The following is a 144,179-nucleotide window of genomic DNA, read 5'->3' as shown; positions in this document are numbered from 1 at the left end:
GGAAGCTCATTCCCCTGGACAAAATCTGAAAAGGTTAAGAAAACAGTACAACTGCAGAGGTAGTGAAAGACAATGTAATATGGCAGTGAAAATGACTTAAGCAGGAGCTTTCAGAAAATGTAAACACTTGCTGACTACTCATAAAGTGTTGGTACACTCTGATCCAAATATACCAGAACTGCCTGCCTGACATGCCTCAGCTAATGGCACTGGTATACTCATTTTGTACCTCAGGCCTTCCTGAGATAAAGAACAATCACATATGCCCCAAGAACTCGATCTTTCTGAGAGAACACACACAGAAAAATGAAAAAGAAAAGTCTTGGTTTAACTGCTGGAGTAAAAAAATTGCATCACTACATCTGTAGCAGAAGGTTTAGTTTGGCTACTAATCATAAGCTCTTAATAACATTGTGAGTACAATAGTTTGTCTTTCACAGTGTTAACAGGAGACAATAGCTATGATATTGTCACCATGGGATTACCAAGTGGAATATAGACTTTTCAATCAATAGCAATACTGAAGGAGTCAAGAATTCTGTTGCAATAGATTCCAAAATGGTGCTCATCTCAAATTCTTTTCTTAAGTTATACTTACTTCAAAAAGAGCTGCTTCACCTTCATATCTGTGGAACTTGCATTACTTTGGAAGTGGGAAAAACGCATGACAGATTTTCATCCTCTCTGGCTCTCTCACAGTGGTTTTTTTTCATCTTTCTTTTTATCTTCCCAAAGGGATTCGGGGCGGTCTACTGCTGTCTGCCCTCATGGCTAGGCAGATTAAAACAACAAATGACTCTATTACAATGGATACTCAAACAATCAAAGCTAAAGCATCAGCAATTTTCTCTCCCAGGAGGCTCTTTCAAAAAGGCAGAGAACAAATAAACAAAATACTGAATCCTCCAAAAGTGACACTAGTAACAAAGAAGATCATGGAAGAACTTAAACAGGCCCTTCAGCCCATACACACAGCTATACAAAGCTTCTGAACAACTCTCAACCATAGGAAAATCTATTAATCAAATTGTGGACAGAGTTGACACACTTGAACAAAAGCACAATCTAATGAGTTCCAAATACAGTCTATATCAGAAGAACTACATGCCAAAACAGCCTCCTTGTCAGATCTACAGTCAAAACTTACAGATCTGGAAGCTAATAATATTTTAATAAGAGGTCTGACAGTCAAGGCCTGCTTACTATAACAAAACAAATATTTGAATCACTTTTACATTCAGAAGATGGCAGTAACACTATTATAATTAAAGACAAGATGCTACAGCCCTCGCCCAAGTTTACACAAGATTACTTAACTTTCAAACCACTCAACAGATCCTCTATGCAGCAAAAAGAAATAAAAACTTTATGTGGAACAAGCATAAAATAAACTTCACACAAGATTTACCTGTCTCCATTAAAGAAAGCAGACAGAAATTAGCCCGTTCTGCTCTGACCTCATCAAGAGAAACATTAGGTTTCAAATGCGTTATCCAAGCACACTGATTTTCTACCAAAACGATACTAAATACTCCATATCATCCCTAATTGAAGCAAGAGAGACATTTCAAAAAGTATTTAGCAGGATTCCTGAACAAACATAAACTCACATAACTCCACTCTCAACTTTAATCTACTCAGACTGTTTAATTTACTTAAAACAGTCTTATCTCCGTTAGAGATAGATCCACGTGTCAACAAGGAGCGTTACTTTGATTGTGAGGCGGGATATCCTTTGCTGTGACTCTACAATATCAGTGAACTTATTAAAATAAAGACTCTGCATACTGTTTTTATATTCCATCAGCTCTGGCTGTTAGGGCTACTGAAGTTTTAATCAAGCAGAGTCCCTTGCCCCAGTATGTACAAAACTGTGCAGTTTAAAGACATAAGCACACACTATAATAAACACCAAACTGCTTAATCTTCACATACTGGAAGTCAGAAACTGACTTTTTTAATGTAGTGCAGCTGGTCAGTGCATTTTAACCAACTAAATGATATTTTCAGTATATTAATACTTAGTTTTTCTTCTTTTTTCCTGTAATAACATGTGTTTGGTTACATACTACAAAGGACACTGGGGTGGGAGATTTTTGCATACATACCTTTAGTGTCTTACTGTATTACTGTAATAGTTTTACTCTAACAGTTATAGCTATTAGCTTTTATAAACATCTATAAACATTAACACATAAATGGGTATTAAAGTAGGACATGTTTAAAATACTCATGGGTACATTTAGATTACATAGTTTGATAGTAGATTGCTATAAATAATTTATAGTTTCATTCTAATAGGTTAGGGATAGTTACAATTGGATTTCTAAAATCATTTAAATATTAACCTGAAGTGTAAAAATTTTAGCAAAAGGTTAATATAGTTGAAGGGTGGGTTACACATATATAACTAGTCTCTTAGGTTATAAATAGTTCTGTTATTATTGGATTATGTTCAGTGTAAACTTATCTTCATTCAACATGCTTTATAAGTATCTATAATATGCAGCTCATTAACTAAACAGTCACAACCTCTCTTAATTGGGTTTCACCTCTAGTAACACATTATACTGTTAGATAATTTTATCAAAATTTTAATGATATACCAATCTGACTGTATTACAGTTGTGATTACATTCTACAAATTTATATTTATATACCTTGGTCAAGCTTACTGTACATGCAAATTGGTGTACTTTTTTACAAAGCCTCTATGTGCACCACCCAAGAGATCTGGTCTGATAATCTTGTTTTTGCGTGTTTATATGCTTTTTCACTTAAAGGGGTGGGGGTGGGTAGGCACCGGGTTATTCATGGTTCTCCATATTCCGTCTTTTTATTCCCAACACAAAAGTAATGTACCCACACATTATCCTATACCTAGTTTGGTTCTAACGCCCATGAGCTGGTCCATTGATTCAAATACTGCAAAAAAGAAATTACTATTACACCTTGTTTTAAAATCTCATGCTAGCGTTTTCTACAGGAAACACACCTATCTAATTCTGAGTGGGAAAAAGTAAAAAATAGAAATCACAAATTGAAAAGGTGTGGCCATCATAATTAGAAACAATTTATTCATTGTAGGTGGGGACTGAAATGCGTTATGTAGACCTGTCTAGATCGCACAAAAAAATCATCCTCTTACAACAGCTTTCAAGCTTCAGGGAGCTTATTATATAGTATATCTTTGATCTTAATCTTATTACATTTAGTAATAAATTGTCACAAATCATGGTCACGCCTTTGACTTTTCTTTCAATATTGAGCCCAGATGCTTCCTCTGATCATGCCAAAATCTCTCATAATTAGGTTCACTCCACAGTTTTACCTTGAAACTTTCCTCTCTGGAAAAAGTCAGAGACTATCCCTGACCCACAAACTATAGAACTGATCAATCGACTGGCAAGATTTTAGACTTTATTCACAATTCTGAATGGGCACAAATGCCCTCAAGAACCTTAGCAGAATACTAAAAAATAATAATAATGCTCCTAGAATTTCCCTTCAATATACCAAAAAATATATAACCAAATCAGATTCTGAAATACTGTTGTTCTTTGAACTCTTTTCAGAAATCTATAGCATAACAAAATATAAAAATCTAAAAAATGGATGATTTCTTTTCTTAATTCAATTATTCTCTCTTCTCTCTAACAAATCCTTTTATCTTTTTTAATCTCGTTAGGCATTCAAGAAGTCCAAAAATTTAAAATTAGATGCCATAAAGAAATTCTCTTTACATCAGATATCAAATAAAACAAAAAAAATCTCATATATATCCAATAAACCTAACTAACATAAATAAATTTTTTTTACTTCCCCTTCCTCTTAACATATATAACATATAATATAAATATATCCATTATCCATTTTTATCAATACCTCTATACTTCAAAATAATTTATTAAAAAATGGTTCTACATACAACAAGATCTACAAAGATGGAAAACATGAAAATTTAGCTTTCCTGTCAACCTAGCTTGAAGGCGAAAATGAAATGAATATCTTACCTAGACTTCTATTTCAAAATAGATCTATTGATCTATAATAACTTTTCTCAAAAAAAAAATCAAATAACTGGTTTCTCTGGTTCCTGTATCAACATGTTATATCCAACAAAATTAACCTCAGGCTATTCCCTTTCTATCTATTACTTCTTTGAACAACTGTAATCTAGCTCAATCTTTTGAAACATAAAATCAAATCTTCCAAAATCTTATTAAGATAATTATTCTGGTAAATTCTATTCTCCTTCTACAACCGTTGAATCAGAACCCAAATCTTAAAATTAACATGTAATGATTGACCTTACTAAATTCATTCTCATCAATCATCAGATCTCTCAATGTATCTCATACATAGGTCTAAAAAAACTACCAGTTACGGAGTTTCTTGGGTTTACTAATAAAAATATAAAAAAATTCTTAGACAACTAAGAGAAATTATTCTGGCATTCTGGCACTCTCTCTCATTCTCCAACACTCAAACATTAAACAAACTAGTTGAAGTTATTTCAGCAATTTCATTTCAAACAATATCATCCTCATCCAAAGCATCATTACCCCTGTCCTTGTTAAACTAAGGAGATCCCAATGATAATTATGGTAGTGGAAGTGCAGCACATTTATGTTGTAAATACTGTATATACAGTTTGGTTTGGTTTATTTAATGCTTTGCTTTTCTTTATGTTTACACTCACTAGAATTCTGTTGCAAGTGTTTTCAGATAGTACTACAAAAGGAATTATAAAATGCATGAAGGCTTTCTCTGAAAAACAGTTTCAGGATATTTCTGTCAAGGCAACTTTGACAGTGCAAAATATATATATATATATATATATATATATATATATATATATATATATATAAGATTGGTACATAACGGTCTTTAGTGCTAAAAACTACAACAACAGATGTTCAGATGCTTATATGACTCTGAAAATGTTTTTCAGAAGATTCATTTTTTATTGAAAAATATTGTATTTTGTGTGTTTAAGATAATAATAAGCTGGACATTTTGTATTACAAAAATTCCATAAAGGTCAAGGTGACAGTGTTAAAAATGAAACCTTTAGCAAAAAGGTATTCTGGTGACCAAAGCCAGATGAAGAGGATAAGAATGTATGTAAGGCTTTTTTGCCATGTCAAGCTGTGAAGAAGATGTTTTGAAAAGCACTATTTCCCCTCATAATTTCCAGGTAGACAATAACAAAGACTGCATATTTTATTTATTTATTTATTTATTTTTATTTTATTTAACATTTGTTGACCGGGAAAGTCCGACTAGGTTCCACAGATCCTGTTTTCAGCAGAGGCCCGGGGAGAAATGCTCCAGAAGCATGTTTTTAGAATTACTTTTCTGCACTATTTCTGAACATTATACTCATGATGATTATGTATATTTATTTATTTTTATTTATTAACATTTTTTGCTAGGAATATACTGCTAGGAAGTTACATTTTCAGTGGGGTCCTGGGGAGGTAGCGCCAAATAAATATTCAGAAGCAAAACTGCAATAATAAACAAAATAAATGCAAAAACATAATACAAATTCTGAATATGAAATACATACACACATTAATCAGAGCTGTAACCAGTTTTCCCATATTTACATTGAGGAGTGATAAACGTAGAATATAAAATTAATTGCAGGACAGAATTATTTCAAGTATGAGAAAACAAGTGGTAGGAAAACTGCAGAAAGGAAACGAGAGAGAGAGTAGAAGAAGCATTATAGATGAAACAAGAAGAAAATCAAAATAAATGCAGTTATGAGTGCACAGCATTAAGAATAGTCAAGTGATGCATTATTTAGGTCCCTGAGGCTCCATTCCCTGTGAGTGACAGCACAATATAAGTAAGTGAGGACTCAGGGAATGGCTTTAGGGAGTAACTTGTGCACAAATTAGTATCTTAAACCTCTACTTCAGGTAATAGACTCTCTATTTCCTTGAAGGCACGGCATCAAGAAGTTCACCAACATTTTGCAGGAATGCAGTGGTCTGAGTTGTCACAGTATTAGATAATTTTTCAAGGGCTGTTCTGTATAGCAGAGTTCAAATGCCACATAAGCAGCACTTGTTACTTATGGCAACCTAACAGAGTTGTGGCAACTTTTGATCTTTTTCTAGTGACCTTCAAACATTCTTTTCACTGGCAATATGGGACTGTAGGGTTAGGGTTTTTGTCAGTCCCAGTGCCTCAGACCCACACACTGCTCCCTGTCATTTTTTTAACTGCTCACTGTCTTTTGCTCTTGTGTCCTATCAGTAAAGTGGACATCAGAGAGATGTGTATCAACTGAAATATAGTCATGCAATTTTTCACCACAGACAGAAACAATGCTTTTGCTACCTTCTGTTCACCCCAAAATATGACATTTTTTTCACATTCCTTCTTGCTTCCATGAAACCTGAAATATTGCATTTGTTTATATTTGGAATAGTTTGAAGTTGTTCATATACTGCAAACCGTTCTAAGACATCTTGCTGCTTGAAGCCACCTAGAGCATTTGGACAGAACCTAGTCTTCATCAGAAGATTTTCACCTTTTTGTTAAGCAAAATGAAATAGTCCATTCTACTGCTGCACCAGGACTCCCAGCAACAAATGGATGACCAGAGGTATTTATTACAAGTTATAAAAAACGTATGAAGAACTTAAAAAATGCCATGTTGGAAACTGAAGATACAATGTCACATTTGCTACTACAGTACTGATCAACTCCGGACTGTACTATAAAATAGGCAATGGCAAGACTGTTCATAAGTCCATAGGGGTTAATAGATAAGTCCCAAGCAATCAGTCTGCAGATCACTACAGGCCTAGCCAAAAACATCTATTCAAAAGTTCCCTCCAGCCTCAAGAAAGGCAGGACAAAATAGGCTGGGGAAGAACTTGAGGTTGCCCATGCAGTTATCTAGGTTTACCCTGAAGGTGGCAAGGACACTAATCTGGTCATCATCATCATCATCATCATCATCATCATTACCACCCTTTTCCCATTTTTCTAGATGAGGTTGGAGTGCCATGTCAGCTGCCACCATATTTCTTGACTCAATGCCACTCTGCTGTCTTCTTCTTCAGTGTTCATGCCTGTTGCAGGTCTTCTCTCACACAATGCATCCACCTCTTCACTTAATGCCCATAATTTCGTCATGCCTTCTTTCTGTCTGTCCCAAATCTTCTTAATGAGATTTTCTGCTTTCCTGCATATGGGCCTGAACCACCATAATCTGTTCTCTTGGACCTTCACTGTTATTAGAGCTACTTTGGCTTCTGCTCTGAGGTCCTTATGTCTTCATCTGTCCCACAGTGTGCATCCAGCCACCCATCTCAGAGACTTCATCTCTTTCAATTCTAGCTTCCTCAGCTGCTCTGCCTTCACTGTCTAGGTTTCTGTTCCATACAGTAGTACCTGTCTCATTACTGTTTTGTACATTTTTACTTTTTAGCTTCTTTGATATTCTTCTGTCACACAACGACCCCTGAAACTCTGTGCCAGTTGGCTGCAGCTCTTCTGATTATAACTTTGATCTCCTCATTCAGACATACTTCTCCTGAGCTCGCCCTCCCTGATACTTGAAACTGTTAACCTGCTCCACTACTTTCCCTTCTGTCTCAGTTCCCAGCCTTTTCTGATTTCCACACTTGCAGCCATGACAACTGTCTTGTATGCAGTGTCTCATCCACTGTGCCTTCAGTTTTGCATTCCATTCCTCTAATATTAGCTGAATTTCTTGTTCAGAGTCTGCTTGTAATGCCACATTGACTGCATACAGCAACTTTCTTGATCTGCTCTGTATATACAATCTTTTTGTTCTGTCCGCTCCAACCTGTTTTATAATGTAGTAAAACAGCAGCATAAACAGCAATGGGCTGAGAACTGAACCTTGATGCACACCCACTCAAACTAGAACCCCCTCTGTAAGCCCAAGCACTGTTTGCACTTGAGTCATTGGATCCTTGTACATAGGCTGCACTACTTCTACTAATATTTCTGTAACAATCATTATAATATCCTCCCTTTTAAGAGCAAGCATTGAATATTTTTTTTAACCAAGTATTTTTTATCCAGATAATGTGTGTTCTACTGTTACCTACAAGACTGCCTTTGCAAAACTAAAAATGAGTCAGCCGTATAGATGGACTGTTTCACCCTTTATAAAGTAAATCCTGTGGTAGGAAGATGAATATTGCAGCAATGGGTTATTACAGTCTTCAGTCACAAAGAGTTTTATGTCAGTTATTTACTGATCTTTTCTACTTGCCACCTCACCAAGTACGCAAAACCTGCATGTGTAACACAACAAACGTGCTACATGTTTATGTATATAATAATACATATACATTAATGTATATGTATTTAATGTATATGTATTTAATGTATATGTATTTCTATCCCTCTCTCCCTCTCTCTCTCTCTCTCTGTATATATATATATATATGTATATATTTTGTTCAACAGCGAGTCTGTTTAATCAACCGTATTTGGTTGACTATACCGATGGTCCACAGGCATGCAAGATCAACAATCCCTGGCTAGGGGAATATTCGTTTTCCCTAGGAACTGCGCGATTTTGGAGGTAATATATATAACTAGCAGGGGTGTGGGGTATGCTGACTAAAATTCATTTCCATTTTCAATGTAGAGTGGACTACCTTCAGGATGTCAACATTCATGTTAGCCAACCAACTGAATTTAAATCATGTCTATATCTATATCTATATCTAGCTATATCTATATATCTATATCTATATCTATATATATATATATATACATATAGGGTCTATATTATATCCTCAAACGCTTAAAAAAGCGAACGCTGATTGATCAAACTTATTTTCGTGAAACTGCAAAATATCGAAGCAGCAGAAACTCAAATTTTTTCCTAGGGAAAGAATTCGATTGTCTGTTTCTGTTGCTTCAGTATTTTCAGTGTTATGGTGGAAAGTTACCGGTTGGATTCAGGTAAGTGTGCAATTGTGTGGATGTGAGTGTTAGGGTGATTTAGGTGAGTTAGGGTTAGGGCTCGGGTTATGTGTGTGTGCGATTGAGTGGACATGAGGCTTAGGGTGGATTTAAGTAAGTTAGGGTTAGGGAGCCGGTGAGATGAGTGTGCGATAGTGACGGACCTTAGGGTTAGGGTTTGGGTTAAGGTAAGTGGGTAGTTAGTGGTGTGTGCATAGTTTAGTGTAGGGTTAGGTATCAGATTTTAGGTGTATGTGTGTGGATTTCTGTTTGTCTGTAGTGCTTGTGTTGTGTGTATGTGTTTTGGATCAGCGTTTTTTTCCCTGGGAAAAAAATCGCTGATCTGACAGTTTGAGATTGTAAGCTTTCACTTAAATTCGGTCGATCGATCAGCGTTCACTTTTTTAAGCATTCGATGATATAATATAGACCCTATATATATATATATATATATATATATATATATATATATATATATATATATATATATATATATATATATATATATATATTATAAATATATATATATATATATATATATATATATATATATATATGTATGTATATATTAGAAAATGCTCATCAGAGTGCACATCATGTATGCCTGAGAGTCTCCTTGAATATTGGAATATCAGAGCCTGAAAAGAGTATGGACATAAAGACATACATTCAGTAAAGTTTAAATTATATCCTGCAATTCTCTTCTTTATTGAAGAAAACTTAGATTATCTCTTTCCGCTTTTGGAGAGAATTCAGTGTGTTGTGATGTGATAAAAACAACAAGTCTTGCTCAAGTGGCATTTTAAATCCATACACGCCAGTGATAATAGACAGCTGCTGCAACTCCCAGCTATAGCCGCTTGAATTCATTCCATGATTTAATTCAAACTACATTCAATGTAAATAAAATACCACAGAACTATAGGATCTTAAATGGGAGTTAATAACTACAACAAACACAGCACCCTTTAGTGTCACCAACGTTTTTTTTCTGTTTTCTTCTTTAAGGACTTCAAGCTAAGTGTGCTGCAGAATGGTCAGGACAGTGTAAATTATCAGCCAGTTCCTCATAGAAAGCAAACCTGTAGTATTAATGGCACATCAGATGATTTTAATGTATTGCCTTCAGCTGTGGTAATAAGAGCTCAAATTACAACGTGGGTGTAATCATACTGTACCACTAGTATTATAAACTCTCTGGCTCTGCTGTGGAATTATTTTATTACAGGTGTCTTTTCATCAAAATCTTAGTCATTTCCATTGCTGTGAAGGTAGGAGGCACTGACCTTGAACTGCATGCCTCTTATTAGAGGGTGAATGCCATCAAATTGCAGTCACAGATAATTTCAAGAATAAAATACAATATATGCTTAAGGAAATAAGTCTTCCAGAAGCATGCTTTAACAGCAGGAAGTAATTACTTGCCAGGACGATGTGAATCCTGTTTGCTATGAAAAAAAATGTGTATGACAAGAACTGCTGTATGATAATCATGTTTGTATTAGAAAACTCTTATGTTGGTGACATCTTCTGTGGGTGATACATAAATATCTGATAATGTAATGTTTGCACTGCAGAGCTGTCTCTTTGTTTTATTTTTTTATTCATTCCTTCATTTGGGATTGTGGGCGTGAGTGGAACTACATGCTTAATTCAGATCATGTGTATGGTTGTTGTTTATTTCTGCTGTGAAATATGTATGCTCTGATGTGTTGCATTAGATTGCATATTCCAGTATTGACAAATGCAGAAATGAGCATGACTATTTGTCATAGACTATCGCAGGGGAAATCTACATTCAAAGAGCACTGGTGCTGGCCAGACATGTATTGCTGTAATCATGGAAATGAAAACTCCACCTTCACCTTGCACACAAATTTCACCAGCCTGTCCCAGTGAACTGGTTAATCAAAGTAACTATTTAATTTCAAAATGTTAAGTGCTGCAGGAAGAGAACACCTTTCTAACAATAAAGTGCAAAATGTGTTTTATTTTGGCCAAACTAGAAACATTGAAATGACATCATGAACTATCAGCATTCACTGAAGTTACTCATCCTGCCTACTACAGGTTACCTGTCATAGTACAGTGAAGCTGATTAATGGCATAATCTTCCATCCTGTCTTAGGTGTCAGTTTAGGATCATGGTCACATACGGTAAATGTCTGACCGTGACAAATTCATATTTTGAATTAGTTCTGTGAAATATGTTATGTTATTTTTCTAGTTTAAAACTGTCTTGTGACATGCAATTTCATCCGTAACTTGTTCATTTCATATTTTTGAAAATAGACACATTTCAATCTATCATTTTAACAGCTGAATAAAAAAATGTAATGACTAAATAATATACTTTTAATTAAGTTCAGGTGGACAATGGTTGGTTTAGTGCTTTACAGAAGGATTAGATGAGTAATACATTGATAACTCCCACTTAATTATCTATTGAAAACTCAATTACTTTTTATTGTTTGGGTAAGGTCAGAGAGCTAGAGGATATATTGGTTCTTGTGACTGTGGAAAATATCTGCATTATAAAAGCCAGTTTGATGTCACATCTTTAAGGAAAATCAAGGGGAAGTATATTGCAAGCAGCAATCAGCCTTGTTGTCACCTGCTTTCATTTCTTTCTCTTTTTCATTTGCTGCTAAAGATATGTTTGATTTCTTACTCATTTTAATCAGTAGTGAAATGGATAAACAAGCTCACCTTGCAAGTCTGACCACCATAAGTAACATTATGTTTGCCATGTTCTTTTAGATTGAATTTGGATTACTCAGGAAGTCAATGCTTTTCATGCCTGAATTTCTAGCTGTATCTGTCTTCAGCCCTGCAACCACTCAACAACATTTCATAGTTTTCCAAATCAGATCCCTGCATGTATGATCAAAAACAACATGGCAAGAGTCAGTGTGTGTAACATGTTTTCAGCTGTAATGGCAGCTATGCAGTAATACTGCAATCACAGTTATTATTTTTCACCTTGTGTATTCCAGGCAGTGGTTCATGAAAATATCTCTCAGCTGTCCTGATTTTTTTAGAATGTCCATAGTTTTCCTTATATTTGTTGTCTGTTCCTCATAAAAATTTAGCTTTCTGGTATATTACTAGCTAACTATTGAGAATTTATTTCAGAAAATAATGACATACATTCGAGTTTCATACATCATGCCCATCAGAAAATTCACACTAATGCAAAAACTTTCATTCTATCAACTTTCTAAGTGTGTAAGAGCAATATTTAAAAATTGTCCCTATTTTTAGACATTTGTTGTCCCATATTTATGTCTTCAGCCAGGTTTTTTGCCTAAGACATTGAGAGGTATATTCATGAAAGATGATTACTCTCTTCATATCAAACAGTGTAGGGCAGTTTGTCTAGCTGAGTTTCAGATTTTCATAAGAAGTATAATTCAACATAGGCCAGATGAGCAGCAAATACAGTCTGATATGTATGGATGATAATCTAATCAATAAACCATCTGGATGGATATTAAGACTAAGCACCTCAAAAACATGTAAACTATAGTCTTCACATTTAATAAATTACAAAAATGCTTGCTACATTGTTAGATTTCATGCCCCTAAAATTACTTGCATGATGCATTGTCAGGAGAAGGTGTATATTTTCTTCTGACACCTGATTTCTTGCAGCTTTCATAAAACCAAATAGCCCAAGTATAAAATTGTTAAGCTTATAAAAGTAGCCATCAAATAAAATAAATATGGTAAGACACATAAAACATTGTACTGTGACAAAGCTGATGAGAATAAGGTTTCACTGCGAACTTGTTGGTGGTAAAAAGCTTACTAGTAGAAGAGTTGCAATGAAAAACCTGTTGTAGCACATCACTTGTGGTCAGCAGACTGCAGTGATCAGTGCACATAGCATGGGGATAAACCTAACCAGTTATGTGCATTATTGACTTTATTTTAGGCCCTTTCATGCCACTGTGGCTGCCTGCTAACCACCAAACCCTCCCTGATATTGTCATGTACTTGTTTGCCTGCTTACTAGACTAAGAGACAGTCATGGGGTGGACAGCATCCTGGTGGTCAGCACAGGATTTTCTCTTTTATGGCCTAACACCTCCCATGGTAGGTGCTGAATGTTATGATCTCCTTGTTGCACTTGTTGATTTATATACTTCCATTTTTTATTTGTATTTTTTGGCGATTTTTGTCTCTGTGCCTGCTGACCATCAAGCGGATATGGATAACCCCACCCTCTGGGTGGAAAGACAAGCAAACCAAGATACCTCCTTAGCCCATACCATTCTCTTGTTAGAGCACACTTAAGTACAATTGGTATGAAAGCTACCATGCATTAGTGACTTAGATAGTCTAACACAAACACCAGGCCACTTCTCTGCTTCTGCCCCCTTCCTCTGTGGGATAGGGATAGTGTGTGTGTGTGTGTGTGTGTGTGTGTGTGTGTGTGTGTGTGTGTGTGTGTGTGTGTGTGTGTGTGTGTGTGTGTGTGTATTTCTTTCTCTGTGCCCCCAGGATGGGCTCACCCACCTTCCCTTTGAGTACTGTCATGTGACTGAATCACTAGTTGAACTTTTGTCACCTGGGCTGTAGTCAGTAATTTATCTTTCTGTCACTGGCAGTGGCTACTTAAGCATTTCTATTATGACTTATCAAGTTACAACTCAAAAAAAAAAAAAAATCACTCCAGTCCACTGGTCAGTAATTCATGGAAACAAAAAAATTAAATGTAAGCATTGTTTGCAGGAAACAAATGACCCTTGCACTACCTATGTAAAACCAAGTCTCTGCACCCCAAACATATAAATAACAACTCTGTGGTCAAACCAACATGAAGAAAAGGGAAATCATTGAACAGAAATACGTCAGTGCTGGTGCACACTTAGAAACTACACTGGTAGTGATTTCCTACTTAAAAGAGCAATCACAGAGTGAAACCATACTGGCAGTGATTTAATAGGTAAAACAGTGATCGCAGAGTGAAACCATACTGGCAGTGATTTAATAGATAAAACAGTGATCATAGAGTGAAACCATACTGGCAGTGATTTAATAAGTAAAACAGTGATCACAGAGTGAAACCATACTGGCAGTGATTTAATAAGTAAAACAGCGATCACAGAGTGAAACCATACTGGCAGTGATTTAATAAGTAAAACAGCGATCACAGAGTGAAACCATACTGGCAGTGATTTAATAAGTAAAACAGCGATCACAGAGTGAAACCATACTGACTGTGATTTAATAGGTAAAACAGCGATCACAGAGTGAAACCATACTGGCAGTGATTTAATAGGTAAAACAGCAATCACAGAGTGAAACCATACTGGCTGTGATTTAATAAGTAAAACAGTGATCACAGAGTGAAACCATACTGGCAGTGATTTAATAGGTAAAACAGTGATCACAGAGTGAAACCATACTGGCAGTGATTTAATAAGTAAAACAGTGATCACAGAGTGAAACCATACTGGCAGTGATTTAATAGGTAAAACAGTGATCGCAGAGTGAAACCATACTGGCAGTGATTTAATAGGTAAAACAGTGATCGCAGAGTGAAACCATACTGGCAGTGATTTAATTGGTAAAACAGAGATCACAGAGTGAAACCATACTGGCTGTGATTTAATAGGTAAAACAGCGATCACAGAGTGAAACCATACTGGCAGTGATTTAATAGGTAAAACAGCAATCACAGAGTGAAACCATACTGGCTGTGATTTAATAAGTAAAACAGTGATCACAGAGTGAAACCATACTGGCAGTGATTTAATAAGTAAAACAGCGATCACAGAGTGAAACCATACTGGCTGTGATTTAATACGTAAAAGAGTGACCACAGAGAGAAACCATACTGGCTATGATTTCTAAGTAAAACAGCGATCACAGAGTGAAACCATACTGACAGTGATTTAATAGGTAAAACAGTGATCACAGAGTGAAACCATACTGGCAGTGATTTAATAAGTAAAACAGTGATCACAGAGTGAAACCATACTGGCTGTGATTTAATAGGTAAAACATCGATCACAGAGTGAAACCATACTGGCAGTGATTTAATAGGTAAAACAGCAATCACAGAGTGAAACCATACTGGCAGTGATTTAATAAGTAAAACAGCGATCACAGAGTGAAACCATACTGACAGTGATTTTCTAGGTAAAAGAGTGACCATAGAGAGAAACCATACTGGCTGTGATTTAATACGTAAAAGAGTGACCACAGAGAGAGACCATACTGGCTATGATTTCTAAGTAAAACACTGATTGCAGAGTGAAACCGCACCAGCAGTGATTTCCTAGGAAAAGAGTAACTACTTAGTGAAATCACACTGCTAGTGATTTCCTAGCTAAAAGTGCGATCACAGAGCAAAAGCACACTGGTAGTGATTTTATAGGTAAAAGAACAACCACGGAGTGAAACCACACCGACACTGCACTAATTTCCCAGGTAAAACACTGATTATAGAGTGAAACCATACTAGCAATGAGTTCTTAGGTAAAGGAGAAATCAGAGTGAAACCATACTGGCAGTGATTTAATAGGTAAAATGGTGACCACAGAGTGAAACCATACTGGCAGTGATTTAATAGGTAAAACGGTGATCACAGAGTGAAACCATACTTGCAGTGATTTAATAGGTAAAACAGCGATCACAGAGTGAAACCATACTTGCAGTGATTTAATAGGTAAAACAGCAATCACAGAGTGAAACCATACTTGCAGGGATTTAATAGGTAAAACAGGGATCACAGAGTGAAACCATACTTGCAGTGATTTAATAGGTAAAACAGAGTTTGACTTTAGTGAGCTGACCTTGACTAGATGGAACCTTATTGAGTTTGCATTTAACTAAGTGTAGAGAAGCCCACTTTAGGACATGTGTGATGAAGGCTGTGGCTTGAAAGTGGTTGGTAGAGCCAAGTGCACATTCCAGCCCCTGTGCTTCACACAGTTCTCTGCTTTTAGCAGAAAGTGTTACCACTGCACCAGAATGCCCCACTCACTCTCTCCCTCTTTCCCAAAATGGGTGAGCTTGAGTTACTTCTCATTTCTAGTTTTCTCCAATGGATTCCCCTGGAGCACAGGCTACTAGTTAGTCCTTGGATGTCTGGGTGATTAAAGTTAGAGCTTTGTCTTTCTGTGCAAAACATCTGTTACAGCTATGTGTTTATAGTGGTCTTTACCATACAGACACCTTTGCAATATATGAGGCTTTGATGAAGCTAGAGATGCTTAATTCTCCAGTGGTTTCTCAAATATATACCATTTCATGAAGGAAAGGGTTAATAAGGAGCTTGTTTGGTTGTTGTACTAAACCAAATATAAATATATATATATGTGTGTGTGTGTGTGTGTGTGTGTGTGTGTGTGTGTGTGTGTGTGTGTGTGTGTGTGTGTGTGTGTGTGTGTATACATATATATATATATATATATATATATGTATATATATATATATATATATATATATATATATATATTATCTCCTCCCTTAAATCAGTTACCTGATGTTTCTACCAAAAATGCAAAATCCATGGGTAACCAGTCATTTAGCCAGTTAATCAGTTAGAACAAAATTAAAGTGCTTAAAGCTTACTTACACAGAAAAATGAAAAATATTTTATTAAAATTAAATATCACAATGAGCAAACACACACTACAAAGTATGCAAAACATGCTTATCTTCAACAGTCCTAAAATAATCACAAACTATAAAAGAGAATAAAGAAGTCTAAAGTAAAGATGAAGTCAAAACAGATCCATGAAATAAACAATGAAATTTGTAAGAAAAGTTTATCGTAGAAAAAAAAAACATAACTATCATTATGCTTTAGACAAAAGACAATAAATTATAAAGGAGACTGATATTTATGATAGGACAAGAAACAGTAAAATTTCAAAAATATACCAAAGTAAGTAAACTGTGATAAAATATCTGTAAAAGTAACATAGTATAGTATGATAACCTGAACACAATACAAAATACAAAAAGTTTAACCATGCTGAAAAACTATAAGATAAATTAGCACATTAAATAATACTCAAATAAATATTGTTGTGTCAAATGTCTATTGACTGGTATATTAAAAAAAAGAAATTCAGACTTCTTGAGAATGCACAATACATGAATTTCCCAAGGGCAGTTTGATAATATCCTTGCAGCTGAATGGCAATATGGCAGCATAAATGCAAGCTATGTGTGACTAGGAAATGTACATCTAAGGTGGCTTTATATTTCTCAGAAATCTGGGTTTTTCAGTCCTCCACATTTTTTCATTTCATTTTTGAAGTTTTAATGATGGTCTTCTGAGTTTATTTTAAGTATGATCATGTTTTTCAACTTCATGGCAGTATAGCTAAAGACTTCATCAAAAATGTCCTTCAAAGACTTATAGGTTCTCAATGTTGGAGATGCCATACCAAGATAAAATCAGATTGGCAGCATGTTTTTTATGAATGTATATGTCTCAATATGTACTGGAAATCCATTAACTATTTTTTCAGACTGTTTATAATGATAATTTTCAATTAACAAAGTCTTTAATTTTATTCTACTCTCCTATTCCAAACTGTGTACCAAAAAAGACACTAAAATCCTATGGTCACTATTGGCAATTTCACATAAAATCATAACTATACACTGGAAAAATGAGGCTTCTCCTACATTCAAGGAATTTGAGAATTTAACAACAGTTGCTCACATGGAAATATTAACAGTGAAGAACAGAACTAAAAGATCTACTTCTTACTATTACTCTTGGATGAAAGTACTGGAAATACTCGAAAAGATCGAAGAAGATATATCATCTTATGTTTCTAACTTTATATAATATAGAATTTCAATGTTATTTGCATAGACACCAATGTAAATAGTTATATAATGGTTTGAAGTTAGTAATGTTTTAAAATTGTAAATATGTTATTTATCTTTATTTCATGTAATGTTTCTTAAGACATCTTGTTTGAAATAATAAAAAAATATTTAGTAAAAAAAAAAAAAAGACTTATAGGTTCATAGGTTATTACCAGGCAGTTGATCTTGATGGATTAGTTATAGCTTAGCTAAAGCAATATCTACCACGTTTCCTCTCCTTATAAGGCCTTTAGGAGTCAGAGCAGGGATATATTTGCAATTATGCATCCATTCATCTATGTAGAATTTAGACAGGATTTGGAGCTACTTTGTTTAATATAGTTGCATTGTCTGTTCCAGAGGATGGAAATTCAGTGGTAGATATATATATGTATATATATATATATATATATATATATATATATATATATATATATATATATATATATATCCTCCTAGCAGTTCCTGCTTATGTTGTGGTACAAGTTTAGGTCTCGAATGTGAGTGTTAGATTTGATGCATGTTTAGTTGTTTGTTTGGTCATTAAGTTAATATTTTTGTTATAATGTGTATTTATAGACATCAGAGGCAAAATAATCTGACATGACAGAGTCTACTAATTCATCCCCTCAAGGTTTTCTAATAAATAGTGATATTGTGCTTTATATTTATTAGGAACAAATTTCAATGGAGTAGTTTAGTCATTCTCTATAATATACCTTGTAACTGAACATTATTAATTAACCCCCTGGTGTGGCATAACACTGACTGATGTTATTTTAGGATAGGGGTTATTAGAAGTTTCACAGTGAATATAAAGTATAAACAGCACGTAGGAATGGAGTTTTTTTTACTTTACAGAAACACTCCTATTTTTATTTTACAGCAGCAAAATAAAGAACTTTCAAGAAATTGTATTGTACACTGAATGCCCCTTCTCCCTGAGTAGCTGACCTTTGAGCTCCTGTTAGCATAGTTAGGGTTTTGTCTTAAGATGGACACTTCTCACTTTTGCTAAGCTTGGCCCTCCTAACTTTATAGATCCTTGTAACTTGTTCTAGAAAGGAATTTTAAATGTGAAGAAAAACAATATAGCACTGCATTAGGAACACTTATGATATTCCTCATGTTCAATTTTGTGAATTCAGTATAGCATCAAAATAGATTTAAATTGAATTATTCCAAAATCTTAGTGTACCTATTCTATCATAAATCCTTATGAATGTATTCATGATGCATTTGACCATACATTAGCCAGCATTTTTTTTCTGCTAAACAATGCATTGTATCCCACGTCCACATAATATTCAAAGAGATTCTGTGAAGGCAAATACTTCTTTATGGCTCATAAGAGAAAAGTATGCCGCTTGGAACTTGTGTGCAAAACTACTCAATTGTATCAAGCCAAGCAAGCTATTTTATTTTATTATTATTATTTTTTTACATTTATTAACCAGCTAAACACTGGTTCTTCTGAACCATTTTCAGATTCCATCCAGGAAGACACATTAAGTCATGATAATAACAAAGACTGCTTTCTTAAAGGTGATATTATATATTATTATCATATATGATTGTATGATCATATTTTCCATCTTAGAACTATGTGACAGTTATATATCATGACTAGCATGTATGATATTCAATATCTCCAATTTTCTTTAAGAGAGAGGAGGGAGAGGGAGAAGAAAAAGCAAGAAGGTGTGAAAAGAAATTACTTAACTTGGGACAAGAGATTAAAAAAGAAAGTATTTATGTGAGTTAAGTACTGAGGTATGATGAGTGAGATATAAAAAATATATATCTTAGGAAATGTTTCCATTTTTAGAGCACAAGTGGCTTTATTATGTAGATATTTTTATCTGGTTACAAAGTTTTCAGAAGGAGGGGAATGATCAGATATTTAATGTCAAGAATTCCTTTATACAGAGAGTTATTGTACAAAAAGAAAAAGAAAAACTGTGGTCAGTATTGTGAAGTTTTCTCCTGGGTTATATAGGGAGGGGGCTTCACATGATGGAGAACTAAGATTATAAATGGTATACCTTGTCAATCTACTTGCAAAAAGTTGACAGTCCATAGATTTAGGAGATTATACATAAGGGGTTCTAGAATTTGGGTGATTATTTTATAGACATCCTGTAAGGACTTTTGTAATCAAAAAATGCTTCACAGCTTAATCAAACAAACAATCCAAAAATGCTGTAGTTGTTATCTTTCATATCTACTGGAAATTTATTTGCTAACATTCATTGTGAGTAAATGAAAAGTTAATCACTTTTATTCTGTGTTATGTGTTAATAACTTCATCAGGACTTCATACATAGGCTCTGTTTTGGTTTAAATAACCAGTGTAAATCATATGACAAATGAAAACCTCCTCAAGCCATACTTAAACAGATAGCCACCTCAAAAAATGCTACAATATCAGACCTTATTAGTTAAAATTCAAAATATGTAAAAAACATTTTGTGACATGAAAATACAACCATGGTAAAAAATATATATAATTAAGTATTTGATTGTAGACAATAAATTAAAAGTTCAGTGTCTTTAATTGTAAGACACTATTGAGAGATTAACAAAAATTGCAAAATAAACATTTTGATGTCTATACTGTCATAAATAAACCAACATTGTAAGCAAGCCTTGTTTTTTTTTTTTGATACTAAAGATCATTGATTTATTTTTTTGTTGCTGTTATTTAGGATTAGTTTGATATTGATAATCAAGTCTGATAGATAGGAATGGCTCTCTTTTGATTGTGGATGCAGCAGAGCTAGCCTTATAGACAATCCTGTCATCTGAGTAAGGAATTATTTTTTTGTATTGGATATTAAAGTGGAAGTTGACTGATTAACATGTAGAGTAGAAGGGCTGGGTTAATACAGACACTTCTGGTACTGTCTTGACTGAAGTAAGGAATGAGAATTCACTTTACACTTAGTTTTCAGTTGGCGAGGAATTCCTTGAACGATGGGATGGAGTCTTGACTGAAGTAAGGGTGTTTAGTAACAGCCTATGATTAACAAGAGCAGAGAATCATATCAGGTTATTGAAAACTGTTCCTCTTTAAAGTCTGTTGTTAATGTCCCTTGCCCATGTTCTGGAGAATATCTTTTGTGAGTGTATACAAAGTTGCTATCATACAGTGACTTGACTAGAATCAATGTTGTGGTGGTGGTGCTAGGAGATTGCATTTTTTAGTACAACTAAGTAACTGTATGACAACTAACTTTTCAAACATTTTATCCAGGATGGGCAGGATTGAAATTGGCCTAAAGTCTTTGGTGTTTACAGGTATAGCTATTTTGAGATTGGTTCTTGATATAGCTTGTTTCCAAAGGGAAAACATTATGTTGGAGAGATGCAGATTATAAAGGTGTTATAAGGTGAGAATTATATGATATTTGCATAATATTATAAACTATGAGAGTAACCTTCTGAATCTGTGTGTGTATCTGATGGGATTTCTTCAAAACAATCTCTCAGTTCCTTTTGGTTGATATTTTGTGAAGAAGAAACAGGTGTGTGTGTGTGTGTGTGTGTGTGTGTGTGTGTGTGTGTGTGTGTGTGTGTGTGTGTGTGTGGAGGGTCAAACTGAGGGATTTTTTGTGTATAAAAGTGGTGTGAGAGGAAGGGCATATCATTCTTTTAGGAAATTGAGTGTGGAGAAATTGCTTGAAGGGGTTGGGATGGTATCTTTCTGTACTGGACTTTTGCAGAGGAAGTGTCAGGTGATGAAGATAATGAGGATCCACAATTGCTTTGAGTTATTTATTAGTGAATTTTGAGCTGAAAGAAGATAGACTGCTTTGTGCCTTCTAGTGTTTTTTTTTTAAGGGTAACAAATCCGACATTATTTTAGGGTGAAGGAAGATTTTTCATTTTTTTGCCCATAGTTGCCTCTTAAGTTATAATAAAGTTTTTAGTTCTGTTGGCATCCATTGCCTTTTATTTCATGTAAGTATTCTGGTAACTGGTAACATATGGAAAATATTATTCTTGTAGTTTATAGAGAATGGTAGTTAGGAGATTGCAAGGTTGTCTCATTCACTATTGTACCAGAAATGTTCTGAGTTTATTTGGATAATTCTTCCTTTATGGCTATATTTGTTAAGGGTTTGGGGGTGGAATGAGGTAAGTTTGTGACGGTGATTGTTTATTGTGATACCTTGAATATCAGCAGAAAGTGGTCACTCAAGGAGGGAGGGAGGTAGGATAAGTATTTTAATAATTTTGTTTAATGTGATATAAAGATGAAAAAGGGATTGTTTTGTTATTCTATAGTTTGGGCTGCAAGGTTGCTTAAGTAGTTCAGTAAATCTATGTTCTGTAGGGACATCTATTGATGCTGCACTGGAGAACAGCAGGAGGTGAGCATCGAAATCACAAAGAAATATTAGGTATTTGGGGGGGGGCTGAGTGTTGAGTTAATATAATGCACCATTAATAAGTTGTTCAAATTGTCTGGTATCTGATTGGGAAGGAAGTAGGTCAGTCTAAGAGTAAGGCTGCTGTTTTTGTTAAATTGGAGATTTAAAATTTGATTGCAAGGATCAATGTCATTGGAAGTATATTGATTTTAAAAGGGTTGGTTTTATGTTGTTTTTTAATAGGATTGTAGTTCCTCTGCCTACCCAACTTCTTAGTCTGTAATTATAGGATTATAAGATTATTGCAGCCATAGAACTTGAGTACTACACTTGTCAGCATCAGTAAATATGACAAGAATGAATTAATAACCATGATAAATACTGGCAGGAATAATAGTTTGACAGTATTTTTCTTTTGGTGTTTTCACTTTCCTTTACAAAGAAAATGAACCATCTCTGTACAGATGTAATGTATATAATCCTGCAATGTAAAGAAGTGTATTTGGATGCATGAAGTATGAATGACTGCAATTAACAGTATTTCCTTGTATTCTGTAACTGTCTGTTGTATCTTTGTTCTGGGTATGTGATCACTTTTGCCAATGCAGATCACTTAATTTTGTTATACATCACCTAAACAAAGCCTTTATTCCTCTTAACTGTCTATCATGTTCAAAAGTGTAGATGTACCAACTTATCATCTGTTACCACTGTGTTTATTGCTGTTTTTGATGCATGTGTGTGTGTGTGTGTGTGTGTGTGTGTGTGTGTGTGTGTGTGTGTGTGTGTGTGTGTGTGTGTGTAGGGGGGATAAATAAGGAACAACAAAATATTCCAGGGCTCATTCATAGCTATATCTATTGGTGTTAAATTATCTAAGTCAATGAGACTGCATCCTTGTTCATGCCTGCTCACGTGTGTGGGGGTGGGGTGTGTGCATGCACACACATGTGTGGTAGACAGATGTATTGAATAACAAAATGCAATTTGAGACTTCTATAAGGTTATTCTGCTTCCTTTTACAACATTAAACCCCCTTCACAACCTATTGTTGAATTGTTGATGGCTCTCTGCAGCACTTTAAACAATAACTTCAATAAAATGACTTTTTTTTTTAAAACAAGTTTATTGTTTTAACATATAAGAGAAATATCATAACAATTTTATACAAATAATTAAAAATAGGTATTATTATAATATTCAACAAAACAACTAAAGTATTTACAAAGACATCCACTACAATCAGATCAATTAATTAAACTAAAATACTGTGCTATTGAAATTAGAATTTTTTAACAAATTTTGTAAATTATCCCATACAATAAAATGTGATGTTTTTCTAGTTGTTCTCATTCTAATTGTGCTTATTTCCATATGACACATTATATTCATAACATTTTTAAATTCATTGAACGAAGGAGGTGTATCTGAAATCCAATTTCTAGTTATTATTTTCCTAGCCACTGCTAGGATAGACCATAACAAGGGAAGCTTAATCTTTTTAACACATTGAGGTACAGGTATGTTGAATAATATAAGAGACTTAGAAATAATGAAATTATCTGTAAAAGAGCCTGCAAAAATTCATTAATTGACTTCCAGTATTCTTTCAACTTCATACAGTCATAAAACATATGAGCCCAGTCAGCATTAATTTCTACATTACATCTCTTACATAGATTATCTTTATTATTAATTTTATTCATCATCAAAGGTGTATAAAAGATCTATGTAAAAATTTCCATGTATAAAGTCTCCAGACAATGGAAGATGTAGTTCTATAAGCAGATTCCAATATATATTGTTTATCTTGTTGAGTTGGTGGGTCCCCATTAATAGAGGTGAAATAATTCCAGTATGAATCTACATTGTAAAAGTTTCTTGTCTGATAATTTTATGTATATATGAAAGTTTACCTTTATCAGAAACTTTATGCTGTAAATTTATTATCAAGTAATCAATCAGTTTTGGAATAGATTCTTTAACTGTTATAGACATTAGATCTATTCTATCAATGAGATGTTGTCTAAAGATCTGAACCTCTAACCAGCAAGTTTCTCTTAGATCAAATTCTTGTTTTAAGAAATCTAGATTTTAACTTTATTATCAGATATCAGCTGATACCAGTACTTTAGATTATTATCTATAGCTAAATGAGCTCCTTCAGAAGTAGATGACATAAGCATACCCTGAGTATAAATTATAGGAATACAATAAAATTCCATTCCCTATACTTAGGGTGCATGAATATAAAGTTACGATAACTAATAATAATATTTAATGGGTAACAGACCATATGTTTAGGTGTAATAGGTGAAGTACAAAATTCCTTTAGCAACCACAACATGGAGTTATTTATAATCATATTTTTATGTGTTAAGGAGATTTTCATGAAGTGCATACTAATTAGCTCCCAATAATCTTTCCATTTTGCGACATATGACCGATCTATTAATAAAGTAATAACTTTTATAATAGAAGAGATAATATATAAATTAAAGTCTGGAAAAGAAATACCCCTTGAGACCAGCTATTAGTATGTTTCTTTAATGCAATCCTAGGTCTATTAGGTGCCCATAAGAAATTTAACATTAGTGTATTCAGTTTCTTGATAGTTATTTTTGTAGGTGAAAGTATTATTGATTGTATTAAGTATAAAATCTTGGGGAATATTATCATTTTAATAATTCTAAGTCTCTCCTCCATAGTAAAAACATATTATTCCAGGTATTAAAAAGATTTTGTATATTAAGAAAACAGGTATTATAGTTATTATATATAATAGATTTAATATCTTTAGATAGTATTATACCTAAATAAGTTATCTGACCTGAGTTGGGTACATATTTAGTAAAATCACTAATGAGAGTATTTTTTCGTGTATATATAGGTAGTATTTTAGTTTTTTCTTCATTGAATATTAAACCAGAAATACTTTTAAAATTCATCATTTTATCAAATAAAGACTGCATAGAAGAATTAGATCCTGCTGATGTAATTAGAACATCATCTGCAAAAAGTTGAATTTTTGATGTTGTATTTTCTTCTATTTCAAAACCCTCTATGTCAGTACTGTTTCTAATCAAATTAGCCCAAGGCTCCATTACTAAAGTGAATAATAGTGGAGAAAGTGGACATCCTTGCTTTGTACCTTTAAGAATGGGTATTTTTGTGAAACATATGTTCCTACCTTAATATAAGCCAGCGTTCCTTTGTATAAATGCTCAATTAAATTTACAAATGCATCAGAGAAATTTGTGCACTTCAGTAAGGTAAACAGATAGTCCCAACTTACTGAATCAAATGCTGAACCTATATCAAGACTAATAAGTGTTAAATCTTTCTTTTTCCTATTTGCAAAATCAATTAATGTTAAAGTTCTTCTTATATTATCAAAAGTATTTCTATTTACAATGAAGCCCGTCTGATCTATGTCTATAATGCCGGGATAATTGTCTTCAATCTATCAGCAAAATACTCATAAACATTTTATAATCAACATTAAGTAATGAGATGGGTCGATATGAAGAACATCTAGTTGGATCTTTATTAGGTTTTAAAATTGGTGAAATAAATGTATATTGCCAAGATGGGGGTTATTAACTCAGTTTGGGCCAGAATAAAAACCTTATGTATTAATGAATATGTAGTTTTAGAAAGGATTTTATATATCTCTGGTATAATACCATCATTACCCGGTGCTTTGTTTGATTTAAGCTTATTTATTTGTGTAATAACTTCTGTATATGAAATACTCTTGTCCAATAGTTTAATCTGTTGTTTATTAAGCTTTTATTCATGTTTGTGGTTATAAACTCCTTTATTTTATCTTTAGGTTCCATGTTAATGTTGTTATGGTTAATCTTGTGAAAGTGATTTCTAAATTCATCCAGTATTTCTGGTATACTAGAAACATTCTTCTTTTCCTTAGAGAAAAGATTTCTTTGATATGGTTTTGTTTATTCAATCTTTTGTTTTATTTTTAAGTCTATGTAAGTATTTGGGGCTTATTGAATAAGACAAAACTTGTATTCTCTAAAGTTATTTTAACTTTATGAGTTAAAATTTCTTTGTATTTCTCATTTAGTTTGTTTATTTCTTCAATAACTTTCTTGTCCATAATATTTTCTTTATTATTATGTTTATAAGAGTCTAGTTTACTTTGAATATCTAACAATTCCTTATCCCAAGATTTCCTTTTGTTATTATACCATCTGATACTTTGTCCATATAGATATGATTTTAAGGCATCCCAAACATAGACAATGGAGACTTCAGGAGTATTATTTATGTCTACAAAATGTTGTACTTCTGAAAGTATATATTCTTTATAGTCTTTTAGCTGAGTTAAGTATGCTGGTATCCTTTTGATCTGAACATTATGAGTATTTTTATCATGAATTCAAAAACAATTGAGTTATGATCAGATATAGGACATGAAATGATTTTGGAATTAATTAAATCTGTTACCATCTGGTTAGAAATAAAGACCCTATCTATTTTTGAATAAGTTTTGTATCTGTTAGAAAGAAGGTGTATGGTAATGATTTTGACTCTATCTGATTATTAATATCATTCAAATGATAAGAATTAGCAAAATCATTTAAATGTTTTGCATTAGATGTAATTCTTCTTTTCTTTATAGTGGTAGTATCACTTTCATGTAGTATACAATTAAAATCACCAGCTAAAATAATATCCCCTATAGAGAATGATATGATCTTATCAATATGATGTTTCACTGTATTAATACCAATTCCAGGTATCCAGTATACATTAATTAAAGTGTAAGTCTTCCCATTAATTTGTATTGCAACCATACAAAACATTCCTTTGTCATCCTGATAAGACTTAATGGTTTTAGGAATGGGCATACTTTTATTCCATAAAATAGCCACTCCTCTTTTCTTCTGAGTGTGCTCTGAACTAACCAATACTGTATACTTATTAGTGGCTAGTTTATCAATATCTTTTTTCAAGAGATGGGTTTCTTGCAGGAAGACTAGATTGGCCTTGTGTAGATTAATGTATCTTATTAGGCTTGCCCTTTTACACGGATTATTCAATCCATTAATGTTTAAAGAAATTCCTTTTAAAGATGTCATTTGGCATTTTTAAAACTCAAGAATCTTATGATCGAAATAACAAATAACAAGATAAATAATGTTACATCTCCTCTTTTAGGTGTACCTTTAAATATAGCTGTATTTATTAAATCTCTTATGGGATTGTGTATAGGATTCAATAAAATGACTTTTTTGATGTGTACATTTTGTAGAAAATTCTGCAATAAACCTAAATAGTGGAGTTACAAAAAATGATAAATTATTCAACTAAAGAAAAGAGGGTAACAAAGTATTCAAGCTTTACTTAACCTGGTACTAAAAGGCTGAGGTCAGTTCCATCCAAAATAGTTCTATAAAGCTATGAAAGGAAGCAAAGCTTCATTTGAGGTAAAATGTTTAGTCAGGATGGATTACAGTGATAAGGCATTCTATAGCCAAATCTGATAAAAAATGAAGGGGAGGAAACAAGAATGCAATGTACTAGAACAAAATGGTGTCATCATTACAGAGTACTAAGTTACAGATTTAACTCACTAGCACAGAGATTTAGATTAAATTTCAGGTCACAAAGAGGAAATTCACTCTTCTTTGCAGGAATATGTCCAAAATTAAATGTGAAACTGACACCTCATCTCATTAAGATAAAAAAAAATCCATTTCAGCTGGCCAAGATGAGAATTTTCTCACTGAAGTGATTTCCTATCTGAACAGTCTTCTATGTACTACTAAGATATTTATTTTGTTTTTAATTACTCAACAAACCAACATACATCTTCCTTTCCATTTCTTAACTTTTTGCTTATTATATTTACTGTAATCATAGGCTGATTTGAAGCTTCATGGAAACCTATCAGAATATTGAAAGCATCAGATTCAGACATATAAGATGTATCCAGAAAAAAAAAAAAAAAAAGAAAACATGCATTGTAAAATCTTCCTTTGTCAGCGGCAAGGAAGCAATTAAAGTACTTACACTATACTATGGATTAGGCATTCCGATTTCACTAGAAACAAAGGGTTCAGGACCCAGATGATACTCAGGTAAATGAACTGAAACACAGAAGGGGGAATTCAATAAAGCCTACATGGATTAATTTTCCGTGTAGGCATACTGGCATGGAGCTTACATGGAAGTAAGCAGCGTACAATGCAGTAAACAGAGCTGATATGTGTGCAAGAGCATACCAACACAGAAGTGTGCGTGGCATACAAATCACCTCATAAGCAGGTGAATTGCACATCAATGAGGGTGTATAGTGATCCAGCAAGCAGATAGGCAGTTGTGTAGATCCCATGTTGGTGTTAGAATTGTGCAGGGAAAAATTCCATGTACATGAAATTAAAAAGTGAACAGGGGCTGTAAAATTCCTGTTAGAAGGTCAGAAATAGCAAAGCAGACACAGATATGTGCAAAAGTATGCCCTGTGTTTCCAAAAAGTAATGAAACAAATTTTAAACTAAATATTTTTTTAATACCCATATTATGTTTGCGCAGTGCTCAGCAGTGCGCAAACATGTTGTTATGCAAAAAAATATATATTTAAAAGTGTAAAAATGAAAAAAAAAAACAAAATATGCAACAATAACAATATTGCATTATAGGGCCTTGCATGTAGTATGTACAATGGTAGATGCCTGTGGTTGCTAAGGAGGCAGTTCCTGGAATAGTGTTGTATCCAGGTTGTGTGCATGGATCTGTATGCAAATGAGCTGGGGTTACTGAATAGCAAAAAGGTATCCGCACCCACGGATCAAACTTGTACAGCCCCAGAACCATGTTGGTGTCCAAAGAAGAGGTAGCTGACATCAAAAAGGGGTGGAACTCTATTGCTTTAAGCACATTGGAACACAGTGGCCCCCTTTTGAGCATCAAACTGTTAAACTGAGCAGAGGGGTGTATCCAGTGCTGCTAAGACATGTTTAGCTACAGGGCACATGTTTAAGCTGGTATGAGCTGTGCTGAGCATGCCCATTCAAGGGGGTGTGTCTACTGACTGGTGAGCATTGCCACAAAGCATTCTATAGCTATGTCAAGAATCTCAATGGCAACACTCAGATCTGCTCCGTGTTACAGCACAATCGCACTAAAAATACAGCCCCAACTGATATTGCCAACATACTGACAGATAGGTTTAGTGCTAACTTTACCCCCCTCTCACCCCCTAAAGAGCCCATCTCTATATCAGAAGAATGCAAAGTTCCTGTAATCATGGCTGCACAGGTAAAAAGCACACTCTCCAAAGCCAAGAACACAGCATCCATGGGACTAGACAACATCCTAGGCTACGTTCTACATGAACTACAGAACGAACTGGCACCCCACCCAAGTACCATGTTTAATCATAGCCTCATCTCAGGCTTTGTGCCTGCTGAATGGTGCACAGCGACGGTTATCCCACTCCACAAGGGTGGAGCCACCATGGACCTCAGGAACTAGTGCCCCATTAGCCTGACAAGCCTGGTCTGCAAGGCCATGGAATGTGTCATCATGGAACTTATAAACAAAGACATTGGTAATCTCCAAACTCTGGACCCCACCCAGTTCAGGTTTGTAAAAGGCAGATCATGTCTCTTAAACCTGATAGACTTCTTTGAAGCAGTCACCAAAGACATAGACAAGGGTAAGGTGGTTCACACAGCCTATCTAGATCTTGCCAAGTCTTTTGACACCATCTCCCACTCTGGAATTATAGATAAACTCACTAAACTAGGTATAAATCCCTATGTCACAAGATGGGTTGCCAACTGGCTCACTGACAGAACCCACACTGTGAAAGTAGCAGACTCCAAATCTGACTTCAGACCAGTGACAAGTAGATTACCACAGGGTTCAGTCCTGGGTCCTCTCCTGTTTCATATCTACTTTTCTGAAGTACAGACTAACACAGAAGGTCTTTGGCTAACGAAGTTCACAGATGACTGCAAACTAGGAGCCATAATCAAAACTCCTAACGATGTGGACATCCTACAAAAGGGCCTCACTGAGACAGATATCTGGTGTCAAAGCCATGGCCTCACGCTAAATGCCAAAAAGTGCATTGTCATCCCCTTTGGTAAAAACTCTGTACCCAAGAACTACAACATAGGCAGTAGTATACTTAACACCAAAAGTATGATAAAAGACCTTGGGACACAGGTGGACAATAGTCTATCCTTTGATAATCACATCGCAACAGTAGTCAGGAAATACTTCTATGTGGCACACCTCATCACAAAAGGTTTCTCATCCAAAAAAAGAGATCATTGTTCCCATCTACTCATCACTTATTAGACCCATTATAGAGTACAACGCCCCTTTTGGTATGTACCCTCCTTCCCTATTGGTATGGTGTTTTTATAGTTGGTGGCTTTGCAACTGCCCGCCCCTACTGTAAATTTGATCTGGGACCCTCCTCCCAGTCTAGTTTCATTACCTCATTCTACCCAATACAGGGAGAACATTTGAGAAGGCCAATCATCTTAGTTTCTGCTACTCCTTTCTCTCTTTCCAGAAAAAAATAATAAATCCTGCCTTTCCTGTGGGTAGTCTAGCCTGGATATAGATTTGCTGTGTCTAGGACTATTTGTAGGCATCTAGGCCCCCAAGTCTTTCTGTGTTGGAGGAAGTCTTCTAGCTTAATTTTGTTTCTTAGAACTAGCCAGTTGTTTGTTTCAGCACTCGTATGTTTCTTTGAGCTCAGCACTTGTTCAGAACTTATTGTAAGCACTAAATAAGCTACAAATTACTACAGTACTCAGCTTTCCTCACTGTCTAGATGAAAACAGTTTCTAGTACTTAACAAATAAGCAGCTATCCAGGCATGTCTAAGGGTCAGCTTCCAGTGTTTTCTCCTGTCTACCTGTTGAATCTGGGCATCTTGGGGCAATGTAGTAATTGCCTCATGTACACAGACAACCCTCTCCTCCTAGCACCCAACACTACAAATTGTGAGAGATGCACTTATATAGCCAAACTGGAAGAAATGCTCTCTTCACCCAAGACTAGACTAGACAGTCAAGAGGAGAAGGTAAACACTTGCACCACACCACACTCAGCACATAGTCCCTCAAAACCTACACCAACAAAACACACACATAGAAACACAAAACACACACCTACATTCACGGAGGCTCTCAGTAAAAACCTGCCCAAGCAACAGGGACCTCCAAAGCAGAAACACAACCAACCTCTACCCCCCAACACAACCCAAATGATACATAGCCCACAAACTCAATGTGCCACTCAACCATAGCCCATAAGGCATAACAACGTACCCAACACTCTAGTCATAGATGACTCTATAGTCAGGCACACTGATGTTCCACTCACCAGGCTAAACAAGGAGAAAATTACTGTCAGCTGCCTGTCTGGTGCCAGGATCCGCCAGATAACACATGCACTCAGGTCACTCCACAACAAGTAAAAATATAACTCTGTCATTGTCCATGTTGGTGTGAATGACCTGATACATACCTCCTTGCACTACATGAAAAGGGACATGGAGGAGCTGTCTGATCTTGTAGCCCAGGCAGGTATGACTCTAGCCCTGAGTAGCATTATGCCATCAACCAGAATGATACCACAGTACAAAAACAAAATTATTGACTTCAATAATTGGCTAAGCTTCTGGTGCCATTCTAAGGGGATCCAGTATCTGTCTGCCTGGGATGACATGATCGACAGGCCACGATGCTTTGCCAGAGATGGCCTGCACCTATCACCCCTGGGATTCCGGATACTGGCTAAGGCTCTAGCCACCCCTATAGTGCCTTTTTTAGGCAAGTTTCAAATGACAAATTCACCACCCTAACAGGTACAGGCAAGAAGAAACTGAGGGGATTGCTTCTCAATGCTAGAAGTCTAAACCTCAAAATGCACTCTCTTGAGGCACTCCTTAAAATGGAGAACATCGACATCTGTGCAGTGACAGAGACCTGGTTCAAGGCTCCAGAGAGTACCCCTGCATTATCAGGCTAATATTCATACCACATCTTTCGGCCACCTAACCTGGACCGAAACACTAAAGGCAGAGGCGTGTCCATATTCATTAAGGATATCAACGCCTCCAGGCTAGTTGCTCAGCATAATGCATCCGAGATTATCCAAGTGCAACTAACTCTGGGCAAGACCGCAATCCAAATTGTAGCTTGCTACAGATCCCCCAGCATGCCCCAGGATTCCCACTCCTCATTTCTTAATACACTGGAAAATATTAGGGTACAACCTAACTCACTAATAATGGGCGATTTTAACTACCCTACCATTAACTGGGAAAACTACTCATGTACCAACTCTTGTGCTCAACGTTTTCTGGAATTCATAAATTCCAATGCCATGGATCAAGTTATCCACACCCCTACCAGGGGCAGCAATATCCTAGACCTGGTTATCACCAACATGGGCAACTGATGCTCCACACCAGAGGTCAATTCCTCGTTGGTCAGTTCCAACCACAAGCTAATCACCCTAGACATCCACATCCCTCCCCCACCCCCCCATTAGGGAAACCACAGTAAAAAATTTCTCCAAAGCCAACTTCACGCTTCTTAAGACAGAAGTGGCAAACTTCACGACACCCATGCTGACGGACAATAGAGGTATGACTGCTGAATCCTACACAAATGCACTTTATAAGCACTTACACGAATGCATGGATCATGCAATCCCTAACAGAACCAAGATGCTATCCTCCAAAAAAAAGGAAGCCAATCTGATGGTCTCCTGCCATAAACAAACTCTACAACAGAAGAAAGAAACTGTTGCAAAAAAGAGTAAAATCCCATGATTGGAGAAACTCCCTGGTCAGCCTCAGAAGGAAGCTGAGATCCCTCATAAAATCCTCCAAAGATAGTTATGAAAACAAAATCACCACTGACTCTAAAGAAAACCACAAAGCATTCTATAGCTATGTCAAGAATCTCAATGGCAACACTCAGATCTGCTCTGAGTTACAGCACAAATGGCACTAAATATACAGAACCAACTGATATTGCCAACATCCAGGAAGATAGGTTCAGTGCTAACTTTACCCCCCTGTCATCCCCTAATGGGCCCATCTCTATACCAGAAGAATGCAAAGTTCCTATAATCATGGTTGCACAGGTAAAAAACACACTATCCAAAGCCAAGAACATAGCATCCATGAGACCTGACAACATCCCAGGCTGTGTTCTACATGAACTACAGAACGAACTGGCACCCCACCTAAGTACCATGTTCAATCATAGCCTCACCTCAGGCTATGTGCCCGCTGAATGGCGCACAGTGACAATTATTCCACTCCACAAAGAAGGAGACACCATGGACCCCGGCAACTACTGCCCCATTAGCCTAATGAGCCTGGTCTGAGGCTATGGAATGTATCATCATGGAACTTATAAACAATGACATTGGTAATCTCCAAACTTAGGACTCCACCCAAATCAGATATGTAAAAGGCAGATCATGTCTCCTAAACCTGATAGACTTCTTTTAAGCGGTCACCAAAGCTGTAGATGAGGGTAAGGTGGTTCACACAGCCTATTTGCATCTTGCCAAGGCTTTCAACACCATTCCCATCTACTCATCACTTATTAGACCCATTATAGAGTACAACGCCCCTTTTGGTATGTACCCTCCTTCCCTATTGGTATGGTGTTTTTATAGTTGGTGGCTTTGCAGTTGCCTGCCCGTACTGTAAATTTGATCTGGGACCCTCCTCCCAGTCTAGTTTCATTACCTTATTCTACCCAATACAGGGAGAACATTTGAGAAGGACAATCATCTTAGTTTCTGCTACTCCTTTCTCTCTTTCCAGAAAAAAATAAATAAATAAGTCCTGCCTTTCCTGTGAGTAGTCTAGCCTGGATATAGATTTGCTGTGTCTAGACTATTTGTAGGCTTCTAGGCCCCCAAGCCTTTTTGTGTTGGAGGAAGTCTTCTAGCTTAATTTTGTTTCTTAGAACTAGCCAGTTTTTTGTTTCAGCACTCGTACGTTTCTTTCAGCTCAGCACTTGTTCAGAACTTATTGTAAGCACTAAATAAGCTAGAAATTACTACAGCAATCAGCTTTCCTCACTGTCTAGATGAAAACAGTTTCTAGTACTTAACAAATAAGCACCTATCCAGGCATGTCTAAGGGTCAGCTTCCGGTGTTTTCTCCTGCCTACCTGTTGAATCTGGGCATCTTGGGGCAATGCAGTAATTGCCTCATGTACACAGACAACCCTCTCCTCCTAGCACCCAACACTACAAATTGTGAGAGATGCACTTATATAGCCAAACTGGAAGAAATGCTCTCTTCACCCAAGACTGGACTAGACAGTCAAGAGGAGAAGGTAAACACTTGCACCACACCACACTCAGCACATAGTCCCTCAAAACCTACACCAACAAAACACACACGTAGAAACACAAAACACACACCTACATTCGCGGAGGCTCTCAGTAAAAACCTGCCCAAGCAACAGGGACCTCCAAAGCAGAAACACAACCAACCTCTACCCCCCAACACAACCCAAATGATACATAGCCCACAAACTAAGTGTGCCACTCAACCACAGCCCATAAGGCATAACAACGTACCCAACACTCTAGTCATAGGTGACTCTATAGTCAGTCACACTGATGTTCCACTCACCAGGCTCAACAAGGAGAAAGTTACTGTCAGCTGCCTGTCTGGTGCCAGGATCCGCCACATAACTCATGCACTCAGGTCACTCCACAGCAAGTACAAATATAACTCTGTCATTGTCCATGTTGGTGTGAATGACCTGAGACATACCTCCTTGCACTACATGAAAAGGGACATGGAGGAGCTGTCCGATCTTGTAGCCCAGGCAGGTATGACTCTAGCCCTGAGTAGCATCCTGCCATCACCCAGAATGATACCACAGTACAAGGACAAAATTATTGACTTCAACAATTGGCTAAGCTTCTGGTGCCATTCTAAGGGTATCCAGTATCTGTCTACCTGGGATGACATGATCGACAGGCCATGATGCTTTGCCAGCACCTGCACCTGTCACCCCTGGGATTCCGGATACGGGCTAAGGCTCTAGCCACCCCTATAGTGCCTTTTCTAGGCAAGGTTCAAATGACAAATTCACCACCCTAACAGGTACAGGCAAGAAGAATCTGAGGGTATTGCTTCTCAATGCTAGAAGTCTAAACCTCAAAATGCACTCTCTTGAGGCACTCCTTAAAATGGAGAACATCGACATCTGTGCAGTGACAGAGACCTGGTTCAAGGCTCCAGAGAGTACCCCTAAATTATCAGGCTAATATTCATACCACATCTTTCGGCCACCTAACCTGGACCGAAACACTAAAGGCGGAGGTGTGTCCATATTCATTAAGGATATCAACACCTCCAGGCTAGTTGCTCAGCATAATGCATCCGAGATTATCCAAGTGCAACTAACTCTGGGCAATACCACAATCCAAATTGTAGCTTGCTACAGATCCCCCAGCATGCCCCAGGATTCCCACTCCTCATTTCTTAATACACTGGAAAATATTAGGGTACAACCTAACACACTAATAATGGGCAATTTTAACTACCCTACCATTAATTGGGAAAACTACTCATGTACCAACTCTTGTGCTCAACGTTTTCTGGAATTCATAAATTCCAATGCCATGGATCAAGTTATCCACACCCCCACCAGGGGCAGCAATATCCTAGACCTGGTTATCACCAACATGGGCAACCGATGCTCCACATCAGAGGTCAATTCCTCGTTGGTCAGTTCCAACCACAAGCTAATCACCCTAGACATCCACATCCCTCCCCCACCCCCCATTAGGGAAACCACAGTAAAAAATTTCTCCAAAGCCAACTTCACGCTTCTTAAGACAGAAGTGGCAAACTTCACGACACCCATGCTGACGGACAATAGAGGTATGACTGCTGAATCCTACACAAATGTACTTTATAAGCACTTACACGAATGCATGGATCACACAATCCCTAACAGAACCAAGATGCTATCCTCCAAAAAAAGGAAGCCAATCTGGTGGTCTCCTGCCATAAACAAACTCTACAACAGAAGAAAGAAACTGTTGCAAAAAAGAGTAAAATCCCATGATTGGAGAAACTCCCTGGTCAGCCTCAGAAGGAAGCTGAGATCCCTCATAAAATCCTCCAAAGCTAGTTATGAAAACAAAATTGCCACTGACTCTAAAGACAACCACAAAGCATTCTATAGCTACGTCAAGAATCTCAATGGCAATACTCAGATCTGCTCTGAGTTACAGCACAGATGGCACTAAATATACATTAACAACTGATATTGCCAACATCCTGGCAGATAGGTTCAGTGCTAACTTTAGCCCCCTGTCATCCCCTAATGGGCCCATCTCTATACCAGAAGAATGCTAAGTTCCTATAATCATGGTGGCACAGGTAAAAAACACACTATCCAAAGCCAAGAACATAGCATCCATGAGACCTTACAACATCCCAGGCTGTGTTCTACATGAACTACAGAACGAACTGGCACCCCACCTAAGTACCATGTTCAATCATAGCCTCACCTCAAGCTATGTGCCCGCTGAATGGTGCACAGTGACAGTTATTCCACTCCACAAAGAAGGAGCCACCATGGACCCCGTCAACTACTGCCCCATTAGCCTAATGAGCCTGGTCTGCAAGGCTATGGAATGTATCATCATGGAACTTATAAACAATGACATTGGTAATCTCCAAACTCAGGACTCCACCCAGTTCGGGTTTGTAAAAGGCAGATCATGTCTCCTAAACCTGATAGACTTCTTTTAAGCTGTCACCAAAGCCGTAGATGAGGGTAAGGTGGTTCACACAGCCTATTTGCATCTTGCCAAGGCTTTCAACACCATTCCCCACTCTGGAATTATAGATAAACTCACTAAACTAGGTATAAATCCCTATGTCACAAGATGGGTTGCCAACTGGCTCACTGACAGAACCCACACTGTGAAAGTAGCAGACTCCAAATCCAACTTCAGATCAGTGACAAGTGGAGTACCACAGGGTTCAGTCCTGGGTCCTCCCCTGTTTGGTATCTACTTCTCTGACTGCAAACTAGGAGCCATAATCAAAACTCCAAAAGATGTGGACATGCTACAAAAGGGCCTCACTGAGACAGATGCCTGGTGTCAAAGCCATGACCTCAAGCTCAATGCCAAAAAGTGCATTGTCACCCTTTTTGGTAAAAACTCAGTACCCATGAACTACCACATAGGTGTTTGTCTACTTAACACCGAAAGTGTGATGAGAGACCTTGGGACACAGGTGGACAGTAGTCTCTCCTTTGATAATCACATCGCCACAGTAGTCAGGAAATCTTTCTACGTGGCACACTTCATCACAAAAGGTTTCTCATCCAGGAAAAAAGAGGTCATTGTTCCCCTCTACTCGTCACTCATTAGACCCATTATAGAGTACAATGCCCCTTTTGGTATGTACCTCACAAGACATCTACAACAACTGGAAAGGCCCCAAAAATACCTCACAAAGAGGATTACAGGCCTCAAGGAGATGCCCTATGTAGACTGTCTCAAAAAACTGCAGCTTTACTCCGTTGGATATCGCCTACTCAGAGGCGATCTCTGCCTAACACACAAAGCTATGTCAAACCCAGAGGTTTTAGACATGCTCCACTTAAAGAAATCCCAATCCCTATGAGCTACATGCTCTAGGGACCTAAACCTTGTCACCACAATAAATAGAACATGCTGGAGGGATAGATTCCTGTCCCAGAGACTTCCCATACTCTGGAACAAACTACCTATCTATATCAAACAAAGCTCCTCATTAGCACTCTTCAAGAAACATCTTGATGATTTGATGGGATATAGGAAATTCACCCCGGGGATAACTTCTGTGGCTCTTCTTGACAGTGGCACAGGAAAATATTTTTTTTGGGGGGCGAAAGCCAGGGTACCTTTGGCTAGGCTTATATAGGCCCTAGGTCCAATAGCCTAGTACCTACCTATGAAACTAAGACATCTACAACTACTGGAAAGGCCGCAGAAATACCTCACAAAGAGGATTACTGGCCTCAAACAGATGCCCTATGCAGACCATCTCAAAAAACTCCAGCTTTACTCCATCGCATATCACCTACTCAGAGGTGATGTCTGCCTAACATAGAAAGCTATGTCAAACCCAGAACTGTTGGACATGCTCCACTTAAAGAAATCCCAATCCCTCCGAGCTACACACTCTAGGGACCTAAACCTTGTCACCACAATAAAAAGAACATGCCGGAGGGATAGATTCCTGTCCCAGATACTTCCCATACTCTGGAATAAACTATCTATCTATATCAAACAAAACTCCTCATTAGCACTCTTCAAGAAAAATCGTGATGATTGGATGGGAAATTTTCTTGGGTGGCAAAAGCCAGGGTACCTTTTTGGCTGAGCTTGTATAGGCCCCCAGGGCCGGTAGCCTAGTACCTACCTATTTATCTTTGAACCTATGAAATTGACTGAGAAAGCCAATCGTATATAAATTACTGATGACCCGTTCCATGTAAACTGGGCCATTCCATCCCTTCAATGTTGTACTTGGCAAGTGGAATGCATCATAGTTAGCCAGTCACAGAGGCTGCATCTGCAGCAGAGCACTATAAAGTATGCATACACCCTACAATCTGATTTCCCCCCCAGGCTCTGCACCATTGGAGTACAGATTTAGGAATTTTAACTGAGAATGCTAGGGGCTGCTGTAGCTCTGCTACATCTGCATGAGCTAGATGCTGAGTTCAGTGCAGATGCTGCTGCTGACAATAGGCCTAGACTGAGAATGGAAAGAGTGTGCAGGCCTAGGGTAACCTTCCAGTATACATGTACTTTGCCATTGCTGACTTAGCAGGTGTGTTAAAAGATGTCGCTGATAAAAGGGAACAATCACCTGCTATCATACGTCTCAACCTGTTAAAGCAAGAAATCTGAACAAAGCCATAAATAAAAGTGGGACAAAGGCCCATGAATACAGACAATCTATAAATATCATTCTTACAAACTTAGAATGTTGATAGAATTGGTTTTGCATTAGCATGTGTTTTCTGAAGGGTATGAAGTGTGACACTGAAATGACTGCTGTGATTTTCTAACCTCAGTCTTTAATGACTTGCCACTACTTTACCAGAAAAATGTGCTTTTATGAAAACTGGGCCAAATATAGGGGGCAAAACCCTGGACAGTCTGCAAAAATCTGTATAGCTGACAATCTGTATAGTCTCTAGAGCTGTTGACAAGGGTAAAGTGGTCCACACAGCCTATCTGGACCTCGCAAAGGCCTTTGACATCATCCCCCACTCTGGAATCATAGATAAACTTACTAAGCTGGGCATTAATCCCTATGTCACTTGATGTGTTGCCAAATGACTTACTGACAGAACCCACACTGTAAAAGTAGCCGACTCCAAATCCAGCTCCAGACAAGTGACAAGTAAAGTACCTCAGGGTTCAGTCCTGGGTCTCTCTTGTTTGGCATCTACTTCTCTGAAGTACAGGCCAACACTAAGGGACTCTGGCTAACAAAGTTCGCAGATGAATGCAAACTTGAAGCCATTATTGAATCCCCAAATGATGTGGATATTCTACAAAAGGGCCTTACAGAAACAGATGCTTGGTGCCAGAGCCATGGGCTCAAGCTCAATGCCAAGAAATGTATAGTTATCCCCTTTTGGGGAAAAAACATGTACCCGTGAATTACCACATAAGTGGCAATACACTAAACACTGAAAGTGTGATAAGAGACTTAGGGGCACAGGTGGACAGTGGTCTCACCTTCGATAACTACATCACCACAACAGTCAGGAAATCCTTCTATGTGCCACACCTCATCAGTAAAGGCTTTTCACCCAGAAAAAAGGAGGTCATTATCCCACTGTACTTATCCCTCATTAGACCCATTATAGAATACAACACCCCATTTAGTATGCACCTCTCAAGACATCTGCAACAACTGGAAAGGCCACAGAAATACCTCGCTAAAAGAATCATAGGCATAAAGCAGATACCCTATGCTGACCATCTAAAAAAACTCCACCTATACTCTGTTGTATATCGTCTACTCAAAGGCGATCTCTGCTTAACATACAAGGCCATGTCAAACCCAGAGCTGTTGGACATGCTACACTTAAAGAAATCCCAATCCCTCAGAGACACATGCTCCAGGAATCTAAACCTTGTCATCACAATGAACAAAACATGCTGGAGGGATAGGTTCCTGACCCAGGGACTCCCCAGACTCTGTAATAGACTGCCCATACATGTCAAGCAGAGCACCTCTTTGGCCTTCTTCAAAAGGAACCTTGATGATTGGATGGGAGATAGGAAATTCACTCCGGGGATCACATCAGTCACCCTGATAGACAGGGGTCCAGGGAAGTAAAAACTGTGGGAAGACATAGCCAAGGAATTGTTATGGCTAGGCTTGTATACATCCTAGGGCCAATAGCCTAGTACCAACCTATGAACCTATGACAGGTATGCCTGCTATCCCAGGCCTCATCTACATCCATTATATATGTGGCTGTGTAATGATGTAGTGTTTGCATCACAGTCCCAGGTATACTCCCATTTTTCCCATTATATATACTTGCAGTGTGTTAGTGGCAATCAGTATATTTTGCTGGAAGCAGTTGCTTTAGTTCAAAGCTGAGTGGCATCATGAGCTAATGCACTATGCTGTAGTTGACAAGGGGGCTGAGTTTGAGCTGTGGCAGGGGTCATTATCTTGCAGATGTGCCCAACACTGTGAGAAACACATAAGGACATTAAGGGACATTTAAGTGGGTTTGCACAATGCACTATGTCAAAGTGTGCTGCTTAGGTCCTCACAAACCTGTACTAAACATTTATAAAGAAAAGAAAAAGGGGGTGATAGGACAGTGGTGAAATGGGGGCAAGCAGGGGTAAAAACATACTGAAAGCAGGTAGGGTTGTGCAGGAAGGTTGTAGGAAAGGACCAAGCTTTCCATTTTTTGTACAGCAACAGCTGTGCACTTTTTACAGATTACGCACATGAATTTGGACCCTCAAACTCCAGAAAGAGGGGTGAGGACAACATAAATGTGTTGTCAAGCTAATTGGACCTAATTAGTTGTGTCCAATGGACACATGCAAAATGGAGAGCTATGTATGGGGCAATATTTTTTTTTTTTTGTGGGACAGCTGCCCACTTTTTTTTTTTTTTTAAAGAGAGATTGAAATGATTGGGAAGGGGTGTAGGTACATGTGGGGAGGTAGGCTGGGTAGGAGAGAATGCATTTGCAGACAGACAAGAAAGACAAGAAAGCATACAGGGGCGGTGTGTGACACATGACAGGATTAACACCTTGGATGGCAAAGGTGTTGTGGAATCAGATATGCATGTGTCCCCAGACAGCAGCAGTGTGACTGAGCTCTCCACCCATCGGCGGTCAACACTGCTCCTTCACTGCCCCAAATGTGGCTGTGCTGGAGGCTGGGTGCCAGTGCCACCAGGGTCCACCAGGTTGTCGAGTCTGCACTTAATCCAGTGCAGGCAGTGTTCAGAATGCCTATTCACAATCCTGTGCACCATGGCCAGTAGTTATTCCAGGGTGACTACAGCCCCTATGCTAGTGCTTCCCGGTGGGGGATGCGCCCCGTCCCCTGAAGTGGTTTCACCCGAAGGTGGTGCAAGCAAGGCCAGTGGATGGGGCACCACTGGCTTGGGTCCCAGACATGCTATGACACAGTGCCATGACTGGCTGAGGCAGGGTAGGTGGATCAGCAGGAACCAACCTACCCTGATGTGCTGTGGTGATAGAGGTATAGCAATGTGTATAGGTTAGTTATGAACAAAACATTTTGTTAGTTATAACAGCATGCCAAAACAGTAAAAATAACCCATTAACATATCAATGCATATTATATGGAACACAACAATAAATAACATAACAGTCAGTATATTAGCAGCATGCCAGTAAAGGTTATGGCATAAGGCCAGCAACATGGTAATTCAACAGGATATGTTAATATGCAACCATTGTAATACATAATAATAAAACACATGCCACAAAATAAAGTTTAGAGAACAACATATGTTAATAGTAAACAAGAACCAATGTATAGCAATAATAAATTTAGATGAATATAAGGGGTGGGGAGAGAGAGAAATACAGTCCATTACTACCAGTATAAGCTATATAGTTTACAACAGTACTGCTATATACTCTACATGTGTATCCTTCCTTTATGTTTAACAGTGCCCTATAGCTGCTGTAGCATGTACATACTTCGCAAGCTATCCACATGGGACAGTATGGGCCAAGCAGTAACACCTGCAGGTGCACATCTGCAGAGAACACGTACACATCAGGTGAACCTATATAACTACCAAGGTGTACTGTTGGCTGATGTAGGATGACTGTGCTAGTGATATAATCATGTCAAGGATACATGTGTGACAGAGGGATTATGCAACAGTAATTATAGTCCATGACAGCATGACACTTGAGAGACATGTATATGTACAGTACAGAGAGTAAACAAATATCATGCCAAACTTCAGCAAACTTTCGCAGACACTCCAGGCATACAGCCATACCAAGATTACACATTTTATTTATTTTACTTTCTTTTATTGCTATTGTACTTTTTGCCTTTATTTTATGATGTCTGATCACATTCATGGTCAATGCTCTTAACAGTCTGTTGCATCTGAACACACAAATTATTTACTCATAATAAGGTCTACTTCACCCATTTACCTGTATTTCCTGTGGAGAGAACATCTGTCATCAATACAAAACTGATTCAGTAATATTTATTACTACATGGCACTAGATTCAAACCCTGGTCTGTCTGTGGCAAAATGTACTTAAGACTGAGCATTTAACAAACTGAGCTATTGAGCCACTGTTGACTACTGATTGATATTTTCCTAGAGCTCACCTACAGTCAAAATATGACCTGGTAATAGTACTACAGTTTTATACTAGACTGCATTGACAGTTGAACACACATGCATGAGATTCATGCATAACAAATATACTAGGTAAACTATACATTACTACATAGAATGTGGGTGTACACAATATACTGCTAGTGAGTGGAAATATCTGTAAAGTCTAGAAATCATATCAGATTATTGGGTTGGCTAGCTCACTGATATACAGTTGCAGATAGTATATTTGCAGTCTACAGCTATTACACTGTCATACATTCCTGCAGCACTGTTCCTCGGAACATGAATGCATATAGCTGAAATACAATAGTTAACACAAGAGAATCTTGATATACACAATATACCTTGGGTGTTAATGGTATTGCTTCAGATGTTACTGCAGAACAGGTGTCATAATGCATTTCTTGCTCTACAGCTCTGAATCTACAGCTATTGTATAACACTCTTTATTTGCTATACCTTGAGGTACGTAGTGCTATATCATTTTGTGTTTTTATTTCAGAGCAGTTGTCATAATCGATTTAATGCAAAACTGCCCTAATTACACACATATGGCAAAACACAGCTTTATTAGAGGTACCTCCATGCAGTTAATGGTATAATTTTGAGTGTTTATTGCACAGCAGTTGATATAATGCAGGTGTTGCAAATACAGCTGTAATTCCACAATTATTGCAGTAGAAACTTTATTTAATTTACATTATCAGAGATAATGCTTTAGTCTTCCCTGTTTATTGCACTATAGCTGGCAGTACTCAGTTACTGCAGTACAGGCCTACGTCCACATTCATTGCAATACACAAATCTTTACTGTGTGTACCTATTGGCAGTTAATGCTTTACTCTTTCTTGCTTATTTGACTATAAATTGCAAATTAATCTGTAGACACCGCACTCAATGTGCAACCTGGCCAAGTGCCCTGCATGTGCCTGTAGGTTGTGAGCTCTCTCATCTGCAGCTGTAGCAAGAGAAGCACACCATTATGCATACCTGTCTATCAAACATTCAGATTAGGTATTGGTAAAACAATGCTAAGAGTACTTAAAAACTTGTGGGTCATTCCCAGCCTGAGCTTCCCAGACCCAGGTGTCTGGAAGATCCCCCTTCCAACACTTCAGGTCATCATGGTGGTGACAGACCTGTTCATCTGTGTGGGAGATACCTGTAGCACTGGTGAGATTACATGCCAGTTGGTCCCAGGCCTCCACCTTGCACTCTGAGCCCTGGCACTGCCACCGCAGCAGCTGGTCTTTATGGTCTTTTACCAGGAGTCCAACCATGACCCTGGACTCCTGAATGCCCCACAGTTGTGCCCAGAAGCCCACACCCTCTCCAACACCTGTCATAGTTCCTGCACAGTTCAAACTGCAACTGGTTAGGCTGTATTCCTGCTTATTGTGCTTACTGTAGCCTGTTTTTCTGCCCTTATATGCCATTGGGCATTTTTTTTAAATGTGGCATGTTGCTTGGCACCATGCAAACCAGCACAGCTGAATTTAGCAGTGCTTAAACCGGCAATGCTCAGCAGTGCTTAGCAGTGTGCAATCCAGCTAAGCACAGCCAAGCACTGCCAAGCAGTGCCTAAACACAAATTGTTTAAGCAGTGCTTAGTAGGTCTGAACAGGTCTTAGCAGAGCTTAGCTGTGCTCAGCAGATATATTTGAAAACGAATTGCTTAATTTCCCTTCCATGCATTAAAACCCCACACCTGCTACGCGTACAGCTGTAACTCTATACCCTTGGTTATGTGGATATGTAGAATGCTGCTATACTTTTGCATATACCTCTGATCTACCTTTAAGCATTGCAAAGCACCACACTGTGCCATGTAAACTTGCTAAGCAATGCTTAAAATTGGCCTTTGAGTCAAAAATTTAATGCAACCGGTTTCTATTTTTAGATGTACGTCATGAGTTGATTGCTGTGCACCACACTGCGTACACTTTAAAAAATATACTAAATACATTGATATCATGTACTTGGACAGTGCAGGGGGTGTGTTACTCATCTGGGGACACAGTTAGTGACACTCCCTACACTGATTCAATAACCGTGTTCCAAAGACCTCCCTCAACAATGTGCCATCATTAATATGCATGGCACTCTACCGAGGGGGAACCACGTACATGGACACAGTAACTTCCATGTAAGCTCTACACTGTGCCTACATAGAATTTATTAAATCTGGGGGAGAGTCTGAGGATGTAAGCTGGTCAGTTTGCAGGATTCTTTGGTAACAGAATCATGTGTTGAGTCAGAAATTATCCAGCCAGACACAGATTAGTAAGGGAAGCTGACTTAACACTAAGCAAAGCAAATCATGTTTATAGAATGAGTGAGCTTTTAAATACACAACTTAAACTCATGACCGAAAAGATGAAATTTTGTAAAATAAAGGCTAAATAAGTGACAAAGTGGTCAAAGCCAAGCCAAGAATTGCCAGAAATGTTAAAAATAAGATAAAAATGCTGCTGACTTCATGACATCAAAGATAGTGCCTAAAATAAGCTCATAATATCACTCCAAAGAAACATATTTCAATCAATAAATCTCAGTTTAACATACTATCCCTCAACCTCACAAAAATTTAATTACTTACCCATACCAAATTGATGGGTGTCATAATTGAAAAAAACTTAAAATTTGACCTACAAATTCCAAATGACATCAATAAGACCCACAAAAAAAAACTTGGACTTCTTTACAGACACAAACATTTTCTTTCTCTTTCTACAAAACAGGTACTTGCCTCCAGTTGTTTACTTCCTTCTCTTGTCTATGGTGCACCTCATTGCTAACCAACCTGCAATCCTCACATAAATTGAACTAGAAATATGTTATGACAAAATTGTCAGATTCCCAACAACCACCGACCATTCCACACATCAATGCACAACCCTAAAACAATTAAACTGGCTTAAATTTCCCCACTACCTCACTTATCTTCAGCTAACCACCACACATAAATTACTCACAAATCCTCAGGACTGCCCTGCCCAAAAATTCCTTATTTTCCCATTACAATCCCAGTAGGTAACTATGATCCAAAAACCTCGAAATATAGAATCCTAAACTAACTGCTGGCCAACTACTATACTCCTGGGTAATAACTAAAACTTGGAACAGCCTTCCTCAAGCCATTTGCACCTCCCAAAGCACATTTTCCTTCAAAACGGCTCTGCATAACCAACTCCATTCTACTTGGATCTGTAATTGTGCCAAGCTTTCCCTTTCCATAACATAGTTCTTCTACCCACTGCAATCTCTCCCCTAGCTTCTACTTCAGTCACATCCCACTCTGAGCTCATTACAAAAAAATACTGGCCACTGCACACTTTCACTCGATGTTCACTCTCCTTACTCTAATCTTTAACAATTCCTCACTTTATGCCTCCCATATCTTCCCACTAATATTCTTATTTTTATACTGTACTCCTGCTTTAAATGGCTATTAGAAACCTCTTAATAATATGCTAGCAAACATATTTGATACATAGCTTACCCTCTCTGCTGTGCTAACTATTTTTGATCTACTTTATAGTAGTTTATAATGTGTTGTTTTATAAATTATATTGTGCTGCTATGTAAAGAAGTTTTACCTTTGGATTTGTATAGTCTACCATGTCTCTTTGTGGAGCTTTTATCCCTGGGTCTTCACTGAAAATGGGCTCTTCTTGGCCCAGGGGACTATCCTGGTAAACAAATGCCAATAGATAAATAAAATAAACAAATGTGCAGGCAGAAAATAGATCCAGTTCACAAAATAAAGCTACAGGAATTGAGAAAACCTGTTACAAAGCAGTGAACAGATGTGAGATTTGGGTATCGCATCCACTTTTCAGGAAGATGTAAATGTCAAAATAAAGTAAAGTAGCAAGTTGTGTATGTTTTAGACATGAAAGAACATACTAAAATGCAAAAATATTTATGGGCAGATTTAGTGATGTCACGTACAATAATTGCTGTTCATGCTGTAGAAGTAATAAAGTTATAATGTCCAGAAGTACTAATAATACAGCTATGGTCATTATTTACAGTTAAGGCATTTAGCATGCCTGGTAAATTGTAGTGGTCTTCTTGTGTGCTTTTTTGTATTTAGAGTATGCACTGAAGCCTTTTAGACATATTTGTTGGATTGTGACTACAATTGCAGGGAATTCAGATTATTGCTTCAAGTAGAATTTGAAAAAAAAAACAGTTAAAGCAACCAAACCTTTGGGCCACAAAATCTGTCATGTACTTGGTATGACTAATATAATTTATGCTATGCAGTTGCAGAGTGACTCATTCATTTGTGCATTTTATTGGAGAGGCTAAGTGAAAAGTCAGGGTAGTAAATCTGGAAATCCCAAAGTGGCACAGAGTCAGAACATGTGAACTATCATAAAGTGATGTCACAAATACACTTTATACATTTGAACAGCATTTTAAAAATTCCTTCATTAACACTGCTAGTTGCTAATGCTCAGGTATAGAGAGTCAGAGCAAAGAAATGTGTTAAAAGTAACAATGCTGCTATTACTAGTAGCTGCAATAAAGGAGCATCTGAGATTAGTACTTCACTGCAAGCTCAGAAACATAATTCCCAAAGTGCTGAATGTATGTTGTAAAGAACTGATGACATAATCCAAAGCATTTTCATTTGTTTCAGTGCTTGAAGAGTTCATGTGAGGCAGGATCAGTCATTCATGTTTTGTGAAGCAATCTATTTGTACTTGGAGATACAAATAAGGAACAAATGAAGTTGAGGGCAATCATACTTAAGGAACCTGAACAGATTAAATGGGTAAATAAAATGATAACAGTTGTGATGCAGGACAAACTGAGAATATGTGTCAATCTTCAGTACTTAAAGCATGTTAATCAAAAAGGATCACTATCTTCTTCAGACAAAATGGCGTCTGCTGCTTTGTTCTTTTTTGATCTTGATGCCTCTTGGGAGCTATGATAAATGAAGCTACATGAAGCTATTTTTTAGCTGTGCAGAGCTGATGAGCATTTTTGTAGTGGCAGAGTTCTAAGGTTGCATTCTGGTATCACTTTGACTACAGGAATGCTTTAGAGAGCTGCAGCTGAAATGGCCGAATCACTGAACGATGTAGCAAATATAATTGATGATGACCTAATCTGGGAAGCTATTTAGTAGAGTTGTGATGTGTATCTGTTGAAACTGCTGGACAGATTAAGCCAAAGAAGTGTCAGATTATATGATTTCCCTCAAGAACATAGAACATATTTTGACTTCAGAATGATTAATCCTGATACTGACAAAGTTAAAATGATTACAAACATGCAAAAGCCTCTTGTGAAATCATTTTTCTGCATTTCATTTGTGTGATGCAACATCTTTCCAGGTTGAGCACTAAATTATCAGGTGTCACAGTACTACTCAGTAAACTAGTAGACCATGAGATATTTTAGTTTTGGTCAAAGGAGCAAGAAAAAAGTTGTAAAATGCTTTACAATCTGGTAAATATGATACACTCACATATATTTTGATGTATCACAAACAAGAACTCTGCATTTATACATTAGCAATCACATGCAGTGCTATTTCTGGAGGGTACTAATAGCTGATATAAGAAGATAAGACTAAGTGATAATCATGCTGCACTGAAATTGAAGAGGAGGTCTTTGGCTGTCAGAATTTTCATAGCTATATCTATGAGGGAAGAGTTTTAAGGGTATCAGACCATAAATACCAACAAAGCATATTTAAGACATATTTACACACCTGCAGGACTTCAGTATATTACTATAGATGAAAAATATGACCTGCAAGTTCAAAATAAACCTTCCAAAGTAATGTTGATTCTGTATGTGTTGTATATCTGAATGAATGCAAAGACAATTTGAGAAAGATCTTGAAGTCCTGTTGTATTTGATAAGAAATGAGAAGAGCTTAAAATATGTGCAAGGAAACATTTTTGAACTACACTTAAAATGTCATATGATCATGAAAGGATTGCTAATTAATGCTAAGTCATTGCATCCATATATTCAAGTTTAGCTTTCACACAGAAATTAAATTTGTTGTATGCAATTTTTTACTACTCAAAGGGTTAAATAGTTATTCAGACAGAAGAAAGCAGTGAAGACACAACAAGAAAGAAGACTGGAGAAAAACATATGGAAATTGATGCAGATGTTGGAAAAAGACATGTTAGAGACAGATTTCTTAAGGAAAATGCTAGAGGACCACCAAAAGAAATTAGAAAATATCCAACAGGAGCATCGAAAAGACAAGGAAAAGGAATGTAATATGGAAGACCAATTGGAAATACACTTGGACAAGCTAAAAATCCTGGAAGATGAGATAGAAAGGCTGAAAATGAACTGGACATGAAGGCAAACAGGATTGGAAAGGAGAAGTTTCAAATAACAAGGATAAGTGAAATAACGTTTGAAGAGGAGCTAAAGAATTCTTAAATAAACCTCCTAAAACAACAACTGTACCACCCTGAAGGCATGACTCTGATTTTTAGACTACACAGGGTAGGGAATAAACAATAGCACTGGCTTTAGTTGAGACCTGGTATGCAGGTTCTACTCCTATACTACTAGGGGATGGATACTGTTCAGTGCAAGCACAGGAAGGCCAATGGGCCCAGAAAACAGAGGAATGAATATATATGTAGGCTGTTCTACAAAGCTTTATATAAGTCCAGAATGCAACATAATCAGATAAGCATTAAGGAGAACGGGGAATGAATTCCTGGATACAACACCAAACAAAGCTTAAGAAAGAGGAATCAGAGGGAACCAAGAAGGGTAGTAGCTGAACAGGCATGACGGAAGGGAAGGAGAGATGTGGAACTAATATATGAGTATACATAGCTGATGAAAAGTAAAGTTGGTGACTCAGGAGAAGTTTAGAAAAAAAGAGATACAGTTGGTTGTCTACCAACGAAGAAAAGGAAGTATTTCACAGATTGGCCTAAAAAAAACAGAAATACTGTGAAGGAGCTTGGTTCTTCTTAACTGCTGTGAAAATACATCATGAAGGATGAGCAGAGAGTAGCATGTGATGAAAATGTGCTACCAAAGGTGTAGGTAAAATGCATGGTTTAAGTGTGTAATGGAATAGAATAAGTGTGTGATAGCAATTAAACGAATGGAGTGAACGTTGAGGAAGAAAGTTTAAAAATGGATAGCTGGCAGCAGAAGATAGCAGTCTATGTTCATGTTGTTTTATAAAACCTGTAAGAAAAAGTTGGAAATACAGATCAATAAGCATTTTGTAGTACACAGGTAGAAAAGTGTCATTGCTAGTTGTGATATACTCACAGGTGAAGATCCGTGTACTGAACGGCACAACAATGTGGCAAAACTGTTTGCACTGGGGATTGTGCAAATGCGGCAACATAGAGAAAGCTGAGAAGCATTGGAAAAATGAACCACAAAAATTATTGAAAATAAAGGTGTTGCAATTGCATGGGATCATCCAGTACCAAGAGTAAAGAAAGCAGAAGCAAGAAAAACAGATAAAGTAGTCAAATAAAAAAGGACAATGTAACATTAATCACTGAAATGGCTACAACTAGACACTAAAGTATCCAGCATACTGAGATATCAGACACTCATAAAATACCAAGACATGCAAACAGAGAAACTACAGCAGTATGGAATAAAGGCACTAGCTAGTTCAAGAGAACAACAAGAGGGCTGGTAATGCTGGTAATGAAAATAGGGTGTAGATAAAACATCTGTAATATAGTAAATTAAACGTGTAAATATGATGCAGAAGTATACTTTTTGTTACTTTTCCATTTCTTTAGCAACCTATTTTACTTGTTTTATGCTCCATTTTCTAGCACAGAATGAAACAATAGCAATAATAATTGTTGTCAGTTACTGCTGACTTGATTAACTTACATTGGTAAAAATGCACTATTTTATCTTGTTTTTCCTTTTTCTTGTTATTTTCTTTCTTGATGTGTAATAATGATCCTAGTTGTGAGATAAGAACATAAGGACCTTCACATGTACTCTTCTAGGGACTTGATTGCAAAACCTGCATGACCTTTGCTATATGCCCACCTTACTCATGTGTGCTAACCCTTACCCTAAACCTAACCTTACACATAGCAGTACTACTACACAATATATTACATTAATCACATACTATGTTATTCACAAAAGAAAGAAAAGAAAACAGAATGCATTCAATACCAAATATGCACATACTGAATCCATAAACCTTACAGGAACATAAACCTGTGAATGCTTGCATATGCTGACCAACTACTATAATACATATTTGTACATCTTAACAACCACCATTTTTCATTCAAACATTAGATTTTTTACATACTCCTACCTACCTACCTACACTATATACACTGTATAAAACCAAATTCAAGCATATATGATACAAACAAATGAGAATTCACTCATTTCTGCATTCTCTCTTTTCAACACCCATGAAAATTTTGCATTCACATGATAATTCAGTCTTCTGAATTACAACTATATATATATATATATATATATATATATATATATATATATATGTATATATATATATATATATATACACACACACACACATATATATATATACACACACACACACACACACACACACACACACACACACACACACACACACACATATATATATATATATATATATATATATATATATATATATATATATATATATATATATATATATATATATATATATATATATATATATATATATATATATATGGGTCTACTTCATAAACTTGAAATACTGAAATGACAAATTTCAGTATTTCGAGTCAAGAATGTCGCACCCTCAAAACCACGAAACACCACAATCATGAACACTCATAACACCAAATCTCAGAAAACACAAATAAATACATAACCCTCCCCCCGAAATAACACAGACACTACAAAAACAAAACCGATAACACCACAATACCCCTGCACCCCTGCACCCCCCCCACACCACTGCTAATTATATATGCCAACTCCGAGGACGCACTAACCCGAACAAAAAGAGCATACAGCTTCCCTGACCTACCAAATACTCGCACTGCAGATAGTCATATTTAAACTCACTAATAACACATGAACACACACTACACATGTACAAAAATCATACCATTCAGCACTCACACACATACACTCTCACCCACTAACCCCACCCTACTTCTACAACTCCCCCCAACAACTAAATATCAGTAAATTAACACTAAAAACCTTAAAATTTGAACACCTACCTGAATCTCCGTACAGACACAAACATCATTTGCCATACCACACAACTTTTAAAGTCACAGCACACACTTAATAACACACCAAAGTAAATGCAACACAGATTCTGTAAACAAACATTCGAAATAGTGCAGTTTTGAAAAACTGCACTTTTGACATTCTTGACTCGAAATACTGAAAGTCGAGATTTCAGTATTTCAATTTTAAGAAGTGAACCCATATATATATATATATATATATATATATATATATATATATATATAGATATATAGGTCCCCTTCACAATATTGAATCCTCACATTGTCAAATCCTGCTACATCAGGACTTCATTGAATCTTTATCAAACTCCTGAGCAGTGAAAATCAACCCTGGGAAAAGAACCACTTGGCAACCATGGAAAAATTTACCCTTCCCCCACTGTAGTGCAATCTTAGAGTTGGTATATTTAGTTAGGGGTGTGTGCATGGGCAGAAGACCACACTTGGGGGGGTGGGGGAGTGTTTTCTTGTTTCACTGTTTATTGTTTTGTCCTGGTGGTTGAGTGGTTGATTACCCAGAGTTCATTTTTGTTGTTCCAGGTGTTTGAACTGATGACTTACTGAAGTCATCTCAATGAAGCAGGATAATGTGAGGATTCAATATTTTGAAGGGGATCCATATATATATATATATATATATATATATATATATATATATATATATATATATATATATATATATATATATATATATATATATATATATATATATATGTATATATGGGGAAGAGCCTTTGTCCAATAGCTCATTAAAAAGAGGTGAGGCCCCAGGCACTGCCATAAACATTTAGATGTGTATTGTGGATGTCTGTGCTAACTTCCCCTATCTCAGCTTCAAATGGGAATACTGTGAGAACCTAGCATCAGGTGACCAGATGAGGTCATTCTGCCAGCCCTCTTGGCAATTATATTTTAGATAATACAAAGAGAAATCTCAGAGTATTGAGTATTTTGTTTGGGAAGCCTGACTAGAAAGACTCTCACCCACAGCATCTTGCCTTGTGGTAGTAAGTAGCGTAACTAGGGAACAGTAATTCTTTAATATTTAGTTAGGAATATAGTGAACCTTAGTTTAGATGTTGTTTTTTGTTATTTGTCTGAGTCTGTCTATCAATGTTCTTTTCAATATATCCTGTGATCTGAACTCTGTGGTTTAATGTGAATATATATTCAGTATTTTCATGTGTTTTTATTATTTATTATTAAATATAAAACTTTTATTGTGGCTGATCCTTGTAGAAAGTATCTAACTTTGGAGAGTGATTATATTTATCTGGTGACACTGTGTGGGCCACTCCAGAAGGCCTAGCTATCTTGGTGAACTACTACCATTGGTATTGGTATTAATATCACACAGCATGATTGTATACCCTATTAAGAGCCTTATAGTAACTTGACTGATGGCTGTGATAACTTGCTTATAGTCTGAGCAAAGGTGGTAGAGTGGGTAAGCTGTGCCAGCCTTTCCCAGGTGTGTGTGTGTGTGTGTGTGTGTGTGTGTGTGTGTGTGTGTGTGTGTGTGAAAATTAAATCTTAAAGAGAGTGTGTGTCAGCTACTTGGGGCAGCAGCATGAAGCACTAGGTTTACAGAGAGGGTGCTGGAGGACTTGGCCTGGACACTCAGCTGAGGACCTAACCCAACAGCTGTACCAGGTGGGTATTCTTATTGGGGACCTGGAGGGAGACAGATAAAGAGACATCCAGACCCTGGCTAAGTATGTTCCCTATCTGCTCTCGAGGGAGATTGTACTTGATGTAGAGAGGTCTGCATCTGAAAATACTGAGTGTATCCATTTGTATTCTAAGTGCACGTCCCTCTCCAGTGTCCGTGGTGAGGATTCAGTCTCCTTGATTACTGGCCCAGCATGGGGATGACACATATCGGTGGTCATCACATATTGGTAGCAGTTGTGGGCATCATATAAGTGTACAGACGCATACATATAAACACAAAAATGTATACACACACACACACACACACACACACACACACACACACACACACATGTGTGTGTGTGTGTGTGTGTGTGTATGTGTGCATGTGTATGTATTCAGCTGAAGGAAGATACTGCTGCTGAGATTAGTTTGTCATGTGATCCTGCAATCTGAATAAATCTGAAGCAAACCTTCATGGCAGTAAAAGCTATGTATATTGCTTCTTATCCATTTATCCTGACAATGAGTCCACATCCATGTGCACAAATGTTACACACTTTTGTACCATTGAGGAAGGACAGAGTAAAGCCTCAGCACTACAAATGCTTTCTTTTTCATGTACAAAAATGAAACTACAAAGGGATGATGCATGGACTAGTTATGTGAAGGACTGGATACCCTTATATGTCTGCTATATCTGAAACCAAGAAGTGAATGCAAAGCAACTCTCTGTAAACTCACAGTAGCTTTGTTGGGAACCTGGATGCAATATTTAGCTGCACACTAAAACCTGTTTGACCAGTATTAATAAACTTGTAAACGAAAATACCTCAAATGGCATTGACTTCAATTGACAATCTCTCATGTCAGCACTTTTTTAGTGATTCCTATGAAAGACCTTCACCCACAGCATCTCGCCTTGTGGTAGTAAGTAACGTAACTAAGGAATAGTAATTCTTTTATATTTAGTTAGGAATATAGTGAACCTTAGTTTAGATGTTGTTTTTTTGTTATTTGTCTGAGTCTGTCCATCAATGTTCTTTTCAATATTTCCTGTGATCTGAACCATGTGGTTTTTTATATATATATATATATATATATATATATATATATATATATTCAGTGTTTTCATGTGTTTTTATTATTTATTATTAAATATACAACTTTTATTGTGGCTGATCCTTGTAGAAAGTATTTAACTTTGGAGAGGGATTATATTTATTTGGTGACACTCTGTGGGCCACTCCAGAAGGCCTAGCCATCTTGGTGAACTACTACCGTTGGTATTAGTATTAATATTACACAGTATGATTGTATACCCTATTAAGAGCCTTATAGTAACTGACCGATGGCTGTGATAACTAGCTTATAGTCTGGGCAAATGTGGTAGAGTGGATAAGCTGTGCCAGCCATTCCCAGGTGTGTGTGTGTGTGTGTGTGTGTGTGTGTGTGTGTGTGTGTGTGTGTGTGTGTGTGTGTGTGTGTGTGTGTGTGTGTGTGTGTGTGTGTGTGTGTATGTGTGTGTGTGTGTGTGTGTGTGTGTGTGTGTGTGTGTGTGTGTGTGTGAAAATTAAATCTTAAAGAGTGTGTGTGTCAGCTACTTGGGCCAGCGACATGAAGCACTAGGTTTACAGAGAGGGTGCTGGAGGACTTGGCTTGGACACTCAGCTGAGGATGTAACCCTACAGCTGTACCAGTGGGTATTCTTATTGGAGACCTGGAGGGAGACAGATAAAGAGACATCAAGACCCGGGCTGAGTATGTTCCCTTTCTGCTCTCAAAGGAAATTGTACTTGATGCAGAGAGGTCTGCATCTGGAAATACTGAGTGTATCCATTTATATTCCAAGTGCATGTCCCTCTCCAGTGTCAGTGATGAGGATTCAGTCTCCTTGATTACTGGCCCAGCATGGGCATGACACATATAAGTGGTCATCACATATTGGTAGCAGTGGTGGGCATCATATAAGTGTACAGACACATACATATAAGCACAAAAATGTACACATATATTTGTGTGCATGTGTATGTATCCAACTGAAGGAAGATACTGCTGCTGAGATTAGTGTGTCATGTGATCCTGCAATCTGAATAAATCTGAAGCAAACCTTCATGGCAGTAAAAGCTATGTATATTGCTTCTTATCCATTTATCCTGACAATGTGTCCACATCCATGTGCACAAATGTTGCACACTGTTGTACCATTCAGGAAGGACAGAGTAAAGCCTCAGCACTATGAATGCTTTCTTTTCCATGTACAAAAATGAAACTACAAAGGGATGATGCATGGACTAGTTATATGAAGGACTGGATACCCTGATATGTCTGCTATACCTGAAACTAAGAAGTGAATGCAAAGCAACTCTCTGTAAAGTCACAGTAGCTTTGTTGGGAACCTGGATGTAATATTTAGCTGCACACTAAAACCTGTTTGACCAGTATTAATAAACTTGTAAATGAAAATACCTCAAATGGCATTGAATTCAATTGATCTCTCATGTCAGCACTTTTTTTGGTCATTCCTATAACACTATAACATGGCTCATAAAATGCCCTTTTTAAAAGGACACGTCATATATGCATTTTTAACTTTTTTTTTTTACCAGCTAAGCCCACTGGACAGATAATTCACTTGTTTCAGGGGCAACTAGGAACATTGGCTGGTTAAGTGACTCATTCGTAGTCATACAGTATGCAAAGGAAAATGGAAGGAATCAAACACTGTACCATATATACAGAACACAACTCTCTAATAGCTCAGAGATTTAGTCCTCTAGATTAACTGCAGATCAGCTGCCATCTTTCTTTCTTTAAAAATGATGTTACTGGTCCCAAGCCATTTGTTCTCAACTGCTACCATATCTACCTTGAAGTTCATTAGCTAAGGGAAAAATTATATGCAAACAAATCCTGAATTTCAGTGGTTTTCAACATGAGGTTTCAGGTTACCAAAATGGGTTCAGATGGTGTTGACATGGCTATGTTTTGTTGCTGATCACATTCTCAGGATAAAGAATGAAAGTGAAATTATGGGATCCATGTTCCTGGATCTCATTAATTTAGCATGACCCAACATGAATAGCTCATCAGTAGACTCATAAAACTAAATTTCTTTCCTCATTTAAATAATAACTGGATATATGATCCATTATGTTCTTAGGTTGTGCTAATGAATTAAGGGAAAATTGCAGTGACACAGTCCTTATTCCTACTTAGATGTTCCATCTGTCATGGAGCTCAAATGACAGAGTAGTCTCCATACACTGAAAATCTCAGGAGCCTTGAACCAGGTTCAGTTGCAAGCACACTTCGATGTTCTCTCCATACTGAAGGGCCGGTGGTGCGTGCGTTTTGAGATTGATGGCATTAGGTTGAGCAGCATTGCCTCAGTTTCTTTTTTTTTTTTCTTTTTTTTTTTTTTTAGAATTTGGTACTACAAAAAAACTATGGGGGGGGTTGGAGGCCTTGTTAGCCAGCGAGGAATCAATAGTGAATTTCCGAGGTGCAAGTTGATAATCATACAGTAACTGATGGGATCTAGGCAGCATGAATTTCATTCTTGCACATAACATATATCAGTCTCAGATGAAGCAGAAACCTCATTTACATACCTGGGGTTAAGGGTAAACAGTTTCCAGTAAAAGATTATAGAGACTTTGTCAATGAATAGTTAATGGCTGACTCCATTATTCTCCATGATCTTAATCACAAGTCATTCATTTGTGCATTGTATGGTAACAGAACCTCACCAAATGTTGTACATTCTGCTATAGTTTGCCAGATTCATACTTGGTGTAAACACCAAGGTACGCCACTGTGACTTCATGAGTACCTGTTGTGAGTAATGGTAAATTAACAAGTTCTCATGGGCTCTTTCACATTCCTTATGGTCACTTAGTTGCTGTAATCACTTTATAAGAAAGTATCAGAGAATTGACTTCCTTGGGTTCTCAAACACCCCAGGTTCCCATAACCAACAGTCCGGTAGAAAGAAGAGTTTGGAGTGTAATTAGAACAAGACAAAACAATTTATCACAAAACATCAGAAACTGATCAGCCTGTCTCTCTAAAACTGGATAAAAAATTCTGTTTATCTACTTCTGTGGAGGTGATCAAATTTGTCCTTAATGCAGCAGCTACCCTGTGACTGCTTGTCTTCATCATTATTTTGTATCTGAACCTTGTACAACAGCAATACCCTCAGCAGCTCTACCTTCCATTGCAGTCAGTAGTCTTTGCAATCCTTTCATATATCTTAAATGACAACTCTGCTCTCCAGACTAGGCATCCTCATTCCAGAGCTCACTTTTCTCCCAGTAATATTACATGGGTTTATCTTAGTGTCAGGCACACTTCAGTATCATTTATTTGGTTCATTACCATTACTTCTTGCTGCAAATCATAACTCTGCCACCATGTTTTCTATAGTGTTTGGGGTTATTCTTTGTTTATGAAAGTTCCATGCCTTCAGTGTTTGCCTTACTATCTAAAGCACACATACAACTGAAAATAAACTCTTCCAAACAGTTGTTGGGAAATAAAGAGTCATGACCATTTCTACTGCTGCACTACTTAAATGATAAGCACTTATTGCTGGGCAGTTAAATACTCCTATTAAGCATTCAACTGTAGAAAATTAAGAACAGCATAAGATAACTACTAGACATTGGCTGAAGTTGTCCTAAAAGGCCAGTGGAATGTAATTTTAAGTCATAGATACCCTAGTAGAGCTGCTGTACCCAATAACTAAATAATACAGTATGTAATGTACTAACTTGCTAGAAGTCCAGCTCTGAATGTCTAATGTAAACTTCAGTTTAGCTACTTTTTCTGGAATGTGATTTGTGATTTCTAAACAGAGACATTGCTAGGGTGGGATGAAGAACTCAGCTGCCCTGGAAGCAAGCTGTTAGGGGGTACGAGTGGAGATACCAAATGCTCACTGCCATGCCAGCATTTCTGAATGCTGATATACAAATGAAAGAAGATCAATGTTTTTGTGGTCAGGAAAAAAATGTACTGAGGTATTTGAGTGCTTGTATGTGGTATAAGTTGTTTCAAGCAGTTTACTACAGTATTTCACTATTTATATGTAGAAATAGTTTTTTGCTAATCCAGTTTTCTTTTTTTTTCCTGAACTTAAAGTTGAGGAGCACAGATCTACAAGAATGGGTTCAAACTTTGCCAGACTAGGGAGCAGACTATTTTGCTTTGCATTTCAGAAATCAGGTAACAGCATTGGGTAAGTCAACTACATATCTGCTGCAAGTTGCATTTAAGTTACAGTCAATCAGTAAAAGACTATTTTCAGGGAGAGCCTAATAAGCCAGTAACTCACAACACTACCATAAGCAAACACAAAAATAAATGCTTGTCTTATTGTGTTATAGTAATGTAAACTATACTTTGGGATCAAGAGTCTGAAACTGAAATACTGAAATATATATATATATATATATATATATATATATATATATATATATATATATATATATATACAGGTGTTTGACAATTGGCAAATCATGACATGTATAAATAAGCGAAGTCTGACAAACTGCATTTACCTAATTATTGTGCATTTCTAAATATTTTGGTACTTACGTATTATCGCAACCACATTTGGAGCAGGTGTTGAGAAGAATGCGTTCCTTATTGGTTGTATTTTTTTTATGTCTGTTATGGGTATTAAGTGTCTGTGTGTGTGTGTGATTAAAGATATTGTCGTTATTATAATGATTGTATTTTAAAGCTTAATGTTACTTAATTAAAAAATAACGTTTAGTGATGTGTATACATTTCCTTAACTCCATCCCTTATATTTCACCTGTAGGAGTTTACTGTGTACACAGTGCCTGTATGCATTAAGTTTACAGGTCCTGCTTTTTGCTTACTACGTCGTATGATTGCATCTGTTGGCAAACTGTAGCTGTTAGTACAGCAGTTTGAAACTCACATGGTGCCCATGACTGCCTCACTGCAAGTTTCTAGCTACTTAGTGTAGCCAAGTTCTAGCCCCCCTTGGGAAGAATTTGATTCAGCGTCTCTGAAATTGATTTGTTTGGCAATGGATAAGGACTTACTTTGTTAGTGGGTGTCTGCTTCCACTCTTGGAAGCAGAAGCCACCATATGGAATGCAGTTTGTTTGCAATCACTAACTGCAGCAGGGAATGAACTACGTGTGGTAAATTTTTTTTTTAAATACATAAGCTGGTGACAGTTGAAAATCATCCGTAAAGTGTGCTACCGAGTGAGAGGCATTTTTCTGTTATCCCTCTTCCGGGCTCACAAGCAATGCCATATAATAGTAGTTAGGAGTTTGCACACCCCAAGTAAGGTTAACATTAATCATTTTGCGAAAAGATCGCAAATTATCCCTGGCTCGCAAAGTGGTTGCAATAATACGTAAGTACCAATATTGTATTAATGTTCTAAAATGTACCTTTTTGTCAGGCATTTCTGAATATTTGATTAATTTTCCAAAATCATGTCTGGATCATGCAATAAACATGAATGGCAATAACTCAACATTCTGACAGATATCAAACAAAAACATATAATATTCACACCCATAAAATACTAGGAAGTAATGGATTCATCTTTACTCATCGCAAGCTCATTAAGTCAAGACCCTACTTATTGAGAATGAGCTGGGGAAAAAAAGGCTAAAATTAACTGTTTATGTTACCTACACAGTGTTTAGTTGTTACTGTATGATTGCATTTTTTTTATCACATTAACAAATATATCAGTTTCTGCCCTGTACTTCTGAATACTGTTGTTACATTGTATCTTTTACATCAAGAAAAGATGGTGAGTTAGAAAATACAGCAAGGTGCTCAGCGTTCTAATGTTATATATGTACATCAGTTCTTTTATAAGTTTGACACATTAGAAATTCAACTGAGATGTTGAAGTGTGCATATATGTTTACTTTCCTTTTTATAACTTAAAAGTACCATTAACCTATATTACTGAATCATAAGAAGATGATACTGTCACAGTGTAATAAATTGAAATATAGTACCAAACCAGTGCTTTTAAAATGACATGTAAGCTAACAAAATGCTTCAAAATGCATACGTAGCATATATATGAAAAGATTTCAAAATAATGCATTTCAGTCATTCTTTTATATGATTACCAGAGCAAAAAAAATATGTTTTACCTTAACCAAAACAAGTATACTCTGACATTTACCATGATGATCTTGGGTCTGGATTCCATAACAAAGTTGTACATAACACAGTGTACCAAAGGAACACACTGGTGAATTAAAGGTTGATGTGATTCTAAGACCTACCAAAAATCAAGCACAAGCACTAATGTATTCAATGTAGGAAAATTGTAGACTCCATGCATGCTCAACAGGTCTCAAGCTATAGTGTGTGCACCTAATGGCAATAAAATACAACAGACTGCTGTGGTGGTGCTACGGTAGCGTTGTCGCCTCACAGTAAGACATCCTGTTCGATTCTCAGTTAGAGCGTCTTCTGTGTGGAGACATGCATGAATGGGCGTACCTTCACTGAAGGTTGTGTGTCAGGGCCGGCAACTCGGCATGTAAAAATCTACTGCCAATCATTAGCAGACCGGAGTTCCGCTGTGGTGACCCCTAACCTGGAAAAGCCAAAAGACACAACAACAACAACAAGTATGCTAAATAGTTCCAAGTAAGCAAACTGCAGAAAACATTTGTACTGCTTGAAGATTACTGAAAATGAATGCTTTATCATAAGATAAAAAAAAATGCTACCTACCATGAATGCACTCTAGCAAGCCAGGATGTTGCAAACAATACTGGAGGTTGATCTAGAAAAGCATCATATTAGATAGTCAGCATGGCAGCAAGCCAGGATTCAGTGAAGCCTGCTCTCTGACCAGAGAATAATTGATAGATACAGATTAGACAAAGATCTGGTGCAAACTGTGCATAAGATGTGTGCACCCCACATGTCCTCACACAGTCTATAAGATAACTCAGTGCTGGTAGAAACAAATGTGTGTCTGAGTCTGGATATACTGGCCTCTAAAACATTCCAGTGACACGTGTGATGCTGTAGGGGTGTCCCAGATAGCTGCTAGTTGTATATTATCACAGTTCCTGGCAGTTATGTTCCACAAAGTGAATTAATTCATCAATTTCCCAGAAACATCCAGGAAGCATCAGGCTCTCAAGGGATGATTCTATGTCATTGCCTACTTCTCCCATGTCCTTGGTGCAAATGATTGTATCCATGTGCTAATAAACCTCCCTCCAGCATAGATGCACAGCATAACATTAACAGGAAGGGGTTGCCATCACTCAGTTGTCAGGTAGTGTGCTTTGCAGTAACCTTCATTATTAATCTAATGGACATACACCCCAGTGGTGTATATGATGCTGAGATATGGAGGAAAGTTGACTGAAGGTCTGCATTCCAAGAAGATGATATCCTAAGGCCTACTGCTTGGCAGGTATATCAGCACATCAGTAATGTGTTTTGTCTGAAAACATGGTACTGTGAAGCAATTGGACTAATAATCTGTATGCTTATACCAACAAGTGATTATGGTTATCCACTGGAACCCTGGCTCATGACACCCACATAATGCAGTGCAGACAAGTCAGTGAAATAGAAAAGAGAAGGTATTTGGAATTACTTGTTTATTGTCTGGAGGAAAGGTAATGTTTGAGGAGTGAGAGGAATGGAAGAAAAGTTGCAGTAGAACAGTTTAAGTTAGTGAAAGTTAGAGGTGGAGGCATGGATGTAGGAAAGTCAATGTGTTAGCAGAGCAGGAGGAAGGTTGGTACAGTGTAAAAGGGTGAATGAAGATGAAGAGAAGTAGTTAACTTTGAGGAGTATTGGGGAGAATTTGAAATAGGTATGAGATCTTACTCAGATGAGGGAGTGCAGTGACATATCCAGCTGTGCGTGAGATGATATTTTAAAAGAGCTTTTAATTTGAAGGAGTGTTCTTTGTCTCGCAGATTGTTACAGGAAAGGCATTCCATAGTTTAGACACAGGTGATGATTAGAGGGTATCACTATTTGAGTTGCTTGTTTTGTAAATATGACTGTCTGGGGGTGAGAACCAGGAATGATTGTTTGCAACAACAGACATTCTGCTGTAGTGTAAAGAATTTTTTGGGCTTCGTTTAGTAGGCTGAGTTTAAATATGTTAAGAAATTCAAGCACAATGAGCTGATGCAAAAGATCCTCACAGAAGCAGAGGCTGTGTCTCACTAGGGTCGCACTACCATGTTTACTGCTATTAGACTTTGGCCTGTAGCAAACCCAACACTATGAAGACCATCCTTTCCTGAATTGGTGCACCATGGAATTCTGATTCTGGATGCTGTGTGGGGAAGAGTCCTCTTTGACCAACATTATGGAATATTCTGAGGACCTTCAGAAGAAGAAACACATATTGGTGTCAATGGAGGCTGTTTTTACTGTCTCCATATCTTTTGAGACACAACTTCCTTATGTCTTATTCTTCTGTGCTGTGAGGCTGGAATGTTGACTTTCAAAAAATGTAGATTTACAGTATCATTTTAAAGCATTACACAACAAAGCCTAAGTTAACTAATTCTGCATTTCTTCAACATGTCTTGGATCCATGTCCATTTTCTTAGTATACATTTGGGTGTTATTGAAACTTGTGATTTGAACCGAAAGAGAAACTTATTTTCTGCTGCATCATATTGTTGTACATAAATATTGCCCTAAGGGAGTGTGACTTTTAGCTGGTCTTCTTCCTGACATCAACATCCTTTGCACAGCTGCTTTGCTTACTCATAATTTTGCATTCAGGAGTGGGTGGTACAAATCCCTTACCAGTGCATGCCACAGTAATGCAGCCCAGTCTGGAAAGGAATGCCTATTCCACAGTACCCTGATCTTCAAAAAAAAAAAAATAAACAGGAAAAAGTACCTTCCTTAAAGGGCTGGAACAGTTCTAGAGAAAGTGAATGACCAGTAAAAATGTTAGGTAAAGAGACCTGGCAAAAATGTTTCCTCTGATGAAGTTTGCCATTGAGTAACTACTTTTATTGCTATCATCTGATGATCAGGAATGGGGCAGCAGAGGTGGTCCAGAGACCACTGAAAACGTGTCTTAGATTTGAATACTATGCCATACACACTTCGGCATTTGGCTGCTCAGCCCTTATGCAGAATGAATCCCTGAGTGCCTTAGCAGTGGTCACATTTTACATCCTTGCATAACAAACTTCGTTTTTTACAAGCCCTTTCATAAGTTTTTGTGTTAGCATCAGGAGTAAAAGAAACTCTTACTGGTTTTCTCATGTCTGATGGGTCGACAGTTATTCCCACAGCAGTGGCCTTGAATTCACTCAATGCATGATGAGACATGACTGGGCTGGTGAGGGAGTGCACCAGTAAGGAGAAGACGATGATGTCAGTTTTTTTTTTTTTTTGACATTAGGCATTTCCTCTCCTTGTACACCATGTAGGAAAGATTCCTACACACACACACACACACACACACACACACACACACACACACACACACACACACACACACACACACACACACACACACACACACACACAAACTGGGAAAGGGATACATTTTCCTATTAATGCAAAGCAATTCCAAACAGTCTCTTCTGTCATTCTGATATGAACAAGCTAATAATCACTGAGCCCTCATATCTCAGTGATACAGGGAAGCCTTTGGAAAAAAAAGGGTGACAATGTGGACCCTGGAGTAATTTTGTGATGGAAAGTGTCCTAAAGCATACCATGTTTGCAGTTTGGAAGAATTCAGGTTGTAGCCCTTCATTTCCTAAGAAGGAAGACATCCCTTAAAAATTCTGAGGTAAGTGAAGTGTCATGCTGTACAGCCTTACATGTGCAGATTCCTGTGTGATATCTTTCACCCTGCACTTGTCTCATAAACCAGAGCACATAGCTAAACTGATGTTGTATTAAAAGGAGGGATAGGTTAAGCAAGATAATATTGTGTTACATCGGGCCGTAAAGTCCTTAGATAACTAACCTCTCACAGTCACCCGTCCCAATTTCAATGATCAGCTGTGGAGAAGGTGATAGATTTCCCTGATTCTGAAGTCATGAAGTCTGTCCTCTTGTGCTGGTTCTCTGTGAACTTTCATCAAGCCCACTGCAATTTTGTCTCTGTCATTGTTGCGTCCAGAGCAGTAGCACAAGATATAAACTTGTACAAACTGGCAAGGTTCATGCTTTCATCATTCAGTACAGCTTCCTCAAACTATTCTGGGTGACTTTTCTAGGGATAGCTCTTCTTTGGGTCAGTCTCTTAGGACTCTACAGAAGACCTTCAGGAGGCAAAACAAACACTGACCACATGGGTGGCTTTTATGATGTGCCCTTGATCATCTAGCTATATTCTTTTAAACTGGATCAGCATCCCAAGAGGAAAATATTCTTTCATAAATAGGGACAGCTGACTAAGTGTCAGGCATTCTTGCCTCCTTTATAGTTCATTCCTAATTCATCAAGGAAGTAATAGACCTAGCTAACCTGAAGGACACACTGTGGAAGCTAATCCTCTCTCATGTTATTCTTCTCAATTCCTATCCTGTTTGTCCAAATCAAATTAAATATATTCTGTAGGCATGTCTAGCAATATTAAGCCAGCCTTGGTAAATAATGCACAAACACATTAGGGAATATAGCAGCACAATTGTCTTTCACCCATCCAGCTAGCTACTGTGTCCTCATCATGGCTAGGAGAGAAACAGAACTTGGAAGTAAGTGGGATCGTTTTTTCTTTGTGTAAGACAGTGACAGGTCCTTCTATAATTCCAATTTCATGCATATTGTTTGAAAGAGGGATATTTGGCATCCTGTACTGAGCAAAATGTTGCCACCATGAAAAAGGACTCAGGCTATTAGTTGTTAACAATCTGCTTCTTGTGGTATATGGTTTGATTCCCCTCAGCCCCAGTTTAACTAGTGTGTGATTCTGAGTCATCACTTGACCACTTAGTGGTGTGGTGGAATTGGGTTAGTCTCCTGGACTGCATGGCTAGCAACTACATATGAACCTATGAACTGTAGCTAAAATTGCACATTGTCAGGCTGTACACAAAGTCTTAGACAGTTTCTCAAAAACTGAGGCAGCAAAATAAGGTCCATATATTAGTACTAGGCAAACTACCCTTGTGGACCATTTTACACCCAGTCATTTACCCTATGTGAGAATCAAATGCTGCACTTTGCAACTGTAAGGTAAGCACCTTAATCATCATGCCAATCCATATGTCCTATGTCACCTTTTACAGTACAAAGAACAATCTCCAGGTATTCTGGCTCATAGATGTGTAAATCCATTCAATAAGAGAGATTTACAGAAACTCCTATTTATCATAATGTAGGAAACATTTGCAGTATTAGAAAATGTGCCTTTAAGGAAAACAGATATGGGAACATGAGGGATGATGTCTGCTTTTTTTCTCATCTGGCAGATATATTCAGTTTGAAAAATAAAGATATCCTGCGAAGAGTGACCTAAAGGACATATTGGTATGAGATTATTGATTTTAGTAAATCCACAAACGACTACTAAAAAACTTTTAAATTGACGAACCTGGTCACAATAAGAGCAACGCCTCTTAAAAACAACTTTGCAGTTTATTGTAGCAAAAATAAAAGTGAGCGTTTAAAACACATGTACGCTTTCGGCAAGTAACATAACCTGCCTTCATCAGACAAAAGTTTAAAACCATTAAACATCTATATTTATAAGAACACCACAAATGAAGTATCCAATCAATTTAAAATAATTTACAATGATCTCATTCATTGATTTCACATTAATAAGGGAACCTTAAAGTGCTACGCTACACATTATTTACTTTAATATTAAACTTAAAACTAAAGTTATTTATATTTATTAAAAATTACATATCATGCCATTAGTTACATAAAAATATATCCAACACTCATCCACATTAAGCTAATGCCAATAATAATAATAATCATGACCATAATAATAAAAAATAGAAATATAATCCACCAAATTAATAGTGCTTTCTACCTTCTTTGCTGTCGAGATCTAAATACACTCTATATTACAAAATGCACATTTTCCATTTTTTAATTTACCTATTACATGTTAGTAATTTTATGTAACTAATGGCATGATATGTAGTTTTTAATAAATATAAATAACTTTAGTTTTAAGTTTAATATTAAAGTAAATAATGTGTAGCGTAGCACTTTAAGGTTCCCTTATTAATGTGAAACCAATGAATGAGATCATTGTAAATTATTTTAAATTGATTGGATACTTCATTTGTGGTGTTCTTATAAATATAGATGTTTAATGGTTTTAAACTTTTGTCTGATGAAGGCAGGTTATGTTACTTGCCGAAAGCGTACATGTGTTTTAAATGCTCACTTTTATTTTTGCTACAATAAACTGCAAAGTTGTTTTTAAGAGGCGTTGCTCTTATTGTGACCAGGTTCGTCAATTTAAAAATTATTGATTTTAGTGTTAAATTAGTATATTAGTAGAATAATTCTAATTTATATTAGAATAAATGACTGCAACTAAAGCAGAAATCTGAATATAAAGGAATGCAGAGTATGTGTGCTGTGCATATGGAATGAATGCTTACACTGTCAGGAGATGCTTGTTTTGTTATCAATGTCAGTGGTATCCTTCAGGAGGTAGATGGAATCTTACATTAGCACAGCCAGACCTAAAGATGAAATCAACAATTGTTAATGAATCAAGAAGATATTAAAGCCACATTTTCAGTGTATGTATGTATGTGTCTGTGTGTGATTGCATGTGTTGATATGATTCTACTGGCAATGGTCAAAATTCAGTATTGCCAACAATCAAAAAATTGATTACAGTTCACTAAATACACATTAACACAAATTTGTATTAAAAAACAGAGCTTTTCTGCTGCTGAGGAATGCTCCTTATGTGGGCTTTTAAGCATTAATGGTTGGCTAGTGTTTCTCCTTTGCTGGTCAGATAAGTTCCTGTTGGAAAAAAAGCCTCCCATAATTGTGTTTTTTTTCCTGTCTGTGAAAAAAACAGTAGTTCTGTAAAAGAACTTTAATTATTGCTAGGCTTTACTGTTTCTAGCATTGTTACAAGATATTCCTGTCAGTCCTGTCAGATGAACTATTGTTTTAATTGACAGTTTTAAGTGTAAACTTTTGCTTTTAACAAGTTTACTTTACTTACCTTTTATTAATAATAATTTTTATAAATTATTTTTGGGCTGGGACAAGTGTGCTATGTGTTTAGCACTGTGTATTTTTGGTACCTACTTACCTTTTATTAATAATAATTTTTATAAATTATTTTTGGGCTGGGACAAGTGTGCTATGTGTTTAGCACTGTGCATTTTTGGTACCTACTTACCTTTTAATGACATTGCTGGCATTGCTTACCATGTTTCAGGCTTCTTTGTCTGCTTAACCATGGAACAATTTACTTGTTCCTCATTTTTCCTTCCTCTAGATACAAGAAAAAGAAAATTGCTAGACAGCCTTTGAGAGTTCAGCAGACCACGTCCTTACCCCTGATGCAGATGGGTGACCCTGCAGTGGCCATTGCAGGTTCCTCAGACTACTCGGCTTTTTCCCTGGTTTCCTCTGGTGTATTCCATTCATCCATCATGGACCAAGGATTAGACACATCCTCTGCTGCTGTTTGAATGTACTTGGTGGGTACAGGAGGAAACAGATATTCTCTTTCTGAAGATTACCAGTATGATGAAGAGGGAAAGGAAATGGATGGAGCAAATTATGTTATTTCTCTCCAGTCTGCAAATTCTGATTCTGGGGAGAGATTTTCTTCTGATGTCCCCTATGAAAATATTGGCTTTTCTGAAACCACCTCTAGAATGAATCAATATTTTCAGTTGGAACAAAAGAATATTATGATTTGTTAGCTGGAATCTCCTCTGCCTAGTAACATGACTCCTGTTTTACCAGTTTTGTAGAATGTTTTTATTATACCCTGCAACATCCCTGACAGCCAGCCTGCAGCCCCAAAAAAGGCAGATAAACTGTATAAGGTTCCTCAGTCTTACAAATATTTGTTTTCCAATCCAAGATCTGACCCTGCAGTGACTTCATTGTCAAATCATTCTGCAGCTAAAAGTTTAGTAAATGCTAGTCCCTCTCCCTATGATAAGGATGAGAAAACCTTTCATAGATTTGGGAATCTCTTGCTCTGATAGGGATGAAAAAGCTTTTGATAGATTTGGGAAAAAGTCTATTCTTCTGCTACTATTATTTTCAGAATTCATAATTATCAAGCTCACATGTTAAAGTTTTTGCTTCCTTCTTTTGGGAATACAGCTGGTACTTTTCCTTCATCTGAGTGCAAATCTGCTTTAAATGTTCCTATTGTTTCTGTTTCTGAAGTAACTAGATATTCTTCAAAGTGTTCTTATGACATAGCATAATGCCTCTTCCTGAGCCGCAGCTACTGGGTCTGTTGTGAGAAGATTTCTTGGTTACATTCTCAAAATTTACCTGAAGACGAAAAAGCATAAATGTGAATTCTCCCTTTTATAAGGAGGTTGCATTTGGACCATATGATACCAAGGTCCTGAAAAAACTTGATGAGAAAGGAAAACTGATTTGAGTGACTCATATTTTAAATCTTCCTTCTTCAAGTTTGCTAAAAGTTTAATTCAAAATTCAAAATACGGGATCCTTTTACAAAAAGGAAAATAATCAGTGTCAGCAAGCTTTAGGCAAGCCAACCTTCAGGAAGCAGTGGTATGGAGTTACTAAGAGGAATTGTGGGGGGGGGGCTTCCTGAAATAAGAACAATCTAGCACGTTGGAATGACTATCTACAAAATGTAACAAAGCGTAACCCTGCCCTCCTCCATCTTAGTTATCCTTTACTTCTTCCCAAAATCTAGTTGTCCATTTCTGTCTTTGGCAACAGATAATCTCTGTCCATCACAGCTACAGATGGCAGTTGGAGCCCATACTTCCTTTTCCAGGGATTCTTCCTCATCCACCAGATCAAAGTTTTTTTGTTTCCCCTATCATTCAGCATCTACTAGAACCTGTACTCTCTGTTGCTGGGAAAATGTTTTTATTCAAGGATGTTTCTGGTATCAAAGAAAGAAACTCTTAGAGACCAGCCCTAAATATTTCCATTCACAAACAGTTTGTGAAAGTTCCAAAATTCAAATGCAATCCCTTTGCAACCTGTTAACATTCATTTCCCCTTTCAATGTTTTGATAACTGTAGATTTAAAGAAAGCTTATCATCACATTCCAAAAGCTACATATTTCAAATCTTTAAGATTTTTTTTTGTATATGAATTGCACATTAAGTTGTCTGCATTACCCTTTGGGTTATCCATCGTTCCACAGTTCTCTACTACGTATCTAGCTGCTGTGACAGCTTACTGCAGACTGCAAGGTATTCAGATTTTTCTTATTTAGATAACTTGCTTATCTTTGCAGAGTCTTTTTCAAAATGTCAGGAATCTGCCTCTTGGTTAAGAGATCTCCTTTGCAGGTTGGGTTTCCAGGAGAACAATCAAAAATCTTACCTAATTCCATCCCACAAAACAGTGTTCCGGTGGTATCTCCTGGATACTTCCATTCAAAATGCTTTTCTCCCCACAGGAAAATGAACATCTATATCTAGATCTGTTCCTGAGTTCTTCCACTTAGTCAAGGACTTCAGCAAGGGAATTCTCAGGATTTTTGGATTCATGGCATCTATAATACTCATGATTCTTCTAGTCAGACTCCACATCAGAAATATTCAGTTGTACCAAAAATCTGTATGGTCCTAACATCAACATCTCTGTCTTTTCAATTTCCAGTTTGGGATTTTTGAAAGGGGAACTGCTGTGGTGAAAACAAACAGCTTTATTTAAATCCAGATGGCCCATTTTTCCATCCATCTCCACTACAGTCTGTAACAACAGATGACTCAGACTTTGCCCATGTCTTTTGGGGTAAAAGTGCAGGGTCTTTGGAACAAAAAAAGACAAATCAAAACTTATAAAAATCAAAGGGATTTTTCACAGTGATAAATACCCTCAACTCTCTCAATCATCTGTGGTCTCCAGGACAAGTAGTTACAGACAACAGCTCAGTGATGTGGTACATATGTAAACAAGGGGATACCAGATCTTACCCTCTGCACAAATTATCCATGGTAGACTAAGATATAGCAATTCATTTCAGTGTCATTCTAGAGGCTTCTTACATATTTGTCCAAGCAAAACATTTTGGCAGACAAGCTGTGCAGGACCAGGACAGGCCCACTCAAATGGAAATTAAATCAGAGGGTCTTCCAGGATTTTATCCAGCTGTGAATACCCTAGATAGACCCGTTCATCTCCATTCTGAATAAACAACTGGGAAAATTCTGCTCCAGTACTCCATTCATGCAGGCCTAGAAAATAGATGCATTCTTTTGATTTCTTGGATGGTTGTGCTCCTTTATACCCCTCCATCCTTTGCACTGATATCCAGGGTCATTCTGAAGATTCTGAAGGACTCTCCAAAATCAATGTAGTCACTCCATTCTGGCCTAAACAACAGTGGTTATCCCTTCTTTAGAAATGGCCAATGACAGTTACCACAATGTTCTTCACAGACTAGACCTACTCACACAAGTTGCTGATTGTTTGATATACCACAACTGGAAACAACTTCAAATGACTTCCTGAATGATTGAATTCTTATACTTTTTAGGCATCTATTTTCTGAGGATATGCAGCAAATATTAAGGGAGACAAATACACCTGCTTCTATGAAATAGTATATTAGCAAATTGAAGAGATTTTCTAGTTAGTGCCACTTTAGTAACCAAAATCCATTTAAGGCTAGCATTTCTCTGAATCTACAAAATTTATGCAAGTTATTATCCTTTGGCCTTTCTTATTCCTCTTCCAAGGTTCATCTGTGAACCATTTCAGCATATCTGCCCATGGATATCTCACTTTTAATGCACTTTCATATCAAGTCTGTTTTTGAAAGGTATTATTCATACGTGTATTTCTAGAAAGCAGATGACTCCTCCTTGGGATCTTAATTTTGTTTAAAAAAATAACAATTAGTCCATTTGAATCATCAAGCTGCTTTGATGTTATTAACACGGAAAACAATAGTGCCAATCATTTTGACTTCTGCAAGAAGAAGAATTTCTGAGTTGCAAGCTGTTATGGTGGGTCAACCTCTTCTCATTTTCCACAAGGACAGGGATTCTTTGGGAACGAAGTCTTCGTTTATGCCTAAAATGTATCTAGGTTTACTTTGACCCAAGTTATCCATCCTTCTCTCTTCTTTCCAGATCCTAAAATGAGGGAGAAAGGATTCTTCAAATTTGAATGTCCACATACAATGTTGATACCATCTTGACATAACTAAAACCTTCAGAAATTCTAATCAGTTATTCATTTCTTATGAAAGTGAGAAAATGGGCAACCAGTTTCAAAACAGACAGTTTCCAAATGGTTGTCCCATACTATTTTCTTTTTGTTATTCCCTCCATAACAAGTCAATTCTAGGCATGGACAAGACACATTTCACTGGGGTGTTGGCTTCTTCAGTGGCTTTTTGGAAAGGGATAGACTCTAGAAAAATTCAAAAGCAACATACTGGTCATCCACACATACTTTCACAAATCATGACAAACTGTTCTACTTTTCCAGGTCTAGAGAAGTCTTTGCTAGGATCATTCTCCAGAGGCTTCTGGACCCTCATCCTATTGTTTAGGCTAATACAGCAGCAATCTAAGAATGAATTTAGTAAAGTTGTGTGAGTTACGTTACCATAATGGTAGATGTGTATATTGATCAGTGCTACAGTAGCCGCTCCCTTTCCCACCCCCCTTTTTTTGGTATGATTTTGTTTGCATGAAAGCACTGAAGGGTTTGGGGCCCAGACCACTGATTTTCCCTCTTGTTTGCTCAAGCCTATTGGTGTGTGGAAGGCACCCTAAAGCTTTGAATGCTGGCTGGCCATTACAATCTTGGTAGGATATAAATCTGTACACTTGTGCAATGGTTAAGGTCTTTGCTTTCCATGCACAAGGTACAAGGTACAATCTGGAGCTCCAGCCAACACTTCTCTGGAGACTGCATGTTCTCCATGTGTCTCTGTAGGATTTGTCCCACTTTCAAAAATCATGCTGATTGTTTCCACCTCAAACTTACCCAAGAATGCAGTTGCATATAGCAACAAAGACATTAGATGGTGCCTATCAGGGGAAAGAGTTGTGCAGACCAACTAATTTGGGCATTAATTATGTTGAACACTGTCATCTAAGTAGGAGCACATGGATCATAGACTGCATGCCATCTCAGGGCTACCCAAGTGATGGTGTAAAAATTGGCTCTAGGTGATTTGATCTTGTTGAGTAATGTAGCCAAAAATGGGCATGGTTATTTGCTGCTGATAAGTGGGTTGAGGACATGGCTACTACAACATATGCCTGGAATTCATGCTAACTGAGGGAAGGACACATGTGTTCCTACTGAACAGTATTTGCCTGACATAAAGCCTAGCGTCTGGGGTCAATAAGCTACTGGCTGGCTGCTGTCCAATTGCCCAACTTGGGTTATCTGGGATAGATCTGTTGAGTGAAAGCTGGACATAAAACCAAATAACCTGCCATGGAGAGGATGACATGATGGTGAAGAAGAGGAAGCTGGACATCTTTTGTATACAGGAGTCAAGATTGAGGGACAGTGCAAAAAAGCCGCTTTGCTTGAGAGTCTACCACTTGGGGAAAGACAGATTAGAAATGGTGTGGGAACTGTGCTAAGGGAGAGGCTTCAGAAGACCATAAGGGATGTCATCAGATTTAATGACAGACTCATGGCAATTAGACTTCAATGTAAGGATTGGGCAGTTTTCATAATCTCAGCCTATGCCCTATAGCAGGGTTGTGATAGCAAGGAAAAGCATATATCCAGGCAGCAGTTGCAGGACTAGATAAAACAGGGCAACATAAATTGGTGTTAATATTGGGGGACCTGAATCCACATACCAGGACAGATAGAACAAGATATAAGGACTGCCTGGGTCAGCATGGATAGGATAACAGGAATAAAAGAGAGATTGTCTGGCAAATGGCTTGATATTAACCAACACATGGTTCAGTAAGAGAGAGAGTCATAAGATCTCATAAAAGAGTGCCCAACATGCATCTCAAGTAGACTGCCTTCTAGTAACAAAAGGGCATTGGGATGGAATCAGCTATTGCAAAATCATCCCTGGTGAAAGAGTCATCCCGTTGCCACAAAGAACTGCATGCAGTTGTCAGAGATGTCTCTAAGGTCAAGAGAGACTACTCTGAAGATCTGGAGAGTTCAAGAAATATTCATGACTCTAGAACATCAGAAAGAAGAGCAAATAGGTGGAATTGAAGAATAAGAATGGCAGCACCTCAAAAACCATGTCTGATACTATAGAACAGACATGCAGTGGAGCCAGGTATGGAAATAAGATACATAAAGAAAGAGGGGGTGGAATGCAGAAGTCCAGGAAATCATCGAAAGAAAGAAAGAGTGCTGGAAAAAGTGGGAGTTACAAAAGATGGACTCAGCTAAGAAGGAATACTTGTCAGTGACAAAAAGACTAAGTGTGCAGTCGCAATAGCAAAAAAAGAAAAAAAAAAGAATCATATGTATACTACCAGCTTCTGGAAAGGGACTCAGCAGATGGCATAAAGAATCAGGTTGTAAGACAAAGACAAAAAGATAAAGAAGATAGTCTTCAGATATCCCTCACATGGGAGCCCATCAACAACCTGCTCACCAGTTCAAAGGCAGATGGATAGACTATTATCAGTAACTTCTGACTGAAGAACATCCACAGAGGTTCCTCACTAAAAGAATACAGGGATTAAGTAAAATGTCCTAAGCAGACTGCCTGAAGGCTCAGTCCCTGTATTCTATCTCCAACAGGTTGCTGAGGGGAGATCTATGCCTGACATACAGGGCATTGTCAGACCCCACTCTGATGGACCTCCTCCATATTCACAAAACAAACAGCACCAAAATTACCCATTCTAAAGACTTAAACCTTGCCTGTGATAAAATAGGACCTGCTGGAGAGACAGGTATGTATCCCAGAGACTACCCCATCTCTAGAACAGGCTTCCCATCCATGTGAAGCAGACTTCATTCCTAACTCAATTCAAGTGCAACCTGGGCAATTGGATGGGGAACAGGAAACTCATCCCAGGTTTGGCACCTATGTCTCTAATAGACGCAGTCACCCTGTAAATGGTTCTTCTCTGAGCCCCTAACTTGTAAATGTTTCATCTCCCAAGCACCTGCTTTGGAGACAGACACTTATCAAGGGTATCAGAACTTGTCTGAAATTTGGTATGCATGTCTAGGCTTAAAAAGGCCCTTGTGGTTGTTAGCCTAGTAAACACATATGAACCTGTAAGAAACCATCCAAAGGAAGCTATACTGCCCCAGACTCAGCCTACAATGTATGAGGGAGAGGAGCTCACCCTAGTGGAAGAAAGAACATCATTAAGGAAAATATAGTCAGGGAAAGCAGCAAGCTGAGATAAGGTCACGACAGATATAATCAAGATGCTGGGTGAGTAAGGGGAGAAATGGCTCCAGAGTGTGCTCATAGCAGTATGGCATGAAAGACATATCCCAGATGATTAGAGAATAAGCATTTTAGTGTTGGTATGGAGACCACATTCACATCTGTGGGCAGTATAGCAGTACCAATCTCCTGTTACACCCCATGAAGGTTCTGGAAAGGGAGACTGATAGGATAATACACAGAGTAGGAGAAAGCAAGATGAGATCCCTTTGATGCTTTGTAAGCTCTTTGCGAACCATGGCTTTTGCTGTAGCAGGCAGCTGAGTAAATGTCAGGAAAATCCAGCTAGGACAGCTGAACTTTATTTGGGGTTAATCAGAGTCTCTTTATTTCGGGTCTATATCACATAGTCAAAGTCTTATAACTTCGAAAAGGTAAAGTTCAAAGTTACAAAACTTCGACTATGGATTAAAAAAAAAAACAACAGAAAACAAAATAAACTGTTTTGAGCAGGGGGCAAGCCTCCCTGCACCTCCCAAATTGGGGGCTGTGCCCCCCACACTCCCCACTGCTTAAATATCCCAACTCTGAGATCGCACCACATTGAACAAAATGGAAACCTCTGCTTATGGAGATTTCCATTGAAATGCTCGAACTTTTACAAATTCGAACTTATGGTCTCGACCATATGAGGTTCAAACTTGTAAAAGTTCGACTACATGATAGGAACCCCTTTAATTGATGGCAGGTGTGTAGCCAAGGAGACTGACTGTTGTAATTAAATCAAAAGGTGCTTCAACAAAGTATTAGTTTAAGGGTGTGCACACTTATGCAACCAGCTTATTGAACGTTTTTTTTTTTTTTATATATTTTTCCCCTAACAGATTTGTTTTTCAATTGAATTGTACAAGTTATAGGTCACATTAAAGGCGGGAAAAGTTTTAAATGATTTATTGTGGTTTCATTTTTTTATATGACAAAAACCTGGCATTTTAACAGGGGGTGTGTGCACTTTTTATATCTACTGTACATATCAAAGGGAGCATTATACTGTATGATGGATTTAATGAGGGCAGAGTACAGTGGTATGATGAACTCTCTGGACTGCAGTGATATGCCTTTAATTATGTTGAGCAACGTAGGAGGATTTTCTTACCATCTTGGGCAGATTGGTTGAAGGCTAGGTTACTATCTACATGAGTTCCTATATCCCTGAGTAGTGAATCAACTTTTAGGGGTGTTTTATTAATATCATAGTTACCTAGGGTAGCTAACTTCCCAAAAGGTACTATAACAAATTCCGGGTTTATATTAGAACACCGAACTTTCAAAATTTCGAGTTTTCTAATATCGACCCATTTTCAGCGAACGCTGAAAATATCAAAGAAACAGAAAACCAATTTTTTCCTAGGGAAAGAATTTGGTTGACCGTTTCTGTTGCTTTGGTATTTTCAGCGCTGAGGTGGAAAGTTACAGGTCAGGTTCAGGTAAGTGTGCGATTGTGTGGACGTGAGGGTTAGGGCAGGGTAGGTGAGTTAGGGTTAGGGCGCGGGTGAGGTGATTGTGCGATAGTGACGGACCTTAGGGTTAGGGTTAAGGTAAGTGGATAGTTAGTGGTGTGTGTATAGTTTAGTGTAGGGTTAGGTTTAAGAGGTTAGGTGTATGTGTGTGTATTGCTGTTTGTTTGGTGTGCTTGTGTTGTGTGTATGTGTTTTGGAACAGCAAATTTTTTCCCTAGGAAAAAATTTGCTGTTCTGTATGTTTGATGTTTTAAATTTTCGATTCATAGGGTTTAAAATTAGAACATTCGAAATTTTGAAAGTTCAGTGTTCTAATATAGACCCCAAATTTCTTGGTATGGAGTTTTAAGCCATGGCTTTCACAACAAGCATCTTTCTGCGTTAGACTTTCCTGAAAGGTGATCTCATTTTGAGACGGCTCCCAGGTTACAATCATCTGTGAACTTAGCCAGAGGCCTTTGGCATTGGCTTTGACATCCAAGAAGTAGATGCCAAATAGGAGTGGCCCTAGCACAAACCCTGGTGTATGTCACTGGTGACCAGCTTCTTTGTGGATGTGACCTCCTGATTCTAACCTCCTAGGTCCTATCAGTGAGCTAGCTACTCTGTGTATTATAAAGGGGTTTAAATCTAGTTCCATAAGTTTGTTGACAATACCTCAGTGAGGTATTTTATCAAATGATTTAGCCAGATCTTGGTAGACAGTATGAACCATTTTTCCCACATCCATTGCCTTAGTGTCCTTTTCAAAGAAGCCCACCATATTCAGTAAGCATGTCCTTCCTTTAACAAAGCCACATGAGGATGGATCCTGTTTCTGGAGGTCTCCTATGTCTTTGCTAATAATATTCATGATAATTCTTTCAATGGCTTTGCAAATAAGACTAGTCATACTAATGGGTCTGTACTTTCTTGGATCTGTTATCCTACCTTATGAAGGGAGATGACTGCTGCAGTCCCCATTCAAGTGGCACAAAGTCTATTTTAAGACTATAGCTAAATAATAACTCCAGGAGACCTGATATGTCATATTTTAGACTGCTAAGGAGGCATCCTGGGATGCTAACAGGACCCATTGAGACCGTGTTCTTGGCTTTAGCAAGCATAGCCAGCACATGCTGCTGAGTTATAGTTGCAAGGATTATGTTTCAGGGTACTTTTTCGGGGATGGTCGGGGTGGTGAGAGGGGAGTAAAGCTGGAAATGAATTTGTCTGCTAACATGTTCACTATATAGGTGCATAGGTTCATAGATGATTACTAGGCTATGACCACAAGGGCTTTTTTAAGCCTAAACATGCATCCCAAATATCTGACAAGTTCTGGTACCCTTGATAAGTGTAAGAAGGGTCTTGGTAGATTAATTATTTCCTTGTTGCCTGTGTTCATTAGAGACATAGGTGCCAAACCAGAGATGACGTTCCTGTTCCCCATCCACATTGGCCAAGTTACACTTGAATCAGGCTAGGGAGGAACTCTGCTTCACATGGATGGGGAGCCTCTTCCAGAGATGGGGTAGTCTCTGGAATAAATACCTGTCTCTCTAGCAGGTCCTATTTATATCACCAGCAAGGTTTAAATCTGTGGAATGGGTAATTCCAGTTCTGTTTGTTTTGTGGATATGCAGGAGGTCCATCAGAGTGGAGTCTATCAAGGCCCTGTATACAAAGCATAGATCTTCCCTTAATAGCATGTAGGAGACAGAATACAAGGATAGAGCCTTGAGGAAGTCTCCATAGGATATGTCACTTATGCCCTTTATACTTTTAGTGAGAAACCTCTGTGTATGTTCCAGTTGTTGGATATGCCTGGTTAGGTACATACCAAAGGGGGCATAGTAACCAATGATAGGTCAGATGAATGCTGAATACAGTGGAACAATGACTTTCATGGACCTAGATGCCATACTTTTGTTTATAAGTTGTACAACATAAAGTGATTTCCTCACTACTGTAGACACATGACGGTCAAAGGCTATATTACTGTCTATGTGTGTCCACAAGTCCCGAACTATAAGGTCAACTCTAAGAGGTGTGTTGTCAATACCAGAGATGGATGAATTCCTGAAGGATGCTATTATGCATTTCTTGCAGTATGTGAAGGTAGTGCGCTACATGGTAGAACCATTGCATATTGCTGGTCGCCTCCTCAGGGGTAAGGGGAAATGATATTTGCTCACTGGCATTTAGGAGCAAAGCATCCAGGAACTGCTAGAGTATCCTAGATGCTGATGCCTGTGCCACCTCCTTCATGTCCCCATTTGTTTTTTTAAAAAGTACCTGTACCTAATATCCTAAGGGCTACACATACCTTAGTTTCTACTGGGATGGGCTCCCCACAGTTGGCTCTGGCTCTGAGTAGAGGGTGGCAGAGCTCAAAGAGTTCCTGTAATATGTCTCTGTCCATCCTGTAGCACTCTACAGTCTCCAGCTCATGTAGCTCTTGGAAGGTTACCCTGGGCCTGAACACTCTTCTCCTTCTCAGCCAAGGCCTGTTGTGAGCAGCACCAGCAGCACTGACTTCAGCCTCTAGCACATGCAGATGTAGAATAGCTGCAGCAGCCCTTAGCACTATTTCAGTTAAAATTTCCAAGTCTCTAATCAAATGGTCTTGAAGTATCAAGAGAAAATCAGAATGTAGGCTTTAAGCATACTTTATATATTTCTTGGGTAAGTCCACCATGTGGGCTTGGCTAATTAAGATGGAATTCACCTGCTTAGTATATAATTAACATGATTTAAAGGTCCTGCTTCAGTGTGCAGTAGTGCTCTATACGCACCAATGTGCAGCAGAGTGCAGCTCTGAACAACTAAGGTAAGGCATGTAATTTTTTTTTATTTTCCTCCCCATTGTCATGAAACATACAGAAATTGGTAATTAATGCTACTTACACATCATTTGTATAAGCTGCGATGTTAGAACAGTATGAGAAAAGTTGTCATATGCTGTATTTGAACCCAATACCATCTGCACTCCAGGCCAATACCTAAAACATGGCACCACAAGATTAGTACTCAAAAGGCCTAAAACTGGAGGGTATGAGCAGGGTATGGCCCCACTTAATGGGTTTGCGTGATGCTCAGTGGTGCTCAGCAATATTGACTGAATGCATCTGGTTTCTATTTTTGGATGTCTAGCTCATTCTGATACATGAGTGGTCTGGTCACGCAAACAAGGTTATGCATCACCACAAAGATTTGCGTGAAGCAGCGCACTGTGCAAACAAGTGCAAAACACCCAAAAAACCAACAGTTACCTGATACACCCCCATGATGTCATCGACATCCATTGGAAACAAACACCATGTAGGAGCTTACACGAAGTGAACAGCCCTACAAAGTTCCTGATTTTTGTGATTCAACAAATCCACTGCTTTTTGCACTCATTTGAAGAATATCCATGCCAAAAAACTACACAGTCAGTAGCCGTATAAGCTGGGCAACATCACGGGAACACTACTTTAAAGACACAGGGCAGGGTATTATTGCACCTATTGTGACAGTACATTAAACTTCCCTTTTCATGAGGTTTCCATTATTCATAGTTAAACCTTTATGAGATAGGCACTGCACTGCACAAACATTTGGTTAAAAAGTATTTTAAATGAATACTATTTTGACACATCCCCTACTTATGCTTTTGGACATTCACAGTGTATACATCAACCATTATATGTCTGTTGTTATCTTTTCATGGCTATTCTGTCCATATATCTGGAGTTTCACATGCCCTGTATTCCTTGTAGACTCATGTACATGCAAAATTTCAATGTACACTACCAACACAGACATGGAGACTACATACTTCTGCTGAAGGGTGTTGGATCACTCCACCATGTTGTGTCACTTCATTACCCTACATTTCAGCTACTTATGCTGAAATTTGCCTTCCATGAAAGTTTCCATAATTGCACATTATTGCACGCCACTGCATGGTGTTTACTGCATCTAAAACCTGCTGTGACGTGCACACAGACAAAATGATGGTGTTAGCTTTATTGAATTTACACGTAAGTCTACACGTACTCTACACTTTGTGGTAACCTTTACGAATCCCTGTCAATATTTAAAGCTGCAAGAATATCAGTAGGAAAACTAAAATTAGAAGGAAGAAGGTGTGAGTTATGTACATGTTGTCTGTTCACTTAGAACAGTGTACACTTAGTGACAATTAGTGTAGGCATTATTGAATATGCGTATCCACTAAGGCTCCATGCACTTGAGGGATGGCAGAAAGTCTATGAGTATCTGCAAAGATAAGATCAACATATCTCTTGAATGTCAATTGCCTCCTCTGCCCACACATCACAGTACTTTAATGTATACAGTCTGCAAAACACTACCTTCCATAGAAACATCACAGGGTAATACCTGCTGTAGTCAGCTTCAGCACACACATACACAGTCACCTGCATAGACATTACCATGTAAGATGCAGCTGGAATGGTATGATCTGTGTTTGACAGTACCAAGTTATTGTTGCAAACACTTATGTGTGCCTTGTAGAAAAGCTATACACATTTACATGTGTGGCCCATCTTGTCACAAAGAAGTACTAGTCTACCAGTTTTAACACCTATACTTTGCAATTGTTTTTTAGTGTACCTTCCATTAACCATCCTAGCATAAGTGTATACACTTCCTATATTTCACTGCCTACTTTTTCCTTGTTAAAACACTTAATAACCACTGCATATTTCCATAGAACATAAAGTTTTAAACTGAAACATGCATTTGCATTTACAGACAAGTAGTGATAAGGAAAATGCGGGTCTATATTACAACACCAAACTTTCAAAATTTCGACTGTTCTAATATTGAACCCTATGAATCGAAAATTTAAAACATCGAGCATACAGAACAGCAAATTTTTTTCCTAGGGAAAAAATTTGCTGTTCCAAAACACATACACACAACACAAGCACACCAAACAAACAGCAATCCACACATATACACCTAAACTCTTACATGTAACCCTACACTAAACTATACATACACTGCTAACTATCCACTTACCTTAACCCAAACCCAAACCCTAAGGTCCATCACTATTGCACAGTCACCTTACCCGTGCCCTAACCCTAACTCACCTACCCCACCCTAACCCTCATGTCCACACAATCCACACTTACCTGACACGCGTCCTAACCCTAACTCACCTAACCCACCCTAACCCTCATGTCCACACAATCGCACACTTACCTGACCCACACCCTAACCCTAACTCACCTAACCCACCCTAACCCTCATGTCCACACAATCGCACACTTACCTGTACCCGACCTGTAACTTTCTACTACAGCGCTGAAAATACCAAAGCAACAGAAAAGGACAATCAAATTCTTTCCCTAGGAAAACATTTGGTTTTCTGTTTCTTCGATATTTTCAGCATTCGCTGAAAACGGGTTGATATTAGAACACTCTAAATTTTGAACGTTCGGTGTTCTAATATAGACCCGAAAATGCTATGCATAGCTTCAGAAGAAGAATTTCTCTACTGTGAGACCTAATGAATGGTCACAGTTTTAGATGACACTGGTACATGCAGGGTGCCCAGATGCTGCTCTCAGTAGAGCAAAATCTTTCTCCACCTCTTGCATGGAGACCACTGAGTCTGTTAGGCAATTCTTAAGACAGCCTCCAGTACCAGTTGAATGACTGGCATTGTCTTTCCAAAGCAGTTACTGATGCCATTGACAGTCACTGTATTGGCAAGCTGTGCTATCACCAATACAGAGACCTTAAGAGATGCCATCCAGACCTTCTTCAGTGATGGAAAAAAGAGGTCAGTGTGAGAGCTCATGAAATGTACTGCACATATTTTTCTTATTTTGTTTTTTCATTTATTACCCTGTCATTATAGAATATACTGTACATAATGCCTGTTGATTTGTCCCATAGCACTAGAGGTCTGAAAATCACAAGCAGTACCAGGAAATGTTTGCCCACCTTTCCAAGTGCAGGGGTGAGGACACCTGTTTTATTCATTACATTCTCATTTTCTCAGTGTTGTTATTATTGAATGCACACCATAACACATTTACATTTCTTATGCAGCTTCATTGTAGGGAATGTTTTCACCTTTTATTTATTGAGTATAGTCTGTCAGCTGCTTATGGCATTCAGCCATTTCAGCGTTTTTTACCAAATTTGCTTGTTTTTGCTCAACGTTTGGTAGTGGTAATGCTGTCATGGTAGCTTAATAGGTAACACATTTGATCTTCTTGGATCAAGATAGGAAAATTGGACAGACATGGCCACCATTCAGTGGTATTCAGCTTTAGGAGACATCTCTGAATTACTGCAAACAAATCTGTATTTAGACATTTCTCTGAAGCAGACTTATTCCAGCAGTCTGAGTCCCTCTCTAATTGGGGACCCTGTAGCCATCACCACTGTGTATGCTGATACATTTTATTCTTTTCTCAAGGCCTACATCAAGACATCTGTAGTGAGACAACAACACAAATACAGTGCCATATTTAGGAACAAACAAATATAGTGAACTTTGGATAGTGAACTTTAGTATAAACAAACTATATAACACATTAAAAAATCCTCAGTCTTAAGAATAAATGGAAAACACCACATTCCAAAATTGAAATCAAGACTTTAGGAACAAAATCAAAGCTACCGAGCCTAAGTATAAGCTGAAAATCACTACCTTTGTAAAGAAAAAACATAAATCTCTTTACAATTATGCCAGTTACCATAGAAACAGCACCAAGCACTGCACTGCACTGAGCTGATATGCAATAATAGCACCCATTTAGCCCCAAGGACATAGCCAACATAATGGCAGACATGTTTTGTTCTAATACCACCTCCACTCCCCCCCCCACATTTCTCCTCACATCCAGAGGTAGGTCACCATCCTTACGGATCACTTCTGAGCAAGTTATGAAAGCTCTTGCAGAAATAAAAAAAAAAAAAAAAAACACTACCTCTGTGGAGCCTGACAATGTGCTGGGAGTTTCCTTGCTAGTATAAAGTACTGTCTTGACTTACCCACTAATAAAACTGAAGGCATAGAGAGTATCACTGGTCATCTCCATCCACAAAGTGGCCATACCACTGATACTGGGAACTGTAACCCAATAAGCATTACCTTTCTAATTATAGACCTCATAAACAAGGATATTGGCAGTCTGATATCTCTTGACCCAAACCATATGTCTGTATACTCTAATGGACTTCTGGTCACAGAGGCAGTGGATGAGGGTGAAACAGTATATACAGAGTATCTCAACCTGGACAAGATCTTTGACACCATTCCATACTTGGCAAACTAATCAAACTAAATGTAAACCCTATGTAACCCATTGGCTAGCACACTAGCTCAAAGTCAGATCCCAGAAAATTAGGATTGGTGGCATATTCTCCTCTAAAGGAACTGCTACTGGTTGGGTCCCAAGGGTGCAGTATTACGACTGCTCACATTTAATATTTATTTATGTAAAGTCAAAGCTGATATCAAGTGTTTATTGCTGACCAAAAATGTCTGATATTTGCAAATGCTGAGCTATTATCAGCTCTTCATAAGGACTGGCACATATAAACAAATAATGCCTGCTATGGTTTAAAATTAAATGCAAAAAAAGTTAATATCATGCTCTTTGGGAAACATGGGTACCCATACACCTACAACATAAATGACACATGTCTCAAACCCTATACCATCTTTAGGAATCTGAGTACCTTTATAGACAATAAACTCTTCTCCAATCATCTTGTATCTATGGTATTAGAAAATCCTTCTGCCTAGCCCTGTTGATTACCAAAGGTAATATCTTCTGGGTCAGATATGTTAATATCCCTCTCTAGACTTCTTTTATTGGGGCTATAAAAATATAATTCGATGTTTTGTATGTACCCATATAGACATAATATCCAGTTTGAAAGACACCAGCATTTTTCCTCACCAAGAATATGCAGGGACTGATTTCTGTGATATATGCTGAAGAAATTACAGATCGGCCCTTGTCTTATATGGACTCATATATGGTGTTCTCTGCCTAGTTTACCAGGTCTCAGATGACCCTATCCTACATCATCCCTTATATGTTTATAAAACATGTACTACCACTAACACCACTTCAAGAGACCTACATAAACATTCATTGCAATATAACTTGAACTTGCTGACCCGATACAAACCTATTCTAATATATTCTTCTCTAGAACAGGCTAGTGTTTTCTAAGCAAAGTAGCTTCCTAATTCTGTTTAAAAACAGCCTTGATGAATGGATGACTAACTGCAAATACAACCATGTTTTGGTTTCACAATTCCTTTTGGAAAGGACTAGCAAGTAGTGGAAATATTACACTGGCTGGGCAACAAATGAACTTTTCAATCAACTGACTAATAAAACCTATGAATTTATGAACCTATACTTGGACATGATGACTAATATCTCAGAGCTATGGATAACCACATTTGTTGATGATTACAAAGTGGTGCAGATGTCAAATCCCATTCTGATATTCAGATTGTCCAATAATGACTAGACCAAATAAATGTTTGGTGTATTAAGCATGGGCTTGCCACCGACATTAGGAAATTAAGTATAATTTCCTTTGGTAAGTTCACTATCATCACCATATGTGTGTGTGTGTGTGTGTGTGTGTGTGTGTGTGTGTGTGTGTGTGTGTGTGTGTGTGTGTGTGTGTGTGTGTGTGTGTGTGTATATACATATATATATATATATATATATATATATATATATATAAAATATAAAATATTTAATTTTAATTTAATGCAATCATCGCAGACTTGGGTACCTCTTTTGGTAACAAACTCTGCTTCTGCTACGATATATCTGTCAAAGGTTAGAAACTCCTTCTATCTTACACAACTCATCCTTCTCTTCAAAATCTAGAGAAGTTATGGTTCCTCCCTTAAGAGGCCCACATTGTATACACTGCCTTCTTCAGCAAGTACTTCCCAACAGAGCTTAAAACACTTTAAAGTTTTCTCACCCAAAAAATCTCAGCTTTTTGTACTCTTAGCTACTTTGACAGACTAATGTAATTATGGTTGGAATTCTATAAAGGCTACATGTTCTTTTTTTGTAGGCATTGCGCCTTGATGCTTACAAAACCACACACATTATGATTTGGTAAGCACTGTTGAGCAGTGTGCCTGCAAGCGCAAACATGGAAAATTCCATGGCATGCATATCGTCTCATGATCAGGTGAATATCATGCAAAAGAGGCAGGTAGACTGATCCAACAAGCAGAAAGGCATCTGTTCAGACCCCATGTCAATGTCCATAGTGTACACAGAAAACGTCCATGTACAGGAGTCTAGATATACAAAAGAGGGTTTAAAACTGTAGAAATGTGGACATAAATCCCCTGCCAATGTAATACCACATACACATATGCACAAAACTATTATTCTAGATGTCAGAAAGATTAAGGGAATAAGTTAAATTAATAATTTTTTTAAATAATCTCAGCATGTTTGTACTACAAACCACAGTGTGCAAACATGCTTAACTGAAAAAAAGATAAGAAGAAAAAGAATTTTATACTATGTGACAGACCTGTATTATAGGACCATTTTAAGGTCCCTACAATGGTGCATTACTGCTGTTGCTAAGGTGATAGGGCTATGACGCATGTAGTTTCCAGTCTGTCAGCATGGATAAATATGCAAATGAGATGAAGTTATTGAATAGCAGAAAGGAGTACTCATGTCTACATATCCCCTTCCTGTAGGGTCTTATACCATGTTGATGTTTACACAGAATGTGGCTGACATCAGGGTGGGTGTCCTCCCACTTCTAAGCTCCTTTAAGCTTAGGTGCCCATGTTTGTGTGGCACACCTACTGGCTGAGAATGTTCTCAAAACTGGATGAATTTAATTAGACCTTTTGATCTTTGTATAAGATATGCTGCATGGTGCGGCGCTGTGTGCAGCATCGCACACTGAAATAGGGCCATTAAATGCTGTTAATTATATTGTATGTATATGTATATATATATATATATATATATATATATATATATATATATATATATATATATACATGCCATACACACACAAACACACACACAGCTACATTTATATATACATACATCCATAATGTTGCTCAAAGGATCCAAAGTAAGGGCTCAACAGTACATACCGCACTTACCTAGAGACCCCTGTGCCTACTGGATTTCACCACACATACAGCAACAGGTAAACAGGTGGTGTAATATATTATGTTGCCTATGCACACATTGACAGAGCATATTGTTCTTGCCCACACTGGTAAATGTAGCCACATAGCTAGGATAAATAACAGCTATCTGACTTCTAGGCTACTACATGCAGATAAAGGTACAAAGCAATATCACTCTGCATGCCACAGATGCTGTTTAACACAAGCCTAGTTTGTGTAATCCACAAGTAGTTTACCTGTAATTATATATAAAACAGATATCAGCCATGGTGTGTGATAAGTACTGTGATCTATATTGTGTATGACTAGATTGGTAGGGATTCTAATCTCACTCCAGGCCACTAGGTATGTATGGGCATGTATGTGTGTATCCCCCTGCAAAACAACCGAGAATCCCTCATTGATTATCAAACTGCAATGATGCTGCAGTTTTTGGCCCTGTAAGTTGCTGCCAGCCTCCAAACTCTCCTATTCTAGAAGGTCTGCTGATGTCATCTACTTTATGGCTACCAGCTGTCATTTTAATGTCAGACTTAAGCCATGGTGCATGTAATAAGTACTGTGGTCTATAGTGTGTCAGACTAGATAAGTAGGGCTTTTAAATTCACTCCAGGCCACTCAGTGTGTTTGTGCACATGTGTGTGTGTGTGTGTGTGTGTGTGTGTGTGTGTGTGTGTGTGTGTGTGTGTGTGTGTGTGTGTGTGTGTGTGTGTGTGTGTGTGTGTGTGTGTGTGCGTGTGTGTATCTGTATGTGTGTGCATATCTCCATACGACATACATATGATCACCTCTGTAACTTAGATTGAGGTAGGGTTTTGCAGTATTTTGATTGTAGCAGGTGATGTGGGTCTCCAAATGCCTGACCATAACTAGGCCTGCTAATGTCACGAAGCATAAGATGTCCTAAAGAAATAATAATAGCAGACTTGAGGTGTAGCACATGCATGATGTACTGTGATCATTGGTATGTACCATTAGATAGGTAAGCATTCTAATCTGAATGCAGCCAACTTACAGTGGGTGTGTGTTATGCCATGTCTTGTAAACAGTAATTGGAAGTGGTGTTATCCTCACTGTAGCCAGGTTTGTGTGTGTAGCTGTTAGAGCATTTTACATCAGCTTATGAAATCATAGGATCTTTGAACTTTAGTAGCATAATGGCCATACAGCCCTCACAATCCTAGCCATGTTTATACCCTTATTTACATGATAAGCACATATAGCCCCTGTGCATGAGGGACACAGGCAGAATCCCTGTGGTGAAAAGATGGTCATCCAGCCAATCATACAGATGGCATCTGACGAGGTCCACTAAGGTGGTCTAGTTGCCAGTAGGCTGGACTCTGTTTCAAAGTGTGTTAAAGTCTGCTATCTCTCCCACCAGCATGTATTACTAATGTCACATACCAGGTTAATATCCTTAGAGTGAGTAATACATGTACCATTCCACCTGCAGTTATGCAGCATTTCCAATCATGCAGGGTCACCCATTGCCCCTTATGCAAGGCAGAAATCACCTGTGAGTAGTCTATATACCTCAGGCTGCAATGACACTGATTTCAGATTATCCCCATTGAACAGATACTGAAGACGTGAAGTTGCCTTGGGAGGGACCATTGTGTTGTGTGCAATTGCCAGTAATGCTTGGAAAGGTACATTACCAAATGTCCATTGCACTCAAATATAGGCGTGCTGAGAGAAGAGTGCATGGAGGTTATGAGTATGTCAATTTTGGGTGACTGTACCCTCAATTATGACATATTATTCCAATCTTACCACTGGAGAGACATGGTGATCTCAGGTACATTAGGTATAAACCTGTATGGCCAGGCCTGTGTGTCCAGGTCTGTCACCCCTGAATACGTATATCACATGTTGCTACTGATGTGCTACTTACCAGGAACATAGGTGTTACCAATGGAAATTATACTACATATATATTTGCAAGGAGTTTATGACCATTAGTATGTCAACAGACATTTGTTCATCAATACCCTCTTGTATGATATTGACATAACTCACAGAGTCTTTGACTGCTTTCAGTTTGCAGGCATCAGCCAATGTAGTCAGCCACAGACATTCAGTATTCACTTGTATCATGGTTAAATGGATTCCAAGCAGTACAGGACCCAGGACTGAGCCCTGTTGAACACTGCTGCTTACAAATCAGCTACTGGAGGCAGATTTCTCTAGTTTGAGTATGTGTGCTATCACTGAGCCAATTAGTGACCCTTATAATGGTATTAACATGGAAGCCTAAGTGGATGCTTTTGTCAATGATACCTGAAAGGGGAATAGAGTCACATGGCTTAGTTAAGTCCAGGGGGTTGTATGCCCTGATGTCCTCTCACCCAGGTCCTTGGTGACTGCCTCGGACATGTCCACCACATTTGACAGCCATAATCTCCCAGTCAGAAATCCAAACTGTGTACAGTCAACTGTTTGTAAATCACATATATTTTTGTTGATCAGCTCCATGATGATTTGCCCTATGGGCATATATATATGGCTACTGAGGCAAATAGGTTTATAGCTCCAGTGGTCAGTGGATGGACTACATCTGTGCAAGAAGATAACAGTTGCCATTATCCAGTCAGCTGGGATGTAGCCAGTGGTTACAGAATGATTGCACAGAGTTCTAATGGTGTTAGTAATCCTTGTTGGATCCCATCTAGGACCCAGCCTGGGATGTTAGAATTCCTAATGCATGCTTTGTATCCTCCGTAGAGAGGACAGTCATGACCTGCTCTGTAGATATGGATGGTATGGGACAAGTTGTAGGAATGTCATCTGGCACATGTGGTGGGGACAGGGTATGAAGTTGATGCAGAATCTGTGGGACAACAGGTTAGCTATGAGTACAGACCCATTATAATGTGGTATCATTAAGTACGAGTTTACCGACAATCTGGGCCTGTCCTCTGAGGTTACACATGTAACTACACCATGAGTTGTGTTTCTGCTTTATGGGGTAGGCTAATTTTGTCACATACTGTTTCTACAAGATATCACAACAATACTATATGGTTGTTTTAGGTGAGATGGTTGTATCTCCATTTTCGGGGGGACACCCTCTCCCTAGCTGTCACACAGCAATGTCCACCTCGTATTGTACAACCTACTAATGGCAGTTATCCATCAGGCAGGTTTGTTGTGCCATGAGGAGCTTGTGTTTCTCCTATCATTTAGCGCTGAGTCTATGCAGATGTACTGCTGCTTACATAATACATGGGTGTAGAGCTCTACGTACTTGCCTGTCCCATCTGAGGGGGGAGGTGCAGTCAAGCTATGTAAACCATCACATAGGATGGAAAAAAAATGCTTTGATGAAATATATGTCTGTATTTTCTGCAAGGGGATTAGGTCTGATAGTTTTAATGAGACTGTTCTGTGGTCATATCTCACCAGGGAGGACCTTACAGTGGGGGGCTGCAGAGGTCACCCATATTGGTAAACCCATGAAGCACTACATTGGCTTCCCTTGTGGGGATATCATGTCACTGGTCCAGGGTATTGTAGATAAAGATGTAGGCTAACCTTTGGGCAAGTGAGCTTCAGCAAAACTAAGTAACATAGTTGGAGATTACTTAATGGCACTCCAAACCATGGTGTACTGATATATCTTGATAGACACAAGTTTATTCAAATAAGCACAACAGGTGTTTGAATTCATGGAGCTGCTCCTGTAGCTGGCAATGGCTTGATTAGGTGCCCTTACAACAGTGAATAGCACCTGCAGTGTCTCCAGGAAATCATAGTGTTTCACTAAATCTGGATGTGTATCTATCCTTAATGAATATGTATGCACCACCTGCATTACCTTGCACACTGTCAGTTTGAGGTCTGAACATGCGGAATGATGTGTAGTCTGGTATGGCTGTGGTGCTGTCCACACCCTTGAACCAGGTGTCTTTGACTGCACAAATGTCTGCATATTCCAAGGTGGGGACATCTTCCACAGAGTGGGGTTTAGTGTTGCCATTCTCAGCGTATAGCAGCATAACCGTGATGTTGTATGAAGATGGTGTTCTCATTGGAAAGTTTTCCCTCCTGACAGTGCCCATAAGATGTTCTGTGGGGGTATCAGTAGCCTTGGCAACTACTCAAATTCTCAGGGGTGAGTGACGAAAACCATCTCTGGCAAAGCATTGACGTCTGTTGAGCAAGTCATCCCAGGCAGACATGTAGTGATTCTCCTTACAATGACACTACACGCTAAGGCAATTTTTGAAGTCCATAATTTTCTGTGTGTATTGAGCCATCATCCTAGGTGAGGGTCATATGTAGCGGAAAGCTATGGGCATACCTGTGAGAGACACAGAGTATCTAAGCTCAGTCATGTGTCTGCACAAGGTCAAGTGATGTATGTCCCTAGTCATATATACCTGCAGGGAATATGATGTTTTCATTATGTTACCTGATATTCCATGAGTTTGGACAATGTGTGGTATAGAGTATCATGTCAACCCACAGACAGCTAACTGTGATGCTTCCAACATGTGGCCAGGTGACACAGACACCAATGTGTATCATGATGTAATTACCTATGAATTATAGGTTTGATTTTGTGTTTTGCCTCAGGTGTTTGACCGGTGAGACAGTGGTGCATGCACTATTTTGTGTACTTTGCTGTCTAGAGGTAGGACTTTCTAAACTGTCTGCTGCTTGGGAATGTGTCTGGTAAGGAGCTGCACACATGCAGGTGTGTGTGTTGTGGGTGTGGGTGGTGCAGTAGGTGAGCTCTGCATGTTGGCAAAATGCTCATTGTTATGTGTACTGACTGCTGTTTCAGACACCAGGGAATCAAGGTATGAAATACAGTCACATCTGTCACCCATTGTGTTTGTGTGGCATAGGAGTAGAGGGGTGGGGATACTTTCAACATCTTAGCAGCAGACATTGATAGTGCCATTAGCAATACAGTCAAGCTTGTGTGTACATCACAGCATGTCATCATTAAGCAGTGTCATGCCAGATAGTGAAACGTCACATGTCACCTTTATGTAGGTCCCCTAAGGTAACACAGCACCTGACAGTGCATCATTAAATGTTTTGCCAGCCATGTGGACCTTGGATTGACCCTAATCCTGTCATTAGGCTTGGTCCCAATATCATAACTACAAATGTGGCAGTGTGCACATCCTGCAAAGTTAGGGTCATGCTGCCACACCATTGGGGTTGACAGCATGACACACAGTGTTTGTAGGCACGCCTTGCAGTGAAGATGTGGATGTCCATGCATGCACAGAAGACTTGTTCAACTTTGCTGACATTACGTTCCCCTTAGAAGCATACAACACCTGTCAAACAACCAGACAGCAAACTTGGTGTTGTGTGACATGATGTGAGAACACGAATATGTGTTCTGGGTACATAACTGTACAGTATGACTTATCTAGAACATGGGGCAGGTGGATACACTTTGGCCAAAGGTGGCCAATCTTCTTCAGTAGGCCTCACAGCCATGTCATGCAGATATCCACCATTAATCTGTTGAAGGGCAGGATGTATGAAGTGCTGTGAAAGTGTCACCTAAGATGGACCCCCTCCCCCCACTGTGCTGCTTGTTTCAGCAAGCCTGAACATCTATGTCACTGGACATTGCACATTATATTGTGACACTGCAGCTGTGCTCCTAATCACCATCTGGTCAGTTCCCTAGTGACATACCACCAACCCTGGTACAGAAGACATAATACATGCAAAAGCCAACTGATTGCTCAGGTTGCTAGTTAAGGTATCTACCTGGAGAAGGGTATGTGAAGCCTACAGAGCCTTTCCTGATGCAGGACAACTATGTGGATGAACAAACAGGCTGTGTCCTGCTTCTCATCATGAGCTTCATATTAACATTTTGCATGTGATGACAGAAAAAGTATTGGAGCATAGTATCCCATGAGAGAGTGGTTGTGGTGAGATGAGCACTAATAGTAGCCAGGCACCAGCAGTTCAGTGGACTCCCCTGCTTTCCACATTCTTCACAAGGTAATTGTGTTATTTCTGTACACACTACTAGAATAGTGTCCAAGTTTAAAATCTCCCACCTTACCTTCATAGGGTATATATATCACACTTCCCTCCATTGTTTGTCTGTGCTCTGTACATACACCTTGGATGACTCTTTTCTTGGAACATGATGGAAGTAACTGCAATACTTAGTTGCACAGAGGACAACTAGCATGCAGTGCCACACAGTGTCCCCAGATCTCTCAGCCATCTGATATGCAAATTCATGAAAGGAGTTAGCATGGATATGATCAGTAACAATATCATACACATACTGACACCAGACCAAACACAGTTTGTTTTGCTCAATGGCAGATCATGCCTACCTACCTAACCAGTGGACCTCATTGAGTGTTACACTAGGAAATGGATGATGGAAATAGGACTCTCTCCACCCACCATGGCCTGACAAGCTGTTTGACAATATTAGGCTAGCAGGCCTTCCTGAAAACTGTGTAGGTTATTTCCAGAGCGGTATGTCAGCTGGTGGATATCCAAGTGTCTGATATTGATAATCTGGGAAGATAGCATTGGGTAGACCTATGCTACAATGACACCAGTCACCAGTGGACCTCCCTCAGATATTATTAGTGGAGTACCCTTGTAGCCATTCTATTCTCTGCAGTCATGGTGACTGTGAGTGACCTCTGACTAACTACATTAGCAAATGACAGCATGAATCCCATACAGAACCAACAGCTATTCAGGATGGCCTGAGAAACACATTCAGTTGTTGTCAGAACCACTGACAAAAAGTAGATGCCAAGGACTGTGCAATGTTTTCCTTTTGGAAGTCATCCACACTGGAAAATATAGCAGTGCTTGCACACCGTACACAGTTGAACCATTACTCATGGACTTATGGACACAGAGAGTAATGTAGCCTTTGACTGTCACTGGTTGGTAAGATGTGGGGATCCAGTCAATTCTGTACAGCCTATACAGAAAGGTATGGTATGTAAATCCCAGACTGTCATTGTTATACTGTATTTGGCACTCATCACACCTATCATTGAGTGCAATGGCACCTTTGCTATGTCACTACATAGGCATATCTTACAACTGTAGAAGCCACACAGTTTCCATGGTAAACTAATGCACATTGTAGATAACATGTCCAATGCAGACCGTGTCAAGATCGTGCATGTGTAGTCTGTCTCCTACATGCTTTGGAGGAAATGTGTATGGCTGCCATACAGGGAGGTGTCAGATCCCACTGTGCATCTTCCGCTTATTCCAGACAAGACTAACACATGTATTACCTGTTCTACACAACTACAGAATCACTGTGGTACAAATAGTACATGCTGGAGAGACAGGTATGTAACACACACACTACACCCTATATGTAACAGGCTCACCATGCATGTGAAGTACATGTCTGCTGTAATGCACATCATGTGCAAGTGACACAATGGGATGCGGAACAATACAATTATAACTGGTGTAGGACAAATGTCTGTAACGGATGCTGGAAATTTGTACATGGTTCATCTCCATCACCACAGCTTGCAGATATGTTAGCTCCAGAAATCCTGGTGACACTTATCAAGGATATCAGACCTTTTCATAGATTAGGGATGCACAAGTAGGCTGAATGATACCATTGTCCTTGCTAACCTGTTATACACATATGAATTTGTGAAGCCATGCACCTATAGTGCTGTACCTTGCTGAAAACATATTTCTTCTGTGCTGACATCCCATCCTGTGCTGTGAAATCTATGGGTTTATTGCAACTATATATCCATAGGTGTCCCCTACAGACTCCTGAAACTGAACCATAAACAGGTCCATGACCCATCTTTTATTGTGTAACTATACAGCCATTGCAACTTTATACAGCATAAGGTATACAAAATTATATGGCTTGCTCATTACAAATGTCAGCATACAGTATCTATCAGTGACCAGTACAAGTGGCATGACAAAGCAACACTGCACTACACAATTACATATTAATCTATAAAGTTACCCGGTGCATCAGACACATAGCTTCATTTCCTTCCATCGATGACAAGGATGACAGGAATATGGCACAGGTATCATCACTTGCACAGGGTGTTGTGTGGGTGTGCAGGAGGCCCAGGCTGACCCAATAGCTTGAAAGCATGTGTGTGAGTCAGGAAGGGAAGCAGGCAAGATGGACCACAGAAATGTGCCGTGTGTGTCTGTAGATGACCTGTATTTGACAGTAGTGTGTGAGAGTGTGCATGAACACAGTCATGCTCAGTGCTAGCCCTACATGTGTGTATGTTGGACAGCTTTAAACCATGCATGATAGAGCTGACAGTTCACCGTCTCTTCCACCCAACATGGGAACTGGCTCTGCCAGGGATTGCACTGACACCGCCATGCCCAATGTCAGAAGTGGTGCCAGTACCTGACAGTAACTGCTGTCTGCTGGGACTGTGTCCTCCACACGAATGCCCAAGACCACGAGCCTGAGGGCTGCCATGTCTTGATGTGGACAGCACACTCCCCTCTGGAGCACTGGATGTACTGCCACTATGGGAGCATGATTGTGCATAGCCACGTGGACTCTCAGCAGATAAAGTTGCTGACCTACATCCACAAGTCCAACGCTCAACTCCAGCCAGCTGTTCCATCACAGATAATGTGCATCCCAAGACAGATATTCTGTGATCTGCCTCAAACCACCTTATTTCTACTGCAACAATGAACCAATCCAGGGTATCACAAATGCGGTGGAGGCAATCACGGGTGTGAGACTTTGCTGTATCCATAACCCTGAGCATTCATCTGGAGTTCCTTTCAGAATGTGCCTGTGTCTCAGTGATGGTCTGAAACATACGCCACCCTCTGACTCTCCAATATCTGTGACTTCCAGGGACTGGGTAAGTAAGTGTAGGCATACAGACCGTGTGTGGTGATAATGAGACAGAAGAGGGATCTAAACCTCTGGGACAAATTCAGCCCCTGAAACCCCACCTGTGCCTCTCTTTGGCCACCATCATAATCAAACTGAGACACTGACATCATGTTGTGTAGGGGACAGAGACCAACCCCCCGGTCACCCATATTAAGAAAGGGAAAATCAGTACATTAATACCTGCACTATTATGCTCTGTAGTACTATGTTGCAATATATGTAAAGCTGTATATACTGTTGCCACTATTACAGACCTGTTTAACCACCAACCTCATATAGTAGGCCAATGAGGACATTACTTTTCCCATAAAGATCTGTAGTTACTTGTAAATAAAAGTTCATTAAAAGCAATCTCATCAGCAACAATGAGGTTCATAGGTGTGTACTAGGCTAATTGCCCTGGAGCCTTTATAAGCCTGGCCCATAGGATTACTCTGGCATCGTGCCACCTGACCTTAGCTCCCAGTGCCTCTGTTGAGTAGAGCCACTGGTGTGATCCCTGGGGTGAATTTTCTATTTCCCATCCACTCATCAAGATTTTTCTTGAAGAGGGTAAGTGAGGTGCTCTGTTTGACATGTATGGGAAGTCTATTACAGGTTGTATTGGAAGTCTGTTATAGGTAAACAAGTTGCCTGTCTTGGGACTTGAACCATGAATGCTTGCATGTAAAGCCATGAATGCTTGCATGTAAAGCCATGACTCTAGCCACTACACTACTTCATCCTGTATACTGTTAACATGTGTGAACACTCTACACAGTTGACACATATGGTGATCTGCAATGTCCTGACAATACTGTTAGATCTATCACTGTGGTTACACCTACAAGGGATAGGTATGACTCTAAAGTGTACACAGTCAGAAAATATCTGTGAAGTTGGCAATCATGCCAATAGTATAGCAAGCCAGCCAGCAGGCCTGGGATGACACTTTAGGGAATACATTGCAGTAAATCTTCATCTGTAACAAAACAGTATTGTGCTTACCAGGAGCAGGACCACAGCCTTGTCCAATTCCTGAGGGACCTGTGAAAACTTGAGGGAGGGGTAAAATAGATATCACCGCATGTTGCACTATAACAGGGTAATACATCTGTATAGCTCACATTTACACTAGCTATTTTGCTAATTTTTATGTTGGTCAAAATCTGAGCATGAGATTCAAACTGCAGCTAAACCCCCCCTCCCATAAGAACAAACACCTGACACCCACATAAAAGTATATGGACTCTGACACACTGAATGCTACAGTATTGCAATACTGATTAAACTAGGCTTATCTGGACAGTCCTCTGGAGTGGAAACTGTGGCATCCACATCCACAATAAATGGTGTGATGGATACCTGGGAGTTGTTGTGTGTTCTTAACTTCACCAGGGATTCCTCAGTGGCTGAGAGTGGTTGTTCTGCTGCAGGCCCTCCACCGGTGACTCAATGATCCTTGGCCAAATCTGCAGCTCTTCTGAATGTAGCATTAATCATATCTGTGGCACTGTGTCGAAATTGCTCATATGTCCTGCTCTGGTGACCTATGAAGTTCACATCACAGACAACATCAGCCCACAGTGTTGCCTGCTGTTCCCTGTTTTGCCTCTCTGGGGACAGTAGGATTTCATGGTGTTGATGGAGGCCTTCCAGGATGATATCATTCTTAGCATCTATAAAAGGGGTGCAGCACCTGGCATATGTTTCCTAAACAACAACAAAATGGGAACACATGGCAGGATCACATATGTGGAAGTACACTATGTGGAGATACAGCAAGAACAGAATGGCTGTCAGTATCCACTGCTTGATTACACATGTCATACTCCACACTGTGCAGACATACTAAGTGTGTGGATATAACTAAGATACTAACAATAGTCAGCTATTCCTATTTGTGCCATGACAGATACTGCTATATGAGCACACACCCAACACAGGAGCCCATTGCAGTGTGTCCTCTAGGGGAAACCCCCTAATAATATGTCAAAACAACAGTACCAAACAAATAGCAGTGTGGTATTACAACCACTATAAAGGGACAGTCAGATGAGACTCATGTGCCACACTGACAAAAAACAGTCCACCCTTTATGCTTTGTACTATTGTACATCCTCTGTAGGTGTTTAATTATTGAGACCAATGACATGTAATTATCACAGTTCTAAGAAAGCCTTAATGTTGTAATCCCCATTCCCCCTAAGTATATTCACACATATGCATCATGCTGTAAATGAAAAGGTTACATACCTGATGGAGCACAATACTCTTCTGTTGATACGTGCAGATATATAACGTTTTTGGCAACACGTTTACTGTGTGAAGAAAGTCTCATACAAAATGGTTCCCCTAGCTACCTGTTTGCCTTTTTAACATGGTTCCCATTACCAGGTGTTTAACTCTTAACCAATCTGTGGTTCTGAAATGCTAATTGCAACCAACACAGTTGATTAGTATAATCAGCCAATGACATGTGACCACTGAACAAGATATAACATCTTCATGTTGATTAGAAGCCCTTTCTGATATCTTGTGCTGGAAATTATTGGGGTCTAGATACTACGTCATCACAGAGAGTACATCTGTAGCAGTTACTTTTTACATACAGATGTGTGTGCTACATGCTGCAGCTGATGCTGCAAGGTATAGGCAGAGAGTGTGAACACTTTGGAGGACAACAAGCTGCAAGAGTGACTGTGGGAGTTGTGGCAGCCTTGTTGTAGTGTCAGAGTCAGAGTGAGGGTACCCATTCCACTGCAAATAAAGGTATGTGTTTAAGGTAAGTATGTTAGGCAATGGTATCACTAACAGAGTACTAGGTAACATGTTTGTTGTGTCCTTGAGCAACATAGGGGGTAATATACCATTTTGTCAACCATTTGGGCAACTGTCAGGCCATATGTTACATTACAGTAGTCATTTGGAATGTGTGTGCTGGCAGAACTAGCAGGACCTCTATATGTATATGTTAGTTGTGCAGTTGTGGTAATCTGTAATCTCATTATGCAATGATTGTGTGATGCACTCTAATATTAGTGGGTCTCATTTGCATTACCTAAGGTAAAATCCTCTGTGAATACATATTAATGCACGATCTGATACTTTATGCACTTATAGTGCTGCTATAGGGATATGTCAATTGTGTTTCTATCGGCAAGCCTGTGACTTCCGTCAGTGAAAAGTAGACATTGCATTTGAAATGCATTGTGTGGGTAAAGAATGCATAACTCAGTCATGCATCGATGGCTTCACAATAATATAATAATGTAATTTAAATGCTACACACTACTGGATTTGAAACCAGGACTGTGTGTCAAAACATACTGTTTGCAAACCAATTAACAGACTGTTACAGCATGTAGATTTGTGAAGGTATAAGTGCACACATACAGTCTGTGACATACCTCCATTACATCCATTATTATGTGCCTGGCTTTAGAAGGGTGTATTTCTCCACCAGACTCACATTTGAACATGTATTTTGCCATTAATGTTTCAGCAGTTGTACTTGTACATGTTGCTGATAAAAGGGTGTATTTACCTGCTATTAGAGACCTTAGTTATATCCATTAGTCTCTGTCTGGGTTTCTAGTGGTGTACTCCTGTACCAGACTCCAAATTACACTCACAGTTTTTATATTATTTTTTCAGCAAGTTTGCACAATGTGGCACGATGCCCAGCTCTGCTTAAACATGCTTAATTATGATAACTTGCAATTACTATGTTGTGCTTAAGCCACCTGTTTTAATTAACAGCTGTGTGGTGTGGCAGGTTAATGCAATGGTCTGCAGGTGTGATGGTCTCAGGTTCAAAATAGGGAAGAGGTGTTTATTATCATTTAAAACACACATATCAGTATATAGTTCCATTTAGCTGAGCTTAGTGATGCTGGGTAACATGGCTTGTCATGCAGCATCCCACAAAAATCTTAGTACAGTGGTGAAATGGGGTGCAAGCAGTGGAAGAAACATAGTGAAAGGCAGGTAGGTATGTGGAAGGAGGGTGTAGGAAAGAACCATAGCTATCCATTTCTTGTACAGCAACAACTGTGCACTTTGACAGAATTTGTAGATGAATTTGAACTGAGGGAGAGGTGAGGACAGCATAACTGTATTGTCATCCAAATGTTACCAAATTATGTGTGCCTAGTGTACATATGTGCAAAATGGACAGCTATGTATGGGATGATCATTTTTTTTTTGTGGGAGGTTCCCATTTTTTTTTTTTAAGGTGAGAGTGGAAATCTGGGGAATGCATAGGTATGTGTGGGGGTGGTATGATGGGAAGGTGAGAAAGGTTTTGCAGACAGACAAGATAGCAGACAGTGGTGGTGTGTGACACAAGAAGGGGATGTTGTGGATTCCCAGTCTCAGGTACCTCCACAAGGTAGTAGTATGACTGCAGTCACCACCATGGGACTGTCAGCACTGCTCCTTCACTGCCTCTGGGGTTGCAGTGATGGAGGCTGTGCTCTGGGGTAAGGCTGCCCCACCAGGGTGGCCAGCATGCCCTCCATTTGGTGCAGGCAGTGTCCAAAACCACGGAACACAATCCTGCACACCAATCCTGGCAGTCCATCGCAGGTGACAACATCCCCTCCGCTACTGATCTCAGAGGGGGGATGAACCCCGTACTGTGAAGTGGAACTACCTGATGCCACAGGTAGTGCAGGGGCATCAGAGGGGGCACCACCAGGCTATGGCCCAGACATGCTGTAGTAAATTAATTATAACAATAAGTTATGGTTAGTAATAACCAAATCAATGTCAGTATTAACATAATGGAACATAATGTTGATTAATCCAAATACATGTTAAAGTATATTATGCGGAACACAACATTAAATAACATAACAGTAAGTATGTTAACAGCAAACCTGTATGAAATAACCCATATGGCCAACATAACAATTAGTTTAACAGAAAACATTAATATTAAACCATAACAATAAATAACTTTAGTATATTAAAGAAGATAAGGGGTGGGTAATGAGAGAAAAACATACCATTAGTGAAGTTGCAGATGATATTAATACACAGTTTACTAATGCATACTTCTACAGGTGTGCAGTGTCAGTTGTGAGCACAGTGACTCAAATTCTTCTATAGATGATGTAGCATGTACATACCTATCTAGTTGTTAGAATGGGACAGTATGGGCCAAGCGCTAACAAATGCATGTACACAACTACACGGAACTGTTCCACATAATGAACACATGCATAACTACCAAGGTGGTCTGTAAATGGATTTCCAAACACATTGCATTCCAGGTAATCATTTATCTGCTAATCATTGACCAGACAGATTGGGCAGTTGTCATTAAATTACAAAAACTCATGACAGTTGAGAGGGATGTGTGTGTACATTAAGTAGACTAGACAGATATTGTGTCTTAGTTGGCAGGCATGCGAGTAGAACTCAAAAGCTGTGACTGCAGGGAACGTGTGCACATAATGTAACAATTGACTGCAGCAAAATTAGAACAGCAATGCAATGAATACAGCCCTACTGCACGTCTTTTCACACCTTAGTTATGAAACCACATTCCTGCTGTACACTTTATTGTTAATGCACCTTAGAATCTGTGAAGTATACACATGATATTTGCCCAGAACGTGGGCTACCTTACCCATATGCTTTGTTCCTGTAGTGGGAGGTATAGAGAGCATTATGCGAGTGAAAGTGTGCTTCAGACACCCCTGAACCATACTGTGGGATGTGCAATACATTTATCAGGCAATTACTTTTGCATTCATTATTTATTTCAGTTTTACAGTTGGCTGCAGCAACATTAGAAGAGACATGCAATGAATAAAGTCCTACTGCACTTCTTTGCACACATTAGTCTTGAAACCACAGTCCTGCTTTATACCTTATTGTTATTGGTATTGTTTATTGTTTATTGCACTACAGTTATCAGGAAATAGCCATACTTGCCACACTCACAGTGCATCCTGGCCAGGTGCCAGGCATGAGAATAGACATTGTGAGCACATTCAGCTGCAGCTGTTGGAAGACAAGCACACCATTATGCATACCAGTTTTTGCACAAATTCAGCTTGTATTTTAGTAAAGTAGTAACAAACATACTTACATATCTGTGGGGCATGTCCAACACTAACCTCTTGGTCCCAGATGTCCAAGGTTCCCCTTTTCCATCACTTCAGGTAGTCATAGTGGTGACAACACTGCTCACCAGTACAGGAGATACCAGTAGCACTAGTAAGATCCCTGGCCAACCGGTCCCAGGCTTCAGCTTTACATTCTGAGCTCTGATAATCTCCCTGGAACAACTGGGTTTCATAGTTGCACACCAGGAGTCAAACACTCTGGAATCCTGCACATCCCACCTCTGTGCCCGAAAGCACTCTCCCTCACCAACACCACTAGGCATATCAACAGGTTAATAAGAATCCAATGAATGTTATAGAATTCCTGCCTTTTGGCCTTAATATAGGCTGTCTTCCTACCCCTACCCCTACACATAATTCAAAAAAGAACCATATTACTTAGCATCACTCAAAACCACTTGGTGAAGCTGAGCATTGCATAAACTCATACAACTGTGTTTTAGTGAAGCACAAACACGAGTAACCATTAACCATGTTTAAACAGTACTTAGCACTGTGCAGCTTTTTCAAATGTAAAATTTTGTTTTTGAATTAAACCTCCTGTTAGGTCATCTCACACAATTCCACAGCAATAAATTTAAAAAGACACAATTGCTGCAAACTCGAACCCAGGACCTACAACACTTGAGGCTGTGATTCTCCCTATTTAGCTACGTGGATAGTAAGAAAGCCAGTATACATTCACATATACTACTAAGTTACCTGTTAGCATTGCTAAGTACCACTCTGCAACAAACTAATGGCCATTCAAAAAAATAAAAAAAAAACACATAGACAAAAACGTGCAATTAATTACATCCAGTTACTATTTATAGATGTCTGGCAGATGTCACCTGCGCATGTGTAAGCGCAGCTTGGCATTGCTGCCCTCCGCACTGAGCTGCACAAACAAGCATTAAAAGAAACCAAACTACATAATTAATTACATCCGGTTTCTATTTTTAGATGTTTGGCAGATGTCAGCTGTGTAGAGTCTATATTAAATATTCGAAGGTACAAAATCATGAGTACCTTTTAATCAACACCTAAGTGTCGAACGTCCTTTTGAGAGAACGGCCACATCATCGATTTCTTTCAAAGGGAAAGAAATCGGTTGGCCATTATTTTAAATCTGCCCTTTTCCCCACTGTAGTGCAATCTCAGAGTTAGTATATTTAGTTAAGGGGGTGTGGGAGGCACAGCCCCCCACATTGGGGGGTGTGGGGGGTGAAGACCCCCAGTTAATAGTGTTTATGTTGTGCCGTGGGTTATTGGACTACCAATTTCTTTCCCTTGGAAAGAAATCCATGATGTGGATGTTCAGCGAAGAAGACGTTCGACAATTATGTGTCGATGAATGGATATTCATGATTGTGTAACTTTAGGGGTATAATATAGACCCAGCTGCGTGTGTGTAAGTGCAGCTCGGCAATGCTGCACACTGAGACGTGCCACACAAAGGGGCATTAAAAAAGAAAAAAACTAGTAAAAAAAAATATTAAAATACACACGTCTTTCTACTCTAGCAGAGTACATTACAGGGATTCTTATTCTGTATATAACATCTGTCAAGGAATTCCCTGGACAATCCACAACCACAGGACAGCCTCTACACTACTGCCTACATGGATTCAATATCTGGGTGTATCAGTCCGTTACTTCAAAATCTGAGGTTAATACAGGGATAGAAATGACACAAAACACCAAGGCTCAAACTTAACTTATTAATTTATTAAGCAAAACTTTTCCTTAAAGTACAGTAAAGCTAATACTAAATAAACAAACAAACTAATAAATCATGTACTTACAAGCATATGCATAAACAGAATCATCTTTGCCACTGATAGGGAAACTTCAAATCCTATCCAGTGCAGCTATCTGTTCAGTCAAGGCAAGGCCGACACTGGCGAAATGTCTCTAAGCTCAGTTCAGGCTGGTGCTGTGATCAAATCCGGATGCTGATGATGATTTTCATCTTATCCTTTGAGCTTTTATAGTCTTTTTTTGAGTTGACAGAATATTGTAGAAAGATCTGACATTACAGGCTCATCATGAGTTGATGGAATATTTTAGAAAATTACAGATCATTTCCTAAGTTGTAAACAAGTCTAGTAATGTCTGGTCTTGTGCCCTACTTCCCTTTTCAGAGAACAGTTAGCTCACAACCTTGTGATATAGTTCCTCTTTGAAATCCCCACATTCTGGTAAACATCTTTTAAGCTGATAAACAACTTATAGGTTAACAAAAGTTCAGTAATACCAGTAATCAGTGAGCAAGGCAAGCTCTTAAGCATATTGTATTGTTACAATATTAGCAGCATATAGTGATGTAGTGGCATATCAAGAACTAGCAATAATCAATCTAACAATAATTAAACATACACAGTGATATGTGGCTCGAGGCATAGCAAAAACTGGTAGACTGTGTGGATCCGTCACAGGCCACCCCTTGCATCGAGCAACGTACGCTGTGTATCCCTTATAATGGTTAAAACTGACAACATCAGTTTGTACCTTCTCATCACCTTACAATAAATACAGCATGATATTATGCAAAATAACACAGAGATTATTGTGGTCAAATGTAAAGGATGCAATAACAAATTAAACCACACTGAAGCCTTAGATGACCACATAAAGACATCATACCAATGCGAAACAGTTATATCCTGTATTTCATTTGCAATTTTTACAATGGTACCTTTATCCTTAATCATTTTAATCACTGTTTGATGCGCATCATTTAGTGTTTTATTTAACAGTTGCAACACTGTTTGTCCTTCCTGCTTAATCTGTTGAAAGTCCGGGTGGACTAGAGATGGCCACTTAAAAGTATGTAATGATTCTATGCTAGCATTAAATGTGACGTCCATCCATCTAGTCAGTCTAATCAATTCTCCAGTACAAAAATCAATAATTGCATGGATATTACTTTTACAGTATGCTCCACTAGTTGTGATCATTCCATCACTCCAGGCTAATTTACAGGAGGATATCACACAAACAGTGGTATCATTTAGCTGGTAGATGTCTGTACCATTTACTACATACCTGTGCCAGGTACATTCCTCAGTTCCATTATGTAAGCATGGGTGAGGCTTCCTCTTCACCATCATGCATACCCACCCCTGGGGCCAGGTTTCACAACTTGTCACATCAATGGGTACATCATTATAATCAATTAAAGTAGATTCAATTTGAGGTACCCACCAATTATTTCCAAATTGCAAGGGCAATGTAACAAATGGACAGACCTGCTTTGTTCCTTTTTTACTAGCAAGATAGTCAAAAATCAGTATACAAGACTTATTTTCACATGTAAAATCTATTGGCTTTAACCACTGATACAGTTGCAGTTCCTTTTGCCAATGGGCTGCCTTTTTAGCCGCCCAAGTTTGAGTGAATTGCAAATATTGCTGGTTGGCAGCCAACTGAGATAAAATACAAAAAGTCTGATTTACTTCTGCTGTGAGGTTATCTAAAATCTGTTCTGTATATGTATATGTATGTTCAATCCACCTCCACAAGACAGTTTGAGTTAAAATACCGTCTACAGTTCTTTGTCCCAACTCGGGATCATGGTCTGCTAGTAGCTTAAAGACCATATTTAGGTCAGTGCCCAAACGGCTCAATTTGCTACGTAGGGTATCTATATCTACACTGTTTAGGAATCCAGTCCCTGTTCCGACTGCACCTAGTGCAGTACCAAGAATACCTGTAACATCGCGTTTATTTCTTCTATATTTGTAATGTTTGTATTTGATATGCAAAGAATCAACTGGCCATAATTGTGCAATTTTACAATGTGGATACCTGGTGGTAATATCCACTGCTGACATGTTAACTATCATTTTAATACGTTGTATAATTCTAGCGCTACTTACAGTTTTACATCCTCTGGTATATCTTACCACATGTCCCAAACCATTAAATACAGTCGAACTATTGTCCATGGCATATATCTCCAAATCCGGAGATAGGGTTTCCGCAGTGTCATTTTTCCTTTGAAATTCAGCTATGCAGGAGGAATCTAATGGAGACTTAGCTAAAGAAAATCCCGACTCGTTTAACCTTTGGTACAGACCTCCAAAAGGGTTGGAAACACATTTTTCAGGATGTCTATCACAGTTCAGTCTACATACAGTTGTAATGTTTTCCGTCTGAGTGATGCTCCAAGTTAAGGCAGGCTTCGGTGTCACTGCATATAAATGGTCTCCCAATTTCCAATAAAAGTCACAGTCAGCTGTCAAATTTGCAACATCTTCCCCTTCGAATAGAGGGACAGGATCAAGACAGTTGTATGGCCCATCTAAGTGTTGTCGTCGGAAAAGGTTGGCTCCTTCCCAAACAGTGGCAATAATCTATGGAGAGGAAAGTACAATGGTTGTTTAGCAGAATCAAGTAATACTAAAACAGTATCACCAGGTCCATCACAAATTACTGTCCCATGTTCATTTGTCTGATTGGGTGTGGTCACTATAACTTTCATTCCCAGCCATTTGCTTGGTTTTGTATCATAGTCTTGTAGTAGAATAACAGCATCTTGATGCATACAAATTTCTACTAAAGGTTGTCCTTTCTGAATCATTTGTGTCTTGTTATCTAAATTGATAGCCTTCACTATCACTTCTCGTTCTGGCTCCCATAATGTAAAAACCTCCCAACTTTCACCTAATAGCCCTTTTTACCCCCAGTGCCAATTTTCTGGGAGAAAGAGTTTCCAGCCTGTCTCAACTAATGCCATATTTTGTGCTGGCACCCTTTGTTCAGTCAATGCACATAGCCAGAATCGAGTTTGATCAGTATTTGTCAGAAGAGGGTATATGGCATTCGGATTCTGCTTTTCTATTTTCAAAACACAGCAGTTGGATCAAATGTCACTCATATGCATTTGCAAGGGAGTTCCTTGATGCTTTCGGGGTCTGTTATTCAGCTGACTCACAGCTAATTCTAGTACCTTTGCCCAGCCTCGCAATGTTCCATCATTCGTGTTCTTTCGAATTTGTTCTTTAAGGAGCCCATTATACCTTTCAATTAAACCAGCAGCTTGGGGATGATATGGGATATGCAGTACCCATCGAACTCCATTTTCCTTTGCCCACTCTTGGACCTCTGCTCCGGTAAAGTGGCTGCCTTGGTCACTTTGGATTTCAGCGGAATCCCATATGTCACACATAATTTATTCAATCCTTTTAACACTGCTTGCTGGTTTGCCTTTTTGCATGGGGTCACCATTAGTAATCCTGAATAAGTGTCCACCATTGTTAGGCAGTATTGCTGGTTTTGATCCAGTGGTAAAGGACCAATAAAGTCTATTTGCCAGATTTGTGCTGGGCGGCTGCCTCTGTGAATGTGTCCGCATGCTTCTGCTTGCAGTTGCTTCTGTTTATTTCTTTGACAAATTTCACACTGTTTTATAACATCCGTAGTTATTTCCTTATTTAACTGCATACCATGCCTCCAGGCCCATTCTATCGTCGCATCTCTTCCCAAATGTCCACTCCGATCATGGGCCCATCTTGCCATACTGGCACTTTCGGCTTTCTCTTCAGTAACACGTACCGCGGCCATATTATCTACCTGCTGGTTATGCCTCCTTTCATTTGTTACAAGTGATGCATGGGCATCTACATGTCCAACACTGATTTTGCATTGTTGAGCTTTTTCCCAAATCCGTTGCCAATCTTCTGAACCTCCCCACAGAGGTCTGCCATGGATCTTCCAATCCTGTTGCTGCCAGGCAGATAACCAGGTCGTCAGTCCTTTATAAACTGCCCAGCTGTCAGTATAGATGTATGCTTCGTCCTCCGGTGATAAACTATCGATGACCAGGGCAACAGCTCGTAATTCTGCCTGATTATTTGAACCGGCAGTACCTTCATCAAATAACACAGTTTCTGTTCATGGGCAATAAGCCACTGCAGTCCAGGTCCTACCATTTGATCCAATTTTGGCAGAACCATCAGTAAACCATGCAAATTTTTGTTTTTCTGCATCCAAATTATCAAATGGTAATGCTTCAGTTATTGGAGAGTGTGGGAGCTCATATCGCTGTTGTTCTATCGCATCAGCATCATCCAGAATTACCAGTCCAGCCAACTGTTGTTGTACCTGAGACACCCCAGGCACGATGTTGGCCCTTTCCTGTAAATACCACTTCCACTTTTGTACGGTCGAAGATTGTGCTATCAAGGTTTTCATTAAGGTATTGTCTCGTAACCACCCCTGGATTGGGTAGTCTATTTTAACTGTCACTGTTTGTTGTTTGGTTATTCCTTCCACATGAATCAATGCTGTGTACACCGCCAGTACATGCTGCTCAAGGAGGCTGTATCTCACCTGCGCTCCAGTTAGGGATTTGGACCAAAATCCCAAGGGTCTCTTTTTCCCAGTGTCATCCTTCTGCCACAGCCCCCAAGACATAATATTATTGGCAACTGTTACTTCAAGGACAAAAGGTTGTTGTGGATCAACTGGGCCCAGCCCCACACTCTGTTGTAGAGCCTTTTTTGCTTCTTCAAAAGCCGTTTGTTGCTTGGGACCCCATTGAAAATCACATTTTTTCCTAGTTACATAGTGAATGGGTCGCAAGATCAGTCCAAGATGAGGTACAAATGCTCTCCAAAGCCCATTGCTCCCAAAAGGCCTGTGCCTGCTGTTTCGTTTTTGGGACTGCAATTTTCTGGATACTCTCCAGTGCTGCTGCAGGAATTTTCCTTTTCGCTCCGTTCCAAATCATACCAAGGAATTTTACTGATGTCCCTTGTTGTGTTTTATTCTCATTTATAGCCCACCCTCTGTTCTGAAGGTGCTGCACTACAGTCTTTAATGCGGTCTCCACCTCAGATTTTTCTCCAGTAATCATTATGTCATCAATGTAATGAAAAATAGTCACTTTGTCCAGCTGTAACTTGGCTAGGTCTCTAGCCACTAGTCCATGACACAGGGTAGGGCTGTGCAGATATCCTTGAGGTAACACTTGGAAGGTATACTGCCTCCCCTCCCAGGTAAAAGCAAACTGGGCTCTGCTTTCTTCTGCTATCGGAATGGAGAAGAAGGCATTTGCCAAGTCCAAAACTGCATGATATGGTCCAGCAGAGGAAGACAATCTTTCCACAATCGTAACAATGTCTGGAACAGCTGCCGCTAAAGGTGGGGCCACCTTGTTCAGACCTCGATAATCTACAGTCATTCACCATGATCCATCAGGTTTCCTTACTGGCCACACTGGACTGTTGAATGGACTCACTGTTGGCTCAAGTATGCCAACCCGAAGCAGTTCTTGGATCGTCTCAGTAATTTCAGCGTGCCCACCTGGGATACGATATTGTTTGATGTTCACTATTGTTTTAGGCCTGGGAATACAAAGCGGTTCCCACTTAGCATTGCCTCGAACTACAGCCTTAACTGCGTTGACTGAACAATGCCGCACTCCAAACCTAAATGGCCCTACAGTGGTTTCCAAAGTTCTACCCTTTAACACATCTATTCCTAAAATGTGTTCAGGTACTGGAGCTATCACTGCTTCAATGTAAATAGGAATACCATCCCCAAAAGCTATCTTAATCTTGGTTTTGGTACCTAGTGTCTTTGCCCCTCCATGACCATCAATTTCTACATATTGTCCACGAAATCTACGGGGGTTGCCTGCAAAAATGGTTACTTCTGATCCTGTGTCTACCAGAGCCATCACATGTTGTGGCCCTCCCTTCCAAAAATGGTAAGGTGCGTAGGCGTCGGTCCCCAGGTGTAATTGCTCTTACTGTACCCCTAGCTACTGGGGACCCGCCTACTAGTCAATTTGTCTCTGTTTTTTCGACCAGGGTTCTCCATTCCTTCCCTCCCCAGTCTCTCTCGTCATTAAATTCACCCTTTTGCCACTGTGCTAGCTCCTCATCAGTAGGGATGTCAGGATACAATTGATTCCATCCTACCTTCCCTTCAGTGGTACTCCTCGTTGGACTTTTGTAGGGGTTTGCTTTTACTTTCAGAACTTGAACCTTTTTCTTTTTGTTTCTGCTTCCACCTTTTATATAATTCTTCAGTAGCTATCCCATCTATTTCCGCAGCTCCAACCCCCCACCTCAACAGATCCAGAAACATTTGCTTTCTCGTAACCTTTTCTCCAGATTTATCTTTTGATTTCTCCGCATTTGCCTTTCTAGCTCTTCTCTGTTCTTTTTCTTCCACTAATTCTGCCATTTGATTTAGAGTGGCTATTACGTCCCATATCTGCTGACCTACACCACCTGCCAGGGCAGCCATCAGCTGCCCCTTCCACCACTGTGGTGCATTTTTGATTAATTTGCTCCTCATATTACTAGTCATAATTTGTGCATCTGGCCCTCTCGGAAGCACCAATACACCATCCCTCAATTCCATTGAGTAAATGGCAGCTAACATAGCCATTTCTCTTAACTGCTGTATGGCCTCTGCTATTGTTTTCCAAGGCTTATGTTCATCAGCTACTGCTGTAGCATCTGGCCAAGTAGCGCGGAAAGCCGAGGCTAACCACACCACCAGTGTATTCACCTGGGAATCACCATGATCTATATTGTTTACTATTTGCTTTAGACGTGGGTGAAACACCAGACATGCACACTGGTGCATCTCTTCAGCATTTAGAGACACCGCTTCTCCCCCTGTGTCCCAAACCCGAAGAAACCACACCAAAACAGTTTCCCCTGGCCTTTGCTTATAGATTTGGATTATATTCAATAATTCAGCTTGCGTATAACTCCGCACCTCCACCCATTGTTGTGGCGCTGCCCCTCCAGTCCACTGTCCCTTTTTCTCAATAACTGGGCACGCCCCCACTGACGGAGGATTTACTATTTCAAAAACACTATCACCCTCATCTGTTGAGGGGAAATCACCTTCCCACTTCTCAGGATAAAACTCTGCCTTACACAGCAAAGCACGAACCCGAGGCCTTGAGGGTGGATGGCGTTGTTTTCTCCCATTTCGTTGTCTACGCTGTTGTATTATCCGAGTAGCTAAAGTCACTGAATTAGATTTCCAGTGCTCAGCTTCCTCCCCTACTTTAACAAGTGCCATGTTTGCCTTCTCCAAGGCATCTCTATCTAATCTATGTGTGTGTGTGAGTTCTTTACATCGCTCTTCTAATTCTGAAACTTTTTCTTTTAGTGAGTCTACATCTCTGTCTAATTCCTGAATTGCTTCAAAGAACAGCCATCCGGCTGCCCCTACCCCCTCCTTCACCTTTTTTCCCTTATCATCCAATTTTAACCCTTCTAAAGCTCTAGCTAGGCTATCAGGATCTGTCTTAGGTCTTTCCTGCAAGGGTTTTGGAGAAGGAGGAGGAGAAACTTGACTCAATACCTTAGCAAGAGGATCCCACTTCCCAAATAATGCTGTCAAAGTAGCATCAACACCCAACTTATTTGGGGTGCTTAATGCAACATTCTTCTTACCTATACCTAGGTGTTTTAAAGGAAAAACATTGGTTGTTGTTGTGACATCTCTACTGCAAACCCCAGATCCTGCCGACTACGCCAAGTGTATCAGTCCGTTACTTCAAAATCTGAGGTTAATACAGGGATAGAAATGACACAAAACACCAAGGCTCAAACTTAACTTATTAATTTATTAAGCAAAACTTTTCCTTAAAGTACAGTAAAGCTAATACTAAATAAACAAACAAACTAATAAATCATGTACTTACAAGCATATGCATAAACAGAATCATCTTTGCCACTGATAGGGAAACTTCAAATCCTATCCAGTGCAGCTATCTGTTCAGTCAAGGCAAGGCCGACACTGGCGAAATGTCTCTAAGCTCAGTTCAGGCTGGTGCTGTGATCAAATCCGGATGCTGATGAAGATTTTCATCTTATCCTTTGAGCTTTTATAGTCTTTTTTTGAGTTGACAGAATATTGTAGAAAGATCTGACATTACAGGCTCATCATGAGTTGATGGAATATTTTAGAAAATTACAGATCATTTCCTAAGTTGTAAACAAGTCTAGTAATGTCTGGTCTTGTGCCCTACTTCCCTTTTCAGAGAACAGTTAGCTCACAACCTTGTGATATAGTTCCTCTTTGAAATCCCCACATTCTGGTAAACATCTTTTAAGCTGATAAACAACTTATAGGTTAACAAAAGTTCAGTAATACCAGTAATCAGTGAGCAAGGCAAGCTCTTAAGCATATTGTATTGTTACAATATTAGCAGCATATAGTGAGGTAGTGGCATATCAAGATCTAGCAATAATCAATCTAACAATAATTAAACATACACAGTGATATGTGGCTCGAGGCATAGCAAAAACTGGTAGACTGTGTGGATCCGTCACAGGCCACCCCTTGCATCGAGCAACGTACGCTGTGTATCCCTTATAATGGTTAAAACTGACAACATCAGTTTGTACCTTCTCATCACCTTACAATAAATACAGCATGATATTATGCAAAATAACACAGAGATTATTGTGGTCAAATGTAAAGGATGCAATAACAAATTAAACCACACTGAAGCCTTAGATGACCACATAAAGACATCATACCAATGCGAAACAGTTATATCCTGTATTTCATTTGCAATTTTTACAATGGTACCTTTATCCTTAATCATTTTAATCACTGTTTGATGCGCATCATTTAGTGTTTTATTTAACAGTTGCAACACTGTTTGTCCTTCCTGCTTAATCTGTTGAAAGTCCGGGTGGACTAGAGATGGCCACTTAAAAGTATGTAATGATTCTATGCTAGCATTAAATGTGAAGTCCATCCATCTAGTCAGTCTAATCAATTCTCCAGTACAAAAATCAATAATTGCATGGATATTACTTTTACAGTATGCTCCACTAGTTGTGATCATTCCATCACTGGGTTACTATGATCTCCCTCGACAGCACGCCATGGTTAATATGCATGGCACGCTGCCAAGGGGAAACCATGACAGTGTACATGGGTACATTTCATGTAGGCTCAACATGGAGCCTACATAGATTTTATTGATTCCTGGGGTATATATTTACTCTACCTTGTATAGTTACCTAGGGGTGGCCTTTCTCTGATATTCCATACTATAATTGCTTTGCACTCTTTGAACTTCTTCTCCTAAATATAAACAGTTGTAAAACAAATCCCCACTCTAAAGAGCTTAAATTTTACTGGCATACTAGCAGTACCAGCTGTCACGGCAGGTACTTAACCCAAGGTATTTTATTTTTTGAAATAGTGTACCTTTACATATCAAGCAGAGTGCTTTCCTAACAACCTTTAAAGCTGTTCCGAATTATTGCATGGGTGATACTGAATTTTCACCTGGGGTATGTGTGAATAGTATACTTTATGAGTGACACTTAATCACCCACCAAAACTGGGTGATATGGCTGAGCATCCTAATGGCCTCCTTAGCCGTAAGCATTTGTAGGAACATATGAACCTATGAATCTCTAAGTGTTTCCTGCAGCAGTTAATCTCAAATCTTACATCCAAGGTCATTCTCTTTAATGACTTTAACACAGATTTGATGCCTGATATTGTTCCTTCTTATTTCTTAGTCCAAATATAAGGATTTTCACAGCTCATTTCTCAACTTATTTGAACTGTTAAAAGTGCTGCCAAGAAAACTTGCTACCAGAGATACTGTCATCTTGACCTGGCAATATCTCCTAATCAGGAACTTTCAGATGCTATTAGTGACCATCTCTTCCACTTTATCTTTTTGAACCCTTTCAAATTCCATGAAATTGAAAGACCCTTCTCTTAAACAGCCAAACCAGAAGGGAAACCTTTTCCATTGAGTTTGTGTTATCAAACAGCAATTAGTCTTCACTTCATTCACTCCCTTTTCATGATTCTGAAATGCTTCATTCTGGTCTTTCTAGCCATCCTTAACAAATCTGCATCTCTTCAGAAGAAACGTATATGATCCTCTGTTATGACATAAATCAGATAACATCCACTCGAGTCCCCTTTAAGAACTGCACTGTAGAATTCTCCTTCCTTGAAAATTCACACTGTTCCTTGTCACACAAAATAATGCAGAAAAGGCAATTTTCATACATTCAAACAAAAAGCAATGCTTTCTACACCAGCAAAAGCAATGCAGCCACAGTGCAGAATAATGTTGGAAGGTGGTCAGTCAATTGCTCCACGTAGATATTCTCAAACCCCTCCACTGTCACATCTTGACCATGTACTAGCAGAAGAAAAATTTTGTAGCCACTTCCTGTACGTCATGCAAGTGTTTGCATCATATCCAGGAAACTCCACTCCTATAGGCACTTCACCTCACAATTAGGTTTGTGTTAACAACAAAACAGTGCATTTCTCTTCAGTTCAGAAACTTTTCAGCAGAGTAAAATATTATGTTTGTCCATTAACAACATGCCACCTGAAGATTTAAAGACCATAGCCCCTTCCATTGTCTATCCTGTTATAATACTTATAAAGAGGTCTATTATGAAAGAAAAAATTGACACTATAGCAAACAATTACTTGTAATCCTGATACATAATGAAAAATCTTCTACTTCTCTTGGCAGTTACTGTCCTATTGCCTTACTACCCCTATCAAAAATAAGTGAAAAATGTATCCATCACCATTTTCCCAGTTCTTCCCTAAAATAGGCCATTGGCCTAGTAGAACTAAACCAGTCAACAAAGTGTAAAGAAATAAAAATAAACCTTTTGAGAACCATCACCTTAACTCCAGCCCAATTTGCAAAACTTGGCATGGTTTTAGCCCCTTTCATGATTCCACTTCTATCCACTTGACCTTACAGAGTACATGAAAGAAAAACTTCATTCCATTAACTTTTCTGTAGCAAATGTATTGGATTTATCAAAGTATTAATAATTATATCACATTTTGTAATTTTATAAACCTTCAAAAATATTTTTCTATGTGCTCTTATGTATTTTGCCAACTACGTAAATCAACAAATGTAAAATGAAATACTTTAGTCTCATCCATGCTTCCGGTAAGCATTGGAGTTCCACATGGCACAGTACTCTGGTCAAGCCTTTTCATACTCCATTTAAGCACATATCACTGTATAGCCAACTAGAAACTCATTCAGCAAATGAACAACTTCACCATGGCCATCTTCAGTAGTTCCCTAAATACTGACTGTCCTCTACATTAGTCTGTCTTCAAATGTCTTCAGTCAGGGCTAAGCAGTATGGTTCTTTCCCTTCACCTTCACAAACAGGTCTGCCCCCTTCACCTAACGTGCCTACTGCTATTACTGAATCCAGTCTTTCTTCTTCAGTTCATCACCTTAAAGTCTATCATGGTAAATTTCATTCAATATCTCATCTCTGGGTTCAACATCTTTCAAAGATGGTCAGTCTCCCAAAATTCTTAAAGTAGTGTTTGAAAAACATATACATATGCACATATATAATTTTGTGTGTGTATGTGTGTGTGTATTTATACATTTTATACATACATATATATATATATATATATATATATATATATATATATATATATATATATATATGAGTCTACTTTTCTTGATCGAAATTTCAAAATCTTGAACAGGAAAAGCAGAAACCCACTTAAGCGAAAGTGCACTTTCACAAAAGCCGGTTTAGCGAAGCACATTACAGTGGGGATAAGAAAATCTATCCTTTTCCCCACTGTAGTGCAATCTCGGAGTTAGCATATTTAAGTAGGGGGTGCAGGGGAGCTTGCCCCCCTGCAAAATAGTGTTTAAAGTAGTTTTTTTTTTTTCCAGTTCGCTGAACTGGCTTTTGTGAAAGTGCTCTTTCGATGTAGTGCACTTTTGCTTAAGTGAGTTTCTACTTTTCTTGTTCGAGATTTTGAGATTTCGATCAAGAAATGTAGACCCATGTATATATATATATATATATATATATATATATATATATATATATATATATATATATATATATATATATATATTTATGCATATATATATATATATATATATATATATATGTGTGTGTGTGTGTGTGTGTGTGTGTGTCTGGAGTGTTTCTCCCTAGACCTCTACTAAAAATTCACTCGTTCCAAGTCAGACTTTCCCGGTAAACATGTGTTAAATAAATAAACAAATATATGTATATGTAAACATTTTATATATATATATATATATATATATATATATATATATATATATATACACACACACATATATATTTAGAAAACATATATATATATATCTATATCTATATCTATAGATATATATATATAGATATATATATAGATATATATAGATATAGATATAGATATATATATAGATATATATAGATATAGATATAGGAAGTTAGTATGCTAAAAGCCTCGCAAAGTTCTACCCTTATTTCCACAATCAGCACCTATTGCCCCTGTCCAGAGGGACACAGGTGGAACACCCGGGGTGAATTTAGGGTTACCCATCCAATCGTCCAGATTGCGTATGAAAAGACCCAATGAGGTGCTCTGTTTGACATGAAGTGGGAGTCTGTTCCAAAGGTGTGGTAACCTTTGGGAGACAAATATGTCCCTCCAGCAGGTTCTACTAATGTCACATACCAGGCTAAGGTCTTTAGAGCGAGTAACCCATGTACCATTTGACTTACGGATATGCAGCATTTCCAAAAAAACAAGCTCAGAGATTGCCTTGCATGCAAGACAGAGATCACCTCTGAGTAGTCTGTATGAAACAGAATAAAGTGACAGTGCTTTTAAATGATCCACATAAGACAGATGCTGAAGACCTTGAATTTTCCTTGTGAGGAACCTTTGTGGTCTCTCCAATTGCTGCAGGTGCTTGGAAAGGTACATACCAAAAGGGACACTGTAATCAATTATTTGCCAGATGAGGGAAGAGTACAGAGAGGTTATAACTTCTTTTTTTCTGGAGGCAGTGCTCTCACTTATGAGACAAATCACATAGCATGCCCTTCTTATGACTGTGGAGACATAGTGGTCAAAGGTAAGGGTGCTGTCAACCTGTGTTGACAGGTTTCTTACCACTGAGTGTGTACTTAAGGTGTTGCTATTGATGCAGTAGTTAGCAGAAACATTGCTCTTACTGAAAGGGATGATAATACATTTTTTTGCATTGAGTTTAAGTCAATGACTTTGGCAGCAATCATTTGTTTGTGTAAGACCCTTTTGTAGGATGTTAACATCATTTGGTGATTCTATGACCACTCCCAGTTTGCAGACATCAGCAAACTTTGTCACCAATAGACCTTTAGTTTTTGCTTGGAATTCAGAGAAATAAATTCCAAACAGTAGAGGTCCCAGGACTGATCCCTGTGGAACACCATTGGTTTCAGGTCTGCTGTTGGATTCCCCTATTTTGACTATATGGGTTCTATCAGTGAGCCAGTTAGTGATCCTTCTAATGATATAAGGGTTGATACCTAGCTGGGTGAGCTTGTTTGTGATGCTTGAGTAGTGGATAGTGTCAAATGCCTTGGGTAAGTTTAGGTACGCTGTATGCACAGATTTCGCCTTGTCCAGGGCCTTGGTGACTGTCTTGAAGAAGTCCATCAGATTTAACAGGCATGATCTCCCTTTGACAAATCCAAACTGAGTAGGGTCAAATGTCTGGAGATTACCTATATCTTTGTTGATAAGGTCCATGATGATTCGCTCCATGGCCTTGCAGATAAGGCTAGTCAGGCTACTAGGTCAATAGTTCCCAGGGTCAGTGGAAATGCCACCTTTGTGAAAGGGAATAACGGTGGACATTTTCCATTCAGCTGAGATGAAGCCTTTGCTTAGACTATGATTGAAAAGAATACTCAGTGGTGTTGTCCATTGTTGTTGTAGCCCATGTAGGAAACTGCCTGGGATGTTATCAGGTCCCATAGATGCTGTGTTTTTGGCCTTAGAGAGGGCATTTATGACCTGCTCTTTATAGATTCAAGGTAGAGGACAGGTGGTAGGGATGTAATGGGGTACATGTAGCAGGGACATGGGAGTGATTTTTTCACATAACCTGTCGGCCACCAGTTTAGCTATGTCCACAGGCTCAGTATATGTGATATCATTAACTTCCAGTTTGGCACAAATCTGGGCCTTTCCTTTTAGGTTATAGATGTAACTAAAGAATACTGTCCTTAGCTGAGGAAGCTAATTTGGATTTGTAGTTTGCTTTGGAGGAGAGTCTTATTTGTGTGTTTAAGCTGAGGAGAGTCTTTCCAGTTTAAGGTTCTCTCCCTGTTACTCTCAGACAGCAATCTCTTCCTCTTATTGTAAAGCCTGTTAATGGCAGTTGTCTACCAAACAGGTTTGCTCTTCCTTGAGGAGCTTGCTTTGGTCCTATCAGGTACAGCCATGTCAATGCAGTTATGCAGGTGTTTGCATAAAGCACTGGTGTAGAACTCGGCATAGTTGCCAGTTACATCAGAGTGGGGAGGTGCAGTGAAGCTATTTATACCATCCTGTAAAAGGTTATAATCTGCTTTGGAGAAGTTTTTTAGTTTAGTTGCTGCTGGGGGAGGGGTCATGTGTGATAGATACTTCAAATGAGACGAATTTGTGGTTAGATCTCACCAGGGAAGATCTCACAGTGGAGGTGCTGCAGTGGTCTGCCATATTGGTAAGCACCAGATCCAGGATGTTGGCAACCCATGTGGGGGTGTCAAACAGCTGTTCCAGGGCATTGGAGATAATTAAGTTAAGAAACCTTTGAGCAAGTGAGTCTGAGCACAAGTAATTTACCCAGTCAATGGATGAGTAGTTAAGGTCACCCAAAACCATAGTGTTTGGATGTATCTTAATAGACTCAAGTAGATCCAAATAGGCAGAGTGGGTGTCCTGATTCATGGTGAAGGTCCTGTAGCTGGCAATGACTTGAATAGGTGTCCTACCAATAGTTAATTGTGCCTGAAGTATCTTTAGGGAATCATCATGTTTCATTCTGGAGGTGTATTTATTTTTAATGAATATTGATACACCATCTCCTTTGGTTTTCACGCTTCAGTTTGTGGTCTGAATGTGTGGAAGGAGGTGTAACCTGGTATGGCTGAGGTGCACTCCACAGCCTCGAACCAGGTCTCTGTGACTGCACAAATGTGGGCATCTTCCAAGGTGCAGCATAACCTTCAGGTTGTTTTTAGATGGAGGTTTTACATTGGGAATTTTGTCCTTGAGACACTGCCTAAAAAGGGCACTATAGGGATGGCAAAAGCCTTAGCCAGTAGCAGAAATCCAAGGGATGACAGATGAAGACCATCAATGGCAAAGCATTGAGGTCTGTTGATCATGTCATCCCAGGTGATAGATACTGGATCCCTTTGGAATGACACCAGAAACTAAGCCAATTACTAAAGTCAGTATTTTTTGTTTGTATTGAAGCATCATCCTAGGTGAAGGTAAAATGCTGCTTAAGGTTAGGGAAATACCTGCCTGAGACACATAGTCTAAGAGCTCAGTCATGTCTCTCTTCATAATGTCCAGGGAGGTACATCTCAAGTCATTCACACCAACATGGACTAGAGTCATAACAGTACCTGTTGTTGAGAGACTTGAGTGCATGTGTGATATGGCATATCCTGGCACCTGACGGACAGCTGACTGTGACCTTTTCCTTATTCATCCTGGTGAGAGGGATATTTGTGCATCTCGCGATGGAATCACCTATGACTAATATGTTTATTTTTGTGTTTTGCCTTAAGGGCTTGACAGGTGAGGCACTGGTGCATGAGCTATTATGTATATTCTGTTCTGCAGAGGATGTATTATGTGTAGCATGCTTGTATTTCTGTTTGGGAGGTCTCTGGTGTTTAGGTATGTTTCTGGTGAGGATCTCCTCTTATGCAGGTATGTGTGATGAGGGTTTGGGTGGAGTAGGCATATGTACTGACTGGTGTGTGAGAGAGCATGGATTTGAGGTTCTTAATATAGTTGCATCTCTCATATATTGAGTTTGTGTGGACTAGGACTAGAGGACTGTCTATGAACACAAGACAGTTGCTACACTGCCTCAGGATTCCCATGTCAACCAAGCTGGCTGGAGAAACTGTGGGAAATTTTCATCTATAGTGTTAGGTAAATTTATATGGTCAGGAAAATAGGTTGAACTTAGGAATGGTTAGTGGGCGAGAGGTGAGTTGGTACCTCTGAGGCTAGGCTTAGTGTTCCACCTGACAGTAGAACACGATCGTGAAAATCCTCTGGAGAACCACTAGCAAAGTGCTAAAGGAAAATTTAACAAGCAAATTGTTTGCATCTATAACAACCAATTGTAACCACCACTACGTGGCAGTGCACAATGGTGCACTACATGCAATCAAGCACAATACAGAACTTAAATAAAACAAGAAATAACCCTTTTAACTCAAACTAGCCAATAAGGACATTGTCTCTGAGCTTTAGTCCAATCACTCTCAATTACATGGGACCCAGACAGTACTCTCCTCCCACAAGGGTGCAGAAAGGCCTTCACCAACAAAGATGGCTTGAATTTGATGCTCAGAATTTACAAAACAGACCCAGAAACAATAAACCTGGACCTGGGCTATGCTACAGCTGAACTAGTACAGCATATAATAAAATGTGGCAAAAAAACAGTTCAGACAATTCAAACAGTAGAATGCAAATACAAATTAAAAGTGTAATATGAGAGCAAAAACAGGCACTTATAGATAGTTGGAAGCAATGAATGCCTCAGATCTTTCAGCAGCTCAGTGAAGAGCTGGTTTTAATGCTTAAGTGATACCAAACAGTCTAGATTCAGCAAGTCTGAATCTAGCCTATGCTATGAAATACAGAAATACTAGAAATTCAAAGAACATAAAATTACAGTCAGAACAGCAACAAACAGTTTAAATAAAGCAGCATTTCTCCAGCAATATATGTATTTTTATATATATATATATATATATATATATATATATATATATATATATATATATATATATATATATATATATGGGTCTACTTTCATTAACTGAATTTACAGTTACCCGAGCCACTAAAACACAAGCTGACTTCACCAAAACCTTACTATTGTGAATCAATGGATCACTGGCATTTTTTCTAATGGAAACAAACCACTTGGCCACCAGGATGAACTTTGCCCTTTTTCCCAGTGCGATCTTGGAGTTGGTATATATAGTTAGGGTGGGTGTGGGGGTTGAAGACCCTACTTTAATGGGTTTAGTTTGTGTCCATTTTTTTCCCCCGGTGACCAAGTGGTTCATTTCCCTTAGAAAAAATGTTGGTGATCTGTTGATTCTCAATAGTAAGGTTTCAGTGAAGTCATATCACATTTGAGTGGTCTGGGTAAGTGTAAATTTGATTAAGGAAAGTAGATCCATATATATACTTCCGTCCCAGATCACACAATCATTAAAAACACAAAACAAGTCCATCTTGATATGAAACCACAAAAAGGAGACATTTATTAAATACAAAGTTCTCAAACAAACTTAATTATATGATATTTACTAACAAACACAAATGTTATTGTATTACTCATTTTAGGTCTCAGAAAAATATACGTCTTAGTGGCTAAGATTCAATCCAGTTTTATATTCAGGGACAATTCCCTAAATGCATATTAAGGATGGTTGTTTATTGATGTCATTTATAGTTACTTGTAGATGCAAATTTGTGTGAATGCTTGTGGACTTGTATTTAATACATTTTCCATTGTGTGGTTTCTCATTGAGCCAGAGCTGTTTTTGCTGTTATCTTTTGTTGATGGCTTGGATCTGTTCACTGGGCTACCCTGTGTTTCATAATCAAATGTAATTATTACCTTATTGCAACACAATTTTGCCTGTCAAACAATCTCTTTTACAATCCAAAATGCCCATCTTTAACTGACACTACCACCTGGATGGCCCTCCTCAGACACACCCATAATCCACATTCTGTTATATTAACATCCCTAGATCACCCAAGTAGTCATGGGCACTGATAACAGAATAGTCTGTCTACATAAACATGTTTTGGAATAACCTCCAACCTAAAATAAGGCGCGCACACACTACACTTACAATTCAAGTAAGCATTATACTATATACTTGTATATAAACATAGCACCACACTGGTTTTCTTTTTATTTTTTGTTCTTAAGTCTGGGGCTATCTACCGGGGACTGCACTTTTTCAGCTGGACATTCTGAGTTAACAACGTGTAAATGAGTGAATCTTCCTGTAATGTAGTTGGCCCTGCAACTGTGGCACTACCTGGTTTATGTAACCTTTCATTTTCCTTCTAATATAATTTATACTTTTAGCCTTCACCATCAGTCTCATTCATACTGCTGTTATTCTTCCCCAGTCTGGTAAACTCTGATATCTCCATGACATATGTACATTTGTGGTGTCTTGGCAGATCATCTTGCATGGTTAGTATCTTAACTCTCACTGTAGAACTTGGAAACATTGCATGTATGAATGCGTTAAATCTGTTTAATAAATCTTAAGCAAAAATAACCAGTTTTACATGGTTAAATCCTTTCTGTGCTAGAGGCGGCTGTAAGCTATAATTCCTGTGGTGTAGGGTTTAATTCCCTCACCCCTAATTTGCCTTCCGGCTGACCTTGAAAAGGTCACATAGCCAGACAGTGTTTAGGGCCAAATGTCTTCTGGACTGCAAGCCTAGTAACAACCCATGAAATAACATATTAAGAAAAAGTTTAAAAATCTGCAGAAACTATTTTAAAACCATGAATTATAATTTTGTGAGCAGTAGTTTTTGGAAACATATTTTAAGATATTTTAATTCAGTAGTCTATAACTGGCATGCCATTGCAATAAATGCATAATTGACTGGGCATTGTTTGTAAACATTTGTTTTCAGAGTCGATCATCCTCATTTAACTTCAGTGTACATGTAGGCATTACTTCTTTAGATTTCTGAACCAATGTGTCACAAACTTTCTGTTATTTGACTGCCTCATATCCACTTAATTATGATGTGATATTTTTTAATTATGGACTCAGATAAAAGATCTCTGCATATACACTAGCATATCTTTTTTTCTGATGGGAAATGGCTTGATTTGAATAATGTCTATCATAAATAAAATTCAACGTCACAAGTCACACTCCAGAAGAAATATTCTCTGTACTGTTTACGTAATTTACACATTTTCAGAGGGATAGCCATGAGGTTTGGAATTATTCACAAATTGCAAGATTGTTTCCTTATCACTGTAGCCCATCCTGTCTAGTGCACACTACCTCAAAAAACGAACAAAAAAGCAACACAAACTGGTAAATCCACAAAAAAGAAGGGCGAGGAGGCTACCAAAACAAGAATCCTTTATTCACAAAATGATGGTAAGTGCTTTCACCGGCCAAAATGCGCCAGCTTCTTCAGACCAGATTCAAACATATCGTAAATGCCCCCCAGTGGTTATATACACACACAGACACTCAATAAGTGTCCTAATTAGTTACCATGAAAATTATCCAATTAAAACTTCTCTTAAAAACCATAACTTAAAAAACCCACCTACTAAAGCTGAGATCTCATCATCGGATACCTATTATACAAACTAAATGCAAAGTACAAATCCCATTAACTCTTATTGTACTACACCCAATTTAATCCATCTTAAAAATCCAAAATAATATATAAAAATATCTGGGTAAAAACAATAATATAACCTAATAAGAAATAAGAATGAAAATGAAAATAAATGATATCCAAATTTACATATATACACCAATAAACATAAATTTCCTAAACAATTTTGTAACTATTACTACTTGACCAGTATTAAAGATATATGTTCATTCCTACTGCTAAATTCATCTATTAAGGGCTTTCTTTTTAAGGATGCACTTGATAGATATTTGTTCATTAAGTCCAGGAAATAGGTAAGCTAAAGTCTGCATCTGCCATTCAAGTTCAACCTCTTCGAGCCTCAAATACCATGGCCCTCCCCTAATATTTTGCTCAATTTTCTGCAAGACTACAAAACTAAATTTATGCTCTGAGAACATCATAACGTGTCTTGCAAGAGCGTTAGTATTTATTGACTTGACAATACTATATTGGTGTTCATAGACCCTTTGTTTGAGCTTATGCTCGGTCTTCCCAATATAGAATGCATCACAATGGGTACAGGTAGCACAATAAACGACACCTTGTGAGTCACATGAAAAATGGCCCGAGATTTTATAATTTCTATCTCTAATGGTGATACTGTCAGAGGTATTAATAAACTTACATTGAGAGCATCTTCCACACCTAAAGGTACCATGTTGGCCCCGGGATACCCTCTTAACCCTCTCTAACAAGTTTTTAAGGTTAGGACCCCTTCTAAAGGTAATGGAAAGGTCATGCCCTAGTTTCTTATTAACATCAAAATCCTGTTGTATGATGTTCCAATTTTTATACATAATTTCCCTAATCCTAATTGCATCTAAAGAATATGCAGTCAGGAAACTTGCAGATTTTAAGTCTTTCCTGATCTTTAAAGGAACAATACTTTGAGAGACACTCATTGACTCCACCTGTACTTGTTTGTCTTGTGTTAAAGGTTGAAAGTGTCCCAAGGCTCTTTTCCTACTTACTTCTTGTATCACTTGATCTATCATGGCTAAAGGGTATGCTCTCCTCAAAAACATTTCTTTGAGGAGAGCACATTCATCCTGGAAATCCTCCAATCTGGACACCATCCTAGCTGCTCTTACCACCTGGCCTTTAACCACTGCCTTTTTCTGATGAAACGGGTGGCAGCTAGTAAAATGCAAAAACATATTAGAATATGTCGGTTTACGATATATTTTAGATCTATATTGACCTTTAACCAAATCTTTACTTAAATGGATGTCCAGAAAGTTGATCATATTATCATCCACTTGATAAGTAAATTCCAAAAAAGAGGTGAATTTAGACAACTCTACAATGAATGGATCAATGGCATGTTTCGGACCTTTCCACAAGAAGAACATGTCGTCCTGGTATCTGGTGTACCAGGCGACATGCTCTTTATATGTTAAACAATTAAACAGGAATGAAGTTTCCTAGTGGGCAAGGACACAGTTAGCAAAACTGCTCCCACATGGCGAGCCCATGGCTATCCCACTCTTCTGAAGGAACAATTTGTTGGAAAATAAAATATAGTTACTCTCTAAAATAATTTCCAACAAAACCTCCACCAAATAAATGTCCTAATGTTCCATGCCTTTCCTAAGTAAAAACTCTCTAACCCATTCTAGACCTAACTTATGCGGAATGGAAGTATAAAGGTCTTTGATATCAACAGTCAAGAACAAATAATGTTCTTTAAACTCCAAATTATTGAAATAAGCCAGGATGGGCATGAGCGCTCCTGCACTATTCCTGCACAGACACAGCTCCTGTATGCTAATTACCCCATTTGCAGGTGAAAACCATGCAAATGAAATAAATTAACAATCCAGGAAGCTTGCAGCTGTTCGTGCAGGATTAGTGTCTTCTTCTTCTTCTTCTTTCGGCTGCTCCCATTAGGGGTCGCCACAGCAGATCAACTGTTTCCATTTCTTCCTGTCCTCTGCATCTTGCTCTATCACACCAACCACCTGCATGTCCTCTCTCACCACATCCATAAACCTTATCTTAGGCCTTCCTCTTTTTTCTGTTACCTGGCAGCTTCATCCTTCGCATCTTTTTCCCAATTTACTCTGCATCCCTCCTCAGCACATGTCCAAACCAATATAATCTTGCCGGTCTGGCTTTGTCTCCAAACCTTCCAACCTGGGCTGAGCCTCTAATATACTTATTCCTAATCCTGTCCATCCTCGTTACACCCAAGTGCAAATCTTAACATCTTCAACTCTGCCATGTCAAGCTCTGACTCCTGCCTTTTTGTCAATGCCACTGTCTCCAATCCATATAACATAGCTGGTCTCACTACCCTCTTATAGACCTTCCCTTTCACTCTTACTGGTACTCATCTATCGTAAATCACTCCTGACACTCTTCTCCACCCACTCCATCCTGCCTGTACTCTCTTCTTCACCTCTCTTTCACACTTACCGTTACTCTGAACTGTTGATCCCAAGTACTTAAACCCATCCACCTTTGCCACCTCTACTCCCTGCATCCTCACCATTCCTCTATCTTCCCTCTCATTCACACACACATATTCTGTCTTAGTCCTGCTGACCTTCATTCCTCTTCTCTCTAGAGCATATCTCCACCTCTCCAGGGTTTCCTTCACCTGTTCCCTACTCTCACTACAGATCACAATGTCATCTGCAAACTTCATAGTCCACGGGGACTCCTGTCTGATCTCATCTGTCAACCTGTCCATCACCATTGCAAATAAGAAAGGGCTCAGACTTAGTGTAACCTGCAGAAATGTACTTGGTTAGTAACCAGGTACATTTCTGCAAACTACAAAATGGAGCCATGACAGCTCCAAATAAAGGGTGTATATAATGTGGAAAACAAGCCAATAGCCAAATATATGGCTATTGGCATGGAAAACAGTTGGAAAAAAAAATAATAACTTTTATTTTTTTGGGCCACTTTCAGTCATTTAAGCATAGGTCAGTGGCACACAAATATGATCAGCCGGAAAATAAAAGTAAAACCCTAAAAAAAGCACAATTTTGCCATTATAGTCAATGGCAGGCAGAAGACAACAAGGCCAGTGAATAGTGGTTGCTAAGGGGGAAAGCTTAGTGTGGGACCTGTAACTAGGCATTAGCAGGCAATCTTATGCAAATGAGTGGAATGATACTGACTCACAAATTTCTCCTCATTGCTAGACTGTACCCAACTGTGTAAGTGCAGGAAAACCATGGTGCAAGCCTAAGAGTTAGCTGACATCATAGAGGGGTGTATTAGGCATACTGTAAGCTTATTGGAGCTCTGTGGTTCTAGTTTGCCCTTAGCTTAGCAGAGCTAAGAAATGGGTATTTGTCTGAAGCTGCCTAGCACTCTTTGCATTGCCTAAACAGATGTGCGTGCCACGCACCGGGGTTTAAACAAACAGAAAAAACTAAACCAGGAAATAGCAGCTCTGTTCACATCTGAGCACTGTGTTTGCACGGCGTACCCCTCGGCTTAAACAGGAATGCAATGGGAAGGGAAAACAGCAGTAGGAAGGTAATCAAGGAGAACTAGCAGGTGAAATGTATCAGAATCAGCCAATTACACAGGCAGCAGCCCAGCCCAGCACAGTACTATAAACTATGCAAACACCTCTCCCTCTGGTTTTTCCTACAAACTCTACACCACCAGTGTACACAAACAGGGAAATTTTACCTAACAAAAGCAACAGAATGATAGGGGCTGCATTTGCTCTAATCAATCAATGTGGAAGAGGCTGAGGGTGGTGAGGATAAGAATGCTGACAACCAACCCACAGTGAGGAGAAGGAGAAGAGTGTACAGACCCAGGGTAACCTACCAGGGGCTACATGAGCTGGAGATAGTGGAGCGCTATAGGGTGGACAGGGACCTCTTGCAGCAAATTGTTGAGCTGTGCCAGCCACGCCTCACACACAGAACCAACAGAGGGTAACCCATCCCAGTGGATACCAAAGTATGTGTAGGCTTAAGAATACTAGCCACAGGTCCCTTCCAAAGGCCAACTGGGAATATCATGGGGATCTCACAGGCATAAGCATCCAAGGTACTTCACCAGTTCCTGGATGCCATGTCAGCACATGCTGGTGAGCACATATATTTCCTCAACACCCATGAGGCATTGACCAGCAATATGCATCTCTTCCACCAAATAGCAGAATACCCTGAGGTAGTGGGTGCTATAGACTACATGCACATACACATCAAAGCACCACCCAGTGAGCGGGGTAGAGTCTACATAAACTGCAAGGGCTTCCCCTTCATCAACTGCCAGGTCATGTATGATGCCCAGGGCATTATAACGAATGTGTGTGCTGGCAGCCCTGGAAGCTATCATGACTCCCACATCTTGCATATAACGCAGCTGTACCAGAGATTTCCCAATGGGGATATCCCATATGGACACCTAGTGGGGGATACTGATTACGCATTGGAGCCGTGGCTGATGACACCTATCAGAAATGCACACACACCCGAATAAGAACTCCATAATGAGGTACACGCACAGAACAGAATCATAATAGAGCGTGTGTTTGGGATGCTCAAGTCACGTTTCCAGTGCCTGGACATATCTGGTGGAGCCTTGCAGTACTCACCAGCTAGATGTACCCAAATTGTCATCCTATGTGTCATGCTACACAATATGATCCTACAGAAACAGCTGCAGTAGTAACAGCATGGAGGCAGAGCCACACAGCCCCCCATCATTGCCAAGGCCTGCACAGGCACAGAGTGACTCGGAGAAGGAACAACCTGAGCCTGCCCCAATAGGTAGAAGGAGGCATGCCCAGTATGCCCAGGCCTTGGCAAAGAGGCTACACCTAGCACATACACTGGCATGGTAGGAACCCAGGGAATGACATGTCTCTCTGACTCACACATACAGTAAAAGGGATGCCAAACATGACACTACCTGTGCTTAACCATATATAGGGAGTGTACTAGGTGTATCCAACATAGTCATCCCTCCAGCACCATCCTCAATACTGTCACAGTCACGAGGTAAGTCACTCTCCCTATCAATTGCTGAATGGAGTAGTATGTTCTGCTACTTGTATCTATGGTATGGATGTGAGCATGCAAGGGAATCGGGTGGATGAATGGGATGCCAGCAGATAGTAGACACCTATATCAGCAGCATGAAATCTGTAACAAATACTGGTGTCGCCATAGTAGCCAGTACTAGACAAGGTGTCAAAATCCACTGCAGGACATGTTATGGGCCAAATGTGTGTCCATAGAACACACACATGCAAGTCAGTGAGGCTCACATACCCAACAACAGGCTCAGCCAGCAGGACAGGCATAGACAAACACAAAGAAAGGCTGTTGTAAGGCCACTGACTGATGGCTATGGAGAACAATTGCCCTCCAGACCTTCACAGACAGACTACAACAGGTCAGGCAGTGGGATGTTAGTTCTGAAGGGTGAGAAGTCTGAAACTGAAATGTAGGTCAATAAAACCTAAGAACTGTATGCCTCTAGTCTGCATGATAGCTCAGAATACAGAATGAAATGGAGTACCTGAAATACCAGTACAGTCATAGCAAATGTGTACAGTTGTCAGGTGTGCCTCCCCCGACAATCCAATGTAGAAATGTAGTAGCATGTGTGTGTAGGTATAATAACAGTGGATTACCTGAGCCAGCCAAAGTAGCAGGATAGATTGTAGCACATGTACAATATGCAGGGCTTTGTGTGTTAGGTTGATGTGTGTTGTATATTGTGTGAGAGTGGTCAGCATGTAGGCATGGTGGGTTGTGTCCTGGTGGTTAGTGGCCAGTACTGCCAATGGACAGGGCCAAGTTCTCACAACTGCAGTGCCAAACACAATGCATCCCAGCAAGACACATTCCAGCAGTAAGTCATACTAATTGTTCGGATGTAATATCTGTCACCATCTGAAAGATGGACATGGCATGAATGTGGGCCCAGACATACAAACAGCACACTGGTGGAAGTACCCTAGACAGAGAGTGTATAAAATGTTACTGTCAAATGGACACACCTTTGGAATTGTACATACAGGTTAGCAGCATATTAGTTGGGTTTGTAATATAGAATACTGATGTCATCTGGCCAAATACTGGCAGATCACAAAAGTCACAGGTATGAAGTACTGAGAAACTGCTGATGTCCCTGCACAAGCCAGCATAAGTGGAATGTCCCACGTTTATCTGTGAGTCAGCTGCAAGTAGTTTCCATAGCACACACTCACCCAGCTCACCCCGCCATCAGCCACAGGTACCTCACAGGTCTTATCCCTGCTGTTGGGAATGAGTACAATATGACCCCCACCTCTGTATGGGAATAGCCACAGAATGCAGCATGCTGAAGAGGTGTCCCATGCAGGTGTGTCCCTAGCTCTAAGCAGCACCCTGCCAGCATCCGCACCACTGGATCAATAAGGACAGAAACTATTGATATTAACATTTTGCACACCTACTCTGACACCCCAGGTCTATATAGTGGCTTTCAGCCTGGGAATGTAGGAGTGACACAATGCAAAAGCCTGCTACAGATGGCCTGTATCACTACCAAATGCCCTATAATCATCTGTCAAAGGGCTGTGTCTCACCCATACTGCCAATGTATATTATCTCATGGACTCCCAAATAACAACATAACACAGTCCACAGAACCCAAATCCAAGGCCATGTTGACAAATCCCAGTAGCATGTCCACCATGTCCTACTGCATGAACTGTGGACCAACCCCTAAATACTGCTGAGATGAAGTGATAACTATAGGGAACTTATCATATAATTTTTGCATAATGTTCGGAAGAGGATAGAATAACAGAGGGGGGGGGGGGTAGAAGCATGGATGCCATGGATTGTGTGAAGTCTGAAACTCAGCTGTGTGCACATAATATCCCTGCCTGCAAACACAGTAATGAGTGGCTACAAACCTGAGTGTAAACCAAAATGTGAAGGGGTAATGACCAGAAATATGAGCCATGCCTCTGGGTAACCTGTTTGAATCTGTACAGCTGTGAGGTATGGTGACAGGAGGATTTGGCCATACTGTCACGTTGATGGATGTACAAGCATGGGATCCTCAGCCACCACTGTACCAAGGTGCTGAACCATTTACACAGACCCATCAGCAAGTGTTTGCAGCTTCCCCTCCAGAATGCATGATCGTGCAAGAATATTTAGACTGCAGACCACAATACTGGACACAGCTTCATTCAACCTGTGTTCCCCAGGAAATTACTACAAGCAAATATGTATACCCAACAGTAGTTGATGACATAAAACATTACAGTGTAAAACAGTACATATGTCTGAATATCTCTGCTAACACCAAAACTATGCAGCAGAAGCAGCACAGACACAATTGCCTACAGTAACCCATATCCTTTGCCCATTGTGACCCATTTTTTCCACCAGTCTGCAGATATCCTGCAGAAACAGGTTGATAACTGTAGGTGTAGAACACAAAAGCCTGCACTGGTGTAGAACCTACCTGTAATGGATTCACACATAAAAATACAGAAGGTCATACCGGGCATGCTCCCACACTTAGAGAAATGAAGCCCATGTCTGGCAACAACAGTGGACTATACATATCTGACAGTCACAGATGCTTGTACACACACTCCACATTGCACACCAGTCATGCTTTGCACACACATTGGATAGGAATACACACATATATCCAAGGACAACACACTATAATAGGCCAAACTTACACATAGATGTGTGGAAGAGAGGACAGACAGTGACACAGAGCCTCCCATCATGAGGCCTGCCCCACCCAGCACACATCCAATTTATTAGAACCACATGATGTGCAAATGTCAATCACTGTAGACATTTGTTTCTTGTATCCCTCAGCACTATAATGTCTGTGGTGCTTGTGATAACCGTGTAACAGGACTGTAAAAGTCATTATTTGTCTAGCAGTTGTATACATATACCTGTTAAATGTAAACCTGTGTGTGACTGAGTGTTGTGTGTGCTTTGAGATGAATGGTTTATGGCCCATTCACACACACTGCACTCCCTATTGCCCTACTTTGGAAAGCCTGCTGATGTAATTCACCTTGTAGTACACCTTTGGTGAAGGAATAGCTCTATAAGCTCCATGGGGTGTGCTATAACTACGTAATGCTGTAGTGTGGTGTTCTGGTTAGGTAGGAGTTGTAATCTCAAACATGGCAACTGTGTGGTTGGTTGAGTGTGTGTGTAGGGATCAATGCTTTTGTGGCCATTCACATTCACTACACTCCCCATTGCCCTACTTTGGCAAGCTTGCCGATGTCATTCACCTTGAAATACACCTTTGGTGAAAGAGTAGCCCTCTAAGCTCCATGGCACATGCTATAACTGTGTAATGCTATTATGTGATGTACTAGCTAGGTAGGAGTTCTAATCTCAGACATGACAACTGTGTGTTTGTGTGTGTGTAGGGATCAATGCTTTTGTGGCCATTCACAGTCACTAGGCACTCCTAAAAATGGAGAACATTGATATCTGTGCAGTAACAGAGACCTGGTCCAAGGTTCCAGAGAGCACCCTTGCAATACCAGGCTACAACTCACACCTGTTGGCCACCAAATGGGGACTGAAACACTAAAGGTGGAGGAGTGTCCACATTCACCAAGGATATTCACACCACCAGGCTAGTTTCCCAACACAATGCATCTGAAATTCTCCAGGTGCAACTAACACTAGGTAAGACGGCAATCCAAATTGTATAGCTTGCTACAGATCCTCACCATGCCCCAAGATTCTTACTGTACCTTTCTAAACATACTGGAAAATATTAAGATGCAACCAAACACCCTAATACTGAGTGATTTCAACTACCCTACCATTAACTGGGAAAATTACTCATGTACCAACACCTTTGCCCAATGGTTCTTGGAATTCATAATCAACTAAACAATAGTCCCACCAGGGACTCCAATATCCTAGACCTGGTCATTACCACTATGGGAAATCGATGCTCCACACCTATGGTCACCCCCTTGGTGGTCAGGTCTGACCATAAGCTAATCACCTTTGACATCCACATCCCTCCCCCACCCCCCAGTAAGGAAACATCCATAAAAAAACTTCTCCAAAGCCAACCTCATACTATACAAGTTAGAAGTGACAAACTTCATGACACCCATGCCAATGGGAACAGAAAGTTCAACTGCTGAATCCTACACTAAGGCACTGTACGAGCACATCCACTCGTGCATGAGTTGTGCCATCCCAAATAAAACCAATATGCTTTCCTCCAAGAAATGGAAGCCAATCTGGTGGTCACCTGCCATAAACAAACTTTACAACAAAAGGAAGAAACTGTTGCAGAAAAGTGGAAAATCCCAGAATGCAAAAAACTCCCTTGCCAGCCTCAGTAAGAATCTGAAATTCCTCATAAAATCCTCCAAAGTTAGTTATGAAAATAATATAGCCAAAGATTCCAAAGACAACCGAAAGCCGTTCTATAGCTATGTCAAGAATCTAAATGGCAATGCTCAGATCTGCTCTGAGCTACAACAGAATGGCATTAAATATACTGATCCCAAGGATATTGCCAATATCCTGGCAGATTGATTCAATGCCAACTGCACCCCCCTCTCACCACCAAAAGGGCCCATCTCAATACCGAAAGATTGCCATATTCTGGAAATAATGGCCACACAGGTAAAAAACATACTCTCCAAAGCTAAAAATACAGTATCCATGGGACCAGACAACATCCCGGGCTGTGTACTACATGAACTACAAAATAAACTGGCACCTCACCTAAGTGCCATGTTTAATCATAACCTCACCTCAGGCTTCATGCCCACTGAGTGGCACACAGCTATAGTTATCCCACTCAACAAGGAAAGATCCACCTTGGATCCTGAAAACTAGCGCCCCATCAATCTGACGAGCCTGATCTGCAAGGCCATGGAACGTATTATCATGGAACCTATAACCAAAGACATTGGCAACTTTCAAACACCGGACCCCATCCAGGTTGGGTTTGTGAAGGGCCGATCTTGTCTCCTGAACCTGATTGATGTCTTTGAATCAGTCTCCAGAGCTGTGGATGAGGGTAAGGCGGTCCACACAGCCTATCTGGATCTCACCAAGGCCTTCGACACCATTCCCCAATCTGGAATCATAGATAAACGTACTAAGCTGGGCATTAATCCCTACATCACTTGATGGGTTGCCAACTGGCTTACTGACAGAACCCACACTGTAAAAGTAGCCAACTCCAAATCCAGTTCCAGACAACTGATAATTGGAGTACCTCAAGGTTCAATCCTGGGACCAGTCTTGTTTGGCATCTATTGCTCTGAAGTACAGGCCAACACTAAGGGACTCTGGCTAACAAAGGTTGCAGATGACTGCAAACTGGGAGCCATTATTGAATCCCCAGATGATGTGGATATTCTACAAAAGGGCCTTACAGAAACAGATGCTTGGTGCCAGAATGATGGGCTCAAGCTCAATGCCAAGAAATGTATAGTTATCCCCTTTGGGAAGAAACATGTACCCATGAATTGCAACATAGGTGGCAGTACACTAAACACTGAAAGTGTGATAAGAGACTTAGGGACACAGGTGGACAGTGGTCTCACCTTCAATAACCACATCACCACAACAGTCAGGAAATCTGCCTATGTGGCACACCTCATCACTAAGGGCTTTTCATCCTGAAAAATGGAGGTCATTGTCCCACTGTAGTCATCTCTCAGTAGACCCAGTATAGAATACAATGCCCCATTTGATATGTACCTCTCAAGACATCTGCAACAACTAGACAGGCTGCAGAAATACCTCACTAAAAGAATCACAGGCCTAAAGCAGATGCCCTATGCTGAATGCCTAAAAATCATCCAGCTATACTCTGTCACATATCATCTACTCAGAGGCGATCTCTGCTTAACATACAAGGCCATGTCAAACCCAGAGCTGTTGGACATGATACACTTAAAGAAATCCCAATTCCTCAGAGCCACATGCTTCAGGGATCTAAACGTTGTCATCACAATGAACAAAATATGCTGGAGGGATGGGTTCCTGACCCAGAGACTCCCCAGACTCTGGAATAGACTGCCCATACATGTCAAGCAGAGTGCCTCTTTGGCCCTTTTCAAAAGCAACCTTTACGATACGATGGGAGATAGGAAATTCACCCTGAGGATTGCGTCAGTTGCCTGCTAGACAGGGGTCCAGGCAAGTAAATATTGTGAGAAGAAATAGCCAGGGAATTTTTATTGCTAGGCTTGTATAGGCCCTAAGGCCTATAGCCTAGTACCAACCTATGAACCTATGAACTACACTTTCAATTGCCCTACTTTGGCAAGCCTACTGAAGTCATTCACCTTGAAATGCACCTTTGGGGAAGGAGTAGCCCTATAATCTCTGTGGTGCATGCTATAACTGTGTAATGCTATAGTGTGATGTACTAGTTAGGAAAGAGTTCTGATCGCAGACATGGCATTTCACACTGAGCTAATCGAAGGAAGGACACTGAGGAAACTCGGAGCTATAATATATAACCTTAAGTATCCTGTTTTTTGTTTATTTTGTTCTTTATTTCTTTGTTATGTATAGCACTTTGTGTACTGTGTATTTTTCTAGCTAGTTTCACTGTGTGTGAGGTATTAACTGGAAATTGTCCACTTTTATTAAGCATCTGTTGGGTTGTTTGTTTCTGCTAACTTGTTGCAGTTAAACTCTTTTTTCTAGAGGCTCCTTTAGCTGTTTAAAACTTTCATTTAAAGGCTCACTGCTGCTTTTCAACTGTGAGAAACATTTCTGCAGTTTGTTCTAAGTAGTGGGGATATTTGTAGCATTTCCATATTCAGGCTTGTATTTGGGCCTAGTGTTTGTGGAGGCTGTGTGTCTGAGCACATATTCAGGGACATCTTGTTTTAGCCAAAGCCATCAGGCATTTCAGTGAGAGACAATTGTTTGAGGTCATTGGCTGACTGAGGTCACCTGGACTACAACTTAGACTAAGCACCTCATTGGTTCTTTTGAGATTTCTTTCTTAAAAGCTGTATCAGGTTTCAACCTTCTGTTACCTAAGAAGTTCAGTTGTGAAAAAAAAATGTATCTGCTTTTACTGTATTTGTGTTTCTTCCTACTTTATTTTGCTTTTGCGTCATCTTAAAAGTACTCAATTGTATTTATTACTGCTTGGTGTAACTCATTCTAAGCCTTTTAGTTTAAGCATTTGGGCTTCAGACCAGTTGTTTTATATTAAGAGGGTTCATGGTCTGCACTCTTGTGGGAGGAGAGGCTGGACTCTGCCCTTTTGAGCTGGGAATTTCTGGTTAAAGGCTTATAGTGTCTGCATATTTCAACTGCTTCTTACTGAAATTGGTACACCTTGTTTGCTGTAGCATAGACTAGATCCAGGCCTGCTGAATCTAGCTTTGTTTGTATAACTTGAGCACTAATCCAGGCATTCTTTAAAGTATTCAATTGTATTTATTACTGCTTGATAGTAACTTGATTAAAGTGTAGCTATCATTCTAAGTCTTTTGGATTAAGCACTTGGGCTTCAGACCAGTTGTTTTACATTAGGAAGGTTTGTGGCCTGCACTGTGGTGGCAGAACAGGTAGCTTACATCCTTCTAAGTTGGGAACTGCTGATTGAGGGCTCAGTGTCTGTTATTCTAAAAGTGTATTAGTTCTGGTTTAAGCACTTGGGCTTCAGGCCAGTTATTTTACATTAAAAAGGTTCGTGGTCTGCACTCTTGTGGGAGGAGAGGCTGGACTCTGCCCTTCTGAGCTGGGAATTTTTGGTTAAAGGCTTATAGTGCCTGCATATTTGAACTGTTTCTTACTGAAATTGTTACACCTTGTTTGCTGTAGCATAGACTAGATCCAGGCCTGCTGAATCTAGCTTTGTTTGTATGCTTGTTGTTTGTTTGCTTGTTATTTCCCTGAAATGCTAATTCCACCTAAAATGCGGCTTTTCAGTGCTTCTGTGGATCCCTAGTGATATCTGCATTGCTTACTGTACTTATTTCCTTGTTTCACTTGAAAGAAAGTTACTGATTGTCATTTTTGCATTTAGGTTACCTGTAACACACTGCATTTAAGTTACCTGGCACTTGCTCACTAAAGCAATTATATAAGTCAGCACTAAAATATTAAAAGCACTACACCCTCACAAACTCCCCTTGAGTACCTTGTTCCCCATTGGCCCTTTTTTTCAATTATAAAGGAATTCCCAATGCTATTCTAGCATGTCCAAAGGTCAGTTGTCAATCTCCTCTCTGGTCCAGCTGGTGAATCTGGTAATCTTGAGGCAATGTTACAACTGCCTCATGTACACAGACAACCCTCTCCTCCTCCCAACAAATTCCAACACATGTGAGAGATGCAACCATATAGCCAAACTGGAGGCTAAGCTCTCTCAACTCAGTACTGGCATAACCAGTCAGAAGGAGAAGGAAACAACACTCACTACAATTCCAGTCTCACATAGACCTACCACGACAGCAAACCAAACACATAAACACACAAAAACATACTGGGTGGCTCTAAATAAAAATCTGCCTAAGCAGCAGAGACCTCCAAAGCAGACACTCAAGCAACTGCTCCCCGAAAACAAAACACGTGCAACACATAGCTCACAAAGCCAGTGTGCCGAAAAGTCACAGCCCTTAAGGCTAAACAACACACCTGATACACTTGTAATAGGTGACTCTATCGTCAGGCACACTGATGTCCCGCTCACCAGGTTGAACAAGGAGAAGGTCATGGTGAGCTGCCTGTTGGGTGCTAGGATCCGCCACATAACACAAGCACTCAGGTCACTCCAAGGCAAGTACAAATATGACTCAGTCATTGTCCCTACTGGTGTGAATGACCTGAGACGTACCTCCCTGGACTATATGAAAAGAGACATAGAGGAGATCTCTGAGCATGTAGCCCAGGCCGGTATGACTCTGACCTTGAGTAGCATCTTAACCTTACCAAGAATGATGCCACAATATGAAGACAAGATGATCAATTTCAACAATTGGCTTAAGTATTGGTGTCATTCAAAGGGGATCCAATGCCTGTCAGCCTGGGATGACATGCTCGACAAGCCACGATGCTTCGCTAGGGATGGCTTGCACCTGTCACCCCTGGGCTTTCGGATATTGGCAAAGGCTCTTGCTACCCCCATAGTTCCTTTTTTAGGCAAGGCTCAAAAGACAAATCCACCTCCATAGGTATCACAAGGGATAAGAAACTAAGAGTAATGCTACTCAATGCCAGAAGTCGAAACCTCAAGATGCACGCACTCTAAACTCTCCTTAGCATGGAGAACATCGATATCTGTGCAGTAACAGAAACCTGGTTCAAGGCTCCCGAGAGCACTACCAGGTTATACCTCATACCATGCTTTTTGGCCCCAAAACTTGGACAGAACCACAAAAGGAGGGGGAGTATCAATATTCGTCAAAGATACCCACACCCCCAGGTTGGTGGCACAGCACGAAGCATCAGAGACTATCCATGTGCAACTAACAGTGGGTAAAACTGACTTCCAGTTTATAGTCTGCTACAGACCACCCTCCTAAACCCAGGAACCCCACTCTGCCTTCCTGAGAACACTGGAAAAGATGAAGGTCTCTCCAAACACCATTATATTGGGCGACTTCAACTACTCAAACATAGACTGGGAGCATTACTCTTGCTCCAACACCCTAGCCCAAAGGTTCCTAGAATTTATAAACTGAAATGCTATGGAACAACTTGTTACCACTCCCACAAGAGGGGAAAACATACTGGACCTGATCATCACCAACATGGGGACTCTGTGCTCCAGACCAGAAGTGTATCCCTCATTGGTAAGATCAGACCATAAACTAATCTCACTGGATATTCACATCCCAACCCCACCCCCTGCCCAGAAAACCACAGTGAAAAACTTCTCTAAAGCAAATTTCACACTCCTCAAAACCAAGGTGGAATCCTTCAAAGCCCCCGGGGCTGTGGAAAATATGGCTCAGACTGCAGAATCCTTTATAAACGCATTCTATGAACACCTTCAGGAATGCATGGATCATGCAATCCCAAATAAAACCAAGACCCAATCATCCAAAGGCAGACATCCTGTCTGGTGGACCCCAGCCATAAACAAACTATACAGTAGAAGGAGGAAGCTACTACATGATAGAGCAAAATCCCAAAAAGAGAAGGCATCTCTGATCAGTATTAGCAAAAAACTATGGGCACTCATAAAATCTTCTAAGGCCAGCTTCGAGAGAAAAATTGCACAGGACACTAAGGATAATCACAAGGCTTTCTTTAGTTATGTTAGAAACCTGGGTGGGAATTCCCAGATATGCTCAGAATTAGTCCAAAATGACAAAAAATACACCAAACCCACAGACATTGCCAACATCCTAGCTGAAAGTTTCAGCGCAAACTTCTCCCCCCCTCCCCACCAAAAGGGCAAATATCTATCCCAGCAGAGTGCTGCCCCCCTGACATCTCAGATGCTCAGGTAAGAGCCGCCCTCTCCAAAGCAAAAAACACAGCATCAATGGGACCAGACGGTGTCCTAGGCTGCATCCTACATGAACTCCAAGAAGAGCTAAACCCAAACATAAAACTACTGTTCAATCTCAGCCTTACTACAGGATATGTACCCAAAGAGTGGCGTGCAGCAGCAGTGGTCCCTCTCCACAAAGGTGGTGCCTCAACGGATCCTGGAAACTATCCCCCCATAAGCCTGACTAGCTTGGTCTGCAAAGCTATGGAAAGGATCATCATGGATCTAATAAATAAAGATATTGGGGACCTACAGACACTGGATCCTACCCAGTTTGGCTTTGTTAAGGGCAGATCCTGCCTCTTAAACCTGGTCAATTTCTTTGAAACAGTCACCAAGGCCATTGACGAGGGGAAGGTGGTCCACACAGCCTACCTGGACCTCGCAAAAGCCTTTGATACAATACCCCACTCGGGCATTATAGATAAGCTCACCAGCTTAAATATAAACCCCTATGTCACTAGATGGGTTGCAAACTGGCTCAAGGACAGAACCCACATGGTTAGAATTGCTGGAGCCATGTCAGACTCCAAACCAGTTACAAGTGGCATCCCACAAGGCTCAGTCCTGGGACCTCTCTTGTTCGGTATATATTTCTCGGCAGTACAGGCAAACACGGAAGGACTGTGCCTGACCAAGTAAGCAGATGACTGCAAATTGGGTGCCATAATCGACTCTCCAGCCAACACAAGCATCCTCCAAAAGGGCCTCATAGAAACAGACAACTGGTGCCAGAGCCATGGCCTCAAGCTAAATGTCAAAAAGTGTATAGTCATCCCCTTTGGCAAAAACAAAGTGCCCACAAATTACCACATAGGTGGTAATCCATTAAGTACAGAAGAAGTAATTAGGGATCTGGGGACCCAAGTTGATAGCAATCTCTCATTTGACAACCACGTGGCCAAAGTGGTTAGAAAAACATTTTATATAGCCCACCTAATCATGAAGGGATTCACATCTAGATCAGGGGAGGTCATCGTGCCTCTTTACTCATCCCTCATCAGGCCCATAATTGAGTACAATGCCCCTTTTGAGATGTACCTTACCAGACACCTGCAGCAACTGGAAAGATCCCAAAAGTACCTCACCAAGAGGATCAAAGGGCTCAAACAGATGCCATATGCTGCCTGGTTAAAGAAACTCCAGTTCTACTCAGTGGCATACCGCCTGCTCAGAGGCGATCTGTGCCTGACGTATAAAGCCATGTCCAACCTGGAATTAATGGACATGCTGCACCTCAGAAAATCCATATCCCATCGAGCTACGCACTCGAGAGACTTGAACCTCAGCACTGAAATAAATAGGACATGCTGGAGGGACAGATTCATAACCCAGAGGCTCCCTTCACTCTGGAATAAAATCCCAGTCCAGGTTAGGCAGAGTCCCTCATTGACTCTCTTTAAGAGGAATCTTGATGAGTGGATGGGAGATCGTAGGTTTACCCCAGGTATCACTTCTGTGTCACTGTTAGACAGAGGCACAGTATACTAACCTCGAAAAATGGCATAGCAAAATTAATTTAAAATGGGTGGCGAAAGCCAAACACACTCTGGCTAGGCTTATAAATGCCCTAGGGCAGATAGCCTAGTATGAACCTATGAACATATGAACCTATAAGACTCTGTTTGTCTGTGTAAGGATCAATGCTTTTTTGGACATTCACAGTCACTACACTTTTCATTGCACTACTTTGGCAAGCCTGCTGATGTCATTCACTTTGAAATACACCTTTGGGGAAGAAGTAGCCTAGTAAGCCTCATGGCAAATGCTATAACTGTAATGCTGTAGTGTGATGTACTAGTAAGGTAGGAGTTCTCATCCCAAAGTATGCCACCTGTGAAATTCTGTGAGTGTTTGTTTGTTTGTCTGTGTAGGGATCAATGCTATTGAGGCCATTCACAAGCAAATCACTTTCCATTGCCCAACTTTGGCAAGCCTGCTGATGTCATTCACTGTGAAATACACCTTTGGGGAAGGTGTAGCTGAGTAAGCTCCGTGTGGCGCATGCTATAACTGCGTAATGCTGTAGTGTGATGTAGTAGGTAGGTAGTAGTTCTAATCCCAGACATGGAACTTGTGAACCACTGTGTGTGTGTTTGTTTGTCGGTGGAGGGATCAATGCTTTTGAGGTCATTCACAGTCAAATCACTTTCCATTGCCCTTCTTTGGCAAGCCTGCTTATGTCAGTCACTTTCAAATACAACTTTTGGGGAAGAAGCAACCCTGTAAACTCTGTGGCATGTGCTATAACTGCATAATACTGTAGTATGATGTACTAGTTAGGTAGGAGTTATAATACCAGACATTGAAATTGTGTGTGTGTGTGTGTGTGTGTGTGTGTGTGTGTGTGTGTGTGTGTGTGTGTGTGTGTGTGTGTTTGTTTGTGTAGGGATCAATACTTTTGAGGCCATTTACAGTCACCACAATTTCCATTGCCCTACTCTGGCACGCCTGCTGATGTCATTCACTTTGAAATCCACCTTTGGGGAAGGAGCAGCCCGATAAACTCCATGGCACATCCTATAACTGCATAATGCTATAGAGTGATGTACTACTTAGGCAGAAGGTCTAATCCCAAACATGGCAGCTGTAAAATTCTGTGTGTATGTTTGTCTGTGGAGGGATCAATGCTTTTGAGGCCATTCACAGTTACTAGAATTTCCATTGCCCTACTTTGGCAAGCCTGCTGATGTCATTCACTTTGAAATAAACCTTTGGGGAAGAAGTAGCCCTGTAAGCTCTGTGGTGCATGCTATAACTGTGTAATGATGTAGTGTAATATATTATTAGGTAGGAGTTCTAATTCCAGATATGGCAACTGTGGAACTTTGTGTGTGTGTGTGTGTGTGTGTGTGTGTGTGTGTGTGTGTGTGTGTGTGTGTGTGTGTGTGTGTGTGTGTGTGTGTGTGTGTGTGTGTTTGTCTACGTAGGGATCAATGCTTTTGAAGCCATGCACAGTCACTAAAATTTCCATCGTCCTACTTTCTCAAGCATGCTGATGTCATTCACTTTGAAATACACCTTTGGGGAAAGGGTAGCCAAGTAAGCTCCACGGCGTGTGCTATAACTGTGTAATGCTGTAGTATGATATACTACTTAGGAAGGAGTTCTAATCCCAGATATGGAAACTGTGAAACTCTGTGTGTTTGTTTGCATGTGTAGGGATCAATGCTTTTGAGGCCCTTCACAGTCACTACAATTTCCATTGCTATACTTTGGCAAGCCTGCTGATGTCATTCACCTTGAAAAACACTTTGGTGAAGGAGTAGCCCTTTAAGCTCTGTGGCACATTCTATAACTGCGTAATGCTATAGTGTGATGTAATACTTAGGTAGAAGTTCTAATCCTAAGCATGACAACTGTGTGTGTGTGATTGTGTGTGTGTGTGTGTGTGTGTGTGTGTGTGTGTGTGTGTGTGTGTGTGTGTGTGTGTGTGTGTGTGTGTGCGTTTGTGTATGTGTTTGTCATCAGTATCCTGTGTGGAGATAGCTGTGATTGTGTAATAACAGGACTGATTGTGAAGTGGGTTTTGCAAATTTCTTATATGGTGGGCCTATTATATGTCACAATGCCCAACTTACAAGGACAACAGATGTCAAACAGCAGACATGCTGGTGTAGACAATCCATACCCCTACGTGTGACATTATGGATTGGGGAACAATATAGGCAACCCTTGTATTACCCGGAGAACACTCTCCACCCATGTCTCATACACAAACACACTTGGCTAAGCAACAATCACTATGTTGGTAGTTCCCTGCATATTGCCCACAGATAGTAACCATGGTGTGATTTCAGTAGACTACAGAGGACAAGGCACCCTGTCCCATCTCTACAATAGGCATATCATTGCATACAGTGGTCCTTCACTATGTTCCCCACTGGACACCTGCAACAACTGTACAGTCAGCAAATGTAACCCACAAAGGAAATACCATGCCTTATACACATGCCCTGTATGGACAGATGCCACTAACAACAGTGAATACCTGTATCATACTGTCAGTGTAGACGTAGGGTCAACCTGGTTTCCATTGCCAGTTCTCACCACATGAGGTCAGGAATGCCACACCAGATGATAATCTGTCCATACAACATGCCCCAGACACCCAAGGTACATGTCCACAGAACATGCATGTGGGGCACGTGTACATCCCAGACACCATCCATGTTATAGAACCTAGAACACATACATAGCAAGTATTGCACAGCACAGGCCACCCACAATAGTAACCCAGATGAGTGGATGGTGAATACAATACACACCTGTGTGGGCCAATCCAGAGACTACACCACTGAGCTTCACTGCAGACTATTTTCATGTGGCCTGATGCCAAGGTATACCCTTTGCCTAGACTTATACAGCCTTCTAGCACAGTCAACCACTACACACCTGTAAAGCAATGAACCCATGCATGTCAGTACTGGCAAACCTGTGTCTGTGTGTGTGTGGAGATTAATGATTTGGATGCCATTCACACTCACTAGACCTCTCATTGCCCTACTGAAGCATGTCTTCTGATGTCAGTCATCTTGACATACCCTTTGCCCATATATCCGCCTGATAACCTCTGTGGTGCATGTGATACCTGCATAATACTGTAATGTAGCAAACTAGTTAGTTAGGAATTCTAATTCTGACTTTGCCAACTGTGATAATGTGTGTGAGTCCCTGAGACAGTGTGGCTGTGTCGTCCTTGACACCTGTTCTTGTGGACAGGCACATGTACTACACCTACCTTATCCTTCCTTTATTACTGTTGCTGATGTCACTCACCATTAGTTCATAGGTTCATAGGTTCATACTAGGCTATCTGCCCTAGGGCATTTATAAGCCTAGCCAGAGTGTGTGTGGCTTTCACCACCCCTTAGGATGAGAATACAATACCCATTAGTTTGCTGTGCCTCTGTCCAGCAGTGACACAGAGATGATT

This window comes from Protopterus annectens, chromosome 1.part2 (assembly GCF_019279795.1).
Source record: "Protopterus annectens isolate FY-2018-M chromosome 1.part2, PAN1.0, whole genome shotgun sequence".
Classification (NCBI taxonomy): Eukaryota; Metazoa; Chordata; order Ceratodontiformes; family Protopteridae; genus Protopterus; species Protopterus annectens.
Note: the sequence above shows the minus strand (reverse complement) of the source record.